At 38.7% G+C, this 119,722-nt stretch overlaps 4 protein-coding genes across 11 annotated transcripts; 1 reads left to right on the top strand and 3 right to left on the bottom strand.

Moving 5' to 3' along the window:
- Positions 1–1,632: 1,632 nt before the first annotated feature.
- On the bottom strand, positions 1,633–57,771 carry RHOT1 (ras homolog family member T1). 6 transcript variants are annotated; one of them, XM_070937776.1, is made up of 21 exons: positions 57,588–57,771; positions 50,297–50,355; positions 49,079–49,160; positions 45,127–45,170; positions 42,443–42,496; positions 40,932–40,984; positions 39,838–39,946; positions 38,486–38,587; positions 34,238–34,336; positions 33,454–33,562; positions 32,178–32,298; positions 30,406–30,490; positions 29,524–29,669; positions 28,263–28,363; positions 27,903–28,033; positions 25,845–25,928; positions 24,859–24,978; positions 23,521–23,723; positions 20,640–20,762; positions 5,685–5,828; positions 1,633–3,656 (listed from the first exon to the last, which is right to left on the bottom strand). In XM_070937776.1, the coding sequence occupies exons 1-21, from the start codon at positions 57,622–57,624 to the stop codon at positions 3,539–3,541; spliced, it is 2,124 nt and encodes a 707-aa protein (XP_070793877.1). In that variant the 5' UTR covers positions 57,625–57,771; the 3' UTR covers positions 1,633–3,538. The 6 variants fall into 6 exon arrangements, 5 of the variants coding, with proteins under 5 accessions (XP_070793877.1, XP_070793878.1, XP_070793879.1 ...); XM_070937777.1 differs by lacking the exon at positions 57,588–57,771 and adding an exon at positions 57,381–57,517; XR_011600026.1 differs by lacking the exon at positions 1,633–3,656 and adding an exon at positions 6,582–6,796 and having other exon boundaries at positions 5,773–5,828; positions 57,588–57,770.
- A 7,405-nt stretch (positions 57,772–65,176) lies between these two features.
- On the bottom strand, positions 65,177–79,665 carry LOC139310615 (E3 ubiquitin-protein ligase RNF135-like). Its single transcript, XM_070934806.1, has 6 exons — positions 79,261–79,665; positions 75,047–75,253; positions 72,977–73,112; positions 71,152–71,229; positions 68,158–68,259; positions 65,177–65,706 (listed from the first exon to the last, which is right to left on the bottom strand). The coding sequence occupies exons 1-6, from the start codon at positions 79,663–79,665 to the stop codon at positions 65,177–65,179; spliced, it is 1,458 nt and encodes a 485-aa protein (XP_070790907.1).
- Positions 79,666–80,460: 795 nt separating this feature from the next.
- TEFM (transcription elongation factor, mitochondrial) lies at positions 80,461–93,300 on the top strand. Of its 3 annotated transcripts, XM_070934809.1 has the most exons (5): positions 80,461–80,544; positions 83,201–83,628; positions 85,331–85,477; positions 88,899–89,093; positions 93,074–93,300. In XM_070934809.1, exons 1-5 carry the CDS (start codon positions 80,508–80,510, stop codon positions 93,101–93,103), a joined length of 837 nt encoding a protein of 278 aa, XP_070790910.1. In that variant the 5' UTR covers positions 80,461–80,507; the 3' UTR covers positions 93,104–93,300. The 3 variants fall into 3 exon arrangements, with proteins under 3 accessions (XP_070790910.1, XP_070790909.1, XP_070790911.1); XM_070934808.1 differs by lacking the exon at positions 93,074–93,300 and having other exon boundaries at positions 88,899–89,386; XM_070934810.1 differs by lacking the exon at positions 93,074–93,300 and having other exon boundaries at positions 80,507–80,544; positions 83,549–83,628; positions 88,899–89,386.
- ATAD5 (ATPase family AAA domain containing 5) lies at positions 90,327–116,737 on the bottom strand. Its single transcript, XM_070934807.1, has 23 exons — positions 116,687–116,737; positions 113,363–115,038; positions 113,150–113,207; positions 112,378–112,548; positions 110,997–111,120; positions 110,387–110,462; positions 109,616–109,797; positions 108,916–109,070; positions 107,809–107,953; positions 107,217–107,489; positions 105,492–105,588; positions 103,934–104,013; positions 103,488–103,633; positions 103,259–103,409; positions 101,861–102,022; positions 99,904–100,019; positions 98,923–99,016; positions 97,107–97,171; positions 95,590–95,755; positions 94,364–94,539; positions 92,014–92,840; positions 90,798–90,962; positions 90,327–90,585 (listed from the first exon to the last, which is right to left on the bottom strand). The coding sequence occupies exons 1-23, from the start codon at positions 116,735–116,737 to the stop codon at positions 90,513–90,515; spliced, it is 5,229 nt and encodes a 1,742-aa protein (XP_070790908.1). The 3' UTR covers positions 90,327–90,512.
- Positions 116,738–119,722: the final 2,985 nt, after the last annotated feature.

The raw sequence follows: 119,722 nt of genomic DNA on the forward strand, positions 1-119,722 counted from the left end.
AACAGTTGAGGTCCACCTAATACATCAAAAGCACATCTCTTGGGCCTATAAGGTGTGCAACCAGTGCAAGTTAGGTCACTTTTTCCCATCATCATCACAACTGAAGTTACTCAATTGCTATTAAGAGAAGCTTCATGAAGGCAACAGCACAACAATCTAACCCAATTCGACAAACTGAAGCAGAAATAAGGGCTCAAAATGCTAACTGGAGTCTAGCCCACAACAATACAGTAACCAATAGGACTTGGCCACCGGGGGAAGATATATCCCTGTCTACTTTCTCAGCAAGTACAGTAACAGGACATGAATCATGGGGCACTTTCCCCAACTTTATCCAGATAACTTTTTGTTGGAATGTGTGAACAAACAACTTGTATTTAGAGCTACGGGAAATTACCCAATGGGATATAGCAATCTAGTTGGGATAGAAGACAAGATATTAAAATCTTAAGTCCCTTAAGATTACAGTAAATGATACATATAACAACAGGATATCTGTAAACATTAAATGTGGTTCTTTAGGAAAAGTGAGTTTGTCCCTCATGGTGGGAGTCAAACTCTTTGAGAGAAATTGATGGGACTGGAGATACAACAAGTTGATGGGACAAGACATGAGATATTATTTAAGATCTGTCTTTTTGTGTAGTTCAAATTCTGGTCCATCCATTTTCCATTTTGGTCCTTTAATTTTCCAGATTTTGAATGTCAAATCAATCGAGGAAGATTCTGCAGAGCTCCAGCAGATCAGACCTTTGAATATCAATGTTATCTCATAGGAGAAAACAGAAGTATCTTTATTACATTTCAACCAATGTCTTCATACTTTCCTTCTTAAGTACTGATCAGCTACTACATACCCATCTGCCAGTGCCAGATTTAGCAATCCGTCGTTTGGAAAAAGCTATTTTCATATATTACCATGGCAATATCTACATCCTTTCTTATTTCTTGCTGAGAGTGAAATCAGGTAGCATACGGGGTAGTAGAAATGTGTTAAGCAGAGAGGCAGGATGATAGCTGGTTTTTTAAAAGAAGAAATAGAAAATGCGATTGGAAAAGGGCTCACATCTCTCTATAGACCAGTGTCCTTCTCCCAGGTTTCCAAAAAAGATATTTAGCAAGGTTTCCTAAACCAAGCCTCCACTTTTGAATTGTCTCATTATTTGGGGCAATGTCCAATATTCTTCTCTTGTCTGTTTCATGGACAAACATACATATTACAGAATATTTCCATGGAAACAGTGATGTAATGCAGGAGGCAGATAGCCTCTAAGTATAGGAAGAAAGGGGACCAAGAGAGATGGTTCTAATGCCGGTTTTCCATTAACGAAACAGCTTCTGATTTTCTGAAGCTTAAATATTGAAGGGTGGGAGACGTTACGGAGCCAAGTGAAATAGAGGAAGGAAAAGAGAAAGACAACATTAAATTATGCAAGTAGAAGCCTAGTTGCACAATACTGGATTTTTCCCTTTGTAACATAGCAACTGAGGCGAATATAGAAGCATTCTGTGAGAAAAAAAATCAGTAAAATCCTCAAAGAACATAATACATGTAGCAGGTTTACTAGGGAATTGAATGACCCTCACCCCAAATTTTATTTGAGCTTGAGATGTTCAGTTGATCAATAAATAAATGCCACCCAATACTAAACACCGTCTTCAGTATCTCACATTAAAAAACACAGGTGGAAAAATGCAGATCAGACTCTGCTACCACAAAGACAACAATGATACCTGCTATCATCCGTGAAGTAGACAATAGTTGGCTAGATGTTGGAAGAAAGCACTTGTTAACACAGAAACACACAGAGTAAGAAACAGAACTTTATAGATTTAACTTGTTTTATGCCCTTTTCCCCATGCATCTTTGTATTCTTGCCTACGGGACATAGCCAGTAGAGTTTTCCTTACTCTTCTTCATTTCGGCAGGTCCTTCTTTGTATCTATGTCATGGAAGGCTACCGTAGGACCCAGAATGCTGATGACCTGATTCAGTAGGGTTCTTCTTATGTTCTAAATGTCATACAATGCTAATCGCTCACTCTGCTCTTATAACTCTATTTCCCAATTGACACAGTGGGACCAAAATGTCATCTTTAGTTTGTGTAGTTTCTTCAGTAGGAATTCTGTAAGTAAACTTTGTTGTTTATCCTACCTTGTCAAAGTACCTCTCCTCCTCCTCCTCCTCCTCCTCCCTTTTGGGAATTTAAAAAAAAAAAACTTCCCCTTTTAAGCTGATATCCATTGAAGTATGGAAAGTGGCTAGCTAACGCCTTTCACCGCCCTGAGTCCTTCGGGAGAAGGGCGGTATAGAAATTTAATAAAATAAAAATAAATAAAATAAAGGCTCTCCTATTGACATTAATAACTGAGCAGAAATCTAAATCAAGAGGCAAAACAGTTCTAGGCTGGGAATCAAGGACAAATACAGATCAATACTACAAGAACAAGCATTGGAAACATAGCACGGTACAGTTATTTATTGAAATACCAGAAAAGGCCATTGATGGGGAAAATAGGTTGGACAGGAGGAACTTCCATTTAGTAAACCTTCTTGGTAGATTTAAAAATGCCACCTACAGGTCACTCCAGCCAAATACAAGATGCAGTACAAACCATGCAATTCATTTATGACCAAGAAGGGTAAAGTATGGGGTGTTTCTACTTCAGTTCCACCCCCACACAGAGCTTGTCAGATAATGACTTTCCAAACTTAAGGGAATGAAACACAGACTTCTGGTGAATTATAAACAATTATAATACATTGCCCATGGGACTGGAAAAGGCTATAAAACGTCAAGTGGAAGATGAGAGAGGCGCAGAATGGCACATGGTGTCAGATGATGATGCGTTTCATTGATGATACTTCATTTTCATTTAACCAAAGGAATACCGTCTTTCTCTCTCTTTCCTTGAATTGAGGCACAATTAGCTGCACAAGGAATAATCAGCTCAAGCCCAATCAAATCTGCCACAGAAGAACACTCCTGTAACATATGAGCAGTGGCTACAGGAAAAGTTGAGTTATTAAAGGGATTTCTTTTTTTAAAAAAAAAAAAGTCAGTCCTCAAATCTGGTATATCCAGCAAGAACTTTTGATACCAGTGAAATAAATAAACACATTTCTGAATTCTGATTCTGAAATTATACTGCCGAAAACAAATCCTACTTGCAATTGTTTCACTCTATTTGAAACATTTACGAATGGAATTTCTAATAACCTCTGGGGACATTAGGCCTCCCTGCCTGAATATATATATATATATGTATATATATACAAATTATTTTACAATAATTCCCTTTTGGCTTTTACAAGTGTACCCAAGAGTAGCCACTGTAATGCAAATCCTCTTTTCCACACCCTATGCAATACTGCAAGTTTAGAACTATTATTTAAAATAATCTTATCCATGAATTACAAATAATAAAGTACTTTGCATATATAAATATTTCTAGCAGATTTTAGAATGTACATAAAAGATTCCCCCCTCACTTTGAATAAGCCCCTCCCCCCAAAAAAACCATGCTTTCCTCCAGATCACCGCTGTTTTAATAATGCTCTGTACATGGCGAAGCCCAAAACAGCAAAGACTGTAGCACCAAAACTTGCTCGAAGCCAAAAGGTAGAGCTCTTCAGGTCTGCCTGTGTCACGTGCCTGAAATACAAAGAATATTTTTTAAAAAAAATTAAAAAATATTGAGATATATACAAGCATCAAAATGTGTAAGCTCGCTTTCAGAGATCTACTATGTACTCTTTTAAGGCATTTGCGAACTAAATGTTTTTGATGCAATGTAGGGAAGTGAATGTTCTGCTCTGTCTATTCAGAAAAGAAGGGTTATATTTCAATTCAGCTAACAGGTCAATTTGACCGATCTATAATTCCATTAACTTTTCACAGCAAGGTAAAGTAAATAGATCACATTTAGGCTTATCCTGCAATATTAAGCCAATTGCTTTTATGCTGTTCTGAAGACTTGGGAATTGGGCAGTGGATAGCTTGTTAACTTGTAGTTGTAAAAAGACTAACAATCTAATCAAGGAATGACTGTTCTAGAATAGGGGTCCCCAACCCCTGGTCTGTGGACCAGTACCGGTCCATGGCATGCCAGCAATCGGGCCACGCAAACAAGCGAAGCCCCATCCATGGGATGCAGGCAGCATGCAAAACCGTACCCTCTCTGGTCTGCGGAAAAACCTTTCTCCACAGAACCAGTCTCTGATGCCCAAAAGGTTGGGGACTGCTGTTCTAGAATCATCTAAATATAGATAACTTAAAAAGGAAATGCTAATATACGCTGTCTTGCTTACTAGTCAGCATTTTCAGCAAAGTTGTCCCTTCAGATTAACTAACCAAGTGACTGTATGTACTAACTTCTTTGCTGTGGAAATAATACAGAAATAATACAGAAAATAATCTTGAACACTAGCACACAATAAAACTGTTAGGCACACCAAATAGTTAATGAAACACAGATATTAAACGGGTGAAACCAAAATGCAACAGAACAGTATGGAGGATGAAAGGAAACTATAAATTTAAGATCAAAGTAGCAAAAATTAACCAAAAACCAATGATCCAAGCCTGCCAGCATGCCAGTTTGTGAGCATGCTCAGTTAGCTTTCATGAAAAACACAGCCGACCATAATGCAACAGATAAAAAGCTATCAGCAAGGAGTTTTTGCAATGACCTTAGTTCAAGGCACAGTGATTCTCAATTGAGTATTACAGAATTGATATAGGACTGCATTACAGAATAGAACACGAGAAAGAATTCCCTGCCCTAGGCACTTTTAAAACTAAATCAGAAATAATGGGAAACCTACAAAAGTATACACCATTACCTTCAGAAGAGCAGATTCCAAAGTATAATTTAAAGAACTACTGTAATATATTATTATCAAAGATCGTGAAAATATCTACCATCCACTTAAGAGGGCTGAAAATTACTGAATCAGCCATTCACAAAATGGCAGCACATATAGGAAGAACCAGAATTATTGTTTCTTTTCACTCCAGCACATTGGTCTAATCCAGTTTTATTCACCAAGCAGTTCCCCAGCCTTTATGGTTCAGGGAGGTCAGTCTGCTTTGTGCAGGCCTAACTGGGATAGTAGCACCATCTGGCCTCTCTTTGCCAAGCAGTGAGCAAGCCAGCACCTTCTGCTCCACTCCAAGATTGTTGTCCTCAAGGACTTCTTCATCGTAGAGAAAAATTCATGTTGTAGACAGCGGCTGGGGAAAAGCAATTCCTTTATACCAAAGTTTCATTTGCTAATCTTTGCAGATTATTTGCCTCTAGTTCTTAACCTATCATCTGAACTGGGTATTCAGGGGGCAGCATGAATTCTTTTGGGCTTCAAACAAGACTGGGACAAAACCACAATGGAGAAAATCTGGAACAAATGGCATAGTCCAGTTTATCAGACCAAAATGGGTGTTCCTTTTCAGACATCCAGGCAACAACACATTTTGCATTTTGCATATTCAACGGCCTTGCTTGTTTATTGCTAGCAATCAGCGAAGCTGGCAGGTACAAAACTATCTGCAGTTAATTTCAAAGTTTGGTTCTTAAGGGATGTGATCTGAAACAGATCATCAGGCAATAGATGCTGATAGGTTAGTTCTTTTCAATCTCTCACAGCAAGACATTTACTGGATTTCTTCTCTATAAAGAGTTACCTGTCTTCCAACAACTGTGGATCAAGGGATGACTCCATGAAGATGGAATCCTCTATTGAGCTGACGGCATGTACTTGGTGAACAATACTGCTCTCCTCGTCTGACAACAGCAAGGCACCCAACTCATCTATGTGGGCTCTCAACCTTTTTACACACATGCACACAGATGGCAAGTTCACAGCATGGCTCATAACAGGAAGCTACATATCAACATGGCTTACAATCAGTTTCAATATCCGTTTTTAATCAGAAAGTCTTGGCCGTAAGGTTCAGGTTAATAAAGTAGCATGGAAATTAGTGACAAGTCCCAAGGAAATGTAAATCGCTCATCAAAGTTTCTCCTTTTTCTATCCCACGTGAGAGAAACCCCCTTCTTTCCAAAATTCTTCTTCTCCTACTTTGCTTTGTTTTTGAATTACACGTTTGTAGACATGCAATTTTGAAGAACAGGTCTATCGCAATGCCGGATAGTGGCAAGTAGAATGTTACATTAATAACAAATTCTTGCACAACAGCTGATTAATGCAAAAGCTTATGGGAAAGGGGTATTCTGATTGGAGTGTTTGACCATTCCTGGATCCAAAACAAGGCAATTCCTCACAAAAACAATCTGGGATCTGGTTAGGGGTTAACAAAGTTCTCACCTCACATTACTAAAGAAGCAGAGGTATTTCTCTCCAATATCCCATGCTGGGAATAGGAGGAGAATCCTAACTACTTTTTATAGTCAAGTTCACAGAGTAAAGTAAAAAATGACTTTGTGTGCCCTATAAATTAACTATGTTCAGGGTTGCTATTAGCTGGGAAGTAATCATTTCAAGCTCAAAAAGATATTTGCATACTTGTGATTTAGAGACACCAAAAAGCTACCCCACTTCCAGATTGGTCGTTGCTTACCTGAACGACCCTTTTATACTCGACGTTCAGACACTCCTCAGTCTGGGTTACGATCACTCCTATTTGCACAGCTGAGTGTCAATCAAATCCCTCTGGAGCTGCATCCTCCTCACTTCCTGCTTCCTCCTCAGACTTTTCACGAAGACAACTTGGCTCAATAGCAGCAGGATCGACCATTAGAAACTCCATCAGGTAGGCACACAGGAAGCAGACAGCTACAGAGGGAGAAAAAGCAAACCTCCACCAAAGCCAGGCACGGCCAAGAAAGGGAGGGACGGAGTGTCTGAACGTCGAGTATAAAAGGGTCGTTCAGGTAAGCAACGACCATTTTCCTACTCGCCGTTCAGACACTCCTCAGTCTGGGATATACCCAAGTTAGAAAGAAAAGGGAGGGAATTAAGCCGTAGACTGGCCTTGTGGAGAGATTACAGCCTGTAATACCCTTCTGCCAAAGGCAGCATCTGCAGAAGCAAACTTATCCAGCCTATAGTGACTTACAAAGGATGAAAGGGAAGACCATGTGGCCGCCCGGCAAATATCATCTACCGAAGCCTGGGTAGCCCAAGCCGCAGAGGTTGCGGCGCTACGGGTAGAATGGGGCAATATACCACCCGGGACAGGGGCCTCTCTTAAGTCATATGCCTTAGAAATACAGGCTTTGAGCCACCTTCCTACTGTGGTTGAAGAAACCTTCTGACCCAGGGAAGAGGGAAGGAAGGACACCAACAGAGCCTCAGTCTTTCGAAAAGGGGCAGTCCTTTTAAGATATCTTCTCAATGCCCGTCTCACATCTAGAGTATGCCACCGCTTCTCAGCAGGATGACGTGGGTTTGGGCAAAAGTTAGGCAAGACGAGTTCTTGGGCTCGATGAAAACGAGTATTCACTTTGGGAACGAAAGCCGGGTCGAGGCGTAGAACAACCCGGTCGGGATAGAAGACGCAGAGATCACTTCTCATGGACAAGGCAGCAATTTCGGATACTCTGCGCGCCGAAGTTATTGCTAACAAAAAGGCCATTTTTAAAGACAAGTAGCGTAGACTGGACGAAGCGATGGGTTCGAACGGTGGACCCGTCAAGGCCTGCAACACCAAGGTAAGGTCCCAAGTGGGGTAGCGATGAATCGGTGGAGGCCGCAAGTTTGAGACCCCTTGGAGGAAAGAACGGATCCTGGGGTCCTGAGACAGAGGAACACGAGATTCTCCTGACAGGACAGTGGCTAGAGCCGCCACCTGTCGGCGTAGAGTCGCGGGGGCCAAGCCCTTGGAGAAACCCGCATGCAGAAAACACAGAATGTCCGGAACAGAAGCAGTTGTGGGGTCTACGTGATGATCTCCGCACCAACTCGTGAAGGCAGTCCATGAGGCGGTATAAATACGAATCGTTGATGGTCTTCGAGCTGCCTGAATAATGGAGATAACGTCGTCAGACAGATTGTCCTTGATGAGCTTTATGCGCTCAAATGCCACACGGCTAATCGAAGCCATTCTGGTTCCGGATGACGGATGGCTCCTTGAGTTAGTACTATTTTGTCGGGTGGAATCCTCCACGGCGGCTCGACCGATAAGTTCTTGAGGTCGGCGAACCACTCTCGACGGGGCCAATATGGTGCTACTAGTAGAAGGTTCGCCCGTTCGTGAATGACCTTCCGCACTACCTTGGAGATGACAGGAAGGGGAGGGAAGGCATAAAGAAGGCCCCGGGGCCACTGACTCCGAAGAGCATCCAGCCCCTCCGCTGCTGGGCATGGATAGCGGGAAAAGAATCTCGGCAATTGGGTGTTCTTTGCCGTCGCAAACAGGTCCACTAGAGGAAGGCCGAACCTCCTGGACAGGTCCTGGAACAAGCCGGGGTCCAACCTCCACTCGGCATGATCTATTTGGTCTCTGCTGAGCCAATCTGCTTCTCGATTGAGAGTCCCCGAGATGTGTTCGGCTTTTATCGACGAGAGGTGGAGCTCCACCCATGACAGAAGACGATCCGTCTCCTGCATCAGTGTCCAGGAGCGGGTCCCCCCTTGTTTGTTGATATGGGCCTTGGTGGCCACATTGTCCGTTAGAATTAGAAGGTCCTGGCGATATACCAGGCGTTTGAAGTGTATCAGGGCGAGACGGACCGCTCTGAGCTCTAGCCAATTTATATTGTGCAGCTTTTCCGCCGATGACCAGGCACCTTGGGCTAGCTGACGGTCGAGGTGAGCCCCCCAGCCTCGCAGACTTGCGTCCGTGGTCAACACCATCCGAGCTGGTTCGAGAAAGGGAGAACCCTTGTTGAGGGCCGGAGACAGCCACCACCTCAGGGAAAGGCGAACTGGAGCTGGAACCTTCACCTTGAGAAGAGACTCCGCTCGACCTTGTCTCTGGTAAGGGAGCAGGAACCATTGGAGGCGACGAAGATGGAAACGCGCCCACGGAACAATGTCTATGCAAGATATCAACTTCCCCAGAAGCTGGGAGAGAGACAGTAAGGTCACAGTCCTGTGTAGTAAGACTTGAGATGTCAGTTCCCGAATGCTGGCTTGTCTGTCGGGAGATAGGGAGACCACACACAGTGCCGAATCTATTGTTGCTCCGAGATGCAGGATACTCGATGTGGGAATAAGATGGCTTTTGGCAAGATTCAAGGTGAACCCGTGGTTTTGGAGGGACTGAAGTACTAGCTCCCGGTCCTGGGTCGCCTGTTCGGGAGAAGACGACAGGATCAAAATGTCGTCGAGGTAGCACGCCAGACGAACAGGAACCTTTCTGAGCGACGCCGCTACTGCCGCTAACAACTTTGTAAACGTCCTCGGAGCGGACGAAAGGCCGAAAGGCATCGCCCGATATTGAAAATGGTGGTCTCCAAACGCAAACCGGAGGAACTTCCTGTGCGACTGATGAATAGGGACGTGCAGGTACGCTTCCTTTAGATCTACAGATTGCATCAGATCTCCCCGACGAATGCAGCCCAGCAGAGACTTGAGGGAATGCATTTTGAACCGATGGTACAAAATGTGTTGATTGAGACGTCGAAGGTTCAAAATACCTCTCCAATCGCCCGAGGATTTCGGTACCAGGAATAGTGTTGAATAAAAGTCGGTTTTGAGTTGATCTAATGGAACCTGTTCTATGGCCTGGATTTGCAACAGATGGTGAATTTCGAGTAACAGAAGAAATCACTTCTCCGGCTGAAGTGGCCAAGGGCATTGAAGGTAAAAGTCCTGTGGTATGTTGGTGAATTCCAAACGTAACCCTTCGGTGACAGTTTGGACAATCCAGGCATCCGAGGTGGTAGATGGCCACAGGTGAGAGAATGCCTGGAGCCTGCCCCCGATTGGGACCAGAGGCGGTGAGTCACTTACCACGCCTGGAAAAGCGGCCCGCCGACTGTCTAAAAGGTCGCCTGAAGTTGGATTGTCGGCGACCGCGGTCACGAAAGGGCGCCCTGTCCGAAGTTGACTGGTACTGGGACTGTGAAGATCTGTAGTAAGAGGCGCCCCCGGCGCCTTGGTCTTGTCGAAAGGGCTGTCGATTATAAGGAACATAGCGCCTGTCCTGACGTCGGAAGACGTGGGTAACACCTTCTTCTTATCCCTATTCTCGACCAGCACAGAGTCCAGGGATGAGCCAAATAAGGCAGGGCCCTTGTAAGGGGCAGCAGTCAAGCGCCATTTGGACTTTTGGCGTCAGCTCTCCAGTTACGGAGCCACAAGAGGCGTCTTGAAGATACAGTCGAAGCTAAGGCCCTGGAAGCGAACTTAGCTGCGTCTAAAGACGCGTCAGCCGAATATTCAGCAGCTGCGACCAGTTTGGCCAGGTCCTGCTGTAATCGTGCGTCCTCCGGGGTAAGCCTGTCCTTCAATTGACGCAACCACACCAGCGATGCCCGATTAAAGAATGATGAGGAGGTTGCAGCACGAATGGCCCAAGCCGCCGCTTGGTGTGTTTTGCGAAACCCCATTTCGGCTCGTTTGTCCTCAAACTTGAGGCCATCCCCCGCCTCACCTACCAGGATGGAAGACGATGTAAGACTCGCTACCGGATCATCAATTGAAGGTAACTGCAGGAGGGCATCCAGCGCAGGAGCCGAGGCATAGAGCTTTCGATCAAATGAATTCGGACCCGACAACGAGGCGGGGCGGTCCCAAGGCTTTTGAACAACCTGGCAGAAAAGATCCGGACAGGGAACAAAGTCCTCATCAGATTGAGGTAGATTGAACAAGTTACTGTTGGGGCCAGATGGAGTAGAAGAAGAGGAGCCCTGAAGAGGTGTGGAATCCATATTAGTGGCAGCTTTTGCCTTGCGTAGGAGAGAGCGAAACAAGGAAGGCTTAAATAGACCCGGAAAAGCCGGCTTGTCCTGAATCTCTTCTTCATCCTCTGACATCTCAAAATCTTCTAGGAAATCATCCTCCCGGGCTGATTCAGGCACAAGGCTACAGGCAACAGATTGCTGCTGAAGTTGTGCACCAGGGGGATGCATGGAAAAGGCAGAAGTAGTGGGGCACGTAGGAGCAGAGAAGGCACCAGAGGCTTGCTGCAACCCCATTTGATACATATGGGACATGGCCTGGGTAAAAAAGGACTGAAAATCCACAGGCTGAGGGAACCCTGGGCCCGCTTCAGGGCGGAGGCCGGCTGCAGTGGGTGTAAAGGTAGCTTCAGGACCTGGCCTAGAAGCTTGAGAAAAATGGCTTGCAAAACTAGAGGAGCGGGACCTTACACTGGTCCTTGACTGATTAGTCGCAGGCCTTGGAGCCTCCTGAGAGGTTGATGGGCCATCCTCCCTCAGACCACTGGCCAACAATTCTACATTATGAGAGGCCGAGGGCTCACAGGTCACCTCATGGCTCAAGCCTTCAGGAATTGGCCCTTGACCAGGGTCCTGGGCCCGTTGCCTAGCCTTATCAAACTGCTTTTCTAATGCTTTATGCCTCCTTTGGGCATCTTTATCTACTGTGGCAGATTTGGAGGACTTTGCCTGCCTGGAAGCCTTACATTTCTTCCCCCTGTACTGGGGAGGGGGAGGGACTCCTGTCCATATCAGAAGAAAGAGCACCTTCCTCCCTGTCATCCATGATCAATCACCCCAATGAATTATTAATTAATTAATGAATTAATTGTAAATAGAACTTATCAATTCTATATATATGATTGTATATCGGTAATATAAATTGTAATATATATATCTATATGCTCTTTTATAATTATTATTATTATTATTATATATATATATATATATTTTTATTATCTTTTAATTGTAATAAATGCAAGAAAAAACTACAAGCACAACCAGTCTATCAAGATAGCAAGGCAGCAGCCCCCCCTTTTTTTTTTTTTTTTTTTTTTTTTTTTTTTTAAATAAGAATGTAAATTAATTTAAGCAATGTGTACTTCCCTGAACTTGCAGGCACCCCTCTGCAGGCCGTTGTGAATTGCAGGTACGATCAGGACAGCGTCCCCACCTGCCAGCCACCTAGCGACCCTGGAAACCAAAGCCCAGGTCGCTATGGCCACGGAGATCCAAAAACGTTGCCGATGATCAGGGCTCAAAATGGCGGCCCGCGAGGGGAAATTCCAGAAGTCCTAAGCCAGGCGAAACACAGCGCCTGCGGCCGGACTGAAGCTGCAGCCAAAGAGCAGTCACAATTTTCAAAGGCAGCTGATGAGTATGCCAGCCGGCAGGGACTCAAGCCGCTCGATCAAATGGCCACAAAGGCAAACCGGAGCCTCGCAAAGTGACTGGCAGCAAAATGGCGGCAATGGCGGCAATGGCGGGAAAACCGTTAGAAATAAAGCGCCAGCCAAGCCAAGCCGCAAGCGGCGGCCGGAGCCCCGAACCGCCGCTACGCGCTTTAACCTTCTCCAAACGAAGGCAAATGAAGCGCAGCACTTTTAGACAATAAATAAATAATATTTAGCCAATTCAGAAAGAAATAACTAAATTAAGAACGAAATGTAATCAAGAGAACAGACACTCGATGCTATTGCAATGGCTGAGTGAAAAAGTCTGAGGAGGAAGCAGGAAGTGAGGAGGATGCAGCTCCAGAGGGATTTGATTGACACTCAGCTGTGCAAATAGGAGTGATCGTAACCCAGACTGAGGAGTGTCTGAACGGCGAGTAGGAAAACCTGTTGTTCTCATTTTTTTTCTCTTCCTGAAAGAGGTTGAAAGGTTGCCCTCCACTCATAATTTAACTGTAATTTACCAAACTGTCAGAACTCCAAAACTGTGGTTAAAATAAACAATGACCCATTTTGAACAAGCCCATTTTTTTAAAACAAAAAAGCAAGCCACAACTTAATATTTTTTTGCTTGCAATTAAACTCAGTTTGTCAGCCTGGATAATCAATCAAAGCAGAAACTGGTATTTCTAAGCTCTTCTTCTCTAACATACAGAAGAAAGGGAACCCCAGGAGAAGACCAGTCCTTTCATATTTGCCTCAACCAGAGCTCAGCACGATGTCCAAATTCTGTGGATCTCTTCACATTTTGGATAGTCATCTTCACATATTTATATATGAAGTACAGAAAATAAATTAAAATTCACTATGGGCCAATAAATACCCTTTCATAAATAAAGTTCTTTATTTCAGAACCATTTTTCAAAATTAATGTGTGAAGAGATTGCTGGGAATGCAATTCATCTAGAGAGAACAATGGTGTGTGTGTGTGTGTGTGTGTGTGTGTGTGTGTGTGTGTGTGCTAAAGCATAAAACACACACCCACAATCAAGAAGAAAACCTTGTTTGAATTGGCTCCACAAGCAAAAATTGTATTTGCTGCCTCTCTTTCATCACATTAATTTTTAGCCATCTATTATTTCAACATTATAGTCACTGGGCTCAAAAGCAGAAAGTGTCAAGATATAAACCAATTCCATATTGGTTCAAAAAATTAACAGAGAAGAACTATTAAATTTGCTCCTAGAGAAAAAAAAAGACCACGTAGGAGCAAGACAACTATTTGTTTGGTATAGTGTTGAATTCTTATTCCATTGTCACAAATTTGAAATTAGAAAAAGTTGAAACTGGACTCCTGAATCCCTGCACTGGAGAATTCTCAATATTAAGAGATCTGCCATCAAATGTCAAAATCAGTGTCACCCTCCTCCCAGTAGAATAAGCTGCAGTGGAATGATAGTCCTAGATTTTATCTTTCATTCACTTAAAATGAAAATATGTTGGCATCTTATCTGATAGTACCAACCATAAAGTAATGTGTTTTAATTACTGGCTAATCAGTGCTGAAACTGTATTTAGGCAATGCTTTTTTTTTTTTTTTTAAATGTCTCTGCATTTGCAACCTTTACCTGTTGAATTAACAGGAACTTATACATACTGGTAGATCCTTTTTGGCCAAAACCCACCCCCTATGACAACTGGGTACATGTTGGCTTACATATGCTATTTGCAAATACAGGTAGAATAGTCTTATTGCCTCCGACTCATTTGCTTTTGGCTTCCCTTACAAACAGGAAGATACACCCAATCTGGAGCCCAGCAGAGTAAGTAGCACATAAAGGCTAATTCCATGATTAAGGGGACATCAAAGAAACATCAGGAACATGGTGGGAAAGATATGCTAAAATACACAACAATGACAAGGCACTTGTGGATCAAGAAGCCAAAGGACTGGAATGCCCCTGATGCTGGAGGAATTCTCTACAAAACTACACAGGACAAATGGGAAAAATCCAGTACGGATAAAGCTCTTTTCCAGCATAGTGTCTGTGTGTGTGTATCTGCGTGTGTGTAATCCCAATATTATGTAATTAGCTTTTTCTCCCTCTCAATTATTTATAGTAAGCCTCTATTATTTATCAGATTCATTTCCATGAACTCAAATTAAATCCTCTCACCAAAACTTGTATTTTGTTTACAAAAAATGTATTTTGAATAAGACAATTTCAGATGCTCAGGATACTTTCCAATGGAGATTCCCTTTTTCAAACAGATCCAACAACATAACTCACTAAGGTCTGGATTCCTAACCTTGCAGGATGATGTTTACCCAAAGACCTCTCAGACTCTTTTCCCATGACTGTATCTTAGGTTTTAAATATTATTTTAATTTTTTTTAAATTAAATGGAAGCAAGCATACTCCAGCAAGCCTCCAATTTCAGCCGCCATTTTTATTTCCAAGAGAGAAACGCTGGGTTTCATACAGGCACCAAAATAATTCATAGAAGTTAAAAAATTGTGGATGGCTGCACCCACCATTTATTTACTTTTTTTGGAAGAGGGTCAGACTGCCTAGAAAAAATGAATGGGTGCTGTGGACCTCATTATGCCCTCTAGGGCAGCTGGGAGACTTAATGTTGGTGCAATAGTATTGGGCTGTCATTAGCAAGACCCAGATTTAAATCTACCCTCACTCATGAAAATTCACCTTGCTACTTTGGTGTACTGCTCTATTTCAATGTGGAAAAATAGGAAAAGATTATATATGCCCCTTGACACCCCCCCCCCAAGCCAAGATAACAAATAATGACTTTGTGAGCATGCCCATGACATGTTCTCAAACTCTTGACTCCAGCTGGCTCAAATATTTGGGGACTTCACCATTAAAGATGGTGAAGATGACTGAGATTCTCAGTCATCCAGGTCATGGTTGTCCCAAAGGTGCTTTTTCAAAAGGCAACTGGACTTCCTTGGTTTTTCCTGGAAGACATTTCGCTTCTCATCCAAGAACTGAAGAAGCTTTTTGGATGAGAAGCGAAACATCTTCAAGGAAAAACAAAGAAAGTCCAGTTGCCCTTTCAAAAAGCACCTTTGGGATATTCTCATTAAATTTTTGAAAACTCTATGAGAGGTACGACCTTTCTTCCTTTCTTTTTGTTTTTTAAGATGATGAGGCAGAGGCAGAAATAGTAAATCAGTCTTTACCATTCATGGCACGTGCAAATAGAAAAAAAGCAAACGCCAAGACAATGGTTTGAAAGCACACAATGAATTAGAAAATATACTTAGAAATGTAATAATTTTAAAAAGATGCACAGGAATGCAGCAAGAGGAGTGTAAGTGCCAGCCAGAGAAATGAAAACGAAGACCTAGAGGAAAAAACAAATTAAATCAAAATAATCCAGCATGGTCAAATGTTTTCTTTTCCTAAACTATATGCGGTATATATTGCTTTACATACAACCCCACTTCTTTTGAAGCCTGTAGAGGAAGAAATCCTGGGCAGTTCAAATCAACAATTTGTGTCTCTCAATGGAGTCACTTTCACAATAAATGAAATCCTAACTTTATAATGATGGATCTCCCTGCCTCAACTGGAAGAGCTGTGGAGCTAAAACCCTTGTTAAAAGTTCTATTTTTTATCTTTAATTTTCTCACAATGACAGGAAATTTACTAATACTCTCTTATCATTTTCTGTTTCTAGTGAGTGTAACATTGGATTACATTTCTAGACTAAAGGTCAATAAATCCCTTTTTAAAATAAGGCTACAACTAGTAGAATGCATTTTCTTCATCTGAATACATTTTTGAAATATAAATGATTCTCACTCATTTAAGCTTTAATTCTATGGATTTCAAAATAAAAGCGGGCTCTCCTATTCTTATTGGGATTTCTGAGAAGAGATGTATATAACTAGATTGGTTAGTGAAATTAACACAACCCTCCAGCCTCCATCACAGCTGTGCAAAAAATGCCTAATAAGAATCATGCTACCCACTGAAATGTGGGCAATCTGGAAGGTAATGTGTCAAAAGAAATTCAGGTTGTGGCTAGTTCAGTTCCTAAGAGATTGATAACATACTGTATTTTTGACTGTGTGACCTCCTCCATCCATCCATAATCCGTTCAGTTGTGTGCAAAAGTAGGATATTGCATGTGAAAAAAATAGGGGCTGCATCTTCCAAGCAGTATAAAGTTGTTCTAATGGATCAAGATTGAATATGCCCTACTGAGACGGCTAACAATTTTGTTTTTCTTAATTGCTGGTAGTTAACCTGGAAAAAAAACATTCCTCTAAGCTTGATTAGGTAAATGTCTCAGGGAAGAGAAGAAATAATTTCTTTCTCCGTCTTCATACAAGAGAACTTACAAAGCTCTCTGCTAACAACCATCTTCAAACTAAATGAGATGCAGCATTCAGCAACATTTCTGATGAAATATTATTTTTAAAATCAAAATAATCTTAAAATTATTTTTAAAAATTCTGAGAACTCAGGGTTAAGGGGAAAGAAAGAAAGAGAGAGATCAATCATATGGCAGGATAATGCCAATGGATGGGGAGAAAAATGGAATAGATCTCATCCTTCCTTTGATGGAATATTACAGATCGTATGACCAAGTGCCATCATAACAGGTGAACATAAGTGTCTTCCTTCTAAATCAGAAATTCATAAGTTAGCACGAACTTTCATTTGCTTTTAAAAGGACCAGGCAGCAAATATTTTAGAGATAGCAGAGGAAAGAAATGCTCTGTGACCCAACAGAATAGGCTGATGGCTAACCATGATATTATTTCACCTATAGCTGCAGACTTCTGCAAGACATTTTGGATAAAGATAATTTCTACCACTACAAGGGAACCCAAAGCTAAGAATGAGGTGGCTTTTTCCAGTCAGCCCTCAAGTCTAAGCCTCAGGTCTATTGTGAATTAATCTTTAAAAACTTCAAACAATATAGACAGATCTAATATTTCTTCAGTGTGTACCCGTTTACTGGATTTCATATTTTTGGAAGGCAATGCTCCCCCAAAAAAGGCATCTGAAAGGCTGGTCAAGAGTAAGATCTCCCAGTGACTTCTTTTATTTGGTTGGTTGAGTGCCTTACACTATTAAATCAGCCCTTTGTATCTATTCTATTTGGTTTAGAGACAATTGGAATAGATATTTGGATATTTCACTTAATCTGATTTGACACTGAGGAGATGAAAGTGGTCTCTCTTCCCCCAAATATTGTTGGCCCTAAGTTCAATTGAAAGACGAGGAGCTTAGGGCTAAACTGTCTGATTTATCTCAGAAGACTTTGTAAGAGTTTATTTAACATAAAAAAAAATCACTTAAACAATTTGGACAGGTACTATTGCAGCTTCTCAAAATTGGATCAGAAAAAGAAACTGTTTGAAGTGATTGAATGGTCAATTAAATGGCAAACACAGGGCAACTTTAAGTAAGCGAAAAGTAATGCGTATGGCAACACAACACTGATGGGCTTTAATATATTAGGAAGAAGAACTGAAGGTTATAAAGGATATTTCAGAGAAGTTGCTGACTTAATATGTTTCAGCTATGAAAAATGCAAAGTCCATGTGAGAGATCATTAAGAAAGGGAATGAAAATAAAACCATCAACACTGAGTCCTAAAATAAATCTAAGGCACGTTAACATCTGGTAAACTCTGAATGCTTCTGCTTGCCATATTTTAAAGAGGATATAAGCACGGGGGGGGGGGAATGCAAAAGAAGGAAACCAAAATGATCAGCAAGCTACACTACTTTCTTTATGAAAAAAGAGTAAAATATTTGGAGTTCTTTCAGCTTATAAAAATGACAACCAAGTATGTGATCAAGGTGTATAAAATCATATATAGCATAAAGACAGATGACTGTATTTTTTCTCCCTCTTAGGACACCAAGATCAGAGGTCATCTGCAAAACTGACTGGAATATTTAGGAGAGACATAAAGAAGTATTCCTTCCCACAGCCCATAGTGATGAATGCTCACTAACTTGGATGGCTTTAAAAGAGAATGAATAGATTAATGGAGGATGGAGTTCCTGAGGGTTACATCAGATTATGGGGAGCATGCCTACAAACACCAGCTGCAGGGGACCAATTATGGAAGATATTGTTACTCTATGATGCTTGCAAGCATTCCAGAAGTAGCTGGTTGGCTACTAAGAGATATAAATGTTTGAATAAGGTGAACTTTTGTCTGACCCAGATGCTGTAAAATAGATATTAAATTACTATTTTAGGTCACATTCAAAATAATGAGTGGGATATCATCTTCAAGGGCAGATAGTTTTTAAAACACTCTTCTTTTTAACCATAATTCTATTCCAGTGAAGATGGGTAGAAATGGATTTTTAGCAGTATGGTATAATTCCTTTCAGCCATTTTACCTATGATTATATATTTTCTTGCATTTTTCTTATTTCAGGGGTATATTAGGACTACAGATTCTCTTTTAAAAAAAAAAGGGGGGGATTCAGAATAGTGGGAAAGCACCAAACAGCCTCTTCATACTTAATTAAAGCAGCTGCATCTTTCTCTAGGGCTATACAGCTGTGCTGAAAGCTATTCCCAGCTGTGTGCATGCAGCTGCTTTGCTGGGGGGGAAATGGAAGATAAATGTTTTCCTAATAGCCACCTCTCTCTCAGCATGAAGGCAGAAAGTTAAGAGGAGATTGATGGGCAGCAGCTTTTCTTCGAAGTTCAGTTTCTACTTATCTGGCTCTGGATCCATCTTTCCTGACTTTCTGTTCTTGTGGATCTTCTGAGCGCCTACCATAAAGAATGGTAGGATGGCCAAGATCTGAGGACTTCTTTCTATCACAATATAATGCTATGTCTATCCTTCTGTCAAGCACAGTATAGGGATCAATGTGATCTCCTTATCAGTCTGCCTAATTTATAGGGGAGGCTAAATGATTGGCCCTTGCCCTTAAAACAAACAAATAGAATCCCTTAATATAATTCCCAAACTGCCAGCCACTGGTGGAATGAACAAATTGCACAGTGGAAGCTTACTTGAATGTTTTTATATTCCTCCACACATTGAAATAGTGGAGTGGGCATTCATGTATTCCACCTTTATATTTCAAAATGCATAATCAAAGGACATAAAATAATAATGCTGGCATAGAAGGAACTGCAGTATCACTGAAAAGGAATCTGATTTGAACTCTCATTCATTTCCTGGGCCAATTTGCCTCAAATGCGACCATACATTTAATAAAGAGTCTGTTAGACCCATTTTTGTTTGTATGAAAACATTTAAATAATTTGCAATGTGGTATTAGTGAGATGCAGTACTGTTTGCGACAAGGAACATTTTTTACTAGATATTTCTTTATCTTTCCAATACAGTGGAATATCCTGAGCAGAGAATCATTTGTGCATTCTTAAAATGAAAAAAATATAAGTAGCATTTTGTTAAAAAGGGTTGATTTAGTTGTTAAAATGCCACAGATCTTATCACACCATATCCATTTATAAGGACCAAATGTATATATTCTGAAAGCTGGAAGTAAATGTAACTAATATCCAGGATGTTTGTGCCATTGTGCGCGCGTGTATATCTTCCCCCCAAAAAATCAACTAATCTTTTTTATTGTCTAGTTACAGGCAAAACCATGGTTTCAGAGATAAGTGTTGACTCACTGACAAGTTGATTTTAAGGAAGGAGAAATGAGGTTTGACTCCTTTCTCAGAGTCAGTAAGAAAACAATAAGTTGATGAAGACTCTCCTGGCAATTGCTTCTCAATGACTAGAAAGAGTTTTGCATTCACAAGCCAACTCAACTCAACTACTTAACTGATGTCAAGTAGTCAGACTGATGTGCTTCAAGATTTGCTACCTTGAAGAGAACAGAAAAAATATTATTTACAAAGGGAGTGTCTTCTCCCAGCCATCTCTGTCCATCCAGTAGTTTCTAGTAAGGAAGACCCCCTTGAAGTCCTTGAGGGCCAGGGACCCACTTTTTCTGTTGGTGCCCATCTGCTTTGGAAGATGTTCCAACCAAGCCCAAGCCAGCACCAACATTGTTGGTGGTCAGAGAAGTGGACCTGGTTATTTTGGAAAGCCCTTAGGGCTGGATGATATAGCAGTTCTTCCCTGCAGTAGGCAACTATTAGTGCTAGGATATTTTCCTTGCTGTGTTAATAGCTACTATTACTGAGGTTTGGTTATTTTTCTTTTCTTTTCTTTTTTTTATTTATTTTTTTGTGCTATCCATAAGTCACACAGCATCTGTAGCACATAAATCAATAACTGGCAGGACATTTGGCTGCTTAATGGATATGGTGTGGCAGGTCTGTCGGTTTATAAAGTTCAGCAATGGGTTTCATTCATGTAATTTCCAAGCACAGCTGGTACCTAGTAAATAAAATCAAAGACCTGTTAAGAACTGCGGTGAAGAGTTTGTTCTTTACAGATTGCAGCAAGTCTGAGTTGAGGAGGTTCTGACAGATGCAAAATGTACACCTGTTGCAGGTGCACATACAGCGTAACCGGGCATGGCTGCGAAAACACACAGAAGGACAGGAGTTGAGACCTTGGGCAGAAACCATGAGAAATCTGAGCCAAAACCAAGAGAAATAGGAACTGGGAACATTTGGGGGGGGGGTCAGGAACCGAGGCAAGGGTAGAGTCAAGCTGGGCAGATTTTCAGGAGGAGCGTACTGTATTTTAAGGGACTCTGCTTATACACCGGTGTCCCCTTAAGGAAAAAAAACAATCCGTTTTCCACCCACATTGGGTTTAGAAACGGGAGCCTAACAGAATATGCCTAGCAGAAAGCAGCTCCTCCTTAATCCCCAGCAAAATTGGAATTCGGTTTCCTTCTTTAACGGAAAGTCGTTAAGCAACAGCTACCCTTACCTCTGGCATCCCAACTGACACACACATGCTTAAGAGAATCAAGGGAAGAAAGTCAAATACGCTGTTGCTTAGATTTCTCCAAATATTTAAATATCCCAGGTTGCCAAACAGAAATTAAGAAGAGCAGAATTTCCTGAATTTAGATGTCTTTCCCCCCCTCCCTCCAAAACTGGACTCTCCAAGGAATAGAAGAAGCAACTTTACCTTCACTGAACAACTGAAAGCCTCCCACCCAGCAGCACTGATCCTTGCACCTTCAAGATGCTTCCCTGCAGTCTAATTGGGTACAGAAAGATGGCGGTGTTTTTTTTTTTTAAAAAAGGAGAATTTAAGTCAATAGCTATTTATGAGAGCTACAAATAGAAAGCCAATATTCAAAGGCAGCGTATTTCCAATTCCTGGCTACAAGAGCAAACTCTTGCCATGTGGATTTTTTTTTTTTGGGGGGGGGGGGGAGGCCTGGAATAGAGGTTGCCATGCATAGACATTGCCTTTGCAGAAACGACTAGGAAGCCTATATTCCAGCAGAGCCATAGATACCGGGGATATATACACTGTGGAGCCTTAGGATGCACTTAATATCAGCTACGGCACCGTTCTGAATCTGCCATTTGAAGGACATCTAAATTGAATCCTGCAGGAAAGATTTGTCCTGTCAAAAGCAGAGACTGCAGAGTGGCCTTGCTTGGCAACAGAGTGAGATGCTCAGTGAGTAATAGCAACCTTTTCAGATCATATGTCTCAAGCTTGACAATTCTCTACAATGCGCGAAACACCGACTGTTCAAAATTTTACCAGCAGCCATGTATTTTTGAGAGAGAGAAATAAGCAAGAGACTATCGTCTAGCGGTTCTTCTCTGTGTGACTAGAAAGAAAGGAGAGGTACACATTTCAAAGGAAAATGAAAGCTTTCCATTTTAGCATTGATACATGTCAGTTTGCTTTAAGATAATGGCGGCTTCGGGAAAAAAGGATCTTCCCCTCCCCTGCTTTTTTAGTAAATTATGAGATACCTTTAAACACATAGACTGTAACGTAAATGTCCTTATTTTATACAGCTTTTCATAACTAAGTGCACTGAAAGGTATCTGTAAAGTTGATTGTTAAAAATCTCTAATGAAGTAATACATAGTTTACCTATTCTACCTTGTTCTGAAGCTCAAGGCAGCAAGTCTTTTAATTAGAATATTTGTACCTTTCAACAATTTTAAAAGAATGCTAAATTCACATGCACTTTGGAGGAGTTATTTTTCCTTGTAGTCTGTTAGGGCCTGAAGTTCAGAAAAGCAAACGGAATCATTCAAAGCGGAAGCAATCCTTGCTATAACTCCCTGAGATGAAAGAGAATGCTGATTAATTGTCTTCAGGGGAAATTAATCCATTTACAATTCAAATAAGATTTGTCCCCTGCTATTGATCATCATCCCTATTATAAAACGTAACCAGCTGATGGATAATTTTTTGGATTTTATTTTTGTTTTTTTGCTTAGAATAGCAGACCATAATGCCACATTTCCAAAACAACAGCAAACAATGTTATATATGGAAGCGCTTTGCCACTAGGATCTGCAAAATGTTCCATCATGCAATGTTCCAACATTTAAACAAGTTCTTCCACAAGTAATCCAGATGTGGTCTATTTCCATCATGGGCCTGTTCTTAGGTCAGAACACTCTGAGATGAAACATCTTGCACATTCCCCTACTTCGACATCTGAGAAGAGAGCAACTCCTCAAACTAAAGACCTAGTGGACATACAGAACTAATTTCATGATCCTTTGGATCCTGCATCTTATGTAAAACAGGTTTACAAGGAAATGGGCACAGATCGAATAATAAAGCATGCTGAGAAATAAGCTGATGAGAACAAAATGATCCTAATTTATACTGTACATATACCTGAAAATTCATTTCTTATCCATTTAGGAAGATAAAACATTTTAGTGCTGATGCCTTTTTTTAAAAAAAAAAGACTAGACAAAACTGTATGTATATTTTGTTTCAGCATATGAGGAGCCAATCTTTTTGGGACAGACTCACAATTCTGCATTAATGGATGAGTAATGGTAACGAGCAATGCAATACATGCATATATGGAGAGAATCGAACCCCATGTTTTTTAAACTAAATCTAAGTCTTCAAAGATTCTCTGTCAAAAGATTATGTGCCAAATCTTGTGCATAAGAATTTAAAAAAAAATTAAATAGGTATTTATACTTCTCTGCCAATTTGGGGTCATTTCCCTTCATTTATATTTATTTATATCCATCACTAACATCTCCCTCTGTTGCTAAACACAATTTCACTGGGGCACAGAGTTCCCTCCTTATGGCAACCACAGCATGCAACACTGTCATGATCCATGCAGTATGAATAGAAGGGTGTTTTGGATACATACGGATACATGGCCATTGTTGTCAGTTTAACAAAGATATCTTTACTTGGTGCATCCATGGTGTTACAAGTAAAGGCTTGGGGTGGAGGCATTTTGTGTTTTTTGCAGAAGTCAGCTGGAGAAGTGCTGTATTCCTGCCGAACTTCATGTAGGTCTGACTTGGCAGCTATCACCAAGCAAGGTATCCTGCTGTCCATGAAGTGTTGCTAGGCATTTAAAATAAAAAGGAAATAAAAGTTAACTACCAGCTTGAATAAAATACATAGGTTTAAAATCTGCAGAGCTGTGATTAGTGAATTCAGCAGTCTGCCATAACCTTCAGAGGGCAGGGTGTAATCTAGATTTTTTAAAATGTACATGCCATCCTTCTTTCATAAAGTTCACATATACCCCATATGGTTATCATGTTTTTTTCCTACTATAGATTGACAGCCATTTTGTAAAGTAAGTAACACAGAGTGTGAAAAAGATTTGGCTTGGTGTTAAGTTAGCTCGATATGGAATTTAACACTCCCATGGTTTAATGATGAACATTTTAAGTACCAGGATCCAATCTGGGTCGATTATTGGGGCCAGAGGTTTTGTCTTCCAAGTTTTTGGACTCGTGATAGAACCTATCCTCTGGGAACTTCTCTCTAGCAGAGTAGGTTAGAAATGGAATCCTAATAGAACATGCATAGCAGAAAGTAGCTCCTCCTTAATCCATAGCAAAATTGGAATTAAGTTTCCTTCTTTAACTGAAAGTCATTAAGCAAAAGCTAATGCAGGTAACACACTCTGCTAGAGAGAAGTTCCCTGAGGATGGGCTCCAGCACAAATCCGAAAACTTGGAAGACAAAACCTCTGGTTTCGGTGACTGACCCAGATTGGATCCTGAAACATTATCCTGGGACATGCATATTCACCTTCATTCATTTTAAGTACCATCCCATGTGGACTAAAACTTCTTGTGAGATGGGCAGCCAGGTACATTTGATTAATAAATAAAAATAATATTAATATTAAAATTCTGAGCAAATAGAAATAGCCATGTCCTAATAAAGTCAACTACCTTAAAGCCAAATGGAGTTAAGTAAGTTGCTGGTTTTCTCTGCAGATATATCCATTTTTTTTCAGATGTTTAAAAGATCTACACAACTTTCACCATCAGAATTAATTTCTCAGAAAGACAAGTTGCCTTTCAAAGATCCTTGGATCTAATAAATAAATCCACTTGTCATGGATGCCTTAATGTAATTTAATGTGAATTCTCATACTGACCGGGGTGAATTCAATAGCCTATACAGCCCCCCCTGAAATCAATGATTCTATGACACAATTATTTTCTATGTGGATACAAACCTTGAATATTCTGGCACAATATTCAAATGATTTGGGATTGCTGATATCATATACTAGGCAGACTACATCACACACGATTTCAGCATCACATAAGAAATCAGATTCACAAACATTATGTAACTGAAAAGAGAAAGAAAGGCAATGTCAAACACTGTACAGTTACAAACACTGTAACAAATTTACTTTTTTGTACTCACTGCAGCCTGTTAAGTTTTTCCAATTTATTCTGTTGGACATAATAGGTGCTTTATTAAAAAAATCTAAAGACCCAAACTGGTACTGAATTTTTTTTCATTGGATTATATCTGTGTCTACCATAGTGCAGAATATTGCACAGATACAGGCTTCTCAATGTTTTATTGCCAGTACATACACTGTTCAAGCAATGAACTGTTCATTTAATAGTCTCCAAAGACATACTATTAACTCAAACAAAAAGAGCAAGGATGTGCCAGTTCCAACCTCGAGTTACAGCAGGCAGAAATGATCTTGCAAGCACAAAAATGAGTTCAGATGGTATGTGTATAATAAGCCCCCAATCTAATATTTCAAATTATGTATCTTCTTTATTACAATACAGATCCATTTTTATGAATATTTACTACCCTGCTCTACATTTTTAATATTTACATATTGTATTTCAGTGATTTTTTTTAAAAAAATTAAAGCTTAGCCTTAGACTGTTATGAACTGCCCTAGGAAAATCTTGTCATGAACAGGATGTGTATTTTTACAGTAAATAATACTAGAAATCTGCTAAGCTCTTCATTAAACAAAGAAGACACCTTACTATGAGAGACAGCTGTTTGTAATAATCTCAGATTGTAACAAGGTTCACAATATTTAATTGTGCATCCCAAACATGCTTTTAAAGATTAACAACGGAAAACTGGGGAAGGGGGCCATTATACCATTAAAATACAATGTCAATAGTCCTCATAAAAAGAAAAAAGTCAAATTTAAATGTTATTATAAGGGTAACTTACCAATAAATATTTCTCTTGCCCATACACATAAACGGTATTAATTGCATAGTAGGATTTGTGCTCTGGATGTATATGTTTCTGCCTCTGAAAGCACAAAGGAAGAAAAATGTAAGAAAACACACAATTTTCTAATAAAGTGTATTTCATACTCTATTTAGACTATTTCCCAGGCTATAATACTGAATTAGGCAATGCTGTGCCTCTCAAATGTTTTGGATCAAAACAATCACAATCTCTTTTCTGATTGACCATGTTGGTTGTTCAAAGTATAGTATAAGGGTTGGCAAACTATGGCCTGCAGACTAAATCCAACCTGCCACCTGTTTTTACAGTATACAGCCCACAAGCTAAGAATGAATGGGTAGATGAACTTCTACTGAGATGGGGCATCAGTGGTCTTTTAGCAAGCTCCTTGCTTACAGATTGGGGCTGTCCACTATACTGCTTGACCTGCAAACTTGCCAACTGTCCTCACGGAGGCGCACTGTACTACATTAAAAAAGAACAAATACAAATGTGCTGGTATTTTGGCATATATCAATATAATATATTGTCAGCTAGGGCTCTCAACAATGCCAAGAGTGAGCGTTGAAGCACTGTGGGAGCTCATAACTATCCTTGGAGGTCCATAGCACCAGAGTGACTGGAGGGATCCCTAGTCAGGAGAGCCAGCAGGTTGAAGTTGGGGGGGGGGGAATGACTTTGGGGAGCTTGGGGCAGACTAAGTCATTCAGGTAAGTGGTGGGTATTTTGATGGGAGACAAAGAGCAGGCTGCTCCCGAAAAAGATGTCCCTGGTATTTGGTACCGCTGTTGTGTTCTGACTCCTGTGTACTCAAACCCAGGCCCGGAACAACAGACAGACAGAGGGCTGGGCTTTTGGCTGTTGTTATTTAATGCCATGTCAAGTAATAACAAAACTCCTCTAATTTGTGATCTGATCAGTGAGGAGCAGGCCGACCTGGCATGTATTACTGAGACCTGGCTAGGCCCAGAGAGGGTGGAGCGGTTTCCTTCTCTGAAATGTGCCTGGCCAGGTTTAGGGTATGGCACCAGCCAAGACCCTAGGGCAGGAGAGGGGCAATAACAGTTGTCTTCCGGAAATCCTATTGATCTTCAGGAGCGCTGCTTCACAAGTTGCTGGTTGTGAGGCCTGTTTCTGAAGATAGCTGGGCAGAATCAGGTGGTACAGACTGTGGTGGCACAAGCATACTGGAGCATCCCGGGAGGGGGTGCATATAGCACCTCTACTATGTAAGCTGCTTTGGGTATTGGTTTGCTTCCTGGTCTATTCAGAATGTTGGTTATCACCTTTAAAGCCTGTCATGGCATGAGACCGAGCCACCTGAGAAAACATCCTATCCCTATTTCATCAATCTGTCCTACTCAATCAATCAGGGAGAGGTTGTTGTAGACCTCGTCAACTAAAGAATTTTGTGGTCTAGGAACAGGGTCTTTTCTGCTGTTGCCCTATCCCATGAAACATCTTTCCCCCAGAGGTGAGATAGGCTCTCACTATATCCCAGCCTTCTGGAAAACCATCAATGCCTGGTTTTGCCAACTGGTATGGGGGTCTAAGTGTAGCATACAACCTTGGATGTGACTGATGGCTTGAGGGCACTCCCTCTACCTTTAAAAAATTTTTTAACCTCTGTTAACTCTTAACTTTTAAACTTTGTTTTTACCAGAGTATGTCACTTTTCAGGGTTTTCATTTGTAAACTGCCCAGAGCCACTTAGGTGAGATGAGCAGTGTAGAAATATGATCAGCAAATACTGCACTCTGGATTTGTATAGCAACGCAGTATTGCCAGAACATTAAATGCTGATACATGACTAACTTAGCAATACATTTCCTTTGGGCTCCAAGGGACCCATAACTAATTGGTTGTGCAGCTCTCCTGCCTCAAAGTTACTGGATCACAAATAAAAATAAACAGTGGATGAAAAGAACCATTTTAAGAATATATTGTAAAAGCTGTAACCAAGTGCTGTCAACAGGCAATTCCATCCCAACTCTTAACACATCGTTTTAGAGAAAAACAGAAGAAGAGTCTTACCAGGAGATTTCTTCCAAGCAGGGCATGGAGAACTCCAGTTTTCCCACAACCGTTCAACCCAATTAGATTACATCTGAACACATTCCTCTGAGTCTGCCTTTTTTGAAGGTCAATCTTTTTGTCTCTGGTTACTTTAAAACAAAGATGGACACATAGTGAGACATGTTCCCTAAAATTATATTTTGTGTTTTTACCTTTGGCTGTTCATCGACCTGAGTCCTTCGGGAGAAGGGCGGTATATAAATTTAAAAATAAATAAATATCCCAATTCTTTACTTTAAGAAAAGTATTTTCAATTACTTTATCCTGCAAGTATCCAAATTCTTCCCAGGATAAGTTGGGAAAAGTGAAAGCCAATACCTGTAATTGCTGAGGCCTGGGATTCCTGTTCAGTCAATATTGAATATCCTAAATAGCCCAGATATTCGAGGCAGCGCTGTACATCCAAGTATGTAGTTAGTCTATAAGAGAAAACAACTATGTTTCCCAAGTTCTCGGCATTTGTTTTAGCTTTAAGGCAGTGGTCCCCAACCTTTCCAGCTTGGCACACTGGGTGGGGTATGTGGTAGGGGAGGGGAGGAGTTGGTTCCGGGGCAAATAGCAGGCATGCATGTAAACAATTCCATTTGCACAAGCGGTAGGCGCACATGCCTGCCGCTTGCACAAATGGAGCTTTGTGCTGAGTGTACATGCCTACAGAAATGGAGTTTCATGCATAAGCACCTCCCACTTGTGCAAGTGGAGCTGTGCACACACGCACACTTGCCCACTGCTTCCATGGCCCAGTTCTGCACGGGCTGCAACCTGGTAGTGGGCCAAAGCCTGGGAGTTGGGGACCCCTGCCTTAAGAGCACTTTGCAGTACAAATCTATCAGTAAAATCCAGGACTATTTTATATATGTACTCATGCATTGGAATTCACATCTTCCCTTTTTGGAAACCCTGAAAAAGATTTTTAAGCTATTGAAGGCAGCAGGAAGCAAAATTAGTAATATTTGTATCAATGCTTATATACTACTTCTCACATACCACATAAATAATTAGTATGCAGTTAAACAATATTGGATTACAGCTCAAGATTTGATAACATTAAGGTATGTTTTACATTTATCAGTTTGCATGTCATGTATTAAAAAGGCAAGATAGTGGAATGGATAGTAGAAAGAAAGACCATGTAGTCTTTCTACATTTCTAGTCATAGTAATAGTTCTCTTGGGCAACCTGCTTGTGTGAAACAAGTATGTCAATCTTTATTAAGCAGGTCTTAATGAAATTTCAGAGAGAGCAATTGGCTTTTAATTCAATGCAGAATTAACTTGTGAAACCTGCCTGGGTTACAATCATATGATTATTGCACTTCCTGATTAAATCATAGTATATGAGAAAGAGCATTTTGGCTTCATTTCTTTTTCAAACGTGCTTGTTCTTAAGAGTGCTGGGAGTTTTCAATAATATAATAATGTATTTGCAACTAGAAATAGCCATATCCAAAGAAACAATCACATAGTACCAATCACATAAACTGTCTTTGAAAGCAGTTCATTTTTCACTTTCTACCATTAAAAGAATAGCTGTTTCTAAACAAGTTGTGGGCAATCTCTAATTTATATGCTACACTTACGTCCACTGAGAAAGAAATCCCTGATATGTTATCCAACCCCTTTCATTTGTACAAACAGTGCTGTTGACATCTGGTCCCCATGGCATGTAAGGGAAGATTTTGAACAAATCCTTGAGTTCTTCAGGAGACAAAGCACAGTCTCGGTCCTGAAAACAGATTTATATTTATTTATAGCCAGTTAGCTTTGTTTAGTAAGTCAACTGACATAGCTTGTTTTCTATGCTTCATTTAGTCATGCCTCAGATGGCTTTGATTAAGAACTTCTGGGAAAGAGAATGATAAACAGAGAGCAAATCCCACTCCCTTCTAGCACTGATGATGTTAGCTAGCTAGGTAATGAAACATCTGCAAGAAAATAACCAGGCTGAGAGAGAATCAAGGACCCCACAAAACCTGTATTTTTAATGTAACAGAGTCACTTGATTGGCAAATCCTAAAATACACTACGCAACAAAACAAGTTAAATGTTCAACATATTTTAATCATTTCCAGTGCCTTCAATAGCAAAGATAATGTTTGAAAAATGTATTCAGAAAGTAACTGGGGTGGGGACTAGATGGCAAGCCTCTCCTAGTATGGCCTCCATATTTTGGAATTCACTATTCTCAGACATTGATGAAGCACTGTTTCTCCAGGTGTTTCATAAAGCAGTTAAAACTATATTCCACCGGTGCTTTCAACTCTATTTCATTGTTTATGGGCATTCATTTTGAGAGTGTGTTGAATAGTTGTAATATTTTATTTTTTTAGTGCTTGTTTTGTTGTATATTGCCAGGAATGTTCAGTCTGAGGCTGGTTACAAAAAAACTATCCAATCACTCAATCAATCAATCAATCGTGTGTTCATCTTAAAACAATCCCAAAATCAGATTAAAAGCTTACCAAATCATGCTTATCAAACATGCTTTGAAGGAACAAGTATGCATGATGGTTTAACTCTGTCGTGCAGTCAGAAGGTATTTTTAACCTGATTGGAGAGAAAGTAATATCTTTGAAAAAGAAGTATGCTTACCGAACATAAAAAGAAGACAGTGAGTCTTGCAATTGGGGGCGTGTCATTCTGGAAGTGGTTAATGGACTAAGGTAAAAACCCCACCTCCCATTGTGCATCTTGCTTTCTTTCTCCCCTTTGTCAATTTTAAACTAATTTAATGTTACTATTTACTGCATTAATGTTTTAACATGTGGGTTTTTTTTAATGACTGTAGGCCACCTGGAGTCACCTCCAGGTAATAAGGGTAGGATGTGTTGAATAAATACATACATGCATACAGACCGACAGACCGACCAGAGACTTATTAAGCCCACTATTCCCTATCTCCAATGGCTAATCAGATGACCCTACGAAGCCCGTAAGCAAGAGATGAACAAAGCTACTCTTTCTGCAGCTGTTCTCTAAGAGTTAATATTGAGAAGTCCGATATTCAAATTCTGAATGTAGTATAGGTAGTCCTGAACTTACAACCACAACTGGGAGCAGAATTTCTGCTGCTGCTAAGTAAGACAGTGGTTAACAGAGTTGCACCCGATTTTACAATCTTTTTTTGCCAAGGTTGTTAAGTGAATCACACAGAAATTCAGTAAATCACAGTTGTTACATGAATCCAGCTTCCCCCACTGACTTTGCTTGTTGAAAGCCAGCTGGGAAGGCCTTAGTTGGCAGTCACATGACCCCAGGATACTGCAACTGTTGCAAATGTATGCCGTTTGTCAACACCCAAATTTTGATCACATGCCTGTGGGAATGTTATGATAATCGTAAGTGTGAGAATCTGTTGTAACTTTTTTCAGTGCCATTGTAATCTCGAAAAGTCAGTAAATGAATGGTGATAAATTAGGAACTACCCATATGTCTCACATAATAAGCTGCACTCATCATTGGAGGCTTATTCTATAATGCTGGGTGCTGGGTGCATATACGGAAGGTAGCTAGAAAAATCCAAACAGTTTGAAATCCAGTTTGCTTCAATGACAAAAATTAAGCCCAAAGAGTCTCATGACTGAAAAGGCATCTAATGATCATACCTTGCAAGAATTTTGCTATCATAATTTCTTTAAAATCCAGTGCTATGTAGGTGTTCAAATTTACTTCCAATTCTCCAGAACTACCATAATTGCCCAATAACCTTCTAATCATCACATACTAGTTTCAAAATGTTAGACACCAACTAACTAAAGGTTTCCTCTTGATGAGCTAGATTGGAATAATTTCATGCTATGAGCAATATTCTTCAAAATAGATCCAGTTCAACATTATATGTGTCACTATATTGGGTAGAAACAGTCCAAAACTACTTGGTTGGACACTGTTACTGTTGTATTACTTGGTCAAGTCCAGTAGTGGGTTGCTACCGGTTTGCTCCGGATCAGGCAAACCAATAGCGGTAGCAGGAAGTTCCACCCACCCACCTGGATGTCTCTGCACATGCGCAGAAGCTTCTGTGCATGTGCAGAAGTGTTGCGCACGTGCACGAGCGCACATCCACGAGCGAACCGGTAGCGACGGGATTTGAAACCCACTACTGGTCAAGTCAACAGACCTTCGTGTTCTAGAAAGTACTTGATTTTCTGCAGTGAAACACAGATTTTACATTTTATAGATCAGTAATACCAACACAATTTAAACCAATTTTTAAAAATCGATCGATACATACAGGGGAAATAAATACTCTGGTGTGAGCTCTAGGTCATCATCATATCCAAAGCACCGCAATACTGTCCAAGTTGTTTCGTGCCTCCCTCGCTGGATGAATAGTGTGTGGAGAAAAAGAAAGCCTGAAAAGACAATTGTTTAATTGGCAATTTAGAACACAGGCCAGGGAGAGAGATTAGAATTGAAAACACAACAAAGATGCTCCAGGTACGCAAATGTGTATTTTAAATAAGAGCCTACCAAATGCTATGAAAGCATCATGCTTCCTTAAAACTGGCTGACCACTATCAGGAGGGCTAAGCAGCCCTCTGGAAAAAAAGATGATTCAAAGCATGTGGGCCCAGCTATCATTTCTGAAAACATCTCCTTAAGAATCTGGATATGAACCCAAGAAAATGTGTTTTTAAGAGATACTAACAAGTATTACTGATGGCAGACATAAGCACACCCCACATCATTTTTTTCCTTGTGAATCTGGAAAACTGCACATTCCAGATTATATTTTCAGTGCGAAAGTATCAGCATCCCTCCCTCTCATGGAAAAGGAATTACCACTACCCCTCCAGCCCGCTTCCAGATGCAGGCAAATCAACAGACCCAATTGTTTCGAGCTTAAGAAATATGCACCTAGAACTTACGTCAGGATGGATAAAAATCAATGATTTTTTTAATTTTTTTTTAAAAAATCAGATTTTTTTGATTTAAATCAGATTTTTTTGATTTTTATCGAATTTATTTTAATAAAAAACTTTTGGGGTAAAAATCTATCGTAAGATAGTTTTCTATTTAAGATACATAAATAATTTAGTTTATTCAGTATGAAATGGAGCTTAGTTATGTAGCATGAGGCTGTATATTCTGCAACACTGGGACTATCGGTGAATCAACAGTGGGTCAAAGGAGTAGCAGAGATGACAGTTGCTCTTTAAAAATTATGATTTAAATCGAGTTGATTTAAATCAAGCCTTTTTACTAGTGATTTAAATCATGATTTAAATTGTGATTTAAATCAACTCAATTTAAATCAAATCCACCCTGACTTACATACTCCGATTTACACATAAAATGAGTTAATAAGTTGCCTAACCAATTCTATACCCAAACTATTGGTCTACACAGAAAGGCTAAAGTACAAGCATAGCACATTTAAATCCATGCAGTTCTGTCGGCTTCCAAATTCATAAATAGAGATCAAGTCATGGTTTTTGCTAGTTTTCAGATTTATCAGATCCCCTTCCCATATTTCATATAATAACGAAAAAGAATGTAGTCCTTACCCTTCAATGTTAATCCATTGTCAACAACTCCATCACTTAGATTTTTCCTTACTACATTCTTTACATCTTCCAATGCTTGAGATGCCAGTGGTGTGTTAAAGCAAATTCTCTAAAGAGAGTAGAAATATTTGAAATCAATATTCATTGACAAAGGTTCAGTGCGCTGTAAACAGCTTCCATGTCTCATCTTAGACTCCCAGTTTCATATAAGTAGCAGAGTAAGCTACTAGCCCTGTGGTTAGATGTGCAGAAGAAGCATGTTGCAGCTTCTTAGCCAGCCATGTGGTCAAGCATAAGCCAGTTGCATCTGTATCAGAAGATACATCACCACTTTTTTGCAAGAGAGTTCTAAATACAGAATCCACAGCACTGTTGGTAATATAGAGTGGCTATATTCTGGAATCTTATTCTTTTATCTCTCTGCACAAAAAATGGAGATGATGGAGTGAATCTTTAGAGCAGTGCTATTTTCCCCTGCTTTTCTTTAGGAAGAACTGAAAAAAGAAGTCCAGCCATAAATGTCCCCGCCCTTTGGTACATTCTCCCATTGGAGGTGAGGTCAGCCCCCATCCTCCGGATTTCTGGAAGAGCCTTAAAAATTGGTTCAGCTGTTTCTGCAGTGCTTCCCCCCCACTTTATCACTACAGTTAAAGTCCTCTACAGTGAGCATAGTAACCCTTCATGGCCAAAACATTAAAATATCAGCAGTTATTTTAACTGAGGTATTTCTCTTGAGATTTAATGAACAGTTCAGGATGAAACACAACAGAAAATGAAGAAATACCTGAAAGAAGTTGAGTTCTGCATCATTCAGGGTGCCATCATTATCTTGATCAGAAATTCGGAAGATCCGAGTTAAGGCTTTTATACAGGCAGGTTTCATCTACGGATTTAGGTGAACCAAGGAATGGGGATTACTGCATTTTATTTCCCTGCCATATTTTGTTGCAATCTAAAAACTTTACAGTTTTCACAAGACACAATCAACCAATATTCTCACACATGCTACCTTCCCATCTCTTCCAAAACACCCATAGACATTTTTGCTTACATGTTGTAGATCAGTCCTCCTAAATCTGATTATTTTTCCAAAGTGTTGACAAATGATTCCCACAATTGCAGACAGATCTGCTGAATGTGATGTGGTAAAAACAATATTATGTAATCTACCGACAAGTTTTAAAGGGGGGAAAAAGTATAAAGCAAACCTGATCTGATTCTTAATCTTTACTCCTAGAAGTTTGTATACTGGTCATGGCTAGGACAATGAAACCTGTGATTGAAATAAATAGCTAAAATATCTTAGGGGCCAATCTGGCATTGCATTTGATAGATATATCCAAGCAAACACAGAGGATCTTATAATCCAATCTGGGGTCAAGCATGGTAATATTTTTGCAGAATGGATCACTTATGGGTTCAATCTGCTAATGTACTGGATTGGTTAACAAGGTCACAATACAAACGAACACAGAAAAGGTCGGGTTAATGGTATTCCATAGTATTGGGTGGCTGACAAAGTCCCAATCCAGATTCGCAAGAAGCTGTGTGAGTGGAAAGAAAGGGAAGTATGCATGTACAATAAAAATAAGTTTCAATAATAATAACAGCTCAGTTTTCACAACCCAAAATTCTGTGCTTGTAATATTTAAAACCGTACAAGGCTTTGGATTTCAATTCTGAAATGAGTCCTCCCTACCCCATTGTCCCTGTAATATTTTACCTATCCTGAAATAAAAATTTAAAAGTCACATTTTGTAGGTTACATTCAGTTTAAGGTGGTTTTGATTGTTTTTTTGTTTGGAGGTTTTCCCAAACTGGCCTCATAATGTCACTCATAATTTAGCATGCAGGAATAAGAGACATGAATTCAGCCTCTTTTGCAAATCACATTTCTTAGCTAATTATGAGAACTACATTTCATCCATCGAGTCTTTAAAACATGAGAATCAATATTAATGCATCCCTCAGGTCTGCAAGCTCAAAGTATCACAACACAAGAGGTAACCATTATGTGAGAGATCTATTAAGCATTAAGTTCCAAATTAGCCCATTGCTTTCATTTAAGATTATTCTTAATTCACAGTCAACATAAACAGAAAAGAATTCATTAAACTGTCAAATTATACAGGAACACTCTGTGGCCCAGAGTGTCAGGTTAATAAATATTGACATAGGTTTGACAGATGTACATTTTGTTTTGACATTTGTATAACTTTTATTTATTCAAAATGATCTTCCTAAAATACAAAAAGAAAGAAAGAAAAAGAAAACATGAGTTAAAAAAAAAAACCTGCCCCAAAAAATAAATAACATAGGGAGAAAATAAAAGCACAATGGACTGAAAAAAATTCCTGAGCCCTAAATGCTTGTTAAATCAGATAATTCCTCCTCCTTAAATGGGAAGTGGACTTTTGGAGCCTAAATGCAATTGTCAGAATGCCTCACGCTCGTTTTATTCTTAGACACAGTGCAAATTCTCTACACCCGAGCAAATGACTGACTTGTGAGGGAAGGAAACTCACATAGAAAACCAGTGAAGGTTTAAAAATTGATCTGAAATGGGCCAGGAAGCAAATGTAGAGGTAATTCAACCGATACAATATTGATGTTACAAATTCCAACGGTAGGCTTCAGTTAAGATTCCTCACTTCCATAGATTGCAAAAAAAAAAAAAATGGAAGTTTCCAGTTTTCATAAAACAGCTGTACCTACAGTGTGTTATAATAGCCAACTTGGATTCTAGTAAACTATGCTGACATATAATTAATTGTATTAATTGGCAGCACAGTGGCTCAGTGGTTAAGACACTGGGTTTATTGGCTAGAAATCTGGCAGCCAATGTTCGAGTCCTCAGTGCCATGTTCAAGTCCTCACCCCAGTTTCTGCCAACCTAGCAGTTCAAAAACATGCAAATGTGAGTAGATTGATAGATACCACATGGGTGGGAAGGTAAAGTTCTTCATGATGTCATGCTGGCCACATGACCATGAAAATGTCTTCGGACAGCACTGGCTCAATGGCCTTGAAATGGAGATGAGCACTACCCCTATAGTTGGCAATGACTAGTGGAGTAAAATTCCCAGGGACTTTTTACCCCCTCCCTTTTTTTAAAATCAACACCAGAGTATGAAAACTACTCTTAATCATCTTTGTTACAGCAGATCTGAATCCTGGAGCATTCTCAAATCATAATATAATTCCTTCTACATGCCTTTTGAAGTCAAACATTTAAATCCAAATGAAGCTCAGACATAAACACACTGAATCCTCCCAAATTAAACTTGAATGTTAGCCAACGTTTAGTTCTTCATTATTCCCAAGTACTAATTTCAGTGAATAAAATTGGGCATTAGCCTCCAAAATATAAAGCCAATACAAAAAGGCATCTTTTCAGCATCTGAGCAGAACACAAGAGCACTAAATCTGCAAAAAAAAAACAAAAAACAAAAAAAACCCAACCCACACAAAATAGGTATATGATCCTGATAAACTGCTATACATCAAACACTGCAGCAACAATTTCAGTCAAAAACAAGACCAAAAATCTGGAAGAATGGAAGCTGCATCAATTAGATTCAGAATCACCTGGAATTGATCACTCAGAAATTATGATCTAAGACTGAGAATAATTGAAATGATTGTTACTGAAATGTGCAAGCATCATCAACTCTCATGGAAGGATCCTACCCACTTCTTCTTTCTGACTACAGGTATCCTATCGTCCCAAAGAAGATTTGAGAATCATCTTCTCAAATGTCCAGTGAGCAAGCAGTAGGCCTCACTCTTCCTAAACAGTCTGCCAATGTAATATACTTAGGCTGCACAAGCTGGAAAGTATCTACATTGACAGGAAAAAAGTGGAGTTGTAGGAATGTTCATTACAATACTGTATCTATAATCAGTGTAGAATCCAGGACACAATCAATTCTCCAACTTTTTATCCACAATTATTTGTAAAGTGATCATGTTGGAATATTGGATATTTTCCACTTCCGTCTTCACAAGGAGCCTGTATGTCTTTGCCACCCAGAAAGACAATGCATATTGCTACTGTGTGGTCACAATGCTAGCAAATCTCTTTCTTCAGTAGACCCTAAAACAACTTCTAACTCATGCTCAAGCTTGTCATAATTTGTTCTCTATTACAGTAAAAGCCATCAATCCTATCACTTCATTATTCCCATTTTGTAGAAAATCAGAAAGTTAGGTAAGCTTTTACAAGTTAGAGACACAGAAATCTTTGTCAACGTGCTAAATTATAATTCAATAAACCACAATTAGCTAAGTATGTACATTGTGCTAAACCAGCACCAAATATATAATGGCTCGGTATGATGTACCAACTCAGCTACTGTGTCAATCTTTTGGATCTTTTCCTTATTTTAGGGAACAATCACTATTGCTAGATAAGACCAAAGAGAACTAGTCAAAAGCTATCAGGAAATCATGTATCTTATGTGATCTTTCATTTGTGAAGCGACAGGGATGCCCGCTTAACATTAAACTCTATAAAGTGAATTGATTCTTGTGCTTATGCTTGATTTTCAGAACAAACATAACTGATCAAGAGATTGACTTGTTATGCAATCCTTAGGAACAGTAAAGAAGAGAGGCTCAACATCATAATGAAGGCTTGTAGAATATCAGTTTGTAATTTTCAATAACATTTTGGTCTACTTGGGAAAGGAGACTACCAGAGAGTAGAAGAAATTATTAAAAATAGGAAGATAGGTGACACATCAATTTGGAATGTTCTGACTTGGAGAAGAAGAATGGAAAGGTATATTTCTATCTTCTTAAAATGGTATATCTGATTCCAACCACTATATCTCTCTACCTTAAACAGCATTCACGTTTCCACCTTGGATTTTTTTTCTTCAAAAAAATCTGCAGATAATAAAGCAGAAAATGGCAAAACACTGAGAACCATATGCTGAAAGATCACTTCCAAATATACTGAGTGTCTCTTTTTTTAAGACTGGGAGTTATTGACAGAGATGGATTTTATAGCAGAAAAGTATCAATATACCTCTTTTTCCTCTGGACAATAGAGTGGCCCTGTAGGGTGTAAAACTGCTTTCTGTGCATAATAAAACAATTCAGATATGTTCTTCAAATTCTTTGCTGAGCACTAGAAAAAACAATTGAGAACAGTTTTGAAACCTTTACCACAAAATGGAAGAAAAAGGCTTAATATGTAGCTATGGATTTGAAAATCTATTCACCCAAGCATTTGCATATTCTGCTTATGGAATAGTGATTTTTTCTACAATATCAAATGACAATTTTTTATCTCATTTAGTGCTTAAAGTTTTAGTTCTGAAGCCTACTGTTATCTTGACCTCATTTTGCCATATGCAAAGTTGTATTTTTATTTTTAGCTGCTTCAATTTTATTTTTAGATGCAAATCCTTGAAATTAATTAAAATGGAAAATAATTTCAGAATACCTGGGCAGTAAAACCAGTTACATTACTATTTCTTTTAATTATATTTTAATCTAATTTCCAAATAAATACTCTTCCCCAAAGCAGCTTACGTTTTAAAAAAACCTCCTGATTTACAATCTAGAAAGACATTAAAAAAAAAAGGAATAGCCAGTAAAAATGGTATTTGTATTCACTTGTGAACAGATTTCTTTTTTTGCTGCTGCTAGTGATAAAAAAGTAAAACTCAGTTCAACTGATTTGTACAGAAAACAGAATGTACTTCTACACAATTCAATACTCCATGAAAAAACTACTAGCCAAAGCAGTACTCATTCTGGGAAAAAGGAGCTCCCTGTATCTGCCCCTTTTTCTGATCAATACAGGTAGTCCTCGACTTACGATCACAACTGAGCCCAAAATTTCTGTAGTTAAGTGAGACATTTGTTAAGTGAGTGTTGCCCTATTTTAAAACCTTTCTCACCACACTTGTTAAGTGAATCACTGCAGTTGATTAGTTGTGAAGTGAATCTGGCTTCCCCATTGACTTTGCTTGTCAGAAGGTTGCAAAAGGGGATCACATGACTTGGGACACTGTAACTGTCATAAATATAAACCAATTGCCAAGCATCTGAATTTTGATCATATGATCATCAGGATGCTGCAAAGGTCATAACTGTGAAAAATGGTCATAAGTCACTTTTTTCAGTGTCATCATAAATTTGCACTGTCACTAAATGAACTGTTGTAAGTCAAGGACTACCTGTAGCCAAAGCCAAGCTGTTCTCTTGGTATTTTCTAGGACAGGAGTGACACAACCTCCCAACAATCCCTTATTCCCCCAGCTGGTACAGCAGGTGCTTCCCTCTACTACTGCAATCCTAGATTTATTTAAAACTAGAATTCTGATTTCCATGAAATAACTATGAATACCCACAAACATGGTTTTTTAATACCTCTACACAAGTTTCAATCTCTGTGTACTGGTTCATGATGGGAAGGATGGTTTCCATGCTACTGTACTCAACCAGGTCTGACTTGTTTCCAACCAATATAAGCGGAAGCCTGAAGAAGAAATTAGAAGTTCTCACACTGAAAAATATTAGATAGCTCATAAGCATACAGCAAGAAAAACTATTATTTGCTGTTCAAATTGGTATTCAAATTCTAGCCCCAATATTATACCATAGTAAGGGGAGATAATTTCTGAAGTGATAGGAACATCTCTCAAATCAACCACGTGTAGTTTTATCCTTTTAATACCGTAAGCTGGCCAGAGTTACCCTGTGATAAAATGGACAGCCAATAAATAAATAAATATGTGAAATTGAAAATTCTGGTTTCTTTGGCCATAAAACACAATAGTTTTAACTAACAAATTGGTTATATGGCTGGTTTGAATCTTTCACTACCACAGCAAGAAATACATTTCGAAAAACAAACATGACTAGGATAAAAATTATGTTAATCTAAGTTAATTATGCACAATACATTTGTTCATTAAAATATGAGGAGTGGTTTTCCCTTACATGAAAATCACAGTTCACCTGGATTAGATATATATATTTTTTTCACTGAATTACCCAAATTCCCATACTGTTTTCAAACAATGTGCAAACTATCACAGCCAGTGGAGCATAATGATTATTAGTGCTGTTGGATTAGACTGGAGAGCTGAATTAAAGTCCTCCCATAACCATGGAAGCTCACTGGATAACTCTGGGTCATTCTTTCTCAGCCTAATCAACTTCACAGTTTTATGGTTGTGAGGAAAATTATAGGAGAATGCTAGGTACACTACTTAAAACTCCTGGATGAAAAGCTAGATATAAATCTAACATAAAATAAATACAGTTATTTTTTAAACTTCAATTCCAGAAATCTAAGCAATTCCCAACAGTACAGTAGCAGGCAAGCTAATGAAAAGCTCAGGAAATGTACTTTGAGCTTATCAATAATCTTCCTCTAAAATGTAATTATAATTGGAGTCTCAATCTCAATAATATTTAATATTTCACTATTTGAGCTTAAAACAGATCTTAATGTGCACCTGCTGTCTTTGTCTGTTCTTTCATTGATGAGAGGGATCCATCGGCTTGTTACCTAAAGCAATAAATCAATATTCACTTTTAAAAGTTAAGATACACCGTTCACTCCAGTATATATTTCTATTTTGCTAATAGTTTTCTGAATGCTTAAATTCATTTGAAGAAGAGTAAAAATGCAGTGGGTTTGAACAAATAGGCAGTACAAGGTAATCCTTATGCAGTTACAAAAATTAAGTTTGCTTTCCTTCACTAATAATTGTGAAGTGATAAATTCTAGTGTCAAATGAAGTGGGTAAAAATAAAACAAAACCCCCATTTAGCATAACTATATGCCCAGAAAATACATAATCTGCTATATAGGAACTGCACGTTGTCCTCACTGATATCCACTAATAGTACAATCATTTTCCCCAGATTCTAACACAATTACCTCATGCAACATCCACTGAATTCAAACTACTTTTTTATTCCATGTCTAAATATTAATATATCCACACTAATAATATAGATAAGTTATTCTAAAAGAAATATCAGAAGATTGCATCAAAGAAACTAAAAACACTCTGGAGTTCTTGGTGCTCTCTTAAGATTCACTGTTTGCTGCAGATGTTTCATTATCCAACTAGATAACATCATCATGCTAATGAGTGTGGGATTTGCTCCCTGTTTATATACATTAGCTTGCTCTGCCAGTATTGGTGGGAATGTAGTTTTCTCCTTAGTAGCTCCTTCAGTGTTTTTCTTGTTTCTCTGGTTTGCTTGGTGTTCAGCCAAATTCAAAAATGCTAGGGAATTCAGATAATCAGCCATTAATAGACACATAGAAATAAACCATATTTGCACACCATTTAATAGAGACAACTAAAAGCTAAGGAGACCAAAAAAACCCAGGACACATTACTTTCCAACAGCCAATATCCAGATAAGCAGGGATTAATCAAGACATTCAGACAATCAAGCAGAAAACAATGTCTAATCAAGGAACTATGTCACCATCAACACTGGCAGGGCAAATTACTGTGTGTATAAAGGGACCAAACCTCACACTGGCCTTGATGTTAGCATTGATGATGTTACCTAATAGGGTAATGAAACATCTGGAAACAAATAACCAAACTCAGAGAGCATCAAGGACTCCACAATTCAATCATAAGCTACATACGATATAGTCTGTTCTACTCAAACTGAAAAAATTGTATTCCATGGCATTTAAACTTTATTTAAATTCTTTTAAAGATGTGATCCCTAGTTTTTTCATTTGGATCATTCAATATGTTAAATTTAAAAAACAGCAAGGTATGCCTTTTCATTAGACGATTGCAAGTGAAAGGGCCACACTTCGCCTATTAAGAAAACAAAGCAATTCTGCCACACCTTTTAGGACTAAATAAGAAAAGATCCATTTGGATTGATAGAAAATTCATCACATCTTTCAAAATGGCAAAGCAAACATATTCAAGGTCAAGAAATATGTTATAATATCTGGACAAAATAAAAAGTGCTTTCCTCATACCTTATCAATTGAATTCTTGTTGTTAACTGCATATACTATGCAAATTACATTTGCCTAGGACAAAGAAGAAGCAAATGGTTTATAACTGTAAGGTTTTCCTAGCAAATATCTTAAAAGACATTATGAAAAGCCATTTGATAGTTTCTTCTGATATTCAATAAATATGAGATATTATAATTGTGAACTAGCAATTTGCTGGTAGGTTTTGTACTGTGGGCATAAAGAATACAAATACAAATACATACATCTATTTTTAAAAATTGAAACTTGAATGTAATTTGGTGAATCTAGTTTGGTGTTTGTCTGGTGAAGATTAGAAAAATCATAAATGGATTTGCGAGGATGTGGAATCATATGCTTCAAAGAGAACTATATTCACAAACAAATTCACCGACTTTCCCATCAAAATTTATCAGTAAAAGTTTCAGCATCTGAAAAAAGCAGCCTATTATTTCAACATAAACTCTTCTGCTTGTGCAAAAGGCATTTCTTCTCCATCTTTTCCCTATCTTATTCTTTCGTTGTTCCATGAGATGAGTGTTTGGAGGTTAGATTGAAAAATTTCAGTCCATAAGAGGAAGTCTGCTCATTATTCATCAAATCAAGACAAAGATCCATTCGTTTATTTTTAAATCATCTTGTACGCCCATTCTAGTCCAAGAAAGGCTGCCAGTGATCACTCATGCCTTAGTCACTTCCCAATTGGATTACTGCAATATTTTCTACAGTGATATCCTTGAAAAATGTCCAGAAGCTTCAACTGATCCATATGCAGCAGCATATCCAATTCTGAGTGCATTGGATGCAGTTTGTATTATTCCTGTATTTCCCTGCTATTATGGGTGCTACACTGGGCCCTGGTACAATTCTGGATATAATTCACTGTACCATACTTTTCGGAGTATAAGACACACTTTTTTCCCTCCTAAAAGACGGTGGAAATGTTGATGCGTCTTATACACTGAATACAGCCATTTTCGGCCTCCCGAAGCCCCGCCCCGCACATCCTGTTTTTGCGAAAAACTGTCCCGTTTTTCACAAAAACAGGGCGTGCAAAGGCTTTGGGAGGCCTGCAGAGTGCTCCTGTGGGCTGGGGAGGGCAAAAATGCAGTTTTTGCAAAAAACAGGTGAATAATGGGCCCATTTTTCACAAAAATGGGGCGCATAGAGGGTTTGGGAGGCCTGCAGAATGCTCCTGGGGGCTAGGGAGGGCAAAAACTTTTTTTTTCTTCCTTACCTCTTCGAAATCTTGGTGCGTCTTATACACCGGTGTGTCTTATAGTCCGAAAAATAAGGTAGTTATTTCCTTCAAAGCCTTGCATGGCACAGAATTAAAGGACTTGTGGAACTGCACCTCCCCAAAGGTTTCAGTTTTCCAATCTGATCTGATAAAGTGGCCGTGCTCCAAGTCCCACCTATTAAACGTCATCTGATGGGACGTAGGAGACGCGCCCATTCTGTTGTAGTGCCTGTCATGCATAATAATTTCCTCAAGATCAGAAATATCCCAACATTCCAGGTGTTCTAGAAGGACCTGGGTCTTCCCTCAGTTGCTGGGATGTTAGTTGTGCCCATCGTAGATATACAGCTGCATTGTGAGTTTGTTCAGGCTATGGTATTATGGTTATTTTTAACTTAGTTTGTATTTGTGTTTTGAAATTTTATTGTATATTTTTGGTGAATTGTTGTTAGAAACCTAGGGTTAGGTATTTAAAATTGATGGCCATGTAAAAATTTCTAAACAAATTTATAGAAAATGTTTTTGCTTAAGTTTTTCCCCCTCACCATTTTGGCATGCAGGACTTTGAAAACCTGGGCCTGTTCTTGACAACCACACAGCTGTAAGGATATACTTTACTAAACATCCATTTCAGTTAAGACATTTCAACTGACAGTCTAATGGGAAGAATGGAGAGTGAGGATGTTTTATAGCCCGAGGAGAAATTTATAATGGTACAGGCTTTCCTCATTCCTACATCAGGACTCAGATTAATCATGTCTTTTAAATGATGATTTGCCAGGTGTCGAAAACCTGGCTCCTTTAAAGCAACCAAAGCACTTTGAAGCTGCAACATAAATGTATTAAGCCTGCAAAAAAACAAAAAAACCTGTGTTCACTGGGCTTCCAGCACAGCACTTGCAGCTTACAAAGTAGCCTTGGGCAAAAACAGAATCAGAGCTTATATATCTTTGACCTACTATATTTCAAAGACAAGACAAAGAAAAAGGCAGACCCAGTGTAAATTACAGCATGATACTGGAATGCTTCTGAAAATCCCATCTGGAAGGCCTTCTCTTTATTTATCCTGTATTACTAGGTAGCATGTCAGCTATACTAAAGTTTAGATGAGATAAATATAAACCATTTGGTTTACTGGGCCTCTGGTTCCTGTCTGATTTTTTCCTGTCAGCACTCAGGGTCAATCCTGCTTGTTGGGAATATTTCACTATAAGGGTACTTTAATTAGTTCACATATAAGGGTGGATGAGGTGGGCAATGGGTAGGTTTGGTAGTGAACCCAGCTCACATGTGTAAGGAGAGGTAGTACTTTTTATCACACAATCATTTCATAATAATCAGAATGATTCTGGCTTTTCTTGTGGAAAGAAATTCACCCAAGAACCAAGTTACACAAAACAGGTAAATCACAACTATTTCAGGACAGAAGACACATTCCACTCACCTGAGATATTTCACGATGAAGCTGTTCATCGCTTTGCTCATATTCTGCATTGAATAGAATGTCACAAATATTACTGAACTAAATGATCAAAGAAAGGCCAGTAAGTACACTTAAATAGTAAGAGACAAAATGTTTGCCACTCTTAATCAGACTTTTGGTTGAAAAGGCATTACCTTAAGCACAAATTCTTTTTTATTTTGCACTTTGTAGCATTTGCAAAGAAGTAAAACAAGAATACAACAGAATGTATTTGTTCACTACAGCATTAAAATGTGCCTTTTCTCTCTTCAAACATATATTTTAATGTTTTTAGCAATTTCTGCACCTTCATTTGCTAAAAATACCTAATTCTACAGGTTACAGTATACTGTATCAACTGTAAGTAGATGCTCCCCAGGACTGCAAAGCAAAGTGTTTGGTCACTCACTTGGCAATTGCTTTTGAAAATAACTCTGAATATACATAAAACCATAGACATGTTGCTATAGATTAAAATCACATTAAATCTGCAATAAAATATTACAGTTTGGAATGCTATATTCATCGTTAACAATTGATTTTCAAGATGCTCCATTACACATTGCCCTAAGCATTTGCACACAAGTTGGGATATAAAATAAATAAATTTCCACATACTATTCTAACTTTCTGTCACCAAGCACATTCCCAAGCCATATGATCTGCTATTCTATTTGTACTTTCTATCAACCTATTTAAAAGCCAGCTAGGAAGTTCTTGTCTTTGGCTGATCTCATTTTGACTATACAAACACTAGCATTCTAGAGCCAGAGAATTTCAAGATGAAGGTTCAATGTATTGGAAAAATAATGTCATAAATTATTCTTTTGATTGTGCAACGTAAGACAGTCCTTGATCAATTCTGATTCTTGGGTTTTATTATTTATTTGTCCCTGTTTTAATTGGTTTTTAATTAGGATTTTCCTTTATTATTGTATGTTTTTTAACCTGTGTTTGCCGCCCTGAGTCCTTTGGGAGAAGGGCGGCATATAAATATTTGTAAATAAATAAATAAATAAGTAAATAAATTATTTTCCAGTCTCCCAAGTAAAATTAGATAAAATGGGAAATAATAAAAAAGAGAATAGGGAATACAGTAAAAGCTTGAGGAGGAGGTAATATTTGTTAAATGTGAATGCCCTTTATATTTCAATGTGTATCACTTGCACAACGTAACATAACATAAGTGACATAACAAGCAAAATTATGTAATAAAGTAAATTATATCTGCACTGAATTCAGATCTAGGAGACTTATCCACTAAATGAGGTTAGACTGTCTGCTAAATTGGGGTGAAGTCTGGATTAAAATGTTGCGTGCTAAATGTAAAATCTGTTAAATCAAGTGCCGTAAAACCAAGGTTTTATAACAAAATGTCGCAATAAAGAATTATCAGAGTGAGGATAACAAATGAACTTCTACCAAGGTATTTTCTTGCCTCTAATCTTAAAAATAATTTGACAAATGGGGACGTTCTGCGTTTACTACATCTTATAAATGAATTTAATAGAAAAAAAAATACAAGGTCACTTCTAAGAAAGTGATGTTTGGTAAAGTAGTGCTTCCCCCATTGACTTTTCCAGCTTCTCCCATTGACTTTGCTTGTCGGAAGCCGGCTGGGATGGTTACAAATGGTGATCACATGACCCCAGGACACTTCAACTGTCAAAAATACATGCTAGTTGCCAAGTGCCTGAATTTTCATCACATGTCAATGGGGATGCTGCAACAGCCATAAGTATGAAAACCAGTCATAAGTCACTTTTTTCAATGGCATTGTAACTTCAAATGGCCACTAAACAAATGGTTGTTAAGTCAAGGACAACCTTTATACTTTCCAATTTTCAATTCAGTATCTCAGTTTTCAAGAAAAATTCTGAAGTGCACTGATATGCTGTATGGCAATGCACATATGTAAGATTAAAGAAACAAGCTGGGATTTCTCTTCATGCCAAGTAGTATCCTAAATGGATATATTGATATTAATTTGGATGTTTCTCCAGACTAAAAAGTAGAGAATATTTATCAATATTGAACAAAATGTATGAAGCACCACTTTCATCATATGGATGCAGATTATTATAATAGGCAATTCTAGGTTTGCTTTACATTGGGTGGACTCTAAATTCCCTATATTAGAATCCTAAATACCTAGTGCTTTATAGTTACAAACAGATGACAGGTTGACACCTGGCCATTTTATAGTTATTTCATAATTCAGCTGCCATGCATCTTCTCCATGATCTTCCTATCTAAAAATATATATATCCCCATTTCATCTGCTTCATGACACCTAGAATGCTGCCAGAAAATACTGGCTCTGTTGGGAAAATGTCAGAGGAAATGGGTCCATTTAACAGAAGTAGACCTTATAACCCTGGCCTGTCAAAAACAGATCATGCCAAATTAATCTTATTGCATTCTTTGACAAAGTGACAAAATTAGTGGACTAGAGGAATGCTGTCGATATAATTTACTTGGACTTTAATAAGACATTTGACAAAGTAGTCCATAACCTACTACCATATAAAGTAGAAAAATGTGGGTTAAACAGTATCGCCACCAGATGGATTTGTAACTGGCTGACTAACCGCACTCAACGTGTAGTCCTCAATGGAACTGCATCTACATGGAGGGAAGTATGCAGTGGAGTACCCCAAGGCTCTGTTTTAGGCCCAGTACTCTTCAACATCTTCATCAATGATTTGGATGAAGAGATAGATGGGGAACTCATCAAATTTGCAGATGACACCAAGCTGGCAGGAATAGCCAAAACTCCAGAAGATAGGCTTAAGATACAGAAGGATCTTGACCAGGGGTGAAATGCTTCGGACTGGATCGCCCAATCCAGTAGCGATGGCGGTGGGTGGTTCGGAGAACCAGAAGCAAAAATCCCTGTACACCCCCCCATCCCATGCCCAGCTGAGCCGCACGATCATCAGAGGCTTTTTTTTTTTTACTTTTCAAAGCATTTTTTCTACAATTTCTTCCGCCGAAAAAATGCTTTGAAAAGTTAAAAAAAAAAAAGTTGGCCACGCCCACCCAGTCACATTACCCCACCACCACCAAGCCACGCTCACAGAACCGGTAGTAACAAATTTTACATTTCACCCCTGATCTTGACAGACTTGAACATTGGGCGCTATCTAACAAAATGAAATTCAAGGGTGAAAAAAGTAAGGTTCTACATTTAGGCAAGAAAAACAAAATGCACAGGTACAGTTATGTGGTACTTTGCTCAATAGTAGTAACTGTGAGAGGGATCTTGGAGTCCTAGAGGACAACCATTTAAATATGTGTCAGCAGTGGGCAGCAGCTGCCAAAAAAGCCAACACAGTTCTAGGCTGCATAAACAGAGGGATAGAATCAAGTTCACATGAATGTTAATACCACTACATAATGCCTTGGAATACTGCATCCAGTTTTGATCACCACAATGTAAAAAAGATGATGAGGCTCTAGAAAGAGTGCAGAGAAGAGCAACAAAGATGATTAGGGGACTGGGGGCTAAAACATATGAAAAATGGTTGCAGGAACTGGGTATGTTTAGTTTAATGAAAAGGACTAAGGATGACATGATAGCAGTGTTCCAATATCTCAGGGGCTGCCACAAAGAAGAGCGAGTCAAGCTAGTCTCCAAAGCACCTGAGGGCAGGACAGGAAGCAATGGGTGGAAACTAATCAAGAGAAGCAACCTTGAACTAAGATGAAATTTCCTGTCAGTTAGAACAATTAATCAGTGGAACAACCTGCCTCCAGAAGTTGTAAATGCTCCAACACTGGAAGTTTTTAAGAAGATGTTGGATAACCATTTGTCTGAAGTGGTGTAGGGTTTCCTGCCTAAGCAGGGAATTGTTCTTCGATGCCTCCATTCCCAGAGCAGCCAAACCATAATGTATGTCTCTTTTTTAATTTATAAAAACAGAGGCATTACCTGAATAATCCACTATATGGGTTGGCACTCTTTCTGGAGTAACATCAGCTGGGATAGTGATTTCTTCAGCTCGTGGAGGAACCTTGGCGTATGAAAAGCAGAAATCTTAGTTAAATGCTCAATTATTACATAAATTGCAATGTTTGTAACATGAAATAGCAGAAACTGACCAATTATCTATGATGCACCCCCCCTTTAAGCAAGAAACTACAAACCCAGTTTAGTAATACAAGCTTTTACCATTTGCCATCTTATTTGATTTCGCCAGTCTCCATTACGGAAATTCAACATTGCGCATTTCTTACCATAAAAAAATCTAGTTTGTTCCAAAGTCATTTCATGACTGCTACATAAATTGCTATTTCTAACAATTCCAAGTACTTCTGCTACACAACTTTCTAATCAATGAATCCCATGACTAATGTGGTTTGATATGAAATGATAGCAAACAGCTAGAACACTATATTCCTTATTATTGATTTTTTTTCACAGAACATAATGGATAACAATGGAACTCTTAGAGCTCTCCATTCCATTCTCAGATGTTCAATGATTTTTATCAAGTCATTCATCACAGTAGTCAGTCTCATATACTGGCATATTTTAGCCTAATGGAAATTATGGCAATAAAATCTTGTATACTAATGATCAGAAATATATTGTTATACTGTGGGAAACTTTGTTATTCATAATATCAACTACAAATAGAAATGGCAGCAATATATTCTAGTGGTTAAACTGTTAAATAACTTGTACATATTAAACTTGCAAATTTCTTTACATAATTTCATAAATTTTTGAAAGCTTATAAAGAAATCACTCTTTTGTGTATCTAGAAAAAAGAGCATAAAATACATACTTTTAGAAGCAAATACTTATATTAGACTCTAAGCTTATGCTTTTGGAGTTTTTGTATTTCTATTAAGGGCTTTAAAAGTATAGTGAAACATGAATAGATTAACCAGGGGACACATATTGACAAGTATGCAATTATTGTGATTTTATATAATTTACAATTATATACTATACAATTTATGTAAAGATATCCTTTACAGATGATGGCAATGATGTATTGTAATTTGCATCAAACATCATTAGCAAATGTAACTCACAGCAGAATGCTGTCCACTGTATGTGTAATCTGTTACGTCAAAGTCCAGTAAATTGAAATTTAATTTCACAAGGATTTTTTTAAAATCAAGTGTCATGAAAACTTACCTCTTCAGGAAATTCTTCACTGACAAGAGACATGATAAGTGATGTCTTCCCAACTCTGGCTGTGAAATTAAGAAGATGAACATTCCTGAAGGATTTCCATAGGTAATTCGTGGCCGGGGTGGGGGTGGGGGGGGGTGAGGGATGGTGTCAGAGTTAGTACCAGCAATAGTACTGCTAACCAGTAATACAGCAATAAAACTGTAGGCAAACCCTTCTAAAAAAAAAGACCTATTGAAATGACAAGTACAATCAATAGGTGAGTTTTACAAACTTTCTCACTTTTTAAAAAGAAAATCTTAATATAGGTCAGCTAATAGGACAAAAATATATTTGCATGAATATACAGCAGTGGTCCCCAACCTTTTTGGTACCAGGGACCGGTTCTGTGGAAAACAATTTTTCACTGACTGGAGGGGGAAGGAGAGATGGTTTTGCACACTACCTAGATCCCACACATACGTTGACGAAGCTTCACTCACTTGTGCAGCTCAGTTCCTAACAGGACACAGACTGGTACTGGTCCATGGTCCAGAGGGTTGGGGACTCCTGATATACAACAACTCCTTTCCAAACAAGATTAAAACTACAACATCCTCATAATAAAGAATTCTGGGGTTCAATTTAATAAACAAGACTTCGTCAAATTACTGCACTGATCAACGCTTTTGAAGACTACTGGATTGCTACATACCAGGATAGCAATTGATTGTGACTTTCTTTCTACAATACGGTTAACTAGGTCAGTTGTGGATTGGTTAGAATATCTGGGAAATTGATCATAACCAGATCAACTGATCTACTCAACTAAATTCCAGGTGGTCAAACATAGCCGGAAATCATACCTAGTGTTGCACCGAGTCAAATTAATTACATCTAATAGTTGTGATATAAATACACACAAATGAATAATATTAGCTTGCTGTAGTAGCCCAACAATGCTTGCTGCTGGCAGCTCCATCAGGAAAAAGCTAGGAATCAGTTCAAGGCTCATGGAATTGATGGAAAAGGGGTCCGGGTCACATGTAATTCCAAAATGGAAACTTTTGGCCCACTTTTTGTGATTATGCTCTACTTTCATTTCTAATGAAATCTGATTAGTTTAGTAGCTGGATAGGTTACGTGTGCTGCGGAAACAGGGCTTAGAGTTATACCAATATTATTTTTGAATGAAAAGTAAATTGTATTTACTATATAACTCAGACTGAGAATAAATTAAGAAGTGTCGGAAGAAACACCACAAATAATGGCCCAGAATTCTCACTACAAGTAGTCCCTGATTTACAACCATTCATTTAATGACTGTTTGAAGTTACAATGGCATTGAAAAAAGTGACTTATCATTTTTCACACTTATGACCATTGCAGCATCCCCATAGTCACATGATCAAAATTCAGATGCTTGGCAACTGACTCATTTTTATGGTGACTGCAGTGTCCCAGGGTCATGTGATCACCTTTTGCGAACTTCCAACAAGCAGAACCAATGGGGAAACTAGATTCACTTAACAATTACTAACTTAACAACTGCAATGATTCACTTAACAATTGTGTCAAGGAAAGTTGTAAAATGGGGCAAAACTCACTTAACAAATGTTTCGCTTAGCAACAGCAATTTTGAGCTCAATTGTAGTTGTAAGTCAAGGACTATCTGTATTTAACTATGAAACAACTGGTGGATATCATGTGACATTGTCATTTAAACCAAAAACTGTCATTTCAATGGAACAGAATGACATACATATTCTATGTCAATCAAGTAAGAAAGAATAGGAGAAAGCTAGCTAACTTCTTTCTGACCCAAGAAAACTTTTGATGCTGCAGCTTTAGAAGATTTTTTTTAAAAAGCCTTTTAAAGTCTTTGTCTGACAGGAAGAACTGAATGAGCATAATGACTTCATGCAAAATGATTGTTGGCCAAGCAGGATATTCAAATGACTGTGAGTTTCCTAAAGTTAGGTCTTGTTGAATCTTGCTATCAGAAATAAAAGTGCTATTAATACTCTTAAAACTGGTAGAGCACTGAATCTTCTTGCAGATGGGCATATAGTTCCCTAGGAGATATGGACATCTTTTTTCATGTTTGATTTGATTATAAAAAATTAATAATGATAATATCTTGACTGAGCTTGGCAATGCAAGCTTACTTTTTATTATCCAAAATCACAAAGAAAAGGAGCATGTCTTTTTGCCTGTGAAGAGTGGATTAGAATAATTTTCCTTTCTTTTTAAAAATTTCCTTTACTTTCTGTTCATATATCAGCCTGGATAAAATCAACCAATAAAAACCCAATAAGTAGACATTTCTATTGTAATGTTCAGGTTATTAATGACTTTTTGTGGCATAAGACAAAAACATTATGGAAACTGCTTTGTGGAAAAGCAGAATTTTAGTTCCTATTTACTGCATATAAAGACACATCTTTATGTGGTGTATATGTAAGCCCATACGTGAAAACAGTCCCAAATTTGAGGCAACTGCAGAAGGAGTAGTCAATCTTCCATTAACATTTGTTCCGCTATCACCAGACACATCATTCTTTTGCTTTAAATTTACCCAGTAATTTGTAATCAACAAACATAAATGGGCACAACTTTGCTATGTTTTAAAAATTATGGATTTGTAATGTTCTGTTGAGAATTTTCACCAAATGAAAATTGTACAATTGCTTTAGAAATGTAAATTTAGAGACACATTAATGTATACATCTGTAGACATGGGTGCAACTACCACCACATATCAATCCAAAGGACTTTAATATCATCAAACAGTATTTTTCTATGGTAGTAAGGCACTTGTTCAGAAAGGGTGTGATTTAGCTTTCCACACTTCACAGCTTTAATAAAAATTATTAAAAATTGTCCAAAGGCTCTGTTATGCAAAGGTTTACAGTGAGATGTTTTAGCTTTCCAAAATGTTAAACTGGCTGTAATGTTGCTGAAATTGAAGCACGGTATTTGCAGAAAGTAGCTCATGTCCTAATTCTGTTTTCAAAAAACGTGAGTTGCCCACACAAGTAAACTTCAAATGCGTCATAGCACACAACTAAAAATATAGTTTAACAATTGGTATATTTCTAATATCTTTTCATGCCTGAATCTTAAAACATTGATAATTACAGGTAGTCCTCAGTCTACGACCACAATTGAGTCCCTCGTTTCTGTTGTTAAGTGAGATATTTAAGTGAGTTTTATCCCATTTTACGACCTTTCCTGCCACACTTATTATTTTTCTTGCCACATTTGTTGAGTGACTCACTGCAGTTGATAAATTAGAAACATGGTTGTTAAGTAAATCTGGCTTCCCCATTGATTTTGCTTGTCAAAAGGTTGCAAAAGTTGATCACATGACCTTGGGACACAGCAAGTCATAAATATGAGTCAGTTGCCAAGCGCCTGAGTTTTGATCACGTGACCATGGGGATGCTGCAACAGTCATAAGTGTGAAAAATGGTCATAAGTCACTTTTTTCAGTGTCGTAACTTTGAACGGTCACTAAATGAACTGTTGTAAGTCAAGGACTACCTGTATATTAGCAGACTACTCTCTGTATCTCTCAATGTGTGATCCTTCACTGCTATGTTTAAATTTTATACTGAACTTATGGAATATGGCAAGGAATGCACTCAGGAACATTTAAATTAGTGGTGTGCAAAGTATTTCAAATAAAAAAGATCCTCTACATTCCAATACAGTTCTGATCATTCTGGAAACATTCCAAAACAATTTCAGCTCAAAATATTTCCAGAATTGTCAGTCTCCTAAATAAAAAACTGATGTTGATATGAAAGGACTTGGGAAGAGAGGAATTATGCACTACATATTATGGGAATCATAAAAAAAAATTACATCAAGATTTATACCTGTCAATTGCAGTGAAACAAACCAGTTTTTCTAGAATCAAACTATGCTATGGAAAGTTATGAAACTAATTTGGCTCTAACAGGACACAGTTCTATAACAATGTCAGAATGCAAGTTTTAAAAAAATATTTTTTTCAGACTATATGGTAAAAATTAAATAATACAATCTAAAGATAAGTATGTATGACCCTACTCCTGTCAAATAATGTCTTAGATTTTTTTTGCCCCTGGCAAACATCATTTCCCTAAATAAGAATTCTATTTTCTAAATTTAGGCTCCCAATTTCAACAGTCACTAGATAAATCACAGCACAGCTAAAGGACAGCTTGAAGATTTTGGTCTCAGACCAATCTTCTGAGCAGCAACAGCCTTGTCACATGTATGAACCACATGTACTAACATGAAGCATTTCTGACAGTACTGTTCCCAGCAGCTAAAACTCCCTCTGAGAGAGCCAATTTGGTGTTGTGGTTAAGTCACTGGGACAGAACCCAGGAGAACATGAATTCTAGTCCCGATTTAGATACAAAATCAGCTGGGTGGTCTTGGGCCAGTCATTCTATTTCAGCCCTAGGAAGAAAGCAATAGCAAACTATTTCTGCAATCTTGCCAAGAAAACTGCAGGAATCTGTCCAGACAATCACCAGGAGTCAACACTGACTCCAAGGCAAGCACATACAAACACAAACACACCCACAGAGTCCTTGAGAATTCCACTTGCAGCCTACATTCAGATGGTTTTAAATTTAGGTTCTTCATGTTTAGTCAGATAGCAATGTCTGATCTATTGTCTAATCAACAGAATTGTAGGAGAAGATATGTATTTGGATTTGATTTGAGGACAACACACTTTGTCTCAAATTGTACTTTATTGTCAGCAGGCTGCCCATGACCAGCTTTTCTGATTTTAAAAGTTGTTTGCAATCTGCATAAAATGAATAGTCAAGTAGTTCAAAATGCCACCCTATCTATGGCTTTTACGATGAAAATCCCAATCCTTGCTTTTAGGAAACATTTTTCAAGGTCCCACAACCAACCAACAAGACAGGAGACAGGATAATAATCTCTTAAACAAATCATTCTTTATTTAAATCTTCCAAGAAGATAAAACACTCTCTCCATGGCTGAATTCTCACATATTATTTTTAACACCATTGACCTGGAAATTCAAACTAAACACAAATGAACTAATAGCTAAATATGTGTAAATTCTCAGTGCAAGACTATGTCACCCTGCATACCCAAATAAATGACCTAATGCCCTCTGGAGGTTTTGGACTTTATCTCCCATCAGTCTCCCTATAGTGGCTAGTAGCAAAAAATATAATTGTACGAGATCAAAATCTCTGGGTTGCATCAGGTTGCTATCCTGAAAAAAAAAACATTGGTTTGGAGAACAGGACCTCCTTCTGATTTATAAATATTTCACAGTATCTGGCAGGTACATATGCAACAGTCTTCTAAGTAATTTAAAAGAAAAAATGATGGGGTCAAAAGAGAAAATAAGCACAACAGAATTATTCTCAATTCCCACCCAAAATCTCATCAAGGCCATTAACAGAGCTTTAAGGAAAAGTCCAAACTCTCAATTCTTGAACTATTCTAAATATAGCAAATCAATCAAAACTATTTTAATTAATTAATCCCTCAATCAAATTTAAACAATAATTCATAATTGCTGGATTCACAAGACATCAGTCATTAACATTCAGAGCAATCTTGGTAACTTTACACAGTATTAGGGTAGCAGCCAGTCATCTATTTTCTGACACTATTCACACATCATTCTTCGTTAACATACAACCCAAAAAAGCACATTTAATGACACACTCATCAGAAAATAAATCTTCCCCAACTTGTTACACAAATTAGGTTGCTGCTCATTCTGTAATGAATATGCATTCACAAAGACTTCAGCCTATAAGTAGCATGCCACATATTTAAATTACGGACCTAATAGTCTGTATTCCATATACAGTACAGAACACTTAATAGCCAAGCATAATGTGCATGCCAGAGGACAGATTATCAAAGAGATGGAGCAGTTAAGTAAGTAGCTAGATCTGAATTAACTGTAGCCTTGTGAATGCCAGATATTTTGCACTATAACATCGATAAACCCCAAACAGAATGACCAGTAGTCAGGGATTGAACAATTTATAAGTCAAAAGATCTGGAATCGAATATATTTCTGAGGTGCCCTGTCAGTTTACTTACGTAGGAGCATACTTTCAGCAAATATATTTTCTCAGTTGAAAATAGAACTCTGTATATAATCATTTTGCTGTAAAATACATTATTAGGACATCTGCTGAGGGAGCATACAGTAGTTTGGACATACTTGTCCAAAACCCTGTTTTGAAATCCATATTTAGAACCAAGATGAGTCAAAAAGCCTTAGGCCCAGATCTCCAGTAAGGTTATGTTTAAATAATCAATGAAAAACTAGCAAGAGCAAGAGCAGCTGGGTTTGGGGGGGGGGGGCAGAGGAAACTTTGTGAGTCTTATTTTGAGGAAGGACAGCTGGTGCCCTTGTGACAGCAACTTGCTACTGTATAAAAAAAAAACAACAGCTTTGATCCAAAATATAAAAGCAGAAGATGAGCTGGCCCTGACAAAAGATGGAAAGGAAAGAAAAGCACCTTTTCCAGGTGAAAAGATTAAATTAACTTGCACATATCTGTCCTCCAAGGAATGGGCAAGCCCAAAAATTAAAATAAACCAGTTTCTGAGTGCCCATCAAAATAGAGTTTGGATGAGATTACCTAGTGTATGCCCTCCTCGGCAGGTGTCCTAATAAGTGTATTTTAGAGCAAATTTATACCCAAAGAGTTCCGTTTTCCACTGAGATAAAAATACATTTACAGAATATACCTTTATCCCTTCAGTTTTGCTCTGAAATTTCAAATCTCAAATTTCTGCATCTCCTAAAACTAGTTCCCCCCTCTTCTTCAGCCTGTTTCTCTCCCCCCCCCACCCCCCACCCCAAGGTCCTATAAAATCCCATTACTGCATCCCTTAATCCTCTGTTTTCTTCTTGCTTTCTAATATCCGGCTGTCCTTTCCCTCTCCTACTTTCGCCTAAATCCCCGCACCTGGTTCTCCGCCCCAACACTTTTCTCCTTCTCCCCAGCCACCTTTCGGCCAAGTCCACCCGAAACCCCCGCACACACCTCCGTCCGTCCCAGTAAAAAAGGAAGGCAAGACACACGCGTGATCTCACCTCCTTTCGCAAACATCGACTCTTCCTGTCCTCCGCCCCTTGAAGCTCAAAGCCAGCCAAAGACCCTCTTGCCCCCACCTGGCTCATTCAGCGGGGCGAGCCGGCTTCCCGTCTCTCCGGCCCAGTCCCCTTCCCCCATCCCCTCTCCAATGCTGACCTTCCCAGCCGCTCCTTCCCTTTCCCTTTCCCTTCCCTTCCCTCACTCACGTTCTCCCACCAGCAGGATCCTCACGTCCTTCTTCATCGTGCTCTGCCTCCGCCTTCTGGGTCCGGCGATCCGGCGATCCGGCTCACATCAGGGCTTCGGCCAAGGCGGTGTGTGTGTGTGTGTGTGTGTGTGGGGAGGGGGAGGGAGGGAGAGGGAGGAGGGAAGAGCCACGGCCTACTACGCTCGACCCGCTCGTGCCGTCCCGCCTCCAACAGCCGGCGCGCGCTTGCTTACTCCCTCGCGCGGCCGCCCCCCCCACCGCAAGCGCCCGTTCGCAACCTTTCCCTCCGCCGACCATAGACAGGAGGCTAGAAAGGACTGGCGGCTTTGAACTTCCGGAGCTAAATTCGCAGCCCTTCAACGGCAGGGAAAGCGCGCTCTCTTTCTTTCTCTCTCTCTCTCTCCCTCCCTCTCTCTCTTCCAGGTTGCCCTATGAGCGCTCGGCAGGAGCCCATCGGCGTTTCCTGATCGTACGAATGGGGAGCAAACCGGAAGTGTAACCCATGCGCATGCTAGAGTTTAATTAAAAAAAAAAAAAAAAAAACATACGTTCAGGAGCACAGAAGCGCCTTGGGGTTTTTTTTCTTCTTCTTCTGTAATTGTAATTTAATTTAATTTGGAAAATAATACGAAAGTAACATGCAAGTATTTAGGGCTACAATATACACCTGGTATAACTGATTGGGAGAAATGGGTTTCTGGAGAGCTGGCGATAGATTTATACTTTGTATCGCTGGAGGTATTTGTTGCATGGTGTAAGAGATGTGTGTTGAACGTTCATTTTAATTTCATCTGGCTTTGAAATGTCTATGCTGCCCTACAGAATCCAATTTTCTAGTGTGATTAAGAAAATACTGCAATGTGCAGAAATGAATAAGATTAACACTTGCAATTGGAAAGAATCTGATTATTATAATATATGGGATTTATTTTATCAATCATTAGAGAATAAATATGAAAGTAATGGATAGTAAAGTTAAATAAATTAAGAAGAGAAATGTTATGATAATAGATATGTTAAGTATTAAGTATTAATATTAAACTAAGAGTAGATATAAATAATGAATATGGTGGTAAGCTTTAACTGTTATGAGACAAAAAAATTGTACCCAGATGACACAGTTTAATGAATGATGGAATGTTTTGTATTAAAAGAAAATTAAATATATATATATATATATATAAAAGATTCAATTTTTCTAAGAGTTACAACTACTGCGATTATTGTACAACATAAACCCCGAGGAAGAGCATCTCTGGCTTTTGTTAACTTCACTAGTGTTAAAATCTTGTGTCGAAAAAGTTTTTATCTACCGCGGATGTAATTTATTGGCTTGATATCTTTGTTGTGATTATGGCATGGGTACATAAAAGTCAACCAGGTAACTGTCAATCATTGACTGAAAGTTCTAACCTCTTTGATGGAGGAAAACTAGCACAAAGCCACCGAAATAAGCAGACATAAATCCATTGGTGCATGAAACTCACTGGTGCAAAAAAAGAGAACAAGAACCTGGGTACTATTTATTTTAGCTTCCAAGTTAGGGAGTTTTCCTGTAAAATCCATTACAGCTTTCAAGTAAGGTTCTCTAAATCACTTTGATTTCTCAAAGTATCTAAATAGCCTTGTTCTTTCAATTATGTATCTCAAAACAAGATGTTGAAAGATGGAAATATGTATTTGCCTAGTACATTATCCCAAAACTAATTTGGAAAAAATCTCAATTTATAACTGCAAAATTATGTGTTTAAGCAGATGATGCTCTTTCTTCTTTTGGTCTGCCTTTGATCATATCAATCATATTGCAATCCTGATGGCAGATCTGTAAGACTTGAATGAGTTCTTTTTAAAAGTCAGGTCATTTAATGGAAGAATGTCCATTATAAATAACATCCCCTAAATTTACCAATCTGGACTTACCTATTTACAGTATTTTGAAATTTGGTTATATGGAGAGGATAAACTCAAATTTTTAGGAGCTCCTGAGTTCGTGGAAATTATATGCCTGTAACCTTAACTTCTGTTAAGATGTGAAGTGCTATTAAAGATAAAATGTCAGAGGCGTTGTTGAAGGATATTCAACATAGTTTCAGTAAGTGTAGGTGTTTTGAGAATGTTAATAAAAATGTGGATGCAATAGACATCATCTACTTAGATTTTCAAAAGGCCTTTGATAAAGTCCCTCATCAAAGACTTCTCAGTAAGTTCAACAGTCATAGAATAAAATGACAGATCTTCTTGTGGAAAAACAATTTTTTTGACTAAAAAATAAACAGTAGGTGTAAATAGACATTTCTCACAATGGATGTAACTACTGTGATTCCCCGGGGTTCTATTCTCACTTTAAGTATTTATAAATTATCTGGCATTAGACATGACTAGTGGAATAGCCAAGTGAATCTCAGAAATGTACTTTCAGTTTTCAGCAAAACTGGTGCATTTAACAACTGTGGCATTTGTTTAACAAAATACTGCAAAAAAGATTGCAAAATTGGGTCAAATGATGACCCACTGTATGGCCATTATGATTTACAACTATAGTGGGCAGGCTCCAGTATGATCATAAATTGAGAACTTCCTGTAATTCAGTTTTGGGATTCAGTACCACAAGCTCTGGTGCTGGCTACCAATTTGGCTGATTTCAAAGCCAATTGGGCCAATTCATGTTTTGGGCCAATTCATGGAAATTGTGGAAATCAATTGCTATTAGCTTGGATAGTAGTCAAACAGCCACTAAAGGTCATCCGCTGAAGAAGCTACTTGGATAAACAGCAAAATGTTTCAAGCCAACAGGGAAAGAAAAGAAGTCCAGGTGCTATGATTCAACTTCCAGACAACTCTATCTGGATGAATGAGAATCTTCATTGATAATTCTGGTAGCGGTTGATGGGATCTTATCTATCTCCTGAAGGGATTTTCTTCTTGGCTTTTGTCCTGCTTATTAAGTGCCTGCTTAATTTTTAGGTATGGCAGCTTCATCCTAGTCTCAAACTATCAGGATGCCAAAACATGGCCAGATCTCAGGATTAAGATCAACACAGATTAGCACAGCATACTGAACACCAAGTTGTGTTCAGTTTCAAGTTTAGCAAAAAAATAAAAATAAAAAAAAAATCAGCAATAACTTTTTATAGACAGATTATTGTCCATTTCAGATAAAATTTAAAGCAGAGAGCAATATATTGTCCATAGAGACTTATCCTCTGGCCTGCTGGGAATCCCATCCAAGTTGACTTTAATTTAAAAAAAGTTTTAGTTAAAAAAAAAATCAAAGGAGACTGATGGATGCCCCCAAAAGGGGAGAATCAGCTTCTAGGACAGAAGAGCATTAAAACCAGGTTACTTAAGAAGTCCTTTCACTGATTATTAGGTGTCTTGCTCTCAAAATAGCTATCAAAGAGTAGAAGAGCAGGTTTTTTTCATTTCTTCTGTTATAGAACTCCTTTATGTTTTTTTTAAATTTTGCTTATGCTTGTTAATAACTCTTTTAAGAAGGGAGCATCCCTGAGTGAGTTCATATTTTGTTGCAGGCATCAAAATGTTTTTTAAAATTCTCTTAAACCATTAAATCATTTTAAGCCATTAAAACAATTAAGATTAAATGCAAAAATACCAGAGATCTTGCAAGATTGGGTTTTGGGATGTTAGCCTAAGCCTCAGCTGGGTTCTGTTTTCCCATCATTAATGACCAATAAGCCAGGAAGGCAACTTTCAACAGAATATTTCTGCAGAAATAGAGACCCTCATACTTGGGACAGGAGTCTAAATCAAGCCAAGCTCCAAGAAAAACCTAGCTCAGATCTTTATACAAAATGTTTCTCTGTTGTTTTACAATGTGTCATTATATGTTATTTCTTTCACAAGGTTAGTGTTTATATTTGGTTGATTACATTTGTTTTGTTTGGTATAAGATTACATTTGCTGTAGTGTAAAAGATAGTGAAATTTTCCCAATCCTATTATTGTCAAGAGTTTTCTGCTGCATGTCTGTAGTTTCTCAGTTTCACAAGGAAGCTGACAAAGAGAAGGGGAACTTAAGACAGTCTGGTGGGTAATTTAATCAGTTCTAATGTTTCTACATAATTTTATCAATGCCTGGATGAATTGGTGTTGAAAACATTATTTGAGACATTTTCTTATGAATGGGATTTCTTTCTCATAAAAGTGATAACTTCTATCAAGGATTTAAAGGGGACTTTCTCTATTTGAAGGATTCCATTATTTTTATATTCTTCATCATTTTATGTTCTTAAGCTGCCATCAAGCTATTAAGGGGAACTTTTTAAAATCCCTGATATTGTTTTATATTTTGGACTTAACTTCCATTTAGGGGCATAGTGGACCCCAACCAACCAATGACCACCTTATATTTTCAGTGCAGGCCTTTAAAAATGAATCATTTAAACTTGCTTTTCCCAAATAGGTAATTAATAGCTGTCACATTCATCACATATGACATCTGGTTGAATTTCCAAATCATACATACTGGTATTGCTAAGCCCAGTTTGTTGAATAAGCCCCCAAGGGTTGGTTTCACAAAATGCAGTAGAATATTAAACTATGATTTACAAACCACAGTAAATTCATACAATTTAACTAAGCCAAAATAAAACAAACCACATTATCACACAGTGCAGTATAAAGAACCCAGGTTTTATTGCTGGAAAGTGGTTATTAAACACATATTTGTAAAAACATATACAAATAAATTATAACTAAATAATTTTACTGATCAAGCAAAAATATGTTTGTAAGCTGGCTACTTTGAAATATACTATGCAGAGAAAACAGGATGAAATTAAATAAAACAAGGGACATAATATTGTTTTATTTATTCACATCGGTGGGTTGCTACCGGTTCACCCTGTATCGGGCGAACCGGTAGTGGCGTCGGCGGGAGGCTCCGCCCACCTGCTCGGATGCTTCTGCGCATGTGCAGGAGACCACGCACGCCTACAAGCAAACCGGTAGTGACAGGTTTTGAAACCCGCCCCCGATTCACATCCATCTCTATTCCCCTAAAAGTTCTTCCTGAATTTCTTGATCTATGAGTTACAGGACTGAACAAAGTACTCCATGTGAGGGTTCTTCCAGAAATTTGTTATTTTTACTTTTCTAATTTTTCCTTTTGTCATTGTTATCAAGTTGTGGGTCCGTTTATTCTAAAAGTACTTTAATAACTCTTCCTATACTCTGAAATAATTGACTTTGAAGCAGGGTGGATTTGATTTAAATCGAGTCGATTTTTTTAAAAAAAATCATTGATTTTTATCCACCCTGCTCTGAAGTATATTCATTTGCAAATATATAGTGCTACATCTGCTCAATATCCCCAACATTGTTTTTTTATCATAATGCTTCTATTCTGATTTTCATCAGATGGCACACGTAGAACCCCTCTCAATCCTAAACAGTACCTTGGTTGAATGTAAATAATAGGAAAAATTAGTCTCTGAACTTCATGATTAGAGGAGATCCTTAGTCTCTCTAATATTTTATTACCTTCAAAACTATGTTTTATGGATTCTCAAGTAAGTTGTGATTAAAAACTAGAACTGATAGCTGGAGAACTTTAATTATTGGATTACCTGCTGACCCCTTACCTGAGGTTATTGTTCTTTCAAAAGGACAGGAAACTGTAGTGAATACAGCACTGAAAGTAATTTGAGAAAATTGGTGACATTTCATAAATTACTGGAAGTGTAAGATTGTAAAGTATTAAAATCTAGACTATACTGCATACTACATAGTACAGATCTAGTAGTAATACCACATACATATTAGGTGTAAAATTTAAGTGACATCGAACTGCCTGATTTTTCCACCCATTTTCATAGATAACTGTTTACCAAGTAAGCCCCATGATACTAGTACTACAAGGATAAAGTCATTTGAATGTACAATAGGAAGTCCTCCACTTATGATAACAATTGGGATCTGAATTTTCATCACTAAGCAATGTAGTCATAAAGGCAACAGCATCCCTGTAGTCCTGGTTGCTGTTGTCAACTGTATCCCATGATTGTTAGGTGAGGCAACTTCTTGCTGGCTTCCTACAACCAAAGTCAGTAGGGAATCCAACAGGAAGTTGCAAGTCCCAGGCCAGCAGGAAAATAAGTGGGTTTTTTTCTGGATGAGGGAAGGAGGGAGCGTGTGAGGGGTGCTGTGCAGGTTGGAGAGGGTGTGTGGGGGTATGCCAGCTTGGAAAAGGTGTGTGGGGACATGGGGTACTGAATAAGAGCATGCAGGGGTACAGTGAGAGTCAGCTGAGCAGGGATGTATGAGGCACTATGGGGAACGTTCATGGAGGTGTGATGCTGGTTGGGAAGAATGTGAGGGTGCTTATCAGGTAGGATGTGTGGGCTTGCAATATGACTCAAGGATGTACAGAGTGTTTCAAAAGTGCAGGATAGGCGAGAGAGGATGTATGGGGTGCAATATAGGATGGGTAGGTACACAAGAGGCAGGTAGATTGGGGAGAGGTGCATGGTGGTGAGGGTCAGAAAGGATATGGAATGCAATGTCAGTCAGGAAGGGTGTGCAGGTTGTGCAGGTTGGGGAGGGTGCATAGCAGGGGTGAAATCCAGCAGGTTTTGACAGGTTCTGGAGAACCGGTAGCGGAAATTTTGAGTAGTTCGGAGAACTGGTAGCGGAAATTTTGAGTAGTTCGGAGAACTGGCAAATACCACCTCTGGCTGGCCCCAGAGTGGGCTGGGGATTTTGCAGAATCCTTCCCCAGGAGTGGGGTGACAATGGAGATTTTGCAGTATCCTTCCCCTGCCATGCCCACCAAGCCACACCATGCCCACCAAGCCATGCCCACAGAACTGGTAGTAAAAAAATTTGAATTTCACCATTGGTGCATAGTGGTGCGACATGGGTTGGGAAGGATGCACGGGTGTGCAAGACAGCTTGGGATGGATGTGCAAGAAGTGCCATATGGGTCAAAGAGAGTGCATGGAGGTGGAGCGTAGGTCAGGAAGGGTTCATGGAGATGTGCAAGTGGCCCAAATGGCACAAGCACAGCCAGGGTCGAGAAGAAGCATGGATGGGGAGACTTGCCCCAATGACTTCTAACATTCCCTGCTGGTTTCCCCATTGACTTTGTGGGGAAGCTGGCAGGGAAGTTTGCATATAGCAAACACATGATCACTGGATGTTTGGCAAGTGGTCATTAGCTCAAATGGATTGCCAAATGTCCAGATCATGATCACATGACCATAGGGGTGCTGCTATGGCCATAACTTTAGGCACTAGTCATAAATCCTCTGCTCAGCACTGCCATAACTTTGAATGGATGCTGAACAAACTATTGTATGTCAAGGGCAATCTGTAACTGGCTATGTAGGGATTATGATAGATGACAATATTTATACATGGCAAACCTTCTTTTGAAACTGTGCAACTTCTAACCTCCATCCAATGACAGTGCAAGCTTCCAACATGCTCACCCTGTGTAAGACTCATTTCCATTCAGAAAGCAGGAAAAGATGACGCACTTCATAATTCAAACAGCAAAACATCAGACTCTTAAAGAGTCTTTAGAGGGCAAATGCTTATTAAGACAATATACAATTGTGGCGTAAAGTTAATTCCTATTAATATCATTTATAGTTAAACTCTCACCAACCTTTAAACCATAAATCCAAAAAGCAGGGTAAACTGGATTTGTTGCACTGATTTCAAACTTGTGTAAGCATGTTTCTTTATCAGTAAGAGAATAAAAAGACAAACTTTTTGTTGGAAAGTCAAGGAAAACTCCAACCCGCAAAGGCCTATCTTCATCAATGTTGGTTTCTTGACTGTTGTGCCATGCTGAGATACGTTGCCCATTGCATTCTATGCACCAGGATAATTCATTTCTCCCTAGTCGGTCGCTTCTGCCAATGTTCCCACTGGCAACACCAATGGCCCATTGAGAAGATTCCTTGGTGTTTATTTCCCAGTAATGGCAGCCTTCAGAGAAACCCGGAGAACCCAGCACCTGACTGTTGCGGAATCTCTTCGTGGAACGTTCATATTCTTTACGACCACAAGACACTCTCACTTTCCTTTTATTGCCTGTGAGTTCAAGACTGCAACCAACTCTTTCATCATCAAATGTAACGATGGACATCCCTAAGTGAAGTAAAATTAAAAACATACAGATCTCTAGGAGCCTTAAATCAAGGAGATATGTTCACAGTTCAAAACCCATCTTCTCTACCTGCAACCTTTTTGTCTTAATTGCCAATGAGTCTGGATAATGCAGCTTACTTTGACCAGTGAGTTGAAATTTATTCATTTATTGGTTGATTGATTCATTCATCTAATTGGGCCAAGTACATACTGTAAATTAATAACCCAACATACATTCAACTAGTTTATAGGAGATTAAAACTGCCTGATCATATTGGATATATAAACATGCTGGTGAAGCACGACTGTTATATCCAACACAAGTTTTGTGAATAGCTTGGTATATATTTAATTATCCCTGTTGGCGCATTTGCATTTTTTATTTTTTTCTTGAGAAAATAACATAGCACTTAGTCTCATATATACCACTTCACAGTACTTTACAGCCTTCTCTAAGCAGTTTACAGAGTCAGCATATGGCTCTTAACAATCTCGATCCTCATTTTACCAACCTTGGAAGGATGGAAGGCTGAGTCAACCTTGAGCTTGGTGAGATTTGAACTGCCAAATTGCAGTCAGCTGGCAGTCAGCAGAAGTAGCATGCAATACTGCATTCTAACCACTGCGCCACCACGACTCTTACGGGCATTAGAAGATGTGAATGGTACTTAACAAACATTCTAGTCTTTCCTAACTCGGGGTCTTTCAAAATGTGTGGACTTCAGCTTCCCAAATTACCCAGTCTCCATGGGCATTGTGTAGGGTGCCATGGGGATGACCCTGAAGGAACAATCCAGACATCATTAAAACTCTAAAAGCCAGGTGCAAGTCTGCTTGTGTTTTCCCATCCTTCCCTCATATCCCCAGGGAGTCAGGAAGAACCAGTCTCAGTCTAATACTCCCCAGTTCCCTAGGACTGATGTCAGCCATATAGGGAAGACCAGATCAGGAAACTGACTTCATAGGAAGACTACAGGTAGTCCTTGATTTACAGCAGTTCATTTAGTGACCAAGTTACAACAGCACTGAAAAAAATGACTTATGACCACACTTAAAATCATTGCAGCATGCCCATCATCATATGATCAAAATTCAGACCCTTGGGCAACTGACTCATATTTATGACATTTGCAGTGTCCCAGAGTCACATGATCCCCTTTTGAGTCCTTCTGACAAGCAAAGTCAATGGGAAAAGCCAGATTCACTTAACAACCGTGTTACTAACTTAACTAACAGTAGTGATTCACTTAACGACTGGCAAGAAATGTCATAAAATGGGAAAAAATTACTGCTATCTTATTTAGTAACAGAAATTTTGGACTCAATTGTGGCCGTAAATCGAGGACTACCTGTAGTGCTTCCTGACTCCCTGGGTGCAACACTTGCTTCTGGATCTGCTGTTTTAGTGACTTCTGAATAGTTTTTATAAGATCATCTCCATGGCTCCTCACACCACTGAGTTGAATGTTTTGCTGGGGAGGGGGCCATTGCCTAGGTCTTCTTTGGTAATTCATTAAGGTTTAAGTTTTCCCTTTTGATCTGATGAGGCGGGGGAGAGATATGCTTTTGGATTACAATTAGGATTATTAAAGGATGTAGCAGACAAAGCATTCATTTGTGTCAGTATATTAAAAGAAACAAGAGCGTTAGTCGGAATACTGTGGTTTTGTTTTCAGTAAAATAAATAAATACATAAGTAGAATGAGAATCAATAAGGAATAAAACACTGAATACATGGCTGGGTTAACGGTATTGTTAGTTGTCCATACCATTTTCATTTGTTTTATAATTTACAAGACTATGTGAAGTCATATATCAAGAGCCTGCTCTGCAGACCAGTGTTTAACATACACGGACTTCAACGCATGCTGGTTGCAGAATTCTGGGAGTTGAAGTCCACATATCTTAAAGTTGCTAAGGGAGAGAAATATTGCCATGGACTATGGAATAACGGATAAGGGATGCCATTTACGGGTGTCAGTTTCATGGGAAAAAGTGGAGGTTGAACCAATACATTTGTCCAAGTCTATAGGGTGATAGTTCTGGGAATGATTCTAGATTAGAAAAGGGTACGTTCTGATATTTCTCCAGCACAGAAAAAAAATTGTTATAAAAGTCCACACAATTTTGAAAAACCTGCCACTGCCATGTGTTACATAACCAAATAAATTATTGCCCAAGAGCTCTGAAAGCTAACCTCATTTTGTTTCATTAACACTAGTACATTTATTTAATAGATACTATATAGCGTTATTTCTAAAGAAAGCAAAAAAAAAAAAAAAAAAGCTGCGCTCTTCGAGGGAATATAAATTACCTTGTTCCAGAAAAAAAAATAGTTTGAAATATCAATTCAACAGCTGGTTTTCAAATTATTTTTGAAAGGGAAAGTTTGTGTGTTTCATCTGTAGATCTCAATATCACTCTTGTCTGTGCGGCAATGAACATACTTACACTGAGAAAATCTACTTGAAATCATCTGCAATTCTCTGTCCCTAGGAGATGGCGCTGATGATGAAGAGCTGCTTGCTTCCTGGATGGAATCATTCCTTGGGACTGTAAAAAATATTCAATTTTTTTTTTGCAATATTTTGCAACTCATATTAACTTAAATAGAAGCAGACAACATGCTAGCCATAGTCACTGCCCTTGGCATAGGTGACAATTCTCTATTTTAATTACAATAAAATTAAATGAGAAACTGGCATCCTGCTAAGTGTCAGTCTCTAGTATCATTTTAATTTCCAAGAACAGCACTCAATATCACATGGATCCCACAGGCAGCCTTAGAAAATTAAAACAACAACAACACTTTTTTTATTATTATTATTTATATGCCGCCCTTCTCCGGAGACTCAGGACGGTTTACAGTGCGTTAAGCAATAGCCTTCATTCTTTTGTATATTTTTACAAAGTCAGCTTATTGCCCCCACAAACTGGGTCCTCAATTTACCTACCTTAGAAAGGATGGAAGGCTGAGTCGACCTTGAGCCTGGTGAGAATTGAACTCACAGTAATTGCAGGCAGCTGGATGTTAAATGCTGCCTTAGTAACCACTCAGGCTCCTTGTTTTCCTTTACATGAGCAGGAATAATCTAGATCAGTGATGGTGAACCTTTTAGATTTGGTGTATCCAAAAATTCAGAAAATGCCTACCTTGACTCTGGTAGCATCTCTCTCACACACACACACCATCCTGGACAAGAGAGGCCTCTATGGACTTCCTCTACTCTAGACTCTCTGGAATACATGCATTTTCTGGAGCCTCTGAAAATTTTGCGAGAATGATTGTGCAATTTTCAGATGCCTCAGGGGCTGCGCAAGAGTAGTCTTCTAGTGCAACTTTCAGAGGGTCCAAAGCACAGGTGTCAAACTCACTACATCACGTTGAAGTTACATGATGTATTGTGACATTTTTTGCCTTCATGGAGCTGGGATGGGCATGGCCTGCACGTGACACATCCGGCGCACGGGCCACCAGTTTGACACCCCTTGACTATAGAGGCCTGACTTGTTACCATAAATGACATGGCATGTCACCTGTGACATCAGTGTCATAAGTTTGACATCACTGATCTAAATGATATTTTTTTTTCTTTTTAAAATTTTTTTATTGAAATTTATTATAATACAATACAGTACAATCAGTCAGACAGTGTTATTTTTCTACACAGGTTAGATTGATTCTTCTTTTACTTTTCATCATAATATTTACATATGCATCTTAAGATTTATATTAACTTTTATCTATTCTTTATTCTATTATCAATCCACCTGTACCAATCATCCCACACCGTATAATATTCTGAATCTTCTTTCTCATTTGGTCCAGATGCAGCAGCGCGAGCTGCACTGGCTTCCGGTGGTCTTCTGAGTGCGATTCAAGATGCTGGTTACCACCTTTAGAGCACTCCATGGCTTAGGACCTGGGTATCTTCGAGATCGCCTTCTGCCACCAAGAGCCTCCCGCCGGCCAGTACGTTCCCACAGAGAGGGGCTCCTCGGTGTGCCGTCGGTCAAACAGTGTTGGCTGGCAGCCCCCAGGGGGAGAGCCTTCTCTGTGGGGGCATCTGCCCTATGGAACGAATTGCCCCCGGAGATAAGGATGATTCCAGATGTACGCACCTTCCGCCACGCCCTCAAGACCTTTCTATTCCAACAAGCCGGGCTGGCCTAACTCTTTTAATTGAGTAATTTAGTTTTTAATTTGATTTTAAATTGGGGGTGTTTTAATTGTCGTGGGCCAATACTATTTAATTTGTTTTAAACTATTTTTAAATTTTGTATTCTATGTATTTTTATCTTCGGCTGTTCACCGCCCTTCCTTGAGTTGAGTCCTTCGGGAGAAGGGCGGTATATAAATTTGAACAATAAATAAATAAATAAATAAATTTAATTCTAATGTTAATTTGTTCATTTCGGCACATTCTAGAACCTTCTGAATAATATGTTCCTCTAAATGATGTTTTTTCATCCATGCCAATTGGGAGGCCAGTTGTGCATGTCCCAACCAGGGAACCCGGTGATAGATTCCAGGGTGTCATAACTGGAGAAATCCCCAAAGGATTGTTTAGAGTGATTAGTGACAGAGCCAGTCAAACAGATATGGTAAGAGCCCTGGATCAGTATAAGCATGATGCTCCCAGACCAGCCATGAGTACTCACAATATTTCTCTGTCTCATATAAACCATGTAGCAATCAGGAGATGACCAGACAAATAAGTGATTAAGACTACTCCTATTATTTTTGTTCCACAATACTTATGATAAGCATTTTGATTCCTGTATATTAATCCCATATTATTCCTGTAATTGTGATTTGAGCTAAGTAATGTGCAAAACTACACAAATTTGTGCTTTAATCTGTAACAATTTGTACCCTTAAAAAAAGATTCCATCTAGCAAGTGTTTTTGTTTTGCTCAATCAAACCAGGAATGTCACTGTGAGAGCCCTCACAAGGTCGATGGTTCATTGAGGCACTTCCAAGAAAGAGGCAGCACACAGGGATGCAATCAATTGAAGCTTTATTTAAGGATAAAGCAGAGAAAATGAGTTCCCTGGCATGGAGGCATCCATGCCTGGACTGAGCCCTTGGATTAGTCCCGAAGGGAGCTAGAACAAAAGCTAGAGGGCAGCCCCTGCGCAGGGGTTCTTATGGGAGCCCCTGACCCCTCCCTTACCAATGGGTGTGAGGGGGACGGAGGGTCATTAACTCTCCCCAATGGGGCTGCAGGGGCTGGAGCCCCCTGACCCACCAGTGGGATCAAAGGTGACTCTTTGCTCCCATCTGGTGGCCTTTTAAGAAACTGCCATGGCTGGTGCAAAAACATCTAACAGTCACAACATCAGAACAATATGGATAAACAGCGGAATGTAGAAAATGATTCCTTAATGGAATAATGACTATGATCTCCCCAAAAATCAGTTAAAGTTAATAAACTACCTACAGGAATCACTGGGAAGGAACATTTCTTCTGCTCCATTAGCTGCAGCTTCACTATTGTTGCTGGTTCCTGGAGAAGGCTCTACAGTAAACAAACAAACAAAAATCCAAACTGTTAAGCCACTGAAACTAGAAATTGCATGGCAGAACACAAGTAGCTGCTTTTAAGAGCCGCAGTGGCACAGTGGTTAGAGTGCAGTACTGCAGGCTACTTCTGCTGACTGCCAACTAACTGCAATTTGGCAGATTGAATCTCACCAGGCTCAAGGTTGACTCGGCCTTCCATCCTTCTGAAGTCAGTAAAATGAGGACACAGATTGTTGGGGGCAATAGGCTGACTCTATAAACTGCTTAAAGAGGGCTGTAAAGCACTATAAAGCGGTATATAAATCTAAGTGCTATTGCTGTTATGTTTCAGCTTCAATCTCAGCTTAAGAAATTCTCCCTGATCCATTTTAGGAGGTTCCCATATCACTTTGATCAGCACTTCATTTCAGAGAAAAGCCATTTTCACAGGAAATGGGACCACCCATATGTTTTCGATTCAAACTGAATGAGGGAGCTAATGGCTGTCCACAGATTGCATAAGAACAACACCTGTTATCCACAGCCAATGGCAAGGAATGAAGGGACTTGTGGTTCAATAGCATCCACAGCTACTTATTCTATCTAAAAAAAGAAAGTTTTGGAGATATGGCTACTATTGCTTAAGGAGACAAATTCACGTCTAAACTTGACAGCTGCTAATTCCTATTGCAAGGATAAGATATTGAAAAGCATTCAGCAAAAAAGAAGGCATCATGCAATGATGATTTGTCTCACTGGAATTCCTCAAACTGAGTATACTATATAGGCCAGGACCTCCACTTGCTGAGTATAAAGTCTACAGCTCTCTGATCAAACCTGTGCTGACCTCTCACTGACCAATTGAAATTTAAATACATTTTTCTTATAGGATATATTTCTTTAAAACATAAGATTTTTTAAAAAGCTTGTGTATCATAATAGACATTGCTAAACAGCAAAGTTCTTTTATTTATAAAGTTTCTAGTACCTACAAGTAATAATGTCCCAAAGGTGCTTTTTCAAGAGGCAACTGGACTTTCTGATTTTTCTTTGAAGCCGTTTCTGACCTTAACTACTCGCTAAAAGGATGCAAATGACCAGCTGTCTGTAAGGAGTATAAATCCTTCCATTCCCCACCATCCAGTCAGAGCTGAAGAAGCTTCTTGGATGAGAAGCGAAACGTCTTCAAAGAAAAAGAAAGTCCAGTTGCCTTTTGAAAAAGCACCTTTGGGACAACCATGACCTGGATGACTGAGATTCTCCATAGACATCTACTGTAATAATCAACTTGACCGTAAAGAGAAGCAAAACTCTATCAAAGAGATTCCATATCCATATTGCCAGTGAGTTCAACATACTGACAAAGCTAGAAAAAGAGCCTGCCAAACAACAAAGAACACACTTTAGGGATGCTAATGGGTGAGGTCTGCTAAAAGGTAATAACCATGGATATAAAGGATCAGAGGAAAGAACAAAATAAGATTCAATAACCAAAAGCAAAGACCTCCAAGGATCCCTTCCAGCCCTATGATTTTATTTCCATCACACCCTATTTATTCACTACCCAGGAGAATTTGGTAGCTACAGAACACCAGTCATAGTAAGATCTGATCCAATGATGCCATCTTTCTCATGTTTATCATCAGATTAGACTAACTATGCCAGACCATAGTGGTTTTATTTCCCTAGTGATATTCAAAGCTTTGTAATAAGTCAGCACATGTTTACTCTTAATGTAAGAGGGGAATGAAAATTCCACCAACTCTGAGATGGCTGCGCTGGGAAATTCCTCAAAACTGCTGCTTCCAGTTGTCTCCTTAACTCTTCAACAGCACTGGCAATATTGCTGATCTTCTGAATGGGATCGCCAATATAAGCTTCTTGTCCTGATGAAGTTTTCTAACAATTAAAAAATAAATCAAGAATTAAACAAGGCACCAGCAAGATTTCAGTAAGCATTTCTCTCAATTCTGTAATTAGAATCTGAATAATAGAACCATTTTTCTTCCCAGTGTTTCCCTGCAAGAAGTCTGCTGGTTGGGTTTTTGTTTTTGTTTTTTTTGGATCAAGTGTTGATCGATTGGTTGCGACAGAAACCAACCGACTGGCTTGTCACCAGAATCCAACGTTGTGGGCTGAGTGAGAGTGACTGGCCCAAGTCACACAGTCAACGTTGAACCCAAAACTCAGTTTCCTGGTTTCTAGCCTGATGCTTTAACCACTAGATTAACCAACTAATAATAGAGCAGATGAGGGAGAAAAAATGAAATTATTTCCCGAGAAGATGGAGGTTCTGTAGACAAGGAAAGGGTTGGATTTTGAGTTTCAAGTTAACCATGTTTTAGATGGAGTTGCACTCCTCTAGTGAGAGCAGCTTTGCAGTTTGGGAGTACTCCTGGAACATCACATCTGCTAGTTGGGTTTGCAGATTATGAGTGTTGTAAACTTTTGACAAGTAATGTAGCAACTCCCTCAGTTAGTTGGACTTAGTGACAGTTCGAATTGATCTTGATCACTTCTGTGGGCTGTATTATGGAGCTATCCCTAAAAATGTCTGCTAAAGTAGTCAGAATAAAGTAGAACTAGATCACCTGATCATACTTCTTTTTCTGATCTATCTGGGAAGGCTGACATCAGTCTTGAAGTTTGATAGTACAAATCTCCCAAGGTCATTCTCACATACCAGCAATTTGGGCCTTGGCAACTGCTAGCAATTATGATGTTGCAGCATCCTTCAATCACCTAATGTCATTTCTAACCTTCATTGCTGGCTTCCAACAAGTCAATGGGGAAGCCAGCAGGAGGTCAAAAATGTGATAGCATAACATCACACCTAATGACTACATAGGATTCACCTAAAAACAGCAATTGGGACTGCCTGAATTGCCATAAGTCAATACTTGCAGCATGGAGAAAAGGAGATTTTAATACTGTATTTGTTGCATATACTCAGAAGTCAGCAAAAAAAGAAAAGAAAAGAGGAGAAGCAGCACTGGTAACAATCTGTAATCTATAGTACAGAGAATTCAGAACTCTGGGTAGGGCTGGAGGGAAAAAACACCCCTAGAATACTATACTGAGGAGTCAACCCAATACTGTAGTATAACTATATACTTCTATAGATACCAGGTGTGAAATGCTCCCGGTTCGGACCGGATCACCCGATCCGGTAGCGATGACGGCGGGTGGTTTGGAGAACCAGTAGCAAAAATCCCTGCCCACCCCACATGCCCAGCTGAGCCACGCGATCATCAGAGGGTTTTTTTTTTTTTTTACTTTTAAAAGCATTTTTTCTTCAGCTGAAAAAATGTTTTTAAAAGTAAAAAAAAAAGCCTCTGATGCGCAGCCCAGCTGGGATCATCAAAGGCTTTTAAAAGCATTTTTTCTACAACCTCTTTGAAGTGGTTGTAGAAAAAATGCTTTTAAAAGTAAAACAAAAAAAGTTGGTCACGTCCACCCAGTCACATTACCCCCCTCACCAAGCCACGCTGACAGAACTGGTAGTAACAAATTTTACATTTCACCACTGATACATACAGGTATCTATTGTTTGAAATCATGACATGTCTGTCCATTAATAGCAGTCAGAATGCCTTCCAAATTATATTTTTGGGATCATCAAATTTAATAACTAAAAATCAACCTATTCTGCAATGGAAGGTCCACCAAAGCACATTAGCACCCACTCCTACTCTTGTTTGTTCAGAAATAGTTCTAGGACTTTCTGTGTTTTAAATATGTTTACACAGTTTTGTAAGATGAGCGGCCATGTAAATAGGGTACATTTAATAAATAAAATAGATCTTTATGGTACCATTAATGTAATGATTTACCATCATCACTTCTTCAAATTTATTCTGCAAATCCAAAATGTTGTGAATTTTTCCATTGAGCTGCTTGTCAGTGGAGTCTCTTATTTGTCGAGCCACTTTCCATTCTTCTTCAATGATCCTTAGCACCATTTCCTCTTGATCACAAATGCACTTTTTCATAAAACTGAAGGCTTCTGAAATAGAGCTTCTGGTTTGAAACATATACTCCTAAAATCAGAAAAGAGACTATTGCTGATGAAAGACCTCTATACAGAAATCTGAACGTTTTCAACATTTAATTTTTTCCCTTTACAATTCCAACAAAGAGTTTCAACAGTTTGAGAGCTAAACCAACTCCTCTCACAATCCAGCATTCCCATTACTGCTTAAAAATAAGTAGTACTTTTTTTGGATCAAACTCCCAAGTTTGACTCAAACTCAGCTCTTGCTGACTTCATAATCACATCTATGTAGTTTCTGGGCACATCCTTCCTCCAGAAATGGTTTCAATTCCTAGTCTGTTGCGACAGTTTCCTACCCATATACTAACTAGGCCCAGCCCCTGCTGAGTTTTCTGAGATCCGCCAAGAGCAAGTAGGTTGCTTCAGCTGGCATCTCTGTCTCTTTCTATGTTGCTTCTGAAAAGTGAAACTAGTCAGCTCATAACTGTCTCTCTCCTTTTAATGACTGTTCTTCTAGGAAATGCAGAAAAAGCAGTTCAGGGAATGCCAAAAGGAAGAAACTAGTAACAGAAAGAGAAACAGAAATAAATACTGGGCAATGTCCAGCCAGAGTGTCTGCATTCTTTCAAGTACTAGCCGGAGTCTCTCTGGGTCCATTTCAGAGGTGGGTTTCAGCAGGTTCTGACCAGTTCTGGAGAACCAGTAGTGGAAATTTTGAGTAGTTCGGAGAACCGGTAAATAGCACTTCTGACTGGCCCCACTGCCATCTATTCTCTGCCTCCCAAGTCCCAGCTGATTGGTAGGAAATGGGGATTTTGCAGTAACCTTCCCCTGGAGTGGGGTGGAATGGAGATTTTACAGTATCCTTCCCCTGCCACGCCCACCTAGTCATGCCCACCAAGCCATGCCACACCCACCCACCAAGCCACACCCACAGAACCGGTAGTAACAAATTTTGAAACCCACTGGTCCATTTCTCAAGCATCTCCTGAATAGTGAGGGGAATGCCTTGTCTAGTGCCACATTGATCTCACTGCTCTGCAGGACAAGCCTCCAGCTTGTGATGAAACACAGGATCTGGGTAACTCCTCAGTGCCATCAGGGCTGTTTTTCTGGTGGGCAACCTTTAGTGTCAGCTGGAATTTGACTCCTCTGAACGCCTGCATTTCTTCTGTGAATTTCTGGCAGATCTGGGAATACACACCCTTCAAGTAAACTAACTGTTCTTGGGTTCCCAACCTTTCTTTTGGCCATGCCCCACCTAAGCATCTCTAAAATCCTGATTTCCCCCCCTCCCCCCGTGACAGTACCAATTTCTTCAATGGGACTTACTCCTGGGAAAATGTAGGATTGTAGGATTAAGTTAATGAGATCCTTGTGCGTGATGCCTGCTGCAGAGAGATTTTATATTGGGCTCCAATTTAGTCAGCTTTGTCATGAATGGAAGGGGGATTGTAACCTATGACCCCCCTACTTGCCCACTCGGTTTGAACCTGCAGCTTAGTGGGGAAATGCTTTGGTAGTTCAGTAGGTGGAGGTGAATCACACAGGCCTGGCGAGGCCTACACATGCGTGGCCCAGCCCCAGATTGCTCGGAGAGGAAAAGTCTTGTAAAACACGGCCTGGAAAAACACAGACTAAAAATAATTGTAAATCTAACAATTTCTTATTTAAACTTGGGTCCTGGTTCTGTATCCTCACTGCTGGGCTTCCCCCAGCAGCCATCCACTCTGTCTCCCCACAGAGCAGCTCTCCCTGCAACCACTCAGCAGCAAAGCCCACAGGAAAGAGAGAGAGAGAGAGAGAGACTCTGCCAGTCCCATGATCCTTAGTGGGAACACATGTAATTGGCTGGCAGTTGCTCCCTCCTGCCCCCAGTTGGGATATCTTTTTCAAACCAGGCCCTAGGAAATGCACTTTAACAAAGACAACAATAGGTAAATGAAACAGCTGTTTCATCACAAATATATAAGAACAATTAGCGGGCTTTCAAAAATGCAGTTAATAGCTCATTTTTGAATTTCCCCCATTAAAAATCAAATTGCCCCCCTGTAGGACGTGGGCCCCACGTTGGGAACCACTGGTCTACATTGAACGGGTGGCCTTGCTAGACATCCATCTACCAACCCCACAGGTAGTTCCCTATTACCCATTGCATATGCCTGAAGACAAACTTCCTTGTCTTCTTTTGTTTTTGTTCCAGATTGAACAGATCTAGGATCTCCTTCCGATACACCTGGGTTTGGGGAGTGGGGGTTGTGAGTAAAACACCTCTTGAATGGCCTTCCTTCTCCTCTCCTTCTTCATACCTGAAGGAGCAGAAGGCCAGTATTTCCTCAGAAGCAGTGGCTTGATGGGGTATGATGCTAGTTTGCCTCCTCGTGGTGTACCCTGGATAGCACGGTAGTGTGAACCAAACGACTAGTAACAACTGGCAGCCAGACTACATTGAAGAATTGGCAGTTAACGACAGTTGGCAGCCAGACATCTTTGTAGAATGCCTGGCTCTCTAAATACATGGCAACGGATAAACAAAACTGATAAAAGGGCATATTGAGGCTGGTTTCCAGTAAGGCTTAATAACCACAGCTGTGTTCATTGACCAAAGTGGGGTTTTGTCTCTACCCCTCAATGTGACTGTGGTGCTTCTCGACAAAATATCCACATTGTGTCCAAATGTCCATCAAGAGCTTACACCGGCCCAATGTCTGATATTAACATTTGAACTACCAAATGTCCATGTATTTGCCATATGCTAAATAAATAAATAGTGGCTTGATTGCTCCTGGAAGTGGGGGGGGGGCTCATCCAAGATGTCCCATGTTATCATTTCAGCCAACAGCTGGTCAATGTAGTCATCCATATTTACCATGCTGCAGAGGGATATACCTAATCCTAAAATGTCTCTAATTGGAAAGTTCAGAGTGAATCAACTGCAACCAGATGGTGGAACTCAACCTGAAAAATCCTTTGTTTTTTTGCCAGGCCTTGACCATCTCATTTACATACTTACAGCCCTGACACAGTGAGAAACCGTTTATCACACCTACTCCACACCTGATGCAGGGCTTTGTGTCACTGACCCTCTGTTACTAACCCTAACTCTTGATTATAACACATCATGTGGTGATCCACTGTCTCATAAAGAATAATTTGCATTCTATTATAGTACAAACACTGCAGAAATGATTGCACAAATGTTGCAGAATGTAAGGACTTACGGCAAAAATGCTGAAAATGTTCTACTGATTCTGGGTCCTTAGATCAAATATAACTTTTAAGAAAACACGGCACACAATTTTGACACATATATCCAGCTAAAGTATTTGAATTCCTCAGAGCTAAATACTTTATTGCATCATAAATAAATCTCTTTAAAAGGGCCCAAATCAAATACAGTTTTGACAGCTGATACTTCAAAGCCATGAAAGAAGACATAAATGATTGGACAAAAGCTGGAAGCAAGTAGCTGGTTGGTGAGCAGAAGACAGATGGGAGAAACCAGTTATTTGCTTTTTGATTATTTGTTTACCAAGGAAGAAGGCTTTTAAACATACTCCAGAGGTCATCAATGCAGAAGATCCCTGGTTCAAATTTAAGCCATGAATGGGATATCCAGAGCAATCCCTGGGGAGTTGTACTGTATGTTTGCAAAGCTGGCTGAGGAATTCTGGAAGTTGAAGTCCACAAGTCTTAAAGTTGCCAAGTTTGGAGACCCCTGTATTAGAGTATCGGAGTTACCCTGACTTTATCCAAAAATGCCCATCCTATCAACTGCAAGCTGTTTCCTTAGAGTGCATCTGTGTATACTTATACATATACATGCCTATACATCCACCGAGAAATTTAAAATGTGTCACAGACGTAATAACTCTTTCCCAACCAATCTAAATCTGCATTTCATACTGCAGATAGAAGGGAGAGACTGGCTTGTCTAGAAGCTCAGAATAACACTGACAGGACAGAAAATGAAAGCCACCCAGCTGGTCAACCCCTTGAAGAATCACGGCTAGACCCCCATTTTAGACACGCCAAGAGACCTTTCCTTCTCACCTGAAAACCTTGCCTGGCAAGGGAGAAGTCCCGCTTGCGTCTCGCCCCGTCTGGGAAGCCCGGCTCCGCCAGACGCGAGGTCCCCGTGGGAATTGGGTCGCTGGAAGCTAGGCAGTTATACTTTTCCAAGATCAAGTTCAGCAAGACGGTGCGCTTGGGCAACTTCTGGTCCACACGGCGCTTGCAGTTGGGACATTCGTGCTGGCCCTTCAGCCATTTTCGGATGCAGCCCAGACAGAAGCTGTGGCCGCACTCCACCGTGGCCGGGTTGCTGAGCAGATCCAGGCAGATGGAGCACTGCAGTTCCTCCGCCGTCAGCCACACGGGCATCGTCGGCTCCTGGACAGCAGAAGCCATGGCTATATCCTCCGCCGACGGCGCCCCGGGGCCACGGAGTTTACTCATCCCGTGTTGGCCACGCCCGCTGGGCCGCTTTTCCCGGAGGGCGGAGCGGTGCGAGAAACAAAACAAAAACCGGCGGCTCAGGCTGAAGTCACCCCGGCTGGCTCCAAACAGAACCGAAAGGACGCGCGGCTCGCGTTATTCTTCTCTCTCCTGCCATGCTGTTTTGCGTGTCCGTTTAATACCGCGTAAAACTATGGTTGTCGCCGAGATAGAAGACAAGGACCTTCCGTGCATGCCTGCCTGCCTGCCTTCTGGCCAGTTTTTGACTCCTGGTCTGATGATCCCTGCAATTTTCCTGGCAAGTCCCAAAGGTGGTTTTTCAAGAGGAAACTGGACTTTCTGGTTTTCCTTTCTTTGAAGACATTTCCCTTCTCATCCAAGAAGCTTCTACCAAGAGTACACGAGTCCCAGTCCTCAGAAACATGAGATAAAGTGTGGAAGGACCCAAGAACACGTCCTCTTGTTACATTGTCCAAGGAACCGTGTCTTTAGCCAGGCTTCTCAACTTACTCCGGGCCGTCTCGCCTCCTTGTTTCCTAGCGATTTAACGACTGGAGGAAAGGGGAGGGGGGGTGAAGGAAGAGTTGCTTTCCTTAGAGCCTTTGCTCCGAAGTCCCTCTTTCGAGAGATTTGCGTTGCCTCTTCCTCATAACAATCTGGCAGAGAGAGAGAGAGAGAGATTGCAAAACCTCCGGGCACGCAGAGGAGCCTTTTCTCACTGGGGCCGGAACTATCCACGTGAACTTTCAGTGCAGCCGGTACTTTGCTTTTGGGGAACCGGGCAAACAGGATACGGGGGAGAGGAGGAAAAAACGCGTGGCGCCGGTTAGAAGAAGGCGAGGATGAGTCTGAAGCGCCTTCCCGGGCTCTTCTGGGGCGGTAAGGAGGCGGCGTTGGGGAAGCGGCTGCCCTCCGAGCGGCCGCTTTTGCAGGCGTTGCTGGCGGAGGGACAAGGGAGTTTGCAGACTCCCTTTGAAAGCGGGAAAGCGAGTGTCGCCGAGCTGGAGCGATCGGGAAAATAACATTTTGTCCCTTTGCTGCAACCCTGGAATTCTAAGTAATGTTGGTTAGATGGACAAGAGCGGTGGTGACACCGGTCATGCATTTGCGTGCAGGAAACGAGGTTAGCACCTGCCCTGTTAATTGCACGCTTGTAAGATATTACAGCGATCCCAGGAAACAAATGAAGATCTGCCAGGTTGTTGGTTTTTGTTTTTTTTTCCAATTTACCGCGTGGGGCAATTTGTAATCCATCACAACTGGAGGACACCTTTGGAGAAAGCTCCGTCAACGTATTTGGTCTAGTGGTTGAGGGATCAGGCTAGAAAGTTGGGAGTGCTGGTCTCCATAGGCGTGAAAGCCCTGCTGGGTGGCCTTGGGCCAGTTTCATCTCTCAACCCTACTCACTTCACGGGGGGGATTGTTGTGGGGGGGAAAAATAGGAGTATTAGGTATGTTTGCTGCATTGAGTTATTTCTAAAAAGAATAAAGGTGGGATAAAAATAAATACTCTTTGATACTAAAGGGAGGCAAGAAATGCATATTTATTCTGTTAGATTATGTAGTGTATACTGGAGGTGGTAACCCTTTGAGAGCTGTGTGCAACGAAATTTCACTTTAATGTATGCTGAATAGTGTACATTCAAAGTGACAATAAACTATTCCTATTCCATTCTATTCTACTCTAGTCCTAGTCCTATTCATGTAGTTGGTGGGGCCTGCGGGTATATTGGCAGCATGTCTTCATGGACTATCTCCAACTAGATGTTAGGTAGTAGGTCAGGATTTTTTAAAATTTAGCAATGAGAATGGAGCAAATTGCTTGAGTACAGTTTTCTCTGGTACGTTCACTCTGCTGTGAAGAAGCTAGGGGCTTGTTCCTTCATAGGATCAGTAATGATGGATAAACGGTCCCCCAAAATCAGCTAGATCACTTACACTGTTCACTTTTACTATTGCATGCATTTTGAACTGTTTGAGTATAGAGCTGGGCAGAGATCTAGATTAAAGGGCAAAATATGATTTGGAGCACATGTGCACATAGCATGTTTTGCGAATCTCTCAAACCAAATTCATTACCTGGGAGCATATATCAGCTGCAAAGGGCAGTTTTAAGAGCCCAGGAAAAAGATGCACCTATTTTAAGCTGTTTCTGACAATCACGTTTTAATTTTCAATCCAGAAATTTGCACAGATATAATTCGTATTTTTTTGCATGTGGTGTTGAGATTTACCTAGGTTTGGACAATGCTCAGTATGAACAGAGATGAGGCAAACCTTGACTCATTTTGTAAAATATCCCTTTTTTCATTTTTTAAATTGGCACCTTTTAAGATTTAGTTGACCAGATTAAATTGCTTTCTGTTATCACAGCTTTACCTTTTGAATAAAATTAAGCTGAACTATGCAAGCAAATGAGTAACTGTTGTCATCTTGATCTAGAAGCATTTACTAAATATCTGGGGTAAGAGACAAAGTATCTGGTAGCCACACGTTTTACATTAAGTGGTTTGTTGAACTGTAGTTATTCAATAAATTATGTTTCGTTGCGTTTGCCTGATGTGATCTACTAAAAAGCATGGTAAATGTACTAAACATATCTCAACATTTTCTGTTTGCACTTTGTAATTTATCGAGTCCCTCAATTGCAAAATGATTCTGCAATTGAGGTTTGCAACCAAAATTGGGTAACTAGAAACCTTAAATAAGGCCTGTTTTGAGTTCACACAGCATTGTGAGTTAAAAAAATGGGGACATATAACACCGACATATACAGCTTAAAGAAACAACAGCTGGACTCATACAACAGGTAGGTTAACATTATCTGATAATTTTAAGGAAAGTTTATTAAATTTACATGCCACCTGTCTCACTGAGTGAGTGGGTGGCTTAGTGGAATAAAAGCATAAATACAAAAGCCTTAAAAGCATTAACAAGGTTAACATCCAAAATTTGCTATCATTAATCCAAATCCAACTGATTTCAATGGATTTGAAAATTGTTAATTTGCTCCGTTGAATATTAGAGGCTAATCTTCAGGCAAAAAACTAGGCTTTTTACTAATAGGAAATCAATTTCTGAATCCTGTTTATTTAGTATTTTATATGAATCCAGATAATTGTGGATTATTAATAAAACATGTCTACAGTAGATCAATTTCAGTGGTAGTGTATAAAAGCTTTCTTGAATGTAGAAAGCCGATCACTTTCCCTTCCCCCATGCTCCCAAGGAAATAACATTTGGGGTTGTTATAGTAAAAGAGAGGATGAGTAAGGATTTAGTAGAGCTCTAAATACAATAGTGCTGAAAAAATGCAAATCTGTTCTCATAAAGTTAATTGAAGAAAAAAATTGGTTTAGCTTTGGTAGAATCTTTAGAATGTGTGAGTAATACTTTGAAATATTCACATATGAACTGAAAAGTGTCTTAGCATTTCTAGCAGCTCTAACTAGGAACCTGGCTTCATCAGTAAATGCTTGAACTAATGTTGTTACTGATGCTAGTGGAATGATTGAAATCTACCTTTCATTTTCAGAAAGGAGATGCTTCCTTCAAGTTCTGCTTCCTTCATCTCAAGGTCTTTGGTATTGTAAGAAATCTACATGTGCCAAGAAACAGATTTCTCCATCAAGAACTGAAGCAAAAGATGCAATAGATACCTTGTTTTCTTCTGAACAGCAATCTGTTATTTTGCAGTTCCTCAATTCAGCGTCCGAAGAAGAACTTTCTGCAGTTAAACTATTGCAAGGGAAAAAGTCTCTTAATGTAATGGAGTATAGAAACAACCATGGGCCATTTCAGGAATTACAAAGTTTACTGCAAGTGCCTTCTTTTCGGTATAAAACAGCGGTTAAAGTATGCAACTTTATTCTCAACCCTCTAGAAAAAGAAGAGAAAAAAACATGCAATCCTATGTCTGCCAGGAAATGCATCAGTCCTCCAATTAAAAAAAACAGGTTGAAGGTAGGATTTTCAGCAGGTCTCAGTGTTTTCCCCCACATCCTAATGTAGAATTTATCTTTGTGTAATTGAGAGCTGCTCTTCCAATGTAGCTGGCTTTCCAAAGTTTAATAATTGAATATTAAACTTTGTAGTAGTGTGACTTATTTCCATGGGGAGAGAACAGGAGACTCAAACAGACTTGACTGTTAGAAAAATCACTTGTGAATTATTTTGCATTTTGAGATAGGTTGGTAACCGAGAAGGGTTTGGGCAAGATAAGAAAAGCTCTGTAATTCACAATGGTGAGTAAGCAGCCTTAAAAAAATGCAAGGGTAAAAGTGCTTATTAAGAAAGCTTTAAATTCCTTGACAGATGCTGAAAACTGAAAGCAATTCTTTTGCAAGCAGGATTCTCAAGTGTTCTTTTTAGTAAGTTCTGCTTAACACTTCCAGTTTTCCTTGCCTGCTTGTAAAATAACTCCTAACATTCCTAAATACTTGAGATTGTAAGTCAATAATCACCAGGATGCATACCAGATTTACAGTAGTCTTCAATTAAGAGTATGAGGCTTAAGAAAAAAAATCTAGGTTAGAAGTTCCTCTGCCATCCTTACCTGAATATGGCTTTTTGTATCTTGAGAGTGTTTGGCAAAATTATATGAAATGATAGGAACACAAAGAGCCATTCTAGAAGAATTGAGACTATTTTAATAATTTTTTTTATTTATTTAGAGAATTTTTATGGCTGCCACTCGCTCTCAGTGACTCTGGATGGCTTACAGAAATATGACTGCTGTTTTTAGGCCTTTTCAGTAGATCCTTCTGCCTTAACAAGTATTTAAATTTCAGTTCCAGAAATAGCTTATTCGATATATAGGCCAGCTATTAGCAAACATTCCTCAAATGCACAGTACAGAATCTTAGATCCTGTGTCCTGATTCACAGCTAGTCCTTCAGGTTGGGAATTGTAGGAGTGATACTTGCAGTTCGGGAGTGTACAGGGTTAGTGGGTGCTACATCAAAAGTGGTGTGCCAAGTAGTATGGCTAAATAAATACACTTTATTTTAATGCATGGAAGTTCTCAACCACCTAAGTTTAGGTACAAAATTCTTGGAACAGCATACATTTATTTGGATTTATTCTGTTTTTGCTTTGTATTTTAAAAAAATCCAAATAAATGTATGCTGTTCCAAGAATTTTGTACCTATGTTCTGTAGCAATTCCATGTTCTCTAGTAAGTGGAGGAAAACAAATACAGGTAGTCCTTGACTTACAACCTTTCCTTTAATGACTGTTCAAAGTTACAATGGCAGCTAAAAGGGGCTTACGAATGTTTTTCACGTTTATGACCGTTGCAACATCCCCATGGTCATGTGATCAAAATTTGGACACTTGGCATGTATTTATGATGGCTGCAGTGTCCTGGGATCACGTGATCACCTTATGCGACCTTTTGACAAGCAAAGACAATGGGGTAGCCAGACTCACTTTATAGCTGTGTTACTAACTTAACAACTGCAGTGATTCACTTAACACCTGTGGCAAAAAGGGTTGTAAAATGGGACAAATCTTGCTTAACCAACTGTCTTGCTTAGCAACAGAAATTTTGGGCTCAATTGTGGTCGTACGTCGAGGACTACTTGTATTTTTACTTGCACCAGAAACCTGGTGGCTATAAATATTTAAATGCTGATAACTCTTTTTTTTCCATTTTCCCCTTCAGACTGCTAACAGTATTGTATCTATTGTTTTTGGTGTGCATAAAATTTCATGGGCTCATGTTAACAGAGATTTGGTTGTGCAGAACTGGCATTTGGAAAACTACAGACATAAGGACGAAACGTTCACACCAGCAATGTACCTTGATACAGTAAGCCATCTTATCTTGCCTTGGTGGGATACCCTTTTTCATTCTTGAAGTGTTACATTTTTACAGCAGCTGGAAGGTTCGTATGTCACACATGCGAACTCATGATGTTAATTATAGCCACCCACAGTCTTATAGAATTGGCCTCCAATAAATAAACTGTATCATGGGGGAAGGACTTTTGTGAAGCGCTATATCATGATATTAGTCAGCTACCGTATGCAAGAAATACTGGAAAGATTCTAAAAATGAAGAAGAGTCTGGAAACACGATTGAAAACTGCAGGATATATTGGGGGAGAAGCACTCCCATGTTTGTCCAGGGTGAGGTTGGAAAGGCTGATTCCCTTGCGGTTTCATTTTACAGGGAGAAGAATAATCTGTTGAGGGTTAAAGGGGGATTAACCTGCCCGTCTCATCTTGTGCTAATCAGCCTCAGGCACCATTGGGTTTTCAAGAATTGGGAGAAAACACAGTGCCGCCAAGACCAAGTGGGTGGGCAGCCTTCCAGCTCAAGCACTTGGTAGCATGGCCCTCAATTGAGATAAGATTCAGAACAGAACAGGCAGGTGGAATATGTCACTGGAGTTAATTTATTGTATTGTGTGGCAGGACAGGAAAGGGGCTGTTAGTTTTGTTTGATTTATGTTGCTTCTGAAATGGTTTTAGTCCAGACTGTCTCTGTTTTATTTTTTTATGGATTTTTAAAAATGTTGTACTGAGAATTTATTGGGAGTTGGGCAGCTATAACAAATAAAATGTTTTTTATTTTATTTCTCATAAACATATTATAAATGTAGTCTCTTATCCATTATTAATCAAACATATACTCTCTACACTTTCATATTAATTCATTCTTCATCCTAAGAAAAAATTTAAATATATTCGGGGTTGCTCTTCTACCATTTCTTCTCCCTTGTTTTACAACAATTCTCCTCCAGCTATAACAAATGTTAAATAGATAGTAGACAGGCAGATAAAGCTTTAGTTGAGGCACTGGGATTTGGATAGCCTAATCTGGTTACCTAGAGCTTCCCAGACTATTTCCTAGCTAGTGAATAACTTTTAGAGTAGACAGCCTCTTTGCCTTGAGGGAAGTTTTGTAATTTATAGATCATAGTTGTCCAATCTTTTGGCATGGCTGGGCCACATTGAGTGAAGAGGAATTGTCTTGGGAAGCATATACATTGTATAGCTAATTTATATAAATAATAAACTTTATTATATTATCTTGTAGGGCTACATTACTAGCTGTCCAGGGCCACATGTGGCCCATCTGCAGGGGCTGAATATGCCTGAAATAGATAAAAGCGTTTCGTGGTTATGATTGAGAAGTGCAGGGAACTCAAAAGATGTTTGAGTGTCAATCTTCAAACTCAAATGATTCAAACCATTTTGTTTCAGCACTTGAGTTAGCATCATAGGTGTTTCACTGTTGCTCTACAGGTACTCCTCAACAACCGCAACTGAATCCAGAATCTGCATTGTTAAGCAAGGTGGTTGTGGAGTTATCCCTAATTTTACAACTTTTTGCCATGGTTGTTAAATGAATCCCTGCAGTTGTTAAGTGAATCGTAGTTGTTAAGCAAATCTGGCTTTCTCACTGACTTTGCTTGTGATAGCAGGTTGGGAAGGCCGGAAATGGTGATCACATGACCCTGGGATGCTCCAACTGTCATTAATACATGCTGGTTGCCAAGCACCCAAATTTTGATCTTGTGACCAGGGGGATCTGTGATGATTGTAAGTGCAAGGACTGGTCATAAGGCCTTGCACTTAGAACCATCACAGCATCATGCCCTTTTTTCAATGCTGTTATAACCTTGGTCACTAAGTGAATACTTGTAAGTTGAGGACTATCTGTACCAGATATTTTCTTGGAAATAATATCTTCCAGATTATTTTCTTGGAAAAATATCAAACAGTATCAAAAAATATCAAAGAGAAACCCGTAATAGGGAAAAAAATCCGAAAGAGATTCATAAGGATTAAACAAAAAATGTAACATTTATAACTTTGCTTTGCAAAGGAAAATTTAAGAGCAAAATCAATAAAATAAATCAATAAAGAAGTCTAAAGGCCAGCTTTCTGGAGGACTGTCCTGTATAATAAAGCATAGTTACTTAGCTATATACTTCATCCCTTGATTTCAATGTAAACGCTAATAAAACAGGAAAAGACGGAGTTAATACCAAACACAGGTAATCCTCGATGTACAACCATCCATTTATTGACCATTCAAGGTTAATATGGCACTGAAAAATTATGACCATTTTTCTTATGACCATTACAGCATCCCCATGGTCACATGATCAAAATTCAAATGCATGGCAACTGGCATGGATTAATGTTCGCCTAGTCATGTGATCACCTTTTGCAACTTTCTGACAGTGTCAATGGGGAAGCCAGATTCATTTAGCAATTGTTACTAACTTAATTGCAACGATTCACTTAACAACTGTGGCAAGAAAGGTTGGAAAATGGAGCAAAACTCACTTAACAATAATCTTGCTTAGCAACAAAAAAATTGGGCTCCATTGTGGTTGCAGCGGTCCCCAACCTTTCTGGCTCCACAGACCGGCAGTGACAGTGGCGGGGAGAGGGGACGATTTTGCACACACACCTGCTGCTTGTGCAAATGAAGTTTGTGTGCTTGCGTACTTGCCCACTTGCCTGCCACATGCACAGCCCGGTACCGGGGCGCGGCCTAGGGGTTGAGAACCCGTTCTAGAGTGCACCTTACCTTTTTGCAGGGACATGCACAAAAATAGCATCCAGTGTGTTCAGCTAGCATAAATCTGCCAGATTTGTAGCCCACTTTTGAGTAGAATATTCCCATCTGGATATCGATGGAGATTCTCAGTCATCCAGGTCATGGTTGTCCCAATGGTGCTTTTTCAAGAGGCAACTGGACTTTCTGGTTTTTCTTTCTTTGAAGATATTTCGCTTCTTATCAAAGAAGCTTCTTCAGCTCTTGGACTAGGAAGTTTCTTCTCAGAACTGAAGAAGTTTTTTGGATAAGAAGCGAAATGTCTTCCAAGAAAAACCAGAAAGTCCAGTTACTTCTTGATTCCCATCTAGAGCAGGGGTGTCAAACTTGTGGCGTCACATGATGTATCGCAATGTTCCCCCTTCACTAAACCAGGCATGGGTTTGGCCAGCACGTGACGCATCCGGCCCGTGGGTCACGAGTTTGATGCCCCTGATCTAGAGGAAGTTTTTGATGGACCCAATCCATTCTGTACCAAGTTAAATCATGAGTTTGTATACTTACTCATTCAAAACTGCTTTTAAGGTACAGTTCAAAATAATTTCATCGTAGTATAAACATTTCTAGTAGATTAATGTAACCAATGCATGCTTTAGGATTTGTGGTGCTGCATTCTTCGAGTTTGATAAAACTGACTTATACTTGTTTGTTTCAGGTATCTACTATAATATCCAAGATTCCAGAAGTAGACTTTTATGTTTTGGAAAAAGTTGGACTTCCTCCCACAAATGCTGCCTTGTTTCCAGTAACATTGCATCTTCGTATAATGGAAGCTGTACTTTATGCATTATTGCAAAAAAGTTTTGGAAAGGATGGACAACCCCAAGTGCTGAGCATCGCCCGGAATGCTGTAGGCAGATATTTTGGGTTGATGTTGGGAGAGGCACGAATTAGTGGAGTGGACCTTGTAAAACAGTTTCTGTTGGACTCTGCTACACAAGCATCCCGTGTGAGCTTTGCAAACAATGTAGTTGCCAGGCATATGCATATAGTGTCAGGTAATACATGGAAAAGAGAGGAGGAACTATGTGATTCATTATTGCAGGCAATAGCTTTTTATGAGCTTCTGGTATTGGACACTGATGAAATGTCTTAAGAATCAAATAAATTCATGATTGTGCGACTTCTGGATTGTACAATAGATCTGTGACATTTGATGTAACATTACAAAAGTTGAAATAATCTTCAGGTGTTAGTATCAAAATTATTTCCTGTTCTCAGGAATCTATCTTAACACTCTCTAACGTTAGATAACAATTGAACACATTCAAAATGAAAGAATTATATAACTAACATGTTTTGGATCAGTGACAAGTAATAAATAAGCAACCTGTCAAATGTTTCAAAGCCATATTGTATGTCTGGTAGAAGATGCTAAGTGCTTAACTGCATGTTACCAAGAGGGTTTTTTTTAAAAAACATAAGAATGGTTTTAATGATTATTTTTCCACTTGGCCAACTGACATGCAATAGACTTCAGGAATTACCAAGTATGGAAATACTTTCTTTTATTCTAATCTAAACAACCTTCATTATTAGGGTTGAAAGTAGTACAAGGAACATGGGAATTGTTTAGGGAGAAATGAGTAGGGGAATCCAAAATTTGTGAATTTGTGATTTTTATATCACAAAATCACTGTATAAAAAGTTACGCCTTTCAGATATTTTACTTTATTGCAGGGATAGAAACTTAAAAAAAAAAGTGTTGGTACAATAATAAAATAGTATAAAAAGATGTACAGAAATGCAGTTAAACAGCCGCAAAGAGCTGTTAATGTAACAAAGGGATTTACAAAATTTATTGTTTTCCCTTATAGACTTTGCCTGCTAGGGACAAATGTACAGGTCTGCATGTTTGCAGATGCATGCAACATACCAACAACTTCAATCTAAAGTAGGGTAATTGCTGAGTGTCACTTCTTAACATTTGGTTAATCTGGATCTATTGTTAAATCAATTCAAATAGATGCTTTTTTAAGTTTATCACTATATTAATTGATTGACTTGAAAAAGATGTGGCTTTCTGGTGTTAAGATGTTTACTAACATTAGAAAGCCACATCTTTTTCAAGTCAATCACCTGATTGTATTGATAAACTTAAAGCTGTTTCTTAAAAGCATCTATTTGAATTGATCTATTGTTATACAAATTAAAAGCTGACCTGGAAGTAACTAGTTGGTATATCTGCATCCTTTATAAATAAAGATTAAAAATATAATTGTCTTTTGAATATACAATTCTATTTACAATGTTATTCTTGGCCACTGTTTTAAGGAAAGTCAGCTGCCAGGCTGTTCAAAATTTCTTTGGGAAGATGAATCCCTTCCAGATAGTGGAGAAACCTGTTTGTGGGGAGGAAAGAAATAATAGTTTAGATTCAGTATTAAGATGAAAACATCTTGATCATTTTGAACCAGATTACTTTATAATTTTGTCTGTAACTCAGATACATGCATACATGGTATTCCAACACACCAGAAAGTAAATCCTTTTGAATTCAATGATCTACTTCTATAGAAGTCTGTCCAGAATTGTGCAACTTTAGATAACTTACCTCCTCTTTGTCTTCCCCTGTTGTTTCTGTTTTTCTGATTTACAAATGTTGCGAAGAATCGGCAGATATTCCATTACACTGGCTTGCCTGCTATTAAGATTTAAATGTGTACTGGAAAACACATTTTTAATTAATTCTATCCTCTTCTGTGCATTATAATGAACACTGTAAAAAAGAAAGAATATAATATATTTTTAGAAGTAAATATTTACAGCAGATTGCTGAATTAACATCTTGTTTCCTAATCTTTTCCTTGTACTCTATAAGAAAGCTGAAGTATCCTTTTTAAAAAATGAAAGTCTCAGGAATCATGTAATAAGCAGAGATTAAGACTGGATATTAAATGTAAAAGACATACAAATGAATAATGCTAAATCTTCCATTCTCATTTTACTACTTCTAAACCCCTAAGTTAGATGAGACATAGTATAAAGAGCAGCAGCTTGGATAAGTGTAAAATTTTTCTCCCATATTAAAGAAGTTTACTTCTAAAATAATTCTGTTGATAAAACTGTTCTCTTCCACCTTATAAATTAATGTGACAATGTGATGGTCTCTGTCTTTGTTGTCTTCAGTTTCAAAGTCAGCAAGAGAAATTAATATCCAGGCCTTAATCAAAATAATATATCGTATTTTTCAGAGTAGTAAGATGTACCTTTTCCCCCCCCAAAAAGAGGATGAAAATCTGGGTGCGTCTTATACTCCGAATGTAGCCCTGCCCAGCTTTTCAAACAGCTTCCAGAAGCTGAAAAAAGCATCAGAAACAAAGCTTCAGAAAAGAAGCCCCCAAACAGAGCTTCAGAGGCTTTTTTTCTGAAGCTCTGTTTTAGAGGCTTTCAGAGGCAGGGAAAAAAAATTTTTCTGAAAAAAGTTTCAGAAGTTTCAGAGGCAGAAAAAAAAAGCAAAAAAAAAAAAAAAAAGCAAAAAACAAACAAACAACAAGTCACAGAGCTCACAACCAAGGAACCTGTTGCTAAAATTCACTTCTGGGGACAGCTGATTAGGGGTATTCTGGGAGGCCGATCCACCTGCCAATCAACTTTTTTCTTATTTTCCTCCCCAAAAACTAAGGTGCGTCTTATACTCCGGTGCGTCTTATACTCCAAAAAATACGGTAAGCTCTTTGTTCTCTTTAGGGCGTCTACTTTACATTATAGCTAAGGACACTCTTTTTCCCATTTCATACTGTAAAACCTAAGCAAAAGTTTTGATTTACCTGGAATTAGCTGCTGACCGGCCGAAGTATAAATCAGCTTGTTCTTTTGAAACACAGAGAGTGAGTTCTTCAAGTTCATTCTTCCTGAGAGTTTTATTGCAGTTCAAGCAACTTTCCATGATTTTTGAAATGCTCTTAGAGCATTTGTTAAAACTTAATGCCTCCATTGTTGCTTTTAGTTCACTAGAGCTTTGAGAACTCCACCAGTCAGTATGCTCCACACTAAATTCATCAGAGAGACCATTCTTTATCTTCCCCTTAGTCCAAATAAAATCTCCATATTTACCGGCCTGTTTTGATGCCTGGGTGGATTCAGTGAAACAACAATCCAAGAAAGACATATTGTCCAGGTATTCAGTTAGGGAAGTTAAACACTGGGATACCAATACAGAATCTTTTGTACTGACAGATGTCCCATCCTTCAGTGCCACTGTGCCAACATTCATAGGTTCCGCTGGGCCTGTTTCTTCTAAGCATGAAGTGCTTGTGTCAGGTGACAATGTAACAAAGCCAGAGTAATTTAATCCACGTTCAAATAAATCGCTATCGTCCAATACAGCCATTTTTTTCTGACATTTTGATCGTTTAGCCTTTTTCACAGGAGGGGCTCCCTCTAAGTAGTCAATCTCAATGCACGTACTACTTGAAGCCTTTTCTGCAATAAAGCTACACACAGGACTGGGTATTTCAATTGCTTCTGGAATTATATTAAGAGGCAACGATGAGATGATTTCAAGGTTGCTATAAGTAAAGTCTGTATTCCTCATCTGGAATTCTGTGAGCAGATGTATCAGTCTATTCCAATCTTCCTTTGTTCTGATTTCATGCTGTAGAGAAATCATTAGTTCATTATCATTAACAAAAAGGAGATTTGGAGCCTACTTGATTTTAAAGGCTGTCCTTAATCACCAGAAATAGTTAATAAAATTAGATACGTGAAATCTGTCGGAAAAGGACATTTTGTGTTTTTAAAAAGTAATTTTCAAATGTGGTTACTTAACTCTGTAGAATTAAGTTTGTTATAATTTCTGTCTTTTAAATTACTTTTTTATTCATACAGGTAGCCATGGACTTACATCCATTCATTTAAACACCTTTGAAGTTACAACCGTGCTGAAAAATGACTTACAACCAGTCCTCACATTTATGACGGTTGCAGTGTCCCAGGGTCGTGTGATTACTATTTGTGACCTTCCTGGGGGGCTCCCACCAACAAAAGTCAATGGAGGAAGCCAGATTTGTTTGGTAACTGTTAAGTTCACTTAATGGCTACAGCAAAAGGACGTAAAATCAGGTGTGACTCAATGACTGTATCACTTAGCAATGGCAATTCCAGTCTTAATTGCGGTTGTTAATTCAAGGACTACTTGTACAAATGTTCTACTACTATCTATTTTGTCTAGTTTGATTAGAACTAATTCTGGAAAGTCCAATGGTTTGAAAAAGGGCCATTGTTCTAGATTAGATTTAAGACTGTAACCGTTCATTGCACACATTTTTTTAACCTTCAAGTTTCTGCAAGAGTGTTTTGTTAAAGGTATAATTTTTACCGAAGAAGTTATGTCATCCTGCATCAAATCCTGTAAATGCATAAAAATGCTGGTTTGGATTTGTGAGGTTGGGTGGGGATGGAAGAAAGGCAATGAATTAGAATAGGAACTGCCTTTTACAAGTGAAGCCCTGACTCAAACCACTCTCCCCTGTAAGCGGAAGGAGCTTATTAGCAGACCAGCAAAAGAACAAGCATTTCGTCACCTTACAACTATTTGGTGACTGTTTGAAGTTACAACAGCGCTGAAAAAAGTGACTTATGATCACACTTAACAACCATTGTTGCAGGATCTCCATGGTCATGTGATCAAAATTCAGACCCTTGGCAATTGACTCACATTTATGACGGTTGCAGTGTCCTGGGGTAATGTAATCCACTTTTGCGACCTTCTGACAAGCAAAGTCAATGGAGAAGCCAGATTCACTTAAGAATCGTTTTACTAACTTAACAACTGCAGCGACTCACTTAACAACAGTGGCAAAAAAGGTTGTAAGATGGGGCAAAAAATTGACTTAGCAACTGTCCTCCTTAGCAATAGCAATGTCCTCCTAAGCAATTGAAATTTTGGGTTCAATTGTAGTCGTAAGTCGAGGACTACTTGTACTAAAGCCTGGGTGGATATATAGCACCTTTTTTTAACCTAAGTCCAGTGAAGCTCTCTTGTTCACTGACCATGTAATACAGCTGAGGGAAAATAAATCCAAGGACAAGGGAGACCAAATGGATGGGCCTAGCAACATCCATGTTGCAACATTTGGTTGAAGGTTCATTTCTTGTTAAACATTTTAGTAAATGTACCTTAAGAAATGAGAACAAATCTTCTGAAGGCAAAAATATGTTCTTAAGTCCAAGAAGATTCTCAGTGCAGCCAGTACTACATTTTGGAATAGTCTCAAGAATAGGTTGCTTTGAATTCGAGCTCGTTGATTCTTCGATGGAAACGTTCTGTTGTACATTGATCTCTGTCCTGGTCCCTGTACAAAAGAGCTTTGTACCTCAATATTGAGCACAGCAAAAGACCATCAATTTAGTTCAAATTCTAGACAGACTGGTATATCTGACCTCACTTAACTATGGCATCGTATATCAGTATATCAGAGTATATCAAATAAAAGATGTGCCACAGTTTTGACCTCCTGATTTTGGAAAACTTTCTGGGAACAGATCCTGAAGGAATTACTTCAAAGTAACTGGAGGGGGCTGGATGGTTTGCAGGCTTTATGAAATGACTACAAATACAGTTCTATCTATACTACCAAATTACTACTAGACCTATAATCACATAGTCAGGTACATTCAACTGACTATTTACACAAGGAATAATCTGGCCCTCAGATTCATTGCTGTCAATAACGTTGGCTAGAATTCTACCCTTCCACTTTGGTAATATATCAGTAATTTCATCTCATATTCACACTGTCACATTTCTGCAAACCTCATTCTATTCCCTGATCTTTGCTTTTTCTCTTCTCATAATCTATTTAGAGGCCAACACAGTAATTTGTGTCTTACATATAGCAATAGCACTTAGACTTATATACTGCTTCACAGTGCTTTTATAGCCCTCTAAGTGGTTTACAGAGTCAGCATATTGCCCCCCAATAACCTGGGTCCTCATTTTACCCACCTCGGAAGAATGGAAGGCTGAGTCAACCTTGAGCCAATCAGGATCGAACTGCTGGCAGTCAGCAGAATTAGCCTGCAGTACTGCATTCTAACCACTGCACCACCACTTTGTATTGGCATTTGGTACTATAAACATGTTTAAACCTAAAAGCCTAAACCAGGAGCATCCATCCCATGGCCCAAGGGCTGCATGAGGCCCTGGACAACTAGTATTGTGGCCCCCACAAGATAATAAATCATATAATAATGTTAAAAGCTTATGCACTTTAACTATAGTATATATTTCATATGAAGCCCAAGACAATTCCTCTTCACTTAATCTGGCCCAGGCAAAGCAAAAGGCTTACTTAAGTTTCATTCAGTTTTAAATGAGTTGTAATTATGATAGACTGCCATACCTTTTTCTTTCAAGTAACCACCACCACTCTGGACCCAAAACTGTAAGTATAGAATACTCTGCCTGATGTCACAGTTATTCACAGTTAACAAATCAGCAAAGTCTCTGATATCAGTTCTTAAATTCTCGGCCAAACACAGAACTTGGAGATAGCTAGCCACATTCATCTAAATACAAACAGATGAAAAAATTGACAACACTTGCCTTTAGTAAACATATCAAAGAATGCTCTATATCACAAGACTATAAATTATATTTATTTGCTAGTGTTGTTAAAAATAGGTAGTAAGCCAATTAGAAAGTGTGATGTTAGAATCTTGTCCTTATTATGCAATAGCATATACTGTACATTATAATGAAAAATTGGAACATTTATGATATGTAGAGTGCTGAACATTACAATGCAGATCAATAAAAACTAATTTCATAGCACAAAAGTTGCCTTTCATGTGGAAAACTAACCCAAAAAGACTTTTAAAGCAGTGGAGTATTAGGGCTTTTTGCCTTGAAGGCCATAAAAGTTACCAGTAAATTGAGGGCCACCTATAAATATCTTCTGTAATGTAATCTCTGCCTTTATTTTATATCTATTGGATTAGATTATTGTGCAATTCTGTAGTACCAACTTTAAAAATAAACCCTAGCAGTGTGGAAAGCTGGAAGATAGAGCTCTCTGTCCCAAAAATGAAGAAACATCAGAGGAAAATAAAACAGAAAATATAAAAGGATATGATGTGAGAAAGCCAATGCACAGTAAAGAGAGAAATCTTGTGAGGAAAATATAATTGGCGCCAATCATATAGCGATGGGAAGAGTCTTGTGGGGTATGGCACAGGAAAGGACAGAGGATTTGATAACTGCACCTTTGACTTTCCTATTTTAAAGCTATTATTCTACCCTACTTTGGAGAATTTAGATTCTCCAAAGTAGGAGTAATACAGAGTAGGAGTATTACAAAGTTACACAGAAATTCTTATACGGGTAGTCCTCAACTGATAACCATTTGTTTAGTGACCAATTGAAGTTAATAATAGCACAGAAAGTGCCGTTTTTTATACCTACGACTGTTGCAACCACCCTGTAGTCATGTGACCAAAATTTGGACGCTTGGCAACTGGCATATATTCATGACGGTTGCAGTGTCCCGGGGTCATATGATCACCTTTTGTGACCTTCCGACAAGCAAAGTCAATGGGGAAACCAGATTCACTTAACAATCAAGTCAGTAACTGAAAACTGCAGTGATTCATTTAATAACTGTGGCAAAAAAGGTCATAAAATGGGGCAAAACTGTCTTGCTTAACAATAGAAATTTTGGGGTCAATTGTCGTAAATCAAGGACTATTTGCGAAAATAATCTATAATGTCTTTCTGCACATTAATTGAATAGATGACATTTCCTGGGTACTGTCATAAAGTGATTATGTTAAATTGTAATTACAGTTTTACCTGATACAAGTTTATCATACTAGGAAACTATAATCAACATTTCTAGAATTCCAGAATTGAAAAACTTACCAAAGAAGGTACTCTGAAAGTGATTTGCTCAAAGCAGCCATCAAATGTTTCACTGAACAATGGATCTATGCAAAAGATTCATAATAAAGGCTTTTACCATTTTGTCATACAGAATTATTTTTGTTTTTATAAGACGAATAGGAAAAAATTTGAAAGCTAGTATTAAAATATCCCCTTTACAGTGGTTAAGTAGAAATATTCAGCACGTCTGAGAGCACTGAACTTTATTACTAATAAGAATACAGACACCCAGTAAATGGAAAAAGCATAAGACTCACTGCCATAACTGGTTAATAACATAATAGCTATTTGTCTATGTCATGTGAGCCGTGATCTTGATTAGCTCAAGGTTGACTCAGCCTTCCATCCTTCCGAGGTCCTTAAAATGAGGACCCAGATTGTTGGGGGTAATATGCTGACTCTGTAAACTGCTTAGAGAGGACTGGAAAGCACTGTGAAGCGGTATATAAGCCTAAGTGCTATTGGTTATCCTACAGTAAAATAGGATACATAGAAATCTCAGGCCTTTTGAGCGCACACTTACCAGAATAAATGTTTTCTATATACAATCTTTTCACTCAAATTTTCTTTACTTGGACTATATGGCCATACAATACCATTTAGGGTACAGTACCATTTAGACTCATGATACAGGGGAGGAAATCAGTTTGCTGATAAAGTTAAAATGGATTAGAAAATATTGAACAATAAATTTACCCTACAGCAAACTGCTTATTTCCCTGAACTAAACTTCAAGAACATTGAAAATTCTGTTTTGGTCCTGATTTTAGTCCCCTAGAACTGTACCTAGTAATGCACTCTCAGAATGTTGTACTATTTTTGAGGGGGAAATTCTTGATAATCAATACCATCTGGGGGACTGAAGACCCTTCAACAAAGAGCATAGGATGTTTGTCACTGGTTCTCACACAAACCCTGTGAATACACTATTAGGGCCAACACAGGGATATATTCAGGGCAAATATCTGGTCTCCCTAAGTCTGCAATGACTTTTGTTTTTAAAAATGGCACTTATAAACTATTTCTCTGGACAACAAACAATATATTAAAAAGTTAAATTTCATTTTGCAATTGCAAAACATTTGTGTCACAGTGACAAGTCTTACTTCCAACAACTCTTGATTTTTCTTAGGCCAAATTATGTGAGAAGATATCCGGTTGATTAATAAAGGTTCACTTTGCTAGGATGAAGCTAGCAGAGTCCTAAATAAATAAGGGAAGTGAATTAATTCTTTAACTTAGAAGTTAATGTCCATAAAAACTATGGTGCCTAACCGGAAATCTGTTCTTCAAAGATTCTTTGGAGCCCAAATAAAAATAGACAAAGGAAAAAAAAAAAACCTAAACAGATAAATAGGCAAAAGCTGCAAAGATCATCCAATCTGATGGGATTCTGGCACTCTTGTCCAAAATCTCAAAACATCTCATGAGGAAAGATGAACATGAGATAACATTTTGCAAATGCTATAGTTATTTTTTAAACTTAATTTTGGGACCCTGAAAACTGCTATGGGAGAAAGACAAATTTATGCTCTGGCACCCACAGTTACCTCATGATTACTTAATTTATGCACTAGGCCTCAAAATGTATTGATGAAAGAAACTGTTGCCCTAAGGAACCATAATATTCTTTCAATGCACAAAACAGTAGCTAGGCAGTTTATTTTTGGAACTGTCCTGAAGTTAAAAGATTTCAAACAATAATATTAATTAAATCTTATAATAGTGTCTTCAAAATGGATATTTAATGTAAGATTAAAGCAGTTGAAGAATTACATTAATAACATGTGCCTACCATTCGTGGTTAGAATGACAGGTCTCTTGGTAGTGCTCATGAAGGTCTTTACTGCATTTAGAAATCCAATATCTTCATCAAATATTATGTCAACCTAGGAGAAGTGAAACATGTTTCTAGTTGTTGTATACAGGCAGTCCTCAACTTACAACAGTTTATTAAGTTTATTAACTTAATAGTTAATAATTTATTAAGAGTTTATTAACTTTGAACGGTCCGTTCAAAGTTACAACGGCACTGAAAAAAGAGATTTATGACCATTTTCACACTTATGACCATTGTATCATCCCCATGGTCATGTGATCAAAATTCAGATGCTTGGCAACTGACTCATATTTATAACAGTTGCAGTGTCCTGGGGTCATGTGATCACCTTTTGTAACCTTGAAACAAACGTCATTAGGGAAGCCAGATTCACTTAACAACCAGGTTATTAACTTAGTAACTGCAGTGGTTAGCTTAACAACTGTAGCAAGAAAGGTGGTAAAATGGACCAAAATTCGCTTAACAAATGTCTCACTTAGCAACATAAATTTTGGGCTCAGTTGTGGTTGTAACTGAAGTACTACCTGTGTAATCTTAGTTTTATACAAGATTTTATGGATCTGGGTTGATTTGAAAAGTAGAAAAGTACCTACTGTAATTTGGGAGTAAACAAAATTAGTATTTTCAATTAAATATAGGACCTGAAAAGTAACTTAAGTGCAATGGTAAATCAAACAGCATATTATTTAGAATCACTAGGATTCTATTTATTGGAAATAACAAAAGTTGAGTTGAATCTACATTCTGAATTAATAAATATAAAATTATATTCATCATATTATTAACTAAATATGTTGTAAGCCACCCAAAGTCACCATGCGAAAGTTGGGCAGCCTTATATTTAGCAATTAATTAATTAATTTTTAAAAATTGAGACAGACTTTGTCCTTTTCCCTTTATTCCGGATAGTAGCAGAGAGAATAGGATCTGCATTACCTCTTCAAACAGAATAAGAGAAGTTGCACATTTATTACTGGATTCTTCTTCCTTGTTTCTCCTTTCTCCTGATTTTAACTCTGGCTTTTTTTCAGTTTTTAAGCTTTTCCTATTTTCTGTGTGAAGAAAAAAGTACAATCAGGTTTGTATCAGAAAGGAAAAAAAGTATTGCAATACTGGGATATAAAACTTCCTTAAAATTAAATGCAGGCTCCCTTGCATTTAAAGCTTAATTTTACAATAACATATAATACAATTGTAAATAGGTAAATTAGCTGGAAATAAAATGCAGGTAGTCCTTGATTTATAACAATTCGTTTAGTGACCATTCAACGTTACAATAGAGAAAAGTGACTTAGGACCGTTTTTCATACTTATGACCATTGCAGCATCTCCATGGTTACATGATCAAAATTCTGAAACTTGGCAATTGACTCATATTTATGACATTTGCAGTGTCCCAGGGTCATGTGATCAACCTCTGGCAACATTCTGACAAGCAAAGTCAATGGGGAAGCTAGATTCACTTAACAACCATCTTACTAACTTAACAACTGCACCAATTTACTTAACGCCTGTGTTAAGAAAAGTGGTAAAATGGGACAAAACTCATTTAAAATATGTTCCATTTAGCCACAGAAATTTTGGGCTTAATTGTGGTCATACGTTGAGGACTACCTATACAGAAACTGATGACATATAGCAGCTGAAGAAAACAAATGGCAGCAGGGATATTTGGCATGTTGCACCTCATACAGGTCAACAGCAGGAAATGTAACTCGTAAGGCAACACAAATGTTTATTCATTTAATTACTGTATTTTTCGGAGTATACTTTTTACCCCCTAAAAGTGAGTGAAAATTTTGGTGCATGTTATACAGCAAATGTTGTGGTGGGGGTGGGAGGGGAGTTGGGCTGTGGCAGTGGCAAATGGGCACCCTGAGTGGGCCGCGGTGGCACCAAACAGGCCGTGGCGATGAATGGACGGCGGCGCATGGGTGGCGGCAAACTGGCTAGATGAATACTGCATGGATGCTGGGAGGCAGAGGCAGATTTTTTTTTCTTGTTTTCCTCTCCAAAAAAGGTAGGTGTGTCTTATAGTCTGGAGCGTCTTATACTCTGAAAAATACGGTAGTTTCAGGGGCAGGCTTGACTCCAGCCTGACTCTGAACAGCTTATAATTAAAAATGGAACAGCAATACAAAAAAAAAAAAAAATTCTGTGTATCCAGACAGCTATCAACATTCTACAAATATACTATCCCAAAGATTATAACTTCCAGAACACTATGGGAATATGATCAAATGGATCTCTGGGGAGTATTGTTCCAGAAGACAGGGACTGTAACAGAGAGAGTCTGCTTTCTGGATCCCTTTAAGTGGAATTCTTCAATCAAAGAGAGGAGGCAGACACAGCAGTATGAAATCTTGCATGGACACTGGCATTGAGTTAAAAAAGAAGGTTGGGATTTCACCTGAGATATGAAGGCTGCCAGATCTTGCACTCTCACTGAGATCTTGCTATATCAGGTGAGAATACTGGAATCACCTACGATTTTAGCCATAATTTTTTAAAAAAATATTTGTAAGTTCAGTGTGGATGCTTTTTGTGCACCAAGTAGGGATGTCAGGAATTTTCTGTTGCCAACCTAAGAGAAGTAGAGCAGTTTCTTGGCTGATTTTTAAGTGCAGCCCCCTACACAGCAAATTATACACAACATCTACAAGGCTTCAAAATACAGGTTTTGATTCTGTTTAAAAAAAAAAAAAGGACAAAGAGCTCATATTTCCCTCATTCCCAAAGATCACATGCTACAAGCTCTCAACATCTATAGCAGCTAATACCTAATTAGCTAATACCTAATCACACCATGGATTCAATTTTTACAAGACAAATTAGCACTCTCAGTACTTTATTTCTAAAGAATATAGGTGTTTTATCATATGGTAAAGTTTACCTTTATTGCTCCTTGGTACTTTTTCTTCTTGGTTCTTCAGTTTGGAAGTTAATTTAAAATAGTTGTCTAGCGTTTTGGGCATTAAGCCTTGTTTTAATCCAACTTTCCTGGGTGAAACTGAAAATTTCCTTGGGGACCACTCTTTTCTGGGAGACTGTTTCTCTACAAAAGCAAATTTATACATAAATTTACAACAGGAAAACATTAGCTTTTATATTACAAGGTGAACTCTTTTCCTTAATATAAATCTGCTATTTCCAAAGGAATTAAACAGGTTCAAAACAGGCTGCATTTGGCCTTTGGGAAATATGCTGAGGGTCACATCCTAAGAGGTACATGGGGCTAAGATGAATTAGTTGTAATTATTGTTAAAATTAAATGTAGTTCAAGGATGGTGTTAGGGTTTTTTTTTGTTGTTCTTTGGGGTGTGGGGGAGAAGGGATGTTGTGCTTTCAAGTCAGGGTTGATTCCTGGCAACTGCCTGCACAAGTGCCTGCAGTTTTTTTGGCAAGATTTTCAGAACTATTTTGCCAGTGCCTTCTCCTTCCTAAGGCTAAGAATAATTCAGCTGGTTCCATCATTAAAACAGAATTAGAACTCCTGGTTTCTAATTGACATTAGTGCCTGTAACCACCACACCAAACTGGCTCTCTGTTTACTTTAATGATATTTAGCATGACTCTACATGTGTTGATAGCAGAGTGATCTAGTGATTAAGGCATCGGGCTAGAAACCAGGATATTGTAAGTTCTAATCTTGCCTTAGGCACGAAAGCAAGTTGGGTGATTTGGGGCAGTCCCTCTCTCTCACCTCACAGGGTTGTTGTTGTTGTTGGAGGAGGAAGGGGTATAGGTATGTTTATTGCCTTGGGTTATTGATAAATAATAATAACCAGAAATTCTCTATCCTCTTCTGCCATTAACTTGTGGCTAAATCAGTGTTTCCCAACCTTAGTAACTTTAAGAGATGTGGATTTCAGCTCTCGGAATTCTGGGAGTTAAGTCCACGCCTCTCAAAGTTATTAAGGTTGAGAAACATTGAGCTAAATGATGTTGGGAAAGATATTTTATAATCCCTGTCAACGGTATTACTGTTACTGTAGACACAATATAGATCAAGCGCAAGCAGGTAAAGGAAACACCCTTACTGTCAACCATAAAGTGCTGATAGATTATGATTACAAGGAAAGTTCAGGCAGTGCTCTTTAGATGCTGATAGACTGTGTAGTGCAACAGAGATATAAATGGTAATTGATCAGGAAAGACAGAAATTGCCCCTCTGTAAATATACAGCTATAATAAAGTTATTTTATGTCAAATAACTATTTTAATTACTCCATCCTTTCTTTTTTATGACTGGGCAAAAAAATAAAAATAAAAAGAAGGAGAAATATCTTACTTGGTGACTTAGTGCTGCTGTAATGGTTAAAGAAGCATGGCTTATGAGCATGTACACCTTGTTTGTTCACCTGGTGAGACTGAGTAGCTTCTTTTAATTGTGAGAGAATCTGCCTTCCGCTGCGCTGGCAAGAAGCATTCACTTCAAATATCTGCAAGGTAATTGTAAAGAACAGATAAGTTCATAACACAATGACTTCACCTCTACTCTATTTACCACTAGCACACACCTTGAAGCCAAGCTCCTGTGCACAAGCGTAGACGGCTGCCGTCTTCCCTATCCCCGGGGGTCCAATAAGCAACATGGTGTTGCACAAAACGTTCTCTTCATCGCTGACTGATGTGTCGTCTATGAAGTCCAAATGCTCCGAGGAATCTGTTCAGTTACAGAACGGCACAGATAATAAAATCAGCCTTTAACTTGAGCACGTAAACCTGGACCGATTTTTAATTCTTGGATTCATTATCCATATTCAAAATGAAATGAATATGGATAATGGCGTTCCATGAGAATAACAAAAGATAGGAGAACCCCCCCCCCCCCCGATCAAATTAATCATTAATCTTTTACACAAACCATTTACCCCTACTAGGCTCTTGATATAGCTCACATTAACAATTATAGTAAGCCTGATACATTTTATTTTAAAGAAGGGGGAAAGAGTCCAATATATACCATCTTTGCTGCCGTTCTTCTTCTCTTTTTGTGTTCTGTTTTCTTCCCAACTGGCTTTTCTTTTCCATTCACACAGCCACCTAATAAAAATAAAGAGAATGCCACATTATCACCAGCAGCAATACAGGTAGTCCTCGACGTACGACAGTTTGTTTAGTAACCATTCAAAATTACAATGGCACTGAAAAAAGTTCACACTTATGACCATTGCAGCATCCCCGTGTTCAAGTGATCAAAATTTAGACTCTTGGGCAACTGACTCCTATTGGTGACGGTTGCAGCGTCCGGGGGTCATGTGATCTCCTTCTAACAAGCAAAGTCAATGGGGAAACCAGATTCACTTAACAACCGTGTTATTAATTTAACAACTGCAGTGTTAACAAATATGGCAAGAAAAATCGTAAAATGGAGCAAAACTCAGTTCACAAATTTTTCACTTAGCAAATAGCAATAGCATTTAGACTTATATACCGCTTCATAGTGCTTTTACAGCCCTTTCTAAGCGGCTTACAGAGTCAGTCTATTGCCCCCAACAATCTGGGTCCTCATTTTACCCACCTCGGAAGGATGGAAGGCTGAGTCAACCTTGAGCCGGTGAGACTCGATCTGCTGAACTGCAGCTAGCAGTCAGCTGAAGTAGCCTGCAGTACTGCACTCTAACCTATGCGGCACCACGGCTCTTCTAATTAGCAACATACATTTTGGGCTCAATTGTGGTCATAAGTCGAGGACAACGTATATATTCATGTCAAACCCTCTAGCAGTGGTGAAATGTAAAATGTTACTACTGGTTCTGTGGGCGTGGCTTGGGGGGGGTGTAATGTGACTGAGTGGTGTGGCCAACTTTTTTTTTTTACTTTTAAAACCATTTTTTCTACCACCTCTTCGGCTGAAGAGGTTGTAAAAAAAATGCTTTGAAAAGCCTCTGACGATCCCAGCTGAGCTGCGTGATCATCAGAGGCTTTTTTTTTCACTTTTAAAAGCATTTTTTCAGCTGAAGAGGTTGTAGAAAAAATGCTTTTAAAAATTAAAAAAAAAAAAAAAGCCTCTGATGATCCCGTGGCTCAGCTGGGCATGGGGGTGGGGGCAGAGATTTTTGGTACCGGTTCTCCGAACCACCCGCTCCATCACTACTGGATCGGGCGATCCGGTCCAAACCGGGAGCATTTCACCCCTGCCATCTACATTTCTAAAAGAGTGTATGGGTGGATGGATATTGATAGATAGATAATACAGTGAGAGAACCAGGTATAACAACTATTATAATTGTTTGGAGGAATATCCTTGAGGTAGGAGGAGAAAGAACCATAGCCAGGACAATGCTCTGAATAGCAACTTCTGTCAAGAGAAGGAATGGAAGAGTGGCAAACCTCTCAAGAAGGACCTGCCCCCCAAAAACAAAAGGCAAGTGGGGAGAGACGGGCTGACAGACTTGCAAGAGTCTGTTATGGCAAACAAAAAGTAAAGCTAGTGTTAGTACTCATGGTATTGGTTTCTTGTCTGGACCACCTCGAAGGGCCGACAATCATTTATATTTTTTTAAAAAGTTATTTCTGACCTATGTAGCTTTTTAATTGCTTCGATGTTGCCTATAAGTTCACTCGAGTTTTGTGGCTGGTATTTTTCGGTCCAAAGCGTATCTTCACTTGCAAAATCTGTAGGTGTGAAAATAAAATTATTCGTTTTAAGATGCCTCATGTGTTTATTACATTAAAACCGAGCAGTTATCTAGCTCAAATAAAGGTTTGAATTCTAATAATTAAAGCTAATATATCGTTGCTCTAACTAGCGCACTGCATTCTGACATTATACCAAGTGACACTGTTTGAAGTTTCATTCTGTCTTCAATTAATCGAAGTTTAATATCTGAATCCAAAACTGTTAATTTTAGTTATCACTTTAAATAAACCAGATTCATGATATGGATAGCAATTCGTTTTTTTCAATAAAAAATAGTGAAAATTAGCAAGAGCTTTTCAGAGAAAAGTACAAGTTTGATTAATCTAAATTCATAAATTATTGAAAGTATAGATTAACTGAGATACCACAATTTAAAATTGGTTAAGATTTATAACTAAATAAAATAATTAAAATGGCAGCAGCAGCATGGATTCAACATTATACTGCTGTAGCAGAAGGAATGTCTGGGAATTGATTGTTAATTATTTTCCTAGTTTGCTGTTCAATTTATACTTTCCCATTACAATTCTCTGGAGCATGCAGTGCATTAGCCAATTTAGGTCTCATCAATCTGTTCAATAATGAAGCTTTCTATACTGGTAGTCCTCGACTTACAACCATTTGTTTAGTGGCCATTCAAAGTTACAAAGGCACTGAAAAAAGTGACTTATGACTGTTTTTTACCCTTATGACCACTGCAGTGACGTGATCAAAATTCAGACGCTTGGCAACTGGCATGTATTTACGACGGTTGCAGTGTCCCAGGGTCACATGATCACCTCTGACAAAGTCAATGTGGAAGCTAGATTCACTTAACAATCGTGTTACTAACTTCACAACTACAGTGATTTACTTAACAACTGTGGCAAGAAAGGTCATAAAAAGGGGCAACATTCACTTAAAAGCTATCTTGTTCAGCAATGGAAATTTTGGGCTCAATTATGGCCCTAAGTCAAAGACTACCTGTAATATTCTCCTTGCTGAAAAAAACAAGTTCTAGCTTTATAACTATCTTCTAAAGCAGGGGTGTCAAACTTGATTTCTTTGAAGGCCGAATCAGGGTTGTGTTTTACCTCAGGGGGGCCAGGAGGGCATGGCCAGCTCAACATCACTCGTCTCGGGGGCACCTGTGATGGCCAAGTGCTAAGTCAGGACTTCCCTCAGACCCTCCCTCTCATTATAATCTTCTTCCTCCCTCCCTCTTCCCTTCCATTTTTTTTCCTTCCCTTTTCATTTTCCTTTCTTCTTTCCTTCTTTGTCTTTCCTCTTTCCCTGTCCTTTCTTGGGTGCTCAAATGCAAAAGGGGAAACATTTTTCCTTCTGTTTTGTTTTGCTAGCCCTCTGGCACCCCATGGCCTCGTTTTCGGCCACAACGGCTTCCTGCAGCCCTGCCAACGAAAATGGAGCTAGGGGGGCCGCGGCTGAAAATGGAACGTGGGGGGGCCGTTAGCTCCATTTTTGCTGGCAGAGGCACCGTGGGCCGGTCCTTCGCTGTTTCCAGGGCAGCCCTGCGGGCCAGATCTAAGCAACCTGTAGGCTAAATGCAGCCCGCAGGCCTTGAGTTTGACACCTCTGTTCTAAAACATTCGGAATAAAGAGTTACCAGAAAGACAGGTGATTTTTGATCCAGACTGAGAATCTTCTGTTATCTTCATCTCAGATTCTTTCGCCTTATCCATATCTATTAGGAGGCTATTTTCTGCTCCAATTGGTTTCACACCTGGTATCTGGGAAGGGCTTTTTGATAATTCAAGCTCTGATTTTTCTTTCTGGTTCTTTCTTTTGCATTTACGATCTTCAGTTTTTCGTTTCCTTTTGCCTTCTTTCTGCACTTCAACTGTGATTGTTTCAGAATTAACGGATTCACATTTATTTACTGGTTTTAGGGGGAAAAAAAGCAAGATGTCATATCTCTGTACATTTCTAAGCATCAATATTTAATATATCCAAAAGATAATAGGAATGTAGTCTTAAATATTGTATAGTTCTGTTCATATTTTAGCATTCTTTAGCATTCTCTTTCAGCTACCTGTGGTCTCAAAATGAATCTATTCAGAATTAGGTGAATCCTCCAGGACAGACTAATATCAATTTTTCTGGAGAATATATTTCCCTCAATTAAAAGTTTTACTTCTCAGTAAATCCATATATTTTGCATTATCTACACAATAACTTTAGTTACACATACTGCTAACCTTGTTTACTGTTTTCTGGAGGAGCTTGTTTTTTCAAAAGTAGATCAAAAAATAGTTTCACTGGAAACTGAGCATTGAAAGATTGAATCTCTTCCAACAAAACATCCCTCTGCATTTTGGAAAACACTGGTCGCCACCCAGATGGCTGCAAATAAAAGAAAACATATTGCTTGCATACTGAATATTTCTGGTAATTAACAATTGTTTGATAAGGACACAATATTCTCTAGAGACTATGTAGTTAAAATATGTTGTAATAAAAGTCACTTCAATAATTAAAATTGCCACATAAAATTTGTTCACATTCATTATTCATATACAATCATGATTCCTGTGAGTTTTGATTCATCATTCTTGGATAAATGTAATCCTTTGGAGGGAATGACAATATTTTCCTTCCTTCCTTCCCTCCCTCCGTATTTTCTTTTCATATCTTTGATTTTATGCTGTTTTTGTCTTTTTTTACACTGTTCTTTGTTTTTAAATGTTTTAGCAATTGTAAGCTGCCCAACAGTCATTAAGAGTTAGGCAACATATACATTTAATTTTTGGTGCTGCTGCTGTTATAATATTATAGTTGGTATCCTTGGGATGGTGACATTGTTCAGTGGGTGGCGTTCCTTCTTTCGAGAGTGGGGCATTGGGAATTTCATTTTAATGTGTGCTGTTGTGTATACAGATAAATGACAACGAAGGTTATTTCACCTTAATTAAATAAATTAGTATACCATTCCATATAATATTCTTATGTCAGTAAAATCACATATATAATGCTACCAAAACTCCCCTACACCATAGTAAGACATTTCTAAAATGTAAAATCCACAATAATTTATATCAAATAAGAATCTAAAGACAGGGACTAACTCAAGCTTATAATTCCTGGTTTATAAGAAAAGGTACATCAAAAGTCATTAAACTTTCTTGCTGAATTCCTATGGTTATGAAAAGTGTTCTCACTACTGGGAGAAACGAAGCAGGAGCAATCAGGCAGTTGCACTAGCATGTAATTTGCAAACAATAGTGAGAATTCTGGTTCTCTATTTTGTGTTTAAGTGTCACAATGTTTATTCAAAATGGTCATAAAAATGATTATAAAATACTAACCACCACAACTACAGAATCATTGCTATTAAGTTGTGTAGTTAAAACTGAGAGTTCACCCAGTGAAAGAGTAAGTTTTGCAACATCAGTTACTTCAGAATTCACATCCTTAGTTAAGAAGGAACAAGATGGTGGTGCCAATCTCCACATCAAGCATTCTACAAAAAAATAAAAATTCAATTAACAACTTTTAGAAAGCTATTCTTGAATAGAAATTATAGGAAAATCAAATGACGGGACAATATTCATTCATCTGCAATACACTTGTTGATAATTAACAAGTGTCTTGGGAGAAAGCTAGACAAAGTACAGCAGAAATCAATATTGTATAAAAAGACTCACTCTAATGAAATGAACTTAAGCACAAGATAAACACCTGACTATTAAGTTCTCTAAGCGAAAACTGATTGGTTGGTTTGCCCAATAACACAGATGCAACATTACTACACATTTAGTAGTTTTCACTCCTATACAACCTATTTTTATATTTCTAGTCTCTTCGTTGGCTATCTTTCTTTAATATCTGGTGTCTTATTCCTCCAAAGTACTAAGATTCTGATGTAAAAACTTCCATAAACACAAAATAGCTACCTAATCAAATAAGAACATTTAATGTACTAAATGTGTCAATAAACCACCCTTAAAGTGAAAACATTTAATAACTTAATATTTCTTACAGAAATTTCAAAAGATCAGCACTCACCATCGTTCTTCTGCTGAACATGGATCACTTTTTGAAAACAGGAATTAACTGCAGAATATGCTTCCAACACCACTGCTTTTTTTGCAATCTTTTTCTTTAAAGATTCTGGCAAACCGCTCATTAAAAATTCACGTTTTGCTTTGAACTCTGTGTCATCTTGTGAGTTTTCAGACTCATCTTCACTAATGAAAATGACAACCAAAAATAACTTCAGTATACAGCAACTGGTTACAGCAATGCTTTTTGAAAAGATTACAGGCTGTTTAGGACTTTCAGAGATGAATGGGGGTAGGCAATTTACTGTGTACCTTATTCAATTCTTTAATATACAGAGTACAAAGATTTTGAATAAGATTGCCTGAATGGCATCTCAGTAATAGTTGCTCCCAAGGGGCATCTTGGTTTACTAAGGACCTCTGGATGATGAGAGAACAAAAGAAATAAGAGAATATATGTAACTTGGGGTTGAACCATGGAGTTCTTTGTTCTCTCTGAACTTGGTTGTTTGCTTGCAGATGTTTCATTACCCAACTAAGTAACACCATCAGTGTATACCTACATACCAACACATCCTTTTTCCAAGTTAAACATGATTTGCAAACACGCTTCTATCAAATGTCTGTCTGAGCAGTAACTGAAGCTACAAAATTTGAATCAAGAGGCATCTGGCTCAAAAACCAAATACTAGCAAGATGCAATTTTCAATTTAATTTAGAGATAGAGTAACTCCCATAGTTATATCATTATTCCATATAGTGATAATGGACTGACCTGGATTTGATAAAAACTGCTTCATCTGTAGACTTTTTATTTTTTTTCCTAATTGCCAAAGACATTTTCTCCTTCCCTTTAAAGAAAACATATTGCTAAATTAGTATTCAATTATATATAGGCAGCACTTTAGTCTTCCTCAAGTAATGAAACAATATAAAAGAAATAAAAATCTCTTCATGAATCATTCATTTTTATGAATCTTTCCAGGCACTATTACACAATCTTACACAATGACAAAGTCTCCTCTAATTTTTCTCTTTTTCAATATGGCCCAATTTTTTTTAAAGATTTTGGTGATTCATTACCGCCTTTATATTTTCTTTTCACCACAATTTTTGACAAGTTAACTTCCATGTTTAAAAGTGAGAAATATTAGTGATAAAGAGGTCGTTTATTATGTATTAGCTTCCATTGGATCAGGCTAAATTGACAAAACATTGTTTATCAAAAGCTCTTTCCTGCCCGTCATGGTTGTTGTTCCTATCCTAGCCAGAAAATGTATGGCTGTTATTTACACAATTACAAAGGGACAGGGTTTATGATCCCAGATCTCAGTTTGTTTCTATTGTAGCCACTGAACATATTGTAAATAAGTAACATTTATTACCATTTGACTTCTTAGTTGCCTTCACAAATTTGGTCTTTTTCCCCAATACATCATTTACACTTTGGAGTTTTTTGGGATTTTCTATGTGGTCTGAAACAGTGCCTGAATCCAGAGCCCGGGAGTTCTGCATAAAAACAAATAAATATTAACAAATTATTACTACTACTCAAAGACTGGAGGAATCTTTGATTGCCTGTTGGTGATGTATAGGTGCATACTTCATCCTTTTGCTCCCTTGTTTTTTCCCCAATAATGTCGAAATTTCCTAACCTTTACTGTATAAATTTTCTGGTAAATTAATATGCCTTTATATTTCATGCAATGTTAGTAAGTCCATGGAGCTCAGGGCACATAATAGCTCCATGGCCAATATACCGCTTCACAGTTCTTTACAGCCGTCTCTAAGTGGTTTACAGAGTCAGAAAATTTCCTTCAACAATCTGGATCCTCATTTTACCAATCTTGGAAGGACGGAAGGCTGAGTCAACCTTGAGCCCCGCCAAGATCCAACCCCTGGCAGTGAACTGATTTAACCTGTAATACTGCATTCTAACCACTGTGCCACCCTGGCATATATAAATAAATGTGGCAAATCATTACAAGCATGGTTTATCATGAACATATCAGCATACATCCTTCCTTCCTTAACGTGGCTCAGTTTTATCATGTCCTCTTCAAGCAGTTCTAGACGTAAGTAACAGATGCTATCCCCATAACTAATCTACAATAAATGAAAGGGATGCTCTCTGGTTAGAAGAAAAAAGAAGACCCCTGCAGATGACACAGTAAGCCCAAAACAAACAATGGACAGCTGGTTTCTAACTGCCACTTAGGGAAAGAAGCTACTAAGTAAGAGCAAACATCCAAGAATAAGCTTAAAATCGAAACCTTTCTTACAGAGCAAATATCTTAAAGTGTGCTCTTCCTTCTTCTCCTTATTTCCAATATTATATTTAATTTTGAATGAGAAAGCTAAATAATCATAATGCTGGTAACATTAATGTCCTAAGCTGTAACTAATATTGATAGGATATCTAGTTTTTCTTTCTTCTTCTCTATGTTCAATACTCTAAGATACGTAAGAATACTGCATTGAAATAATAATTTGTATCAGGATTTACAGTAACACAATAATAAAGAAAAAAAGAATATATGGTCTACTTTCATGTTATTGTGCTGTCCAAATTTACCCATTATAACCTGGCCTGGTTGTAAAGTTTCTATTGCATTTTTTGCTATAATTAAACTTTAAATGAATGTAAAACAAAACATGTAAAACAAAGCAAGTTTATTAAGTTATTTCAAACTCAACAGGAAACATTTCAGTTAATTTCAACAGCAAAATTATGATTAAATAAATCAATGATCTCAACATACTTACTTCTATTTTTTCTAAATGTTTCTTTTCAGCAAGAGCCTGTTGTCTAGAAGAGCGTCTTAAAGATACATGGAACGCTTCTTCCACGGTTCTTGATATTCGATTATGCTGTACAGCCTTTGCTTTCTCAACCAATTTCTTTGCTTTGAAAATATTTCTAGAAGTTGAATTCATCTACCACAAAAATGAAAAATAATTAACAGCTGTGAGCTGAAATACATGCACCCTTTCCAAACTGTGTTTTTCCTTCCTATAAGATACCTCTGAATATAATGAACAGTATTAATGCCACATATTAAGTAGACCTCTGATATGGTGTAAAACAGGAAAATAATTAGACAGTTATAACAAATATATACATTGTACATATATACGCATACAAATTCCCAAGCATTCTACTGAAGGTGCCAGTATGAGCCAGTATACTTATTTGCAAAATCTCTGAGTGCAGCAAGATCAGCAAATGTCTCAAATTTGCTTTCATTACCCTGCCCATTCATTCTCTAAATATATTATTTGACCACAAGATAATGCAGGTAACTGAAAATTTACCCGTAAGTTACATGATCATAAGAATGGCAACCCTAGCTTCAGTGTAAATATTTTCCATGAAGCGTGAAAATAGGCCTGTGCAAACCTTATATTTTTCACGGCTTTAAGAGGCTTAATTTTCATACATCATTCAAAGATCATTTTCACACTTTAAATCCAGCTATCTAACCTTAATTTTTTACAGTGATGCCTCAAGGGTTACTTTCATTCAGATTTATCATACCTTTACATTCTGCTGCGTAAATCTGTCTGAGATATTAATAATTCGGGTGAACTTCATCCTGTATAAACAAAAACAAAAAAACCCACTCCATAATATTAAACTTTTTAAAAAATGCAACTTCAGTATGTTTTGATACTGATAAGTTTCTATTTCCAGACAAAATTATGTAACAATCATTACTTTTACTCCCAAAATATGTCAAAATAACATTACCTTATTGGGCTGTTTGAATCAAAGGGCTCAGTTATCACTTCAGCCGTATACAAGTCATTTTTAAAAGATCGGTTTGTTTTAGGAGTAGAGGTCTGCAGAGGGCAAGCATCTGGTGGATTTTCAGTAACAGCCTGTGGAACCATGGCTTTTTCCGGTGTACTCTGGTGTCCCTTTTGCTGACAATGTCTTCTGAATCTCTTACTTTTTTGAGAATATCCTATTTCTTTCTCAGTTGGTGTTGTCCTATTAATTGGATCAAGAGCATTATTGTTCTGGTTATCATTAACATTGAAATCATTCTCTTTTGCTTCCACTATGCCCTTCCGCTTTTTGGATTTATTTCTTACTCTGGTGCTATCACATTTTTCGGTAATGTCATGGGCAGTGCCACTACCATAAGCTATCAATGCATTGTTTGCAGTTTTTTGGTTAGAGTCATCCTCGCATTCTTCCCCTTCTAGCTCGTGGCTTGATGGTTTTTCTTCAACTTCTTTCTGCTTATTAGGTCCTCTTTTAGCTCCATTTTTTACTACATCTGCTCCTGGCTGTCTAAAAGCTTTCATAAATTGGTATCGTTCTTCAGCAGTGCATTTCAATTTCACAGTCTCTGAACCTGCACTTTCTAATACTGCCAGTTCTAACTCCTCTTCCGCAATCACCACGTTTGACTTTCTTTTTTGAGTCACTTTTTCAAGATACTCCATTTCTGAGGAAGCTGGACTCTTTTTTACTTTGGCTTTGCTTTTTGGGTTTACAAAAATAGAGGCGATTTTCTGGGACCGGAGAGATTTTGGAGGGATAGAATGAATTTGGGCGAGGACAGTCACTTTCTTAAGTGGTAAATCTTGAGTATCTTGATCAATATCTGTTTTATCAGAGGCAACAAAATCATCAGGTGTTTGTTTTCTTGGAATCTGTTCGAAGTCTTCTCCTTGGCTTTTTAAGAAGTCTTCAAATGATACAGTGACAGTATTGTATGGTGTTATCTGTGCTCTAGCCTCACGATCCAGAGTAAGCACTACAGTTTTATTTTCTGATTCAGTGACAGACGCAATTTGTTTATTAGTTTCTTTACGTGAATCCTTTGTCTGTGTCTCAGTGGTAGAATTTTCAAACAAATCCATGTCATTCTTAGGCTTCCTTCTTTTTAATTTTTTGGCATTGCTTTTTACTACATTTCCTTCTATTTTAGTTTTTCTTTCCTCATTCTTATAGCTAACTTTATTGATATAGCCTTCACTACAAACATTTAATGTCTGTTCCCCATTTGTGAGGTTAATCAATGCAATATCATTGTGATTCATGAAATTAGCCTTACAGTTCTCTTCTTGTGGATTGGCTGTCTCTTTATCATTATCCTTATTCACTTCTACCAAAGGCTCAGGCTCAAGTGTTTTATCAGTTTTTAATTTATTATTTAAGTTATTCCGCTTTCCTCTCCACTTAGGTTTTGATGGAGGCTTTGAAGAATTTTCCAGTGATATTGAGTTTGCTTTGCTTTCTTGCTCCAGTAGAGGTGAAGGAACATTCTCATTTATAGGAGGTTTTCTTAAATAATCCATTATATTATTAGACTTCGGTGGTGACAACGCGCTCTCAACATTTTTCCCCAATGGAGAAAAATAGCTGGTAATTGCTTTAATAGAAAGATTGCCTTCCTTCCGTTTAGTACATGACTGTGAAGAAAGAGCATAGAAATAAATACAATAAAATGCAAACGCAATATCTTATCAAGGTGATAGTCACTTTGGAATTATTTTTAAAGATTTTCAGCATACCACTCACAGATGCATAGCATTATTTTTAAGTGTTGTGCAGTGGTTTGGATTCACTACCCAAAATATGTTTTAAAACATTTGGGGATTGCAAACATAACATCTTTCTGCAACTTAAAGCACACTTTATTTCAGACATGTCTTCTTGTTAACAGGCAACAAATTCAGGCTTTAATTTAGAGAACCTAGACCAACTTCCAGCTGAATTATTAATGCCAGTACACAAAAATGAAGAAAAAGCTGAACAGACATATAGTATAGGTAATCCCTGACTTCTGTTTAGCAACCCAAAGTTACAACAGCACTGAAAAAAGTGACTTACAACTGATCCTCACAGCATTGACCACAACATGGTCCCCTACTGTCACAGCATCCCCACAGTCATGTGATCAAAATTTGGGTATTTGGCGCTTGGCATGTGTTTACACCGGTTGCAGCATCCCTGGCTCATGTGGTCATCATTTGTGACCTTCCCAGCTGGTGTCCAACAAGCAAAGCCAGTGGGAGAAGCCGGATTCCCGTAACAACTACAGGGATTCATTCAACAACCATGGCAAAAAAGGTCATAAAATCGAGCACGAGTCACTTAACAACTGCCTTGTTTAGCAATGGGAAACCTGATACCAATTGTCATTGTAAGTCAAGGACTACCTGTACTTATCTTTTAATTTACAGCAGATTGCTTTCCTAATTTCTTTTTCACGAGTCAAGCAGAACAAAATAGCCATGCCTATTCAAACAAAAATATGTTTGTGAGAGCGATCTGACAGCTACATCTGTCACCACATCGATGGCCAGGGTTGACTTAAACAAAATAATATCAATCAAACAGGCCAAAGATAAGAAAATGCCCTTAAATAGGAAATACAAGGTTCTACTAGAATCATTACCAGGCATTGGATTAATGCAACTTCTATACATCGTGAAGAAATCTTGACAACCGTAATTAGTTTAACTTTCAATCTAGGGTATTTTTGTCTGATAGTAAGCTCCTAAAAAGAGGGACTACAATCTTTGAATTCCACAGAGCCACCACCGATGGCCTTTCTTGAGTCCTCCTGTTTGGGAATGACAGTATGCAGAAAGACCAGAAAGTCCAGTTGCCTCTTGAAAAAAAGCACCTTTGGGACAACCATGACCTGGATGACTGAGAATCTCCATGGACAGTAAGCAGAAAGAGTTCCTTAGAAAGCTAGTAAAAAAAACAGCAGAGTTTGACACCTCCTTTCCAACCTTGGACTTTGCAGTCAGCTGCCAAGGATCCTCGGTTTTGGGAGGGATCGCAAAACTAAGAGTGCAAGGAGACACATGAAATCAACAGGCTAATGCAGGCAAAAAGACAATTTCATTCCCCGCTTAAAATCCAGATTAATATAAAGATGCTGCATGTATATATTAAGGAGGGAGGCAAGAAGGTGTCAAAAGATTAAACCCGGTTACCGTCGCCTATACAAAGAGATCTCCGCATCCCAACCGCTTTCCCCTCCGCGCTCGGGCGAGCAAAAGCAGGGAGATCGAAGAGTGTCCTCCTCTTCTTCTTAACGCTTACCTGAGCAGTCCCGTCAGTGGGCGAAGCAGTAGCGGCCGCGAACACGGCCATCTTCCCTCCAAGATAGCCGTCCCCGCCGGCTCCTATCCGCCATTCAGCGGGAAGAGGAACCGAATCGGAAATTCCCGCGCGAGAAATACAATCGGGCAAACCAGAAAAGACCGCACGAGAGGCGGGGCAAGTGGGAGGGATTTGGAGCGCCGCGACACTGGGAGGGAGGAGCGTGCGCTCTCGGGAAGCACGTGACAGGAGAGCTGGGCCAAGACCCGCTCATTGCCGTGTTCTATGTCACGTGAACCTCTAAGCCAATTAGAGGAAGGCTCCTCGCGGCGGGGCGCGGGCGGAGGTTTTGCTTTGTTTTCAAGGCACAAAGTGGTTAAAAGGCTGTTTTGAGCTGAATTCGGCTCCTGGTGGCCGTCTGGTTCATTCTTTCAACTAACAATATTGGAAATGGGTGCGTTGCACTGTGTTCTTCTGGGATGTTGCTTTTAATTCATAGTTTTATTTCATTTAATTCAAACATAAATCATACTAGGATACTAAGTAAATTTACGTTGTTTACTTAGTATCCTAGTATGATTTATGTTGATTGCTTGTTTAATATCCATAACTCACTAAGTGTAGTATCTAATGTTTTATGGATATATTTTTACAATGACTATGATAATGATCTATTGTATGTACACTGAGAGCTTATGCACAGAAATGACAAATTCCTTGTGTCTAATCGCGCTTGGCCAATAAAGAATTCTAATAAAGAATTCTAATTCATTGTTTTCAATTAGGACAAATGTCTAGAGAGAAAGCCATGTTTATATTATGTAGAAAACTAATGTAAAATCTTGTAGATGTGCCTGTAAAGCTTCCAGAGCCTTGGGTATGGCCCTCAGAAATTTGTAGTGAAATTGTATTATTTCACTGAATTTAATACAGGCATGCATTAAAACCAGCATACCGTAATAGGATTGGAGACAGGTTCAAGTTCACCCTCAGCCACAGAAACCAGGTGACTTCAGACCATAATATATCAGTTATGTAGAAGAATCGGAGGAGGGACCATTATTATGGTTCATTGGACAGTCAGCCAGATGTTCAGATTGGATTTTTTTTATCCACCTATCCAATCTTTCCCAAAGACCTGGGATAGGCAGGAATGGATGTTTGATGGTGTTAGGAGTATCATTGCAGGACATAAGCTGTTCCAAGTAAAGCTGCCTTTTGTAATTGACTGATGTTGAATTTGTTTCAATTATTATTATATACACAACAATGTCGAATCACAGCTGCCTGTTCTTTAGCTGGTGTTGGTCTTCATACACGTCAAATTATTCCCAGGAAGTTAGGGTTTAGTATCAGCATAGTACATACATAGATTCAACTTGTATAGCCTTTTGTAATTGACAGATGGAAAGCCCCTTCATTACATCACCCAGCAAGATTTAACCAAGCCTGGGACTTAAAACAGCCTACAAAGTTACCCCTGCATGGTCCCATGGGAGTCTGACAACCAGCCAGAATACATTTCTTACACAGGAACAGGAAGCTCCAAGACAGAGCCCAAGAGAGGATATAAATATAAGCAGCCTCCATGTTTCCAGTGTCTTCCTCCTCACTTGGAACTGAACCCAGATGAACATTTCTTCCAACAGAACTGAACGAGATGGATTTTCTTTCCAACAGTATCATTGTTGCTACTATGTTATGCCATTGTTTGTAATCTGTGCCATCTTCTTGTAACAACTAACTTGGTCCACTGTTTCTTCAGTGTTTTGCAGAGATGGCATTTGCTGGTTGTTGCTGTCTTCTCAATGAATATATATGCATTTGTTCTTAAGGCTTAGTCTTGTGCAACCAGAATTAGCCCTTCTGTCTCTTTCTTCAACTTTCCTGCACTTAGCCTTTGACATTTCTCTTTTCTATTCTTCATCTACACAGCAATATTGATAGATTCTACTTACCAAGGAACATAGGTGGGCATGGAATGTTACAAGTACACCAGATAGTGGAAGAAGAAAAAAGGGCATCGGAAGAATATCTGAAGGATAGTGAAGTAGATACAGTGAAGTTAGTATATGATGGTTTTCTGTAGCCCAGTTTATTAGATTCACTGCATCTACTGCCCTATCCTTCATATATTCTTTCATTTGGAATGGCTGCAGTTCAATAGAAACAAAACCTGAAATGTTTTGGTTGTTTTGGGACACATGTCTCTTCTCCCGTCAGGGCAGAGGTGGGTTTCAGCAGGTTCTGACCAGTTCTGGAGAACTGGCAGTAGAAATTTTGAGTAGTTCGGAGAACTGGTAGTAAAAATTCTGACTGGCCCCCATCTATTCTGCCTCCCGAGTCCCAGCTGATTGGGAAGAAATGGGGATTTTGCAGTAACTTTCCCCTGGAGTGGGGTGGGAATGGAGATTTTATAGTATCCTTCCTCTGCCATGCCCACCAAGCCACACCCACCAAGCCATGCCATGCCCATCATGCCACACCCACAGAACAGGTAGTAAAAAATTTTGAAACCCACCACTGCATCAGGGTCATGGTTTGTTTGCTTTTTATTTCGGTGCTCATTAACCTTTCTCAAACAGGATCCTGGAATAATTTTTAGGGGTTGAGTAGTACAAGGCTGGATCATGTCACCCATTTCTGCCCTCCTCCTCCTCGTGGCTTGTGTACCAACCTGTCCTAGTACTAGAACCAAGTTCCTAGTACTTTTCCTTACCTCCCTTTCCTTAGTTACCTGCTTTATTCCAGATAAAAACCACATCATCAACTGATCCTACAGGAGTGGGAATCAGATAATATTCTGACAAATGCTTTTGGTTGAATATGGCACATTAACATAGAAATAAAAATGTCATATTAAGTGAAATTTCCTTACCCATACATATGCAGAGCCCCATCGAAGCATGTAATTTTAGATACCCTAGTACTAGAATACTGAAATGTGTGTTGCAGCATTCCAACCCAAACTCACTCCTTACATACCTGCATACTGGTAGTCCTTGACTTACAACAGTTTGTTTAGTGACTGTTCAA

Source organism: Pituophis catenifer, unplaced genomic scaffold (assembly GCF_029215685.1).
Source record: "Pituophis catenifer annectens isolate HBS135680 unplaced genomic scaffold, rPitCat1.0.hap2 SCAF_2, whole genome shotgun sequence".
Lineage (NCBI taxonomy): Eukaryota > Metazoa > Chordata > Lepidosauria > Squamata > Colubridae > Pituophis > Pituophis catenifer.

Coding starts and splice junctions, on each gene's coding strand:
- RHOT1 (XM_070937776.1), bottom strand. CDS start 57,624: ATGAAGAAGGACGTGAGGATCCTGCTGGTGGGAGAAC. Junction 40,985..42,442: donor ACAAGAATTCAATTGATAAG/GTATGAGGAAAG, acceptor TTATTGCTTTAG/GTAACAAGCCGATGGATCCC. Junction 38,588..39,837: donor AGATTGAAACTTGTGTAGAG/GTATTAAAAAAC, acceptor TGTTTTTTCTAG/TGCTCAGCAAAGAATTTGAA.
- ATAD5 (XM_070934807.1), bottom strand. CDS start 116,737: ATGGCCGTGTTCGCGGCCGCTACTGCTTCGCCCACTGACGGGACTGCT. Junction 115,039..116,686: donor CCACTGACGGGACTGCTCAG/GTAAGCGTTAAG, acceptor CTTTCTTCACAG/TCATGTACTAAACGGAAGGA. Junction 90,963..92,013: donor CGGTCAGCAGCTAATTCCAG/GTAAATCAAAAC, acceptor TCTTTTTTACAG/TGTTCATTATAATGCACAGA.
- LOC139310615 (XM_070934806.1), bottom strand. CDS start 79,665: ATGAGTAAACTCCGTGGCCCCGGGGCGCCGTCGGCGGAGGATATAGCC. Junction 73,113..75,046: donor AATTTGAAGAAGTGATGATG/GTAAATCATTAC, acceptor TTTAATTGTTAG/AAAACTTCATCAGGACAAGA. Junction 65,707..68,157: donor TTCAAGTAGATTTTCTCAGT/GTAAGTATGTTC, acceptor TACTTCACTTAG/GGATGTCCATCGTTACATTT.
- TEFM (XM_070934808.1), top strand. CDS start 80,508: ATGAGTCTGAAGCGCCTTCCCGGGCTCTTCTGGGGCG. Junction 83,629..85,330: donor TTAAAAAAAACAGGTTGAAG/GTAGGATTTTCA, acceptor TTTCCCCTTCAG/ACTGCTAACAGTATTGTATC. Junction 85,478..88,898: donor CAGCAATGTACCTTGATACA/GTAAGCCATCTT, acceptor TGTTTGTTTCAG/GTATCTACTATAATATCCAA.